This window comes from Pan paniscus, chromosome 20, assembly GCF_029289425.2.
Source record: "Pan paniscus chromosome 20, NHGRI_mPanPan1-v2.0_pri, whole genome shotgun sequence".
Lineage (NCBI taxonomy): Eukaryota > Metazoa > Chordata > Mammalia > Primates > Hominidae > Pan > Pan paniscus.
This window is the reverse complement of record NC_073269.2, coordinates 52645558-52783375: the sequence shown is the minus strand read 5'-3', so window position 1 is coordinate 52783375 and position 137818 is coordinate 52645558. Positions and strand designations below refer to the sequence as shown.

General features: G+C 48.6%; 2 protein-coding genes and 3 pseudogenes across 3 annotated transcripts; 2 read left to right on the top strand and 3 right to left on the bottom strand.

The window, feature by feature from the left end:
* The first annotated feature begins 8222 nt into the window (after positions 1-8222).
* On the top strand, positions 8223-12886 carry PTGIR (prostaglandin I2 receptor). Its single transcript, XM_003817487.5, has 3 exons — positions 8223-8354; positions 9114-9893; positions 11682-12886. The coding sequence occupies exons 2-3, from the start codon at positions 9126-9128 to the stop codon at positions 12072-12074; spliced, it is 1161 nt and encodes a 386-aa protein (XP_003817535.1). The 5' UTR covers positions 8223-8354; positions 9114-9125; the 3' UTR covers positions 12075-12886.
* A 10516-nt stretch (positions 12887-23402) lies between these two features.
* Positions 23403-32933, bottom strand: CALM3 (calmodulin 3). The gene is made up of 6 exons (XM_003817488.6): positions 32739-32933; positions 28324-28354; positions 25843-25986; positions 25595-25701; positions 25202-25337; positions 23403-25060 (listed from the first exon to the last, which is right to left on the bottom strand). Exons 1-6 carry the CDS (start codon positions 32739-32741, stop codon positions 25032-25034), a joined length of 450 nt encoding a protein of 149 aa, XP_003817536.1. The 5' UTR covers positions 32742-32933; the 3' UTR covers positions 23403-25031.
* On the top strand, positions 28598-118522 carry PPP5D1P (uncharacterized; annotated as a pseudogene). Its single transcript, XR_010110797.1, has 8 exons — positions 28598-28697; positions 29049-29158; positions 31152-31318; positions 32675-33293; positions 51046-51168; positions 107702-107849; positions 108968-109089; positions 118475-118522. The product of XR_010110797.1 is annotated as an uncharacterized PPP5D1P (transcript).
* Positions 74047-80005, bottom strand: LOC106634118 (glyceraldehyde-3-phosphate dehydrogenase-like; annotated as a pseudogene).
* On the bottom strand, positions 98016-101159 carry LOC117976954 (paraneoplastic antigen-like protein 8B; annotated as a pseudogene).
* Positions 118523-137818: the final 19296 nt, after the last annotated feature.

Here is a 137818-nt window from a genome sequence, read left to right as displayed (position 1 = left end):
CTTGGCTCTGCCCTGCCCTCTTGGGGCTCAGAGTCCAGTAGGAGAGAAAGACCTGTCCCCAGATGGTAAAAACCCAGAGTGCGCAGTGCTGGGTGGGGGAGCGCAGAGATAACTCCTGACTCAGCTTGGAGGTAAGGGCGGGCTTCCTGGAGGAGGTGACGTCTGAGCTGGAACATGGTGGTAATAAAATTTGGGGACCCAGAAGAGAGAAACATGGCTAGAGGGAGGGAGAGGAAAGAAAATAATGAGTACATTCCTTCATTCTTCTTTTATTTTGTCATTTTTCTGGAGACAAAGGGATGACTGTGACAGCTCTGGTTCCTGCCCTCTGTTTTCCAATTCACATACTGCTGGCCTGCAGGACATACGTAGCTTGCAGATCTATCTATCTATCTATCTATCTATCTATCTATCTATCTATCGAGAGAGAGAGAGAAAGAGAGAGAGAGAGAGACGGAATCTCGCTCTGTCACCCAGGATGGAGTGCAGCGGCAGGATCTTGGCTCACTGCAACCTCCGCCTCCCAGGTTCAAGGAATTCTCCTGCCTCAGCCCCCCAAGTAGCTGGGATTACAGGCATGCACCATCACGCCCAGCTAATTTTTGTATTTTTAGTAGAGGCGGGGTTTCACCATGTTGGCCAGGCTGGTCTTGAACTCCTGACCTCAAGTGATCCGCCTGCCTCGGCCTCCCAAGTGCTGGGATTACAAGCGTGACCCACCCGCCTGGCCGCAGTTATATTTTTATGGCTTTACATGATGTTTAAAGATGTTCTTGACTTGGCTGCCAATTGAAAAACACAGATATTTCACATCAAAGTCCATATTCCTCTGGAATTGCAAAGTCTTCTTTGAAATTGTAAGGTCTGGTGACGCATAGGCTGTGAGACGGGGCCTGGGCTTTCCAGCTCACCAAAGTCCCCACCATGCCCTATTGTCTTCTGGTCAAGGAAGCTGGGGACCAGTTGCCATTTAGCCTGAAGCCTGTGTCGGGGGCTTCTTATGGAGGAATGAGAAATAAAATGGCTGGGCGTGGTGGGTCACGCCTATAAATCCAGCACTTTGAGAAGCCGAGGTGGGCAAATTACTTGAGGTCAGGAGTTCAAGATTAGCCTGGCCAACATGGTGAAACCCCGCCTCTACTAAGAAGACAAAAATTAGCTGGGCATGGTGGCATGAACGTGTAATCCCAGCTACTCAGGAGGCTGAGGTAGGAGAATCGCTTGAACCTGGGAGGTGGAGGTTGCAGTGAGACAAGATCACGCCACTGCACTCCAGCCTGGGCAATAGAGCGAGACTCTATTTGAAAAGAAAAAAAAGAAAAGAAAAGAAAAGAAAAATGAAATGTTCTGTGTCTCCATTGAAAATGGGGAGAATGCAGGCCAGGGAAGCTGTGGGTTTGGCCAATTATTTTACCTGGTTGGCCCAAGGGCCTGAGGATCACTCCCTCTCCTCTCCCACATCTCTTCTTATCTTGTCTAATACTCAGGCTTCCCAGCTTGGGGCTGGTGGAGGCTGGACCCTGGATCTGGCTGGAGGTGGCTTGCTGGGCCTCCCCTCCACAGGGGGAATGTGCACAAGTCTGCTCCATTATTCACATTGGATTAGGGTCCCCCGGGCCCCTACTCTGAGTTTCCAGTAGGATCTAGGCAGGAGCGTCTGTAATTACATCTCCCTCCTGCTTCCCACCTCTGAGCTGGCTTGGCTCCGGCCTGGTTGCATCATGTCTGTGGGAGCCCCGGGGGAGACGGGGGACAGGGAGTGAGCCAGAGATGAGCTAGGGTGTGGAGGAGGAGCGGGGAGAGAAACTGGGCAGGAAGGAGCTAGAAGGATTCCAGAATTCATAGATCCTGCATCCTTACAGCTCAGAACCTGAAATGCAAAGGAATCTAGGATCCCAGGACCTCTGAGGGCTGGAATTCCAGCATCTTTCAATCCTATGGGGCCAAGATCATGGGGTCCTGCACCCTAGGATTACAGAGTTCGGCATCTCAGAAGAAGTGTAAGGAGTTTCTGAGCCTAGGCTCTTGGGAGCTAGATCCTTCGAGCCCTGGAATCTCAGAGCTGCGTAGTGCAAACCCTTCCTCCTTCACATTCCTGGTCCTGGGGGACAGAAACTATGGAGATGTAAGCAGCTGAATGGGACCTGGGTTGGGGGAAGGGAGGGCTGGTGGGAGTGGGACACAGAGGGGACCAGAAGGAGGTGTCTTTCTGGAGGAGGAGGATGGGGAACTGAGGCTACGGGAAAGGAGAAGTCAGAAGTCACAATCCAGGAGGGACAGGGCAGGTCCCTGCGTGCCCAGCCTCCATGAGAACAGATCCGAATAATCTTATTAAATTTACCGCCTTGTAGCAGCACCAGCTTCTGGTCACCAGCTGCTGCTTCCTGCCACCCCCAGGGGTGAAGTCAGCTCTGGGGCCAGGCCCATGCTGGGGTCAGAGACAGGCCAAGAGGTAGAGGTGCATGCAGGGTGAGGTGCTTGTTCCTCCAGACCCCAAGGGCTCTCAGCTGCCCTATTTCAGGCTATCTTCCCTCTGCACCCACATCGCACGCTGCACCCCAACCCAGGCGCTCAGAGCAGCGCTTGGCTTGGCCGAAGGAGTACAGCGGGGGAGGGAAAGCCTAGAGCCAGCAGGAGCTGCAATCTTGGCCATCGCTTCCTAGGGGAACAGTTCAACAGTCCCATCTTGCTCAATGCTCACGATAGCCCTCAAGGCGACTCTGTTTATCCCCATTTTACAGACAAGGAAAACAGGCATGGGGCCGGGCGCAGTAGCTCATGCCTGTAATCCCAGCACTTTGGAAGGCCAAGGCAGGCGGATCATTTGAGGTCAGGAGTTCAAGACAGCCTGGCCAACATGGTGAAACCCCGTCTCTACTAAAAATACAAAAATTAGCTGAGCATGGTGGCATGTACCTGTAATCCCAGCTACTCGGGAGGCTGAGGCACGAGAATTGCTTGAACCCAGGAGGCAGAGGTTGCAGTGAGCCGAGATCGCACCAGTGCACTCCAGCCTGAGGACAGAGCAAGACTCCATCTCAAAAAAAAAAAAAAAAAAAGAGAGAGAGAGAGAGAAACAGGCATGGAGAGGTAACCAGCTGGGGTTTGAGACTGGAATGGGAGTGGGAGGATCTGATGGACGACCGCTCAGGAGAGGCTCAGGGGGTGACCAAGAGGCCTTGAAGGCTAGGAAATGAGGGGATCCCCAGGTGAGGGGCACGGCCCATTCAGAGGCAGGGTAGGCAGGAGACTGGGTTATGCCCCCTGGAGCAAGGTGAGGTGCAGCCACCAGAAGGTAGGCCAGGGCCCATTTGCGGTGGAGGGCAGTGAGTGGATAGAGAAAGGAGGCCTCTGGCTCTGGATGCTGGAACCAGCCAAGGCGAGACAGGTCAGGGACACACATAGCAGTTTCTCAAAGCAGTGAGAGGGCACAGCAGGCAGACGGGAGGCCTGGCAGGCACGAGCAGCTGGTGGTGGGTGTGTGCAGAACATGAGATAAGGCCCACTTCCTCCCAGGGCCAGAGCCAGGAGGACGGAAACCAGGGAGTCCGGAGAGGGTCAGGCCCAGGGCAAGCCAGGATCTTAGGTCTGCGGCACTTCCAGATGCAGGCCTGGGCTGGGCGTGATGGGTCAAGCCTGTAATCCCAGCACTTTGTGAGGCCAAGTTGGGCGGATCACTTGAGGTCATGAGTTCGAGACCAGCCTGGCCAACATGGCGAAATCCCGCCTCTACTAAAAATACAAAAATTAGTCAGGCACGGTGGCGGGCACCTGAAGTCCCAGCTACTCAGGAGGCTGAGGCAGGAGCATCACTTGAGCTCGGGAGGTGGAGGTTGCGGTGAGCTGAGATCTCGCCACTGCACTCCAGCCTGGGCGACAGAGCGAGATTCCATTTCAGAACAACAACAACAACAAAAAAAACAGATGCAGGCACCCCTGCTCAGGATCCCCACACTGGGTGGACAAACCTGTTTGAGAACACTCTTCCTGGGCTGTGCCCTCTGAGCCCCTCTGTGTCCCCAGCTCTTAGCACACAGTAAACTGCTGGTTACGGTTTGTTGAATGAATAATATCAACAGCTATTTGAGGGCTTCCTGAGAGGCAGGCAGGGGGAACTGTCTCTTATCTTCACATAACACCCCAACAAGGTCAAGGCAGCCATTTGATGAAGAACATCAAAGCTTTGCTAGGGGAAGTCATTTTCTCAGGTCACATGGTGACTGACTGGTGAGTGGTGGAGACGAACTTCAAAACCCATCCTCAGCCAGGCGCGGTGGCTCACGCCTGTAATCTCAGCACTTTGGGAGGCCAAGGCAGGCAGATCACTTGAGGTCAGGAGTTCAAGACCAGCTTGGCCAACATGGCAAAATCCCAACTCTACTAAAAATACAAAAATTAGCTGAGCATGGTGGCTCGCACCTGTAGTCCCAGCAACTTGGGAGACTGAGGCAGGAGAAACGCTTGAACCTGGGAGGCAGAGGTTACAGTGAGCGGAGATGGCACCACTGCACTCCAGCCTGGGCAACAGAGTGAGACTCCATCTCAAACAAACAAACAAACAAAAAAACCAAAAACCATTCTCGGCCAGGTGCTGTGGTTCATGCCAGTAATCCCAGTGCGTTGGGAGGCCAAGGTGGGAGGATCACTTGAGCCCATGAATTTGAGACCAGCCTGGACAACATAGTGGGATCCTATCTCTACAAAACAATAAAAATATTAGCTGGGCATGGTGGTGAGCACTTGTGGTCCCAGCTATTTGAGAGGCTGAGGTGGGAAGATTGCTTAAGCCTGGGAGGTAGAGGTTGCAGTGAGCTGCAACTCCAGCCTGGGTGACAGAGTGAAACCCTGTCTCAAAAAAACTAGGTTGCGCATGGTGGCTCACACCTGTAATCCCAGAACTTTGGGAGGCTGAGGCCGGCGGATCACCTGAGATCAGGAGTTTGAGACCAGCCTGGCCAACATAGTGAAATCCCATCTGTACTAAAATACAAAAATTAGCTGGGCGTGGTGGCGGGTGCCTGTAATCCCAGCTACTCGGGAGGCTGAGGCAGGAGAATCACTTGAACCCGGGAGGTGGAGGTTGTGGTGAGCCGAGATGGCACCACTGCACTCCAGCCTGGGCAAAAGAGCAAGACTCCATCTCAAAAACAAAACAAAACTACAACATAGCTGTGTGCCCATGTGCACAGAGTCCCACGAGCTCACAATACACACATACACACAATACACACACAAACACAATCACAATGCTGAGAAAAATGCTCACTTAGGTCACGTGGGCCGCACTAACTCTACACAGAGTCACAATCCGGTTACACACCCACAGTCCCCAGCACACTAGCCTCAATCTCTCTCCCCTCCCGGGTGCTGTGTGTCCATCCCTAATCTCAGTGGTCTCTGAGCTGTCCTTCCTCCTTTTCCCTGCTGCTTCAGGGTCCCCCTCAGGGAGGCCTGGTCCTGTTCCTCGCCGTGGGTGGAGAGAGTGTGAGATGAAGGCTACGGACCCACGCCCCCAGGGCAGTTCCTTCCATAGCTCCGCCCACCCTGGAAGCTGCCCCTGGCACAACGCACCGTGGGTGATTTCTCACCCCAGGGCACCTGGCTGGGGAGTGGAACCCCCATGTGGACCCTGCTGTGGGCTTGGCCCGGCTAGCTGGGGCCATGGCCAAGCAGGAGGCTGGGTTTCAGGGCAAGGTGACTGAGGCATGTCTGGCACCAGTATGGACTCTGGGGAACTCAGTCCCCTCATTAGGAGGGAGTCACAGTCACTGCCACCCCTACCTGCTCCTGATGCAGGAACACAGAACCGATCCTGGGGTTGCGAGGGCTCATGACTCCTAGTGGCATCGGCGGGGAAACTGAGGCCTGAGGCCAGGCGTGGTGGCCTATAATCCCAGCACTTTGGGAAGCCGAGGTAGGCAGATCACTTGAGTCCAGGAGTTTGAGACCAGCCTGGATGACACAGTGAAACCCTGTCTTTAGAAAAATACAAAAATTAGCTAGCGTGGCAGTGGGTGCCTGTAGTCCCAGCTACTCAGGAGGCTGAGGTGGGAGGATCGCTTGAACCCCAGAGGTGGAGGTTGCAGTGAACCGAGATTGCAGCACTACACTCCAGCCTGGGTGACAGAGCAAGACCCTGTCTCAAAAACAAACGAACAGCCAGGCAAGGTGGTTCACGCCTGTAATCCCAGCACTATGGGAGGCCGAGGCGGGCGGATCACCTGAGGTCAGGAGTTCAAGACCAGCCTGGCCAACATGGTGAAACCCCACCTCTACTAAAAATATAAAAATTGGGCGCAGTGGCACATGCCTGTAATCCCAGCTACTCGGGAGGCTGAGGCACGAGAGTCGCTTGAACCCGGGAGGCGGAGGTTGCAGTGAGCTGAGATCATGCCAGTGTACTCCAGCCTGGGTGACAGAGCAAGATTCCATCTCAAAACAAAAACAAACAAGCAAAAAGAAAAACAACAGCAAAAAAGAAACTGAGGCCTGGAAGGGACAAGGGTTTGACTGTGGTCCCACTGGGCATGGGAGCAGAGGGGACTTCCTTGTAACAGGAAGCGAGAGAGGGAGTCTCCGGGAACCAGAGGCCCCCCCGATGCCGAAACAAGATGCACGCCTGCCAGGCATCATCCTTCATTAATATGATGTAACTTCCTGAGTTCCCTCTGGTCTGTCTGGGGACCACAAGGCATGAGGCGGGACAACGTGGCAGGACCTGGAGCCCACATGTACAGGCACCCCCAGAGCAGGGCTGGGGGTTCCTTAGGGAGCCACGGTGGGGCTGGAACTTGGGCGTCCATCTTGCTGGAAGCTGCGGGTGCCAGCTGGGCAAGGGTGATAGGGAGATGGGGGGGAGGGGCAAAGGGGTTGTGGTCACACACCAGGGTACAGAGGGCAAGACGGCAGCTGCCCACAGTCCAGTCCTTGGGTTGGACACAACCCTCCTGGCCTTGGACAAGAGACACCCGCACAGCCTCTCTCCTTGTTACAAAGACCAATCTGGGATGTGCTGCAGGCCGAGGCTGGCCACCAGGCCCCTGAGGCCCGTGTTACCCCACGCACAGAGGAGGAGGCTGAAGTCTACCAGCTCCCTCTCCTCACCTGGGACCATCTCGCAGCAAGAAAAAAGGTGGTCAGATGGAAACAGGAAGCCAAGTCGAATGGATTTGAGACCGTCCCCCTGAGAAACAGCGGGGCTCAGAGAGGGTCTCTGAGGTTTTATCTGGCCCTTTTGGGCTGGGAGGCTGCCTGGGAAGCCACCGACTCCGTGGGAAGGGAGACCCGTGAACGCTGTGCGGGCAGCGGGAACACGTGGGTCTGTCACACTGGCCCGAGGCTGCAGCGGTGGTGGCTTGGCTGTGTTTGGGGAGGGTGGGGGACACATGGCAGCAATGTTGGAGCTGTGGACAGCTTCCTGTGATCAAAATATGATTCCTGAAGGTCAAGGTCACCAGAGCTTGGCCTGGGGCCTAGGGGTGCTGTGCGAGAAGTCGGACGGTGGCCCAGTGCTACCTTTCCATCATGGGCCATGGAAGTCTCCCAAGCCTGTCCCTGACAACTGGACACCAAATACACCCCTTCATGCTTTCTTCTCGGGTCTCTGCAGGGTGAGCTGGGTGCCCAGGGACAGGCTCGAGGGACTGGCATGTCTCTCTCTGGCCAAGCCTCCTTCCTCAGCTTTCTGGAAGGAGTGAATTGTGTCCAGGGACCAGAACTCTCAGTGGTGTCTGGAAAACACTACATCAGAGAGGAATTTCCTGGTCATTTCTCAATCCCTGGGCAATGTCCTCAGCCCCGGGGCCTGGAGCCCCGAATAGATCCCAGAGGCCACCCTGAGACAGCCCAGGCCAAGACCACCCCACTGAAGCCTGGTCAACTGTACCCTTCAGGTCCCTCCTAGAGGCCCCCTACTACCCCGGGAGGCTCCAAGCCTAAGTGATGGTGACTCAGGAATTCCCCACCCAGGCCAGAGAGGGAGACACTGGGGGAGGGAGGAGACCTGTGTGTGGGGAGGTGGCAGGTGGCTCAGTGATGGGAACCAAGAGAGGATGTGGGGAGGAGAGTGGAGGCAGCGATGGGAGATGGATGTCCTGGATTGGGCGGGTGGACGGGGAGTGGGGAGTGTGCCAGGGGGCCCTCTGGAGAACAGTGAGGGAGGGCGGGGCAGAGAGAGGAAATGAAAAAGCTGGGGTGAGCAGGCAAGCTGAGGAGGGTGGGAAGGAGGGAGGGACGGAGGGAGGAGGGAAGGAGAAGCTGACACACAGACCGACACAGGCAGCGAGAGACACGCGGAGCAAAGCAAGTGAAGGCACAGACGCACGGGACAGGAGAGCCTGGGCAAGACTGGAGAGGTGCGGTGAGGGGCTGGGGATGCAGCAACACAGAGCAGGAGCAGGTAGAGGGTGTGGGGTTAGAGGGAGAAAGGTACCGGGAGGACAAGGACAAGGGAGGGGACAGAGACAGGGAGATATCAGCAAGAGACCGAGAGACAGGGAGGGAAAGAACTGGCAATGCCCGGATGTTCTCTGTCTCTTTAATGGCAGAAACAGAGCTAGAGAAGGAAAGAAATAGGAGGTGGTGGGGGGGTGGTGGGTGTCAGGCATGGTGGCTCACACCTGTAATCTCAGCACTTTGGGAAGCCAAGGTGGATGAATCACCTGAGGTCAGGAGTTCGAGACCAGCCTGACCAACATGGTGGAACCCCGTCTCTACTGAAAATACAAAAATTAGCTGGGTGTGGTAGTGGACGCCTGTAATCTCATCTACTCCAGAGGCTGGGGCAGGAGAATCGCTTGAACCCAGGAGGTGGAGGTTGCAGTGAGCCGAGATCATGCCATTGCTCTCCATCCTGGACAACAGAGTGAGACTCTGTCTCAAAAGAAACGAAAGAAAAGAAAGAGAGAAAGAGAAACAGGAAGGTAGGGAGAGACAGAGAGAGATACTGGAGAAGCCAGAGGGGAGAGGACTGCATACCCGCACACACAGGAGAACTGGGGGTTGGCTGGGAGGCCCCAGCTGCCAAAAGGACTGGCCAGCAGGGACATCTGAGTGGGCTGGGTGGTGGGGGTAGCCCTGGCTCCCTCTGACCCCCCACCTTGGGAACCCTCCAGCCCAGACCTGGGATGGCGGATTCGTGCAGGAACCTCACCTACGTGCGGGGCTCGGTGGGGCCGGCCACCAGCACCCTGATGTTCGTGGCCGGCGTGGTGGGCAACGGGCTGGCCCTGGGCATCCTGAGCGCACGGCGACCAGCGCGCCCCTCGGCCTTCGCGGTGCTGGTCACCGGACTGGCGGCCACCGACCTGCTGGGCACCAGCTTCCTGAGCCCGGCCGTGTTCGTGGCCTATGCGCGCAACAGCTCTCTGCTGGGCCTGGCCCGAGGCGGCCCCGCGCTGTGCGATGCCTTCGCCTTCGCCATGACCTTCTTCGGCCTGGCGTCCATGCTCATCCTCTTTGCCATGGCCGTGGAGCGCTGCCTGGCGCTGAGCCACCCCTACCTCTACGCGCAGCTGGACGGGCCCCGCTGCGCCCGCCTGGCGCTGCCAGCCATCTACGCCTTCTGCGTCCTCTTCTGCGCGCTGCCCCTGCTGGGCCTGGGCCAACACCAGCAGTACTGCCCCGGCAGCTGGTGCTTCCTCCGCATGCGCTGGGCCCAGCCGGGCGGCGCCGCCTTCTCGCTGGCCTACGCCGGCCTGGTGGCCCTGCTGGTGGCTGCCATCTTCCTCTGCAACGGCTCGGTCACCCTCAGCCTCTGCCGCATGTACCGCCAGCAGAAGCGCCACCAGGGCTCTCTGGGTCCACGGCCGCGCACTGGAGAGGACGAGGTGGACCACCTGATCCTGCTGGCCCTCATGACAGTGGTCATGGCCGTGTGCTCCCTGCCTCTCACGGTGAGTCCCCTCCGGAGCTGGGAGGAGTGGGGAGAGGAGGAGGGCAGCTCTGTGGGTTGTGCCCATGTCACAGATGGGGAGACTGAGGCTCAAAAGAGGTCAGACATCGTGGGCATGGTGGCTCACGCCTGTAATCCCAGCATGTAGAAAGGCCGAGGCAGGACCGGATGCGGTGTCTCTCACCTGTAATCCCAGCACTTTGGGAGGCCGAGGCGGGCGGATCATTTGAGGTCAGGAGTTCGAGACCAGTCTGGCCAACATGATGAAACCCTGTCTCTACTAAAAATACAACAAATAAATAAATAAAAAGTAGCCGGACGTAGTGGCACATGCCTGAAGTCCCAGCTACTTGGGAGGCTGAGGCAGGAGAATCGCTTGAACCCCGGAGGCGGAGGTTGCAGTGAGCTGAGATCGTGCCACTGCACTACAGCCTGGGTGACAGAGTGAGACCCCGTCTCAAAAATAAATAAATAAATAATAAGAAAAAAAAGAAAAAGAAAGGCGAGGCAGGAGGATCACTTGAGCCCAGAGGTTTGAGACCAGCCTGGGCAACATGGTGAAACCCCATCTCTATGAAACATTTAAAAATTAGCCTGGCATGATGGCCTGTGCCTGTGGTCTCAGCTACTTGTGAAGCTGAGGTGGGAGGATTGCTCCGGCCTGGGAGGTTGAGGCTGCAGTGAGCTGTGATTATACCACTGCATCCCAGCCTAGCTGACAGAGCAAGACCTTGTCTCAAAACAAAAACAAAGAAAACAAAAACAAATCAGACAGAGGCTTGGTCCTCAGTCAGACAGCTCCTGGCTTTCTGGAGGGGTCTTTCTGCATCTGACTTCTTCTGACACCTTGTCTCCCAGCTTAGGCATCCTGAGCCCCCCATGATGAAATGCATCCCCCATCCTTCCCCACCCCTGTAATGACAAGACCACCACGCATTGAGCACTTCTCTATGCCCGCCCCGTGCTTAGTGGCTTACAGGTACTTCCTAAGATAATTTTCAAAATGATCATAGCCACCCATTCCACAGTATTTGGCAGGAAACCAAGAGAACGTTCTCTCCCATCCCCGTTTTTACAGATGAGGGGCAGTGTCTTTCGCCCACAGTCACACAGAGCCAGGTCCTGGTCCTGGGTCCTTCCATTGTAGAGCCCGATCTCCCACCTACCTGGCTCCCCTCTGCCTCAGAGCAGGCCCCACCCTTGCCTCTGCACCTCGGTTTCCTGCGGGAACCCCGTCCTGCCCCTCCCCAGTGGGAGTGGCACAGACCCCGGTACCCACTCAGTGTCTGTGACACCTGGTCGTGCCACCTTTCTTCTGAGCCTCAGTTTCTGTTTCTGTAAAATGCAAGAGGCCAGGCTGGATTGGGGGGTCCTTAAATCTTTTTTGGGGGTTACTCTGACTCAGAGACTCAGATGCTGTGGACAGATACGCACAGACACCACCGCAGCTCTGCGGCAGTTTCAGGGGGCCCAGCCGGGTGGCGCCGCCTTCTTGCAGGGACGTTATACTCAAAAATCTGTGGAGCCCGAGGGTCCTCCCAGCTTCCAAGGGTGGGGAGACCCACATACCTGGCCCCCATCCCTCTCCCCTTAGGCATCTCTGGCAATTTCCTGGGGCTTTCTCTCCCTGTGTTCCCCAGATACATTTTTTACTTAGTCTTTATCTTATCTCCTTCCCCTCTGACATGTCACCCCTACCTCATCCCTGGTAAGCAAGTGGGAGGAGGGAGCCAGGGTGGGGAGGCTGAGGACTCCTGGGTGCTCCTTGACGCCCTCACCCTGCCCTCAGATCCGCTGCTTCACCCAGGCCGTCGCCCCTGACAGCAGCAGTGAGATGGGGGACCTCCTTGCCTTCCGCTTCTACGCCTTCAACCCCATCCTGGACCCCTGGGTCTTCATCCTTTTCCGCAAGGCTGTCTTCCAGCGACTCAAGCTCTGGGTCTGCTGCCTGTGCCTCGGGCCTGCCCACGGCGACTCGCAGACACCCCTTTCCCAGCTCGCCTCTGGGAGGAGGGACCCAAGGGCCCCCTCTGCTCCTGTGGGAAAGGAGGGGAGCTGGGTGCCTTTGTCGGCTTGGGGCGAGGGGCAGGTGGAGCCCTTGCCTCTCACACAGCAGTCCAGCGGCAGCGCCGTGGGAACGTCGTCCAAAGCAGAAGCCAGCGTCGCCTGCTCCCTCTGCTGACATTTCGAGCTGACCCTGTGATCTCTGCCCTGTCTTCGGGCGACAGGAGCCAGAAAATCAGGGACATGGCTGATGGCTGCGGATGCTGGAACCTTGGCCCCCAAACTCTGGGGCCGATCAGCTGCTGTTTCTCCTGCGGCAGGGCAGTCGCTGCTGGCTCTGGGAAGAGAGTGAGGGACAGAGGAAACGTTTATCCTGGAGTGCAGAAAGAATGGTTCTCTCAAAATAACCAGTGGCCTGGCCAACCTGCTCTGGCCCTGGATTCCCCATCCATCTCACTGTCTAAATATTTAGAAGGCGGAGAAGTTCCCAGCGGCTTCTGTACACTCAGGTCTGCTCTGGTCTGGGTGCTGGCTCCAATCTGCGTCCACTTAGGGGGCCCAACTGCCCACCCCAAGTCCCCAGGGGATGGCCCTCCCCCTCTACCAAGCCACTCCAAGAGCCAGCCCCTCTCTGCTCCACAAAAACCACAGTTATTGGAAAAGCTCCCTGCCTTCCCTTGCCGCTGGTCCCCCATCAGGCTTGGGAGCCCTGGCATCCCAAAGGGGCAACGGGAGGAAGGGGAGGCTGCTGCATTGTGGGTGATGACGTAGGACATGTGCTTGGTACAAAAAGGGCCTGAGACATTCCACCTAGCTTGACTGGCTGCAAGATGAGAACTGGGGGGGTGCAGGTGGTGGGGAGACAGATGGAGAAGCTGGCAGATGAAGGGTGGGGGCTGCGGATCCCAGGGACTGCCCCAGAACACAAACCTAAGTCCTGTGCCTGTCCCCAGGGTCCTGAATAAATAAAAGCCTCCTTGCAGAGCCTGACCTCATGTTATGTGTCCTTAGAGCCCTCACCAAGATTTCATTCATTCATTCATTCATTCATTCAACAGATACTTGGCTGGGCACCATAGCACATGCCTGTAATCCCAGCACTTTGGGAGGTTCAGGTGGGAGGATCACTTGAGCCCAGGAGTTTGAGACCAGCCCGGGCAATATATCGAGAACTTGTCTCTACAAAAAAATTTTAAAAATTAGCTGGGCGTGGTGGTGCACACCTGTAGTCCCACTCCTAGGAAGGCTGAGACAAGAGGATCACCTGAACGTGGGAGGTTGAGGCTGCAGTGAGCTGAGATCGTGCCACTGGGTGACAGAGTGACACTGTCTCAAAAACAAAACCCAAAAAAACCCTCAACCTTCCACTGAAATTCAGCAGTGCTGATTGCCTGGTGTTAAGGACACAGACAAGCCTCTGCTCCACCCTGGGCCCTGCCGGGGTGATTTCCGGCCTGCCATCCACATCAGCTTCTCATGACCACTCCCTGCCCTCAGAGAGGCCCAGGATGGAGGGTGCTCAGGAGTGAGCTGACGAGCATGGAAGGAAGTGAGTAGGCGTTTAGGGTGGGGGAGGGTGAGTGGGAACTCCCCCCACCCAGCCCCACTGCACTGCCAATCCCAGTTCCCCTTTCCTACTCTCCCACTCTGTTAAAACAAAAAATCCACACTTGGGGAGAGGCGTGGTACGTGAGGCCTGAGACTCCCATGAGGACAACAGCAGCCAACTCTTCGAGGGGTAGGCAGCGCTTCCTCCCACTCCATCCACAGGGCAACCTATTATAAATCCTTTCTTTCTTTCTTTCTTTCTTTTTTGAGACGGAATATCGCTCTGTCGCCCAGGCTGGAGTGCAATGGCACCATCTTGGCTCACTGCAAACTCCGCCTCCCGGGTTCAAGTGATTCCCCTGCCTCAGCCTCCCAAGTAGCTGGGATTACAGGCGTGCACCACCACCTCTGGCTAATTTTTTTGTATGTGTAGTAGAGACGGGGTTTCGTCACGTTGGCCAGGCTGGTCTCGAACTCCTGACCTCAAGTGATCCTCCCACCTCAGCCTCCCAAAATGCTTGGATTACAGGTGGGAACCTGTGAGCCCAGCAATAAGTCCTTTCTACAGAAGACGGAGTCCAGGTCCAGAGATGATAATCCACCTGTCCCGACTCACACAGCGAGTGGGCGTGGGCTTGGAGCAGGCCCGTCTATCCACTCCAGGACACCTTGGTTTCCTCTTGATCATAATCTAGCACTTAGCTTGCATGGTGGCTTTGGGGATTAAGCAATTCCCTCTGAAAAGCAAATTAGCTCAGGGCTTGGAATAAAGCCCATAAGAAATGTCACTATGATTGCCATTGCTGTCGCTGTTGCTACTGTTATTTGGACAGATACAATTTAAAAGGAAACCACCTCCCGGCTCTGGTTCGGGTGTTTTGACTTCCCCCACCCTGCCCAGGTAACCACGTTTCAAATCACAATAAAGCAGAACAAGGGGTGTCTGGGAGAGTTAAAAACAGGTCAAGGTCACCCATGAATGAGCTTGGGGTTCCCCTTTGGGGTGATGAAAATGTTCTGGAATTGGATAGTAGTGAGGGTTGCTCAACAGTGTGAATGCACTGAATGCCACTGAATTGTAACTTTGAATGGTTAAAATAGCAACTTTTATGTTATGTGTATCTTACTGCGATTAAAAAAAAAAATTAAAAAATAAAGTAAGTAGGCAGGGCCAGGTGATTCCCATCTGTAATCCCTGCATTTTGGGAGGCTGAGGCGGGAGGATCCCCTGAGCCCAGGAGTTCAAGACCAGCCTGGGCAACATATCAAGAACCCGTTTCTACAAATAATAATAAAAAAATTAGCTGGGTGCTGGCCTGTCGTGGTGGCTAACACCTGTAATCCCAACACTTTGGGAGGCCAAGGCAGGAGGATCACCTGAGGTCAGGAGTTTGAGACCAGCCTGGCCAACATGGTGAAACCCCATCTCTACTAAAAATACAAAAATTAGGCCGGGCGCAGTGGCTCACGCCTGTAATCCCAGCACTTTGGGAGGCCGAGGCGGGCGGATCACCAGGTCAGGAGATCGAGACCATCCTGGTTAACACAGTGAAACCCTATCTCTACTAAAAATACAAAAAATTAGCCGGGCGTGGTGGCGGGCGCCTGTAGTCCCAGCTACTTGGGAGGCTGAGGCAGGAGAATGGTGTGAACCCGGGAGGCAGAGCTTGCAGTGAGCCGAGATCGCGCCACAGCACTTCAGCCTGGGCGACAGAGCCAGACTCCGTCTCAAAAAAAAAAAAACAAAAACAAAAACAAAAATTAGCCAGGTGTGGTAGCGCACACATGTAGTCCCAGCTACTCGGGAGGCTGAGGCAGGAGAATGGTGTGAACCCGGGAGGCAGAGCTTGCAGTGAGCTGAGATCGCGCCACAGCACTCCAGCCTGGGCGACAGAGCCAGACTCCGTCTCAAAAAAAAAACAAAACAAAAACAAAAACAAAAATTAGCCAGGTGTGGTAGCGCACACATGTAGTCCCAGCTACTCGGGAGGCTGAGGCACGAGAATTGCTTGAACCTGGGAGGCAGAGGTTGCAGTGAGCCGAGATGTTTACTCCAGTCTGGGTGACAGAGCCAGACTCTGCCTCAAAGAAAAAAAAAAAAAAGCCACTTGTTAAAAGCAAAAACACAACAGGTTGACAAACATCAGATTGGGACCTGACTTTGTCACCAAGCCTGGCCAAACCTTGGCCAACCCTCTTACCCCCAACAGAGGATGGTGAGGAAGGGATGGGGGGTTCTGGAGAAGGGCATTGAAGGGTGCTCACCTCCTCTCTCTGTGTCACCCCCGAAGGTGGGTCAGTTCTGCCCATCTGGCCTCTGAGGGCTCACTGTGTACCAGGCAGAGCTGAGCGTTGGACCACAGCATCCTTGCCTGCGGTGGGCGCTGCTCTCATTCCCATTTTTCAGATGAGGATTAAGGGGAAGTGAGGATGCAACGTAGAAGCTGGGGTTCTGTGGGCTCTTACTCCCCCAGGGCCTGACATCTCACTGTTTACTGCAGACCCTCTCCCCTCACCCCACCTCTGACCTGGGTGTCTACACTGTCTAACAGGCCAGAGGTTTTCAGACAATGCCCCCCATCCACCCTTTGCCCCTCGGGGGTGATTTGGAAACTCCTCCTAGATGGGATCCTGGCCCCTGACTGTCCAAGTTCATCCTCTCTGCCAGCTGCCCGGGTCCTGTCCAGAGAGCTCTATCTGGCAGTCCCTGCCAGCCTTGGAAAGCTCCCAGGGCTCAGGCGCCACCTGGAGGCTCCTGGCCAGCTCCCGCGCTCCCACTCCCCTGCAGGCCTTGGCTGAGGCCGCAACAGATGGCTGCGGTTTCCCCAAAGAGGCCGTGACATTTTGGGCCCCCGCATCTTTGCTTATTGAGCTCACTCTTCCTGGAACTGTTTTTTCCCTTTTCCATCCGTCAAAAACACCCTTGCCCTTCAAATTCTTTCTTACATTTTTCCTCCTTGAAGATGCAACCACTCCTCCCTCAGCGGGCCCCCAGAACTTTTTCGGCTGCACGATGGCACTGGCCACAGCCTGCCATGGCAAGGACGTGTGTCTGCTCACCCGCTCCGCAGGGTCTTGTTGAGGGACTACTGTATGTCAGAGCTTGTCCCTGTGATGCTGGTGACATGGCAGTGATAGAGATAGACCTGGCCCTGCCCTCCCGTAGCTCAGTTCGGTGGGGGAGACAGCCCTGTCCTCAGAATGGTCATGAAGCAGGGTGGAAGGGTGTCTAGGCAGGAGGGCTTCTGAGAGGAGGGGATGGCTGAGCGGGGACCTGAGGTTTAGAAGAAAGTGAACCAAGTTAAGAGAAGGGTTTCTGGCCAGGTGCGGTGGCTCATGCCTGTAATCCCAGCACTTTGGGAGGCTGATGCAGGCAGATCACAAGGTCAGGAGTTTGAGACCAACCTGGCCAATATGGTGAAATCCCATCTCTACTAAAAATACAAAAATTAGCTGGGTGTGGTGGCGGGCACCTGCATTCCCAGATGCTTGGGAGGCTGAGGCAGGAGAATCACTTGAACCTGGGAGGCAGAGGTTGCAGTGAGCCGAGATCACGCCACTGCACTCCAGCCTGGGCGACAGAGTGAGACTTCGTCTTAAAAAAAAAAAAAGCATTTCTGTCGTGCTTACACCTCCAACTTGGGGCATCTGATGCCTCCCTTCTAAGCCTCCTGTATATTCATTAACTCAACATACATTACCTTGAGTTGCTCTGGTCTGGACCCGAGGCTGCCTCGTGCCCACTGGGAATATAGTGGTGACTGACATAGCCTTGGCCCTACCTCGTTCACGATCCACGTGGGTGATTGAATAATCACATAAAAATGTGTTACAAAGGTCGGGCGCAGTGGCTCACACCTGTAATCCCAGCATTTTGGGAGGCCGAGGCAGGTGGATCGCTTGAGCCCAGGAGTTCAAGAGCAGCCTGGGTGATATGGTGAAACCTCTTCGCTACAGAAAATACAAAAATTAGCTGGGCGTGGTGGTCTGTGCCTATATTCCCAGCGACTTGGGAGGTGGAGTTGGGAGGATTGCTTGGGTCCGGGAGGTTGATGCTGCAGTGAGCCGAGATCACACCACTGCACTCCAGCCTGGGCGACAGAGCGAGACTCTGTCTAAAAAAAAATGTTTTGGCTGGGCGTGGGGGCTCACTCCTGTAATCCCAGCACTTTGGGAGGCTAAGGCGGGTGGATCACGAGGTCAGGAGATCGAGACCATCCTGGCTAACACAGTGAAACCCCGTCTCTACTAAAAATACAAAAAAATTAGCCGGGCGTGGTGGTGGGCACCCGTAGTCCCAGCTACTTGGGAGGCTGAGGCAGGAGAATGGCATGAACCGGGGAGGTGGAGCTTGCAGTGAGCCAAGATCACACTACTGCACTCCAGCCGGGGTGACAGAGTGAGACTCCGTCTCAAAAAGAAATGTTTTATAATAAGCAGCTCAGATACAAAATCACAAGCTGTACTAAGAGGGCACAGTACAAGGATCTGTGAAAATATAGACAGTCATCCCTCGGTATCCTAGGGGAATTGGTTTCAGGACCCTCCTGGGATACCAAAATCTGTGGATGCTCAAGTTCCTTATATACAATGGTGTCATATTTGTATATAACCTACATACGTTCTCCTTTATACCTTAACTCATCTCTAGATTACCTATAACACCTAATTCAATGCAAATGCTATGTAAATAATTATACTGTATTGTTTTAAAAGTTGTATATTTTATTGTGTTTTTTTTTGTTTTGTTTTTTGAGACGGAGTCTCGCTATGTCACCCAAGTGTGCAGTGGCGCAATCTCGGCTCACTGCAACCTCCACCTCCCGGGTTCAAGCAATTCTTGGGTCTCAGCCTCTCGACTAGCTGAGATTATAGGAGCCCACCACCACACCTGGCTAATTTTTTTGGGGGGGGTGGGGCAGACAGGGTCTCACTGTTGCCCAGACTGGAGTGCAGTGGCTCTATGTCAGCTCGCTCCAACCTCTGCCCCCTGGGTTCAAACAATTCTCCTGCCTCAGCCTCCTGAGTAGCTGGGACTACAGGTGCGCACCACTACCGCCCGGCTAATTTTTGTATTTTTAGTAGGAACGGGGTTTCATTATGTTGGCCAGGCTGGTCTCGAACTCCTGACCTCAAATAATCTACCTGCCTTGGTCTCCCAAAGTGCTGGGATTAGAAGCGTGAGCCACCGCTCCCAGCTTACCTGGCTAATTTTTGTATTTTTAGTAGAGATGGGGTTTCATCATGTTGGCCAGGCTGGTCTCAAACTCCTGACCTCAGGTGATCCACCCACCTCAGCCTCCCAAAGTGCTGGGATTATAGGCTTGAGCCACCGCACCCTGTGTGTTTTGAATATTTTTGATCTGCAGTTGGCTCAAACCAGCAGACACAGAGGCTGACTGCTCTAGGCGCCTGCCCTAGTCTGGGGTGGGGCTCAGGAAGTGATGTGCTGGGAACGGAGGACTCAAGGGGACTTGATTCATTTTACGATTTCTTTCTTTTTATTCATTCCCATCTCCCTAGCACCCGGCCTGACCCACAAATGGGACTTAAACACCGGCGCACACAGACTTATGCCGTGGGCTGGGCCTGGGATTTGCAGCTCTTCAGGGTCTTCCGTGGTCATTGCCCCACCTGCTGGTCACACTGGGAGTGACACTCAGGAGTGGCCCCAGAGCCACCCTCTGGAGAAGTGAGGGGATCCTTGGGAGCCCGAGGATCCCAGGCGGCCCTGGTTGGGCATCCCTGGTAAGTCCCCTTCTCTAGTCACTTTCTCAAGACAGGTTTTGAGCTGGTCTAGTAGACCTGCGAGGCTGAACTGGAAATGACTCCCGGTCTAGGCATTTCTCTTCTTTGGGCTGGAGCCGGCTCCCCTCAGCGCTTGCCCAGGGGCCCTTAGAAGCTGAGTGCGGTCTATTTGTCTTTGATTAATAAAAAATGGGAAGGGAAGTCATGATTATTTAATAATGTAGCCTGTCTGGCAGTAAAAGTCTTTCAAAACATAGGGCCCAAGGGGGAAACTACTTATAGGCCGCTGAGAAGCATGGGTACCGGGATGCGGTGGGAGAAGGCGTGGGCGTTGGGATCCGAGTGCGCTGGGCTTTGAGACCCCGCTCAGCTGCTTCCAGTAAGTGTGGTGCAAGAGGCTTCACCTGCCCGGCCTCCACTCCTCTACTGCCAGATTTCTCTAGTGACTCCTGCCGGCAAGCCTGGGCAGGGTCCGCACACCTTGAGCGGGTGCTGCGTTTTAATCAGTCCATCCAGCCTGGGTATGAACTAAGTGAAATGATGTCTATAAAGTTTGGCACGGCCGGGCGCGGTGGCTCACGCCTGTAATCCTAGTACTTTGGACGGCCGAGGCGGGCGGACTGCCTGAGCTCAGGAGTTTGGGACCAGCCTGGGCAACACGGTGAAACCCCGTCTCCACTAAAATACAAAAGAAATTAGTGGGGCGTGGCGCCTGTGATCCCAGCTATTCAGGAGGCTGAGGCAGGAGAATTGCTTGAACCTGGGAGGCGGAAGTTGCAGTGAGCCGAGATGGCGCCACTGCATTCCAGCCTAGGCTGGGGGGGAAGGGGGGGCGTGGGGGGGGGGTAGGGGGAGGCGAAAAGAGAGAGAGTTTCGCATCCCAGCACTTTGGGAGGTTGAGGCAGGCGGAGGTCATTTGAGGTCAGGAATTAGAGACCAGCCTGGCCAACATGGTGAAACCCCGTTTCTACCAAAATACAGAAATTAGCTGGGTGTGGTGGCAGGCGCCTGTAATCCCAGCTACTAGGGAGGCTGAGGCAGGAGAATCGCTTGAACCTGGGAGGCGGAGGTTGCAGTGAGCTGAGATTGTGCCATTGCACTACAGTCTGGGCAACAAGAGCCAAACTCCATTTCAAAAAATAAAATAAAATAAAAAATAAAAATACAGGCTGGGCACGGTGGCTCACACCTATAATCTCAGCATTTTGGGAGGCTGAGGCAGGCAGATCATGAGGTCAGGAGTTCAAGACCAGCCTGGCCAACATAGTGAAACCCCGTCTCTACTAAAAATACAAAAAATTAGCCAGGTGTGGTGGTGGGCGCCTGTAATCCCAGCTGCTCAGGAGGCTGAGGCAGGAGAATCAGTTGAACCTGGGAGGCGGAGGTTGCAGTGAGCCGAGATCTCGCCATTGCACTCCAGCCCGGGCAACAGTGTGAGCCTCTGTCTCAAAATAAATAAATAAATAAATAATTTTAAAAAATTAAAAATACAAAAATTAGCCAGGCGTGGTAGGGGGAACCTGTAATCCCAGCTACTGGGTAGTCTGAGGCAGAAGAATGGCTTGAACCTGGGAGGTGAAGGTTGCAGTGAGCTGAGATTGCAGCACTGCACTCCAGCCCGGGTGACACAGTGAGACTCCATCTCAAAAAAAACAAAAAACAAAAAACAAAAAAGCTAGGCGTGGTGGCTCACATCTGTAACCCCAGAGCTTTGGGAGGCAAAGACGGGTGGATCACCTGAGGTCAGGAGTTCGAGACCAGCCTGGCCAACGTGGTGAAAACCTGTCTCTACAAAAATATAAAAATTAGCCAGGCGTGGTGGCAGACACCTGTAATCCCAGCTACTCGGGAGGCTAAGGCAGGAGAATCACTTGAACCTGGGAGGCAGAGGTTGCAGTGAACCGAGATCATGCCATTGCACTCCAGCCCGGGAGACAAGAGTGAGACTCCATCTCAAAAAAAAAAAAAAGTTTGGCACAACCCAAGTTGGTGGATATTTGTATCGTCTTCCTTTACAGATTATTATCCCTTGCCATTTTGCAGACTTGTAAATGGAGGCCAAGGGAAGTTAAATCGCTGCTCCAAGTTTATTGAAGTGGCAGAGGTGGCCCCTTGGGACTTAGTGAGCACGAAGACTCACTCTTGTGAGTGAGTCTTAACCTGGGATTTGAGCCCAATCCTGTGGGAAACCACAGCCCATCTTTGACTCAACTACTAGACCAGAATTTTCCTCAGGTACCCTTACTGCTAAGGGGGCAGCTCCCATTTCAGACCCCACCACTGGGACGCCAGCGTCAGCCTGGCCTCCCCACTGGCTCCGGCTCTGGCCTGCCTGAAGTCTGTCTGTTTTTAAACTACCATTTACCCTAAAGCCCAGCTGCTGTGTGCTTGGACTCCTCAGGGTTAGATCTGGTTCAGATTCCGGCTGTGTCACTTCCTACTTCATAACCTTGCAGTAGTGACTTCACTTCTCTGGGCCTCAGTTTCCTGGTCAGCAAAATGGGAACTAATGGCATTCAGCCCAAATGGTTGCTTTAAGGCTCCGATGAGCTCATGGATGCAGAGCTTCAAAGGCAGCCCATGAAGCAGGAAGCACCCAGCCAATGGCGGCAGGTGCTCACAGAACACTTCCTGAGCACTGCACACCCCCCTCCTTCCTGTAGCCTCATCCAATCCTCAGCTCAGGAGGCAGGTACCATTATACCCCCATTTTGTGGACAGGGTCATTGAGGTCCAGAAACTCTAAGGCATCTGCCCAAGGCCACAAGGCAGGTAAGTGCTGGAACCGGAATGCTAAGGCAGGTGCTTTTGCTCAGACCCCAAGTTATCCACTACACTCTACCGTCTTTACTGCACCACCAAATGCCAAGCCACAACCAGGTGGCAGGAAAAGGGGGCCCAGAAGCTGGGGCCCTGGAAAATGGCCTGCCACTCCCAATGTCTCCACCCTCGCCGCTGGCTCCGGTGACTGGGATGCACCAGGAAAACCCAGCCGAGGCCTGATCTCTCTGCCACAAGGAGGGCCCTGGGATTGGGCCAGGCTTCCCCTGCCCTCTGAGGCCAAGTGCAGATGAGTGGAAGGACCTCTTTTTATTCCACTGACTTCTGTCTCTGCTCCACCCTTGCCCAGCTCCTGTGTGAGAAGCTCAGAAGTTAAAGACAATGCTTATTAACCTCTCATTCCCCATTCCCACGAGGGAGAATGAGAAGAGCCCTTGAGGATTCTGACCCATCCCTCCACTATAGCCCCACTGGAATGGGAGGGTCTTGCTATGTTGCCCAGGCTGGTCTCAAACTCTTGGCATCAAGCAATCCTCCTGCCTCAGCCTCTCAAAGTAGGAGGATTACAGGCATGTGCCACTGGGCGCTGTTGAGGCGACTTCTTCCTCACATCCCCACTTGCCACGAGGAAGTTGAGCTTTCTGTGGTTTGTAATTTGGCTGTGACCACATAGTGGTTTGTACTCTGCCTTGTGTGGTTTGCAATTGTTTTGGGCTTTTTGTTTCAGATCTTCAAACCAACACTGAGTCCCGTGCCCTCCCCGTGAGCTCAGGACCATGCCTTTCTCACCACTGTACATCCAAACTTGGCATGTTTTGGCTGCCTGTGAGACTAAAGCAGTGAATGCCACCCCTCTCCCCAAAGCATCAAGAGGCTCACCCACTGCAGGGCCTGCCCCTGCCTTCCTCTCTTCACCCGGCTGGGCTCCAAGCTGCTCGGGGCTCTCACCCAGTCTCGCTGGATTTCCTTCAGTTCCTTGGTGTCTGGGCTCCTCTTGCCTCAGGGCTTCCATACATGTCGTCCCCCCGAACTGGAACGCCCTTCCTTCCCCTACCCGGCTAGGGGACTGCCCATCTTTCAGGTAGGTCTCAGCTCAGTCCTGCCACCTGACTGGGCTGACCCCTTCTCTGTGTGCTCCCATGGCATGATGGGCCTGCCTCAGAGGAGCCTTCTCAGTCTCCGCCTTTCAGTCCATTTGTGCGACTATCTCTAGGACAGGACCCTGCCCTTGATGACCCTGCGATCTAGCTGGGATCAGAACTGTGCTTCAGAGGCGTCCACTGGGCTGCACTGACCAGACACAGCTTCAGAGCCAGCTTTGAGGAGAAGCTCTTCCACCTCTGGGCCAAAGGAGTCAGTGTTGGGGTTGGTGTGTATGTGTGTTGGAGCGGGGCAGGCCAGAAACTGAGACAGGAGGAGAGGAGCCAAATCAGGTAGTCACTGTATTTTATTGGAAAACATTGATATATATTTTTCTTCACAGCTTGAACTGAACACAATATTGCCCGGTTTAAAAAAAACAAAACCAAAACATTCCGAAAATGTCCACAGCCTCACGCCTACCTGCCCTTACCCTCAGCTCTTGGCTGGGTCTCCCACTATGCCCCATCCCTCCTTCCCTCAGAGGCTGGGTGCCAGAGGGTGGATGAGAAGAGATTCTCAAAGCTGGGCAGGTCCCAGGAAAAGCCACTTGATCGACCTGGGCAGTGAGGGGAAGCAGGGGGTGGGGGGTGGGGTGGGGAGGTGGTGGGGGGAGCCAGATGAAATGAACAGAAAAGGGGAAAAAACCCAGACGACTGAACTGCCCACATTGACTTACTTGTCCCAGAGGCGAAAGTCAGAAGCAAGGGCACGGATCATGCTCTCCGCTGGGGGAGTATGGGGGCAGGCAGGTGGGCGAGGGAAGAGGCAGGGAAGAGGGCACGGAGCACAGATGTGAGGAAGCAGCGCCAAGTCACCACAGAGAAGCGGGAGGTGCTGGCGGACCAGGACGCAGAGGCTGCTGTAGCTGCCGTCCCCTGGGCAGCTGGCCGACAAGACTGTTTTATTGCAGGTGCGTTCTCTTGAGAGCGTGGTGGGGCCCATCTTCCCTCTCCCCACCCTTTAGCTAGCCCAGCATGGTTCTGAACAAAATGAAAGTCTTAAGGGCCATAGAGGGGAAAGAAAAAAAAAGAGAACCAGCACATTACAAAGCGACCATCCCCACATCCATTCCTAGGACGGGCCCTCAGGGCGGTGGGTGCATCGTGAGGAGGGAGCGGCATGGGATGTTAGCACCAGGTATTTACAGAACAGCTCGAGAGCGCTTCAGGAACGCGGGCAAGTCCAATTTGCAGAGTGGCCAAATGAGCAGTCCCCACCCAGCCAAACCTCAGAAAGCCAATCAGATGGTTTCAGAACAGCAGCCAGTGGGATGTGAGTGTTGCCCACTGTCAGTCCCCTTCTGTGAGTCGGCCCCCTCGACCCCCTCCTGGGCCACATCCAGTCAACGCCACAATTCCTCAACGCCCCCTCAGTCCTTCTGGAATGCCTCTCTTGGCACCCCTGCCCCAACAGGCTGCTGGGATCTGCACATGGAATCACAGGGCTGGTTGCATGCAACGGCAAAGGGCATGCTCTTCTGCCTGGGGGAGGGCCTCTTGTCCCTCCCAGCAGGTCCCAGGACAGGGCTGGCAGCCACCCCAGCACCCAAAATAAGATGACAAACAAGAGGAAACAAACCAAAATGGAGGAGAGCCATCCGGGCTGGAGGAGGGCAGAGGCTCCCCAAGGGGATCTGGGGAGGGCTTCATCTTATGAATGCATCAGGCCTTGGAAGACATGGATGGAAGAGGCGAGGGCAAAAGGAAGAGATGAGGGGCGTGGAGAGAGACTCAGGGAAGAAGGAGAAAGAGCAATCATGCAGCTTGGGACAAATCTTTTGTTGCTTTATCAGATTCTCAGTCAATCAATTGGTGTTTGCTAGAACCGGGGTACGCAGGGGAGTGTTGAAGAGAGAGTGCGCGCGCGAGAAGAGAGAGATCAAGAGAACGGGCATCGCCAGCTGCCCGGGGGGCCTTCACTTTGCAGTCATCATCTGTACAAACTCTGTGGAGTGAAGCAGAGAGAGAGGAGGTCAGGCGGGCAGGCTAAGTGGCGAGCGGCCCTCCCCAACGAGGGATCTGGGGGCTTGTTCCTGAAGCTGCGATTCTCTTCTTGTTCCAGAGATCAAGCCTGGCCTTGACTCACCTTCATAATTGACCTGGCCATCTCCATCGATGTCAGCCTCCCTGATCATCTCATCCACCTCCTCATCGGTCAGCTTCTCCCCCAGGTTCGTCATTACGTGACGCAGCTCTGCGGCGCTGATGTAGCCATTCCCATCCTGGGGGTTGGGGATAAAGCCTTTCACTGGGCACTTCTCCCGGCGGGGAGAGAGGCAGTGAGAGGGGTGGCTGTCATCACCATCCCTCAGCAGTGAGCACAGTGAGGGAGGCTGCCTGAGGTGGCAGAGCAGGTTGGCAATGAGGCTGGCACCGGGACCCGGACCTCCTGGAAGTGGTAGCTCCGTGGCTCCAGTTCCGCCTGTCTGCCTGAAGGCTGGCGTCAGTCTCAGAGCCGCCCCTGGAGAGGGCTGCTTACCTTGTCAAAGACACGGAACGCCTCTCGGATCTCCTCCTCACTGTCTGTGTCCTTCATCTTTCTGGCCATCATGGTCAGGAACTCCGGGAAGTCAATGGTCCCGTTCCCTGGAAGGTGGGGAAAGGATGGAGAATGCTCTTGGCCTGGGCCCTGAGAGACACGGGCTCATCCATCACCCTGAGGGAGGCTCCCTGCAGTCACTCGGGGTGACCAGGAGCAGGGCTGCCCACGCGCTCTGTGGGGCTCACCATCTGCATCCACCTCATTGATCATATCCTGCAGCTCTGCTTCAGTGGGGTTCTGTCCCAGGGATCTCATCACTGTCCCCAACTCCTTGGTGGTGATAGTGCCATCTCCATCCTTGTCAAAGAGGGAGAAGGCCTCCTTGAACTCTGGGGGAAGAAGGGGGAGGAGTCAGAGGTCACAAGGTCCACAGGAGAATCCTTACCTCTGGATGCTGGATGCCTTCCCTGGAGGAAGGCCAAGGGCATCAGTCCCACCTAAAGAAACTGAGACAGACTTCAAGTCCCACGCAACCAGCTCTCTCTCCTCAGTGCTCAGGGCAAAGCCCTTCCAACCTTCATTCAACAGTTATTGAACATCAACACTGTGCTAAGTAAAGCTATTTTTCTGGCCAGCCAGTGAAGACAGTGGGGAAAATGGTCTGACAGCTGTCCTTAGATGATTCTACATTTCTGTTTGGTCCCCGGCTTTGACTTCTCCCTGAAATGATGAAATGAACCAAAGTCATGGAGTGAATGAGAGCCGAAAGGATTCTTTGTCTGAGTGTGTTAGCCAGGGTTGGCTGGCTGGGACGAGGAGGGGAGGCTGCAGAATGCCTCTGGCCGGCCTGAAGAGGAAATGCAGGCATCCACTCCCTTCTGACTGGCAGCCCTGTTCCTTGCCGTGGGTGCTACCAGCTTCCAAAGGAGCTGAGCCACTGCGTGTGGTGAGCGTGGGGGTGGTCGGCAGCAGAACATGGCTGACGGACGGTGCGTGGGGTGGGTGGGGGGATGGAAAGCGAGGGGACGGCTGCCAAGCCAGGAGGATGAGGAGCTAGCAGTGCTGAGTGGGAAGGCCACAGCTGGGGCCGCATCAGGGGCAGGGAGAGAAGCACATGGCTCTTGCCCTCCCACTGGGCCCATTTTGGCACCTGGTGCTCCTCTACCCCCAAGCCCTCCAAAAACAGATGTCTGGCAGCCTATTCCCAGAGGGTGTGGGCTGGGGTGAGGCGGTGGACAGTTTGCTAATGGGGACAGGGTGAAAAGCAGACCGTTTATGTTGCACAAGGCCAGAGTTGGGAGATGGGTGGCAGGTGCATTGGGAGGGACATGCACAGCTGGGAAGCTGTGGCCCTGAGCCTCTGGGCCCTGGGGACATGGCAAGAGTCTCTTTGGGGAGGCTGGCACCTCCCTGTGCTGAGGCCTTGTTGTTCTTGGGGAGGGCAGGTAGTGAGTGGGTCATGGGGCACCCCGAGCTCATGATCACTAAACCAGGCCATCTTCTGGCTTTCCTCAGGGGTCTCCATAGCCACCCAGGGCCAAAATTTTGAAGCTGCCAAGGTGACTCTGTGATGGGGGTTGAGGGGAGAAAGGAGAGAAGGCAAGTCCGTTCCTGCCTCCCACCGCAGAAGCTGGGCCTTTAGTACTTGTTACACAGCCAGTTGAACCTGACAGCAGAGCTGGGGGCTGGGTAGCTGGTGGGGAGCAGAGGCCCATTCTCTGGATCGCTACTCTGGTCTACTGTGTGCTGGCCCCTGGCTATGGAGATAAACCAAGAGTTGCTCTCTGTCCTCGGGCAGCTCAGTATGGGCGGGTAGGCAGGCACGGATCTGTAATTACACAATAGTTCCTATAGCTGACCCTTCTGGGGTTTTGGAGGGGTTAGAAAAATGAATTAGATGGGATCCAGGGATTTCTTCTAACTTGCTGAGAGAGAGATGTTTGTTTAGCCAGCAGAAGTTTGCGGAGGACCTACTATGTTCTAGGCAGGCATTAAGGCTATAGCAGGGACCAACAAAACCAAGTCTCAAACTCAGTGGAACTCACATCTAGTAACAGGAGATACAACAGGTGAAGACATAAGAAAATAATTTCAGACAGCGAGAAAGGTTATGAAGAAAATAAAGTGATGTGAAGGAGAGTAAAGGAAGGCTGTGTACTTGAGATGGGGGTCAGGGAAGGCCTCCCCGAGGGGACATCTGAGCTAAGGGACGGGAAGGAGCTGCCCATGCAAAGCACTGGGGAGGCACTTCCGCCAGCAGAACAGGCAGGCGCAGGCACATGCGAAAGGAAGTGCAAAGCGCAGGCAAGCGCAGAGGTGGGAGTGACGAGCCAGCTCCTGGGCGGCTCCTAAAGTGGGACAGGAGCTCTGCAGGCCCCACAGGGAGGCAGGGAGCTCACCTTCTAAGCCAACCTGGCTGAAGCTGGGAGACAGAGTTGGGCTCGTCCTGCAGCCACTGATATCAAGCCCCTAGATGACCCAGGCCCAGGAGAGGAACACAGCCTTTGGTGTCTGGTAAAGGCCTGTCTCAGGGCCATGGGGCTTGGTGTCATTGGGGCACTGGTGTGCTCTTACACACATTTATCAGCATTCTAGGCACAAGGCATAGTGTTAGGTGACACAAGGGATACACAGGTTCACCCATCAGATGTCACTCCTCAGTGGCTAAGATTTGGCTGGGGATGTGGAGGCTTTCCTGAGCTAAGATGAGGGGACAGCAGACTCACCTGCAATCTGCTCCTCAGTCAGCTGGTCAGCCTGGAAAAGCATGAAGGGGAAAGTCAGTCACCAGGCCGGACAGCACGGACGCATCTTCCTCACTCAGCCCAGGCCCTCGGCCCCAGTGAGGCCAGCTCCACGTGCCATTCCCGCCGGGCCAGGGAGGAGCATGCCAGAGTCAGGGTCTGAGGCAGAGCCAGCGCCTGATGATAAAGTCTGGTGATTCAGAAAGCTGGGTACCAGGGTGGGCTGGACACTCAGGCCTGCTGGACGCACGGCCCGATGAAGCTGCCCAGACCCACGGGCTTCCAATCTCAACTCAGCATGTGGGAGCCACAGGGGCGGGAGAAAAGCCTGCCCCAGCCCCAAACCAGCAGTGCTGGTGAGGCCTGGCACAGGTTTGCATCTCATCAGTGGGAGCCCCAGAGGCCGAGTGAAGGGAACGATTGCCCTGGAGGCCTCATCAAGAAGCTCTAGAAGGCTCCAAACTGAAGCAGGCCAGTCCTTGGGTAGGGCAGAGGGACGATGTCTGGGGCTATCTCTGCTAGTTTCTGTGTCACCTATTTGGAGGCGGTTGGCTCAGGCAGAGTCCACCCAAGTGGCAAAAATTCTCCTAACTGGCGGCCCGAGTTGCTCAAGCACCTAAAGAACTCTGGTCAGGCTGGAGGCAGGCGCTCCACCCCCTGCGCACAGTGAGGGCACAGGGCCATTCTGTTTTGTTTCTTTTGGGCAGAAGGGACAAACGTCAGGGAGAGGGCTGCAGCGGGCAGCAGCAGAGGACTGAAGCTGGCTTGCACTGCAGTTTTTAACCCTTTCCAGTTTGGGCACTCTGGGGACTGGCCAGTGGGTGGCAGGCAGCCCTTGCTGCATGCGGGGTTTGGGGGTGGGGAGGAGATGCGGGGACTGGCTTCTCCTGCACTGGTGTGCTGGGCATCAGCCAGGCATAGTGATCCTATGGGGCAGGAGCAGGTCTGGGGGGTTGGGGAGGCTGAATCCCAACATTTAGCTTTAGCAGCCAAAAGACACATTTTCCCTGGTTTTTGTTGATGCTGTTAAGAAGGCACCACCATCCCGGGACCACGGTGGGTCTGTTCCCCTTCCTTTCACAATCAGGGAAAGGGGCTCCAAGTCTATAGCATGTTCTAGTCTTGAGTCTGAGAGCCTCAGAAATAGAAGCAGACTATTATGTGAATTTGCAGTATTCTACGGAGAGGTTCCAGAGGCTAGGAACAAACCACTGCCTGCCTCCCCTACCCCCATCCCCGTCCCAAATATTAACAATCACTGATCTAAAAAAGTTAGAAAAAAAAAAACCTAACGAAGAAGAACCTGCAAGCCCCAAATAGGCAGAATGGGAGGGGTAATCAAAATGATGATCACAGAGGGGAGAGGGCTTAGGGAGGGGGAAAGAGGAAGGCAGAAAACGGCACACATGCACATTCTGGAAAAGTCCAAAGTGTAAAGGGGAGGTGGGGAGGCCAAATGAAGATTCTTCTGCATTGCCTTCAAAAAAGACAGGGTGGTTGGGCTTCTAAATGCCAACCTGGTAGCCCCAGGCCCATGAGCCTCTTGATCCACCTGCCCTCCACCTCCCACCATGGGCAAAAAAGCCTGGAGCCATCCCTTAGGTCCTGACACCTGAGGAAGAGGCTTAGGGAAAGTGAGAAGGGAGGATGGGCTTCTGGTTACCGAGACCAGGCAATGCCCAGGGAGGGTCAGGGAAAGAACAGAGAGGAGGGCAGCAGTGTGGGGAGGTGGCTGCCATCCCATCTGCTTTTCATTCTTTCCCCTGGCCTAGAATGGAAAAAGCGAGCCAGGTCAGGGCCTTCCCAGCCCACTGTTCCGCCCTGCAAGAAGTCCAGCTCCCCGGACCTTTGGGCAGCACTGTAAGGGGCTGGGGGTGGGGGCGAGGAGGCTGTGACAGGCTGCAGACTGCCCCGAGCGGCTCTGAAGGCCACCGTTTGCCAGTCTCCACCAAAAGACTGGAAGATGCAGATGAGGCACTGCCATGCTCAGTTCTGTCACAGGGTTGCTGCAAATAGGCGTGGCTCTGCATGGAGGGCCTGTCAGATGCTCTCCCTCCCATGTTGGAGACCCACTTCCCTGCTTGGTCAAGGAAAGGTACAGATCTCAAGCAAGGTTGCCGCCCAGAAAACCGACCGCCTAAGAAGAGATCATTGATCCTTGCTCAAGGTTTCTTCCCTTTCTAGACATGAAGACTAAACTTTCAACAAAAACTGTTTCCAAAATAACTCAGCTGGTCTCCTGCTTCCTTATCCCTCATCTTAGGCTCCAGCAAGGGGCTGGACAAGAAAAAAAACCATGAGGTGGGGGAGGGAAGAGGGTATGATTTCTCTGCCTTGCCCCAGCCCCCAGCCAATGCCAGAGAGCAGTGTTAGATGAGATCAGAAACCAAGGCCAGGGCCCCTCACCCGGGCCAAGGAGGAGCCACAGAGCTCAGGCCAAAGTCCAAGGCCAGTTAACAGTGACTTGTCTCACCTCTACCTTGCTGATTACAAACAGAAAGAGAAACTAGTTGTGGCCAAAGCTTGGGTCCTATTCTGGAGGTAGGGGGCCTGCTAGTGCTTCAGGGCCCCTTTTAGCCAGGTTCTGCTGGGGGAAAATGGGGTAGCGGCAAGAGGAGCCATCAGGTCTGTGTCAGCAAGTATGAGATCTGATACACAGCAGCGGCTGCCTGTTCTCCCCAGCCTTGCCAGGGAGGATGGCTGCACACGGTTCCCAGGCTCAGCCTGGGGGGGCTGTGGGTGTTGTGGGTGGCAGGGAGTAGGAAAGAACTAGTCTGCTGGTTTTCTCTCAAAGCCCTGTGAATTAACAGACACGCTCAGTGAGGGTCCTGAATGGAACAAGTGGCCCTCAGGCTGATCAAGGGGTCTCCCCAGAGGCACTCTCTGATCAAGCTCTGCAGCCCCCACCCCGAGGGCACGGGAATAGGCATCTGATTGTCACTGACGCCACACTGTACTGCACTGTCATTTGGCACAAGTGAGGAGGTGCAGCATGGTGCGTGGGGCTGGGGATCATGAGAAAACCGGCGCTCCTGCTGGGAAAAGGCAGTGCTCTTGGCCTGAAAAGGGCAGCGACAGAGTGAGGCTTCTAGGCTTGAAAAAGCTGGCTCATTCGAGGCACCCCAAACTTTGATCTCCCATCCCCATTTCATGAGGCTTCAGTGCGCAATAGGGGCCTGAACAGCTCCGCCCACCTGCTCCCACTGCCCCGGTGCCTTCCACCCAGCCGCGTTCTTCCTGAGGAAGGAGGACGGTAGAAAAGCTTCCTCCGGGCCCTGCAGCCCACTCCCCATCCACACTGAGCCGTCTTTGTCCTGGCCTGTCCCTGGAGACTGGCAGGGTGCTACCCACATCCACCCCCAAACCTAGGCCCACCCTGACTGCCATTCATTTTCTCCTTCCACCTCACCTCCCAACCACCCAAGCCCAAGTCCTCCCCCACCCCTCACCTTGGAAATCCATCTTCTCTTGGACCCAAACACAACACTCCCACCCCGTTAAAAAAAAATTCTGTCTTTCTAGAGCAAGTCTTAACCCACTAGTAACCTCGGAACCTTTTCTAGCTACTTCCAAATTAACCCCAAGGGTCCCTGTGCCCCGACTACTGGCGAGCCCCACTCTCACCATCCCTTTTCACCACCTCCACGACCCTGATCCTTCTCCGTCCCGGAGGCCTTCAAGAGTATCTTCTAATCTCCGCTGCCACCCACCCCAGGCTCTTCCTCCCATAAGCTTGCACCTCACCCTCCTCCTCCTCTGCAGTGCTGGGCTCTGGAGACCACCCTCCCCCACCCTCCCCCACCCTCGGGAGTCTCATCTGTAGAAGTGACCGCCCATCCTTGACCCTCTCCTCTGCTCCACAGGAGCCCAGGGGTCGCCCCTCCCCGCCCGGGCCCAGCTACCCTCCACCACCCCATCCAGGAGCAGCCCAGCCTCCCTTCGTCCCCCGTTCCCCGCATCCTCTCAGGACCAATCGCCTTCATCAGGGCCTGAATAGCTCCCCTCCCCAGCCCATCTTTCTTATTTCGTCCCCTGGGGTCCAAACACCTCCATCCTGAAACCCAACGCCCCATCCTGGGTCCAAAATCCTTTTGAGGGGTCCCACTGAGGGTCCCGATCCTCCATCCGGGGTTCAAATGTCCCCTTTAGGGGCTCAGATACCCATTTGTGGACTTAAACATCCCATTTGGTGCTAAAGTCGCTTCTGGAAACCTTTGGTGATCCAGACGTCCCGCTCTGGGTTCAACAGCCCCCGACAACGCGGGTAGAAAAGGGTCCCGAGGCTCTCGCCGGGCCCGGACGCCCCCCACTCTGGGCTCTGTCGCCCCCTCAGGGGTCCTGCCCCCTTATGCCCGCCTCAGAGCCCGCAGCCTCGGCGACCCCCCAGCCTCACTCACCATGGCGAGGCCCGGGGTGTCCGGAGCACGGGGATCAAGGTTCCTCCGGCGGCGGCAGCAGCTGCAGCAGTTCCAGCTCCGCCGCGCGTCCGCGCCTCCACACTCACTGCCCGCAGCGCGCGCCGCCGCCGCCGCCGCCTCCCGCCCCAACGGTCCCTCAACGGCCGCCGCGCGCGCCCCGCCTCGCTCGGCCCCGCCCCACCCGGCCCGCGCGCCGCCGCACTGCGGCTCCCACGGATCCCTCCGCGCTGCGCTCCACACCTACGGGCCCGCGAATCTCTCGTCCCCACCCTGCACAGGAACTGGGTTTGCCGCCGGGCGCGCGCGCGCGCGCTCCCGTCGCCGGACTACTTTCCTTCGCCGCGCGCCCCGCCTCCCGGGCCCACTTCACTTTCTTCGGCGGAGGGGCACAGCTCGGCGGTGCGTGACGCGTCCCTCTGTGAGCCGCGTCACTATTGGGCCTGGCCCATGGCGGAAATGAGAGCGTGGCGCCCATTGGTCCGACCTTCCCTGCAATGCGTCAAACTGGGGCGAGCCACTGCAAGGTGGTGGTGGGTAAGTCTGAACTCTGTGGCCGCGTGGGGCTTTGAGGAGTAACGAGGCGAAGGGGGAAACGGCGTCGCCGTTAGAGAAGCAAATACGTCGTTTCTGTGGCCAGGAGGTGGTAAAAAGGCTGGCGACAAATGCAGAAGGGCTTTCTCGGCTCTCCCCTTTAACCGATGGACGATGGTTCAATCCAAAATGCTAGGGTTTAGAAGCTCCGCCCCTAACTGGGCCTTTCGAGGTGGCGGGGTCTCCAAGGTGCCACCTAACGCTCAGAGGTTCCGCCCTCCCTGGTCTTGTCTCTGCGTCCTAAGACGCACTCAGCCGGTGGGCGGGACCCCTGGGCCCGCTTCATTCTTGATCCGCTCAGGGTCTGTGAAATTAGGACCATCCCAGGACAGCCTGTGGGAACGGGGTATTCATTCAGTCATTCGTGCTATAAGCATCAATTAGGCGCCTGCTGTATGCAGGGACCTGAGCTTGGCTGGGCTGGGGAGACCATACTCCCCAACCAGCCTCTCCAGACAGACGACCTCTTTCATTATTCCAGTGTTCCAGCCATAGGAGGAAAAAGAACTGAAACTTTGTTTATAGGAGCTCAGAAAATGATCACCCCTGCCCCCTCCCCCGTTTAGGATAGGAGCTGACAGTCTCCTGCGTGTCCCCTCCCCACCATGGTGATGGTTAAGAGATGGGCAAACGAGTCAGGCTGGACCAATCATTGTGCTCCACCTGGAACAGAATGGAGACTGAACCAATGAGAGTCCTTCCCTGGGGTTTGGATCTGCAGCCTGGGCACAAGAAGCCTTTTCCTTTTGTGTGGGTCCTTCCCATAGGTTCTGACTATGGTCATTTTCCCACTCTGCCCCCTATCTTGAGGAACAAAGTGTCTAGAGAAGAAGAGAAAAATAAAACTGACACAGTGGAGAGTGGAGAGGTAAAGAAGATGGCCGGGCGCGGTGGCTCATGCCTTTAATCCTAACACTTGTTACTCAGTCTCAAATCTCATGTTAAAATATGATCACCAATGTTGGAGGTGGGGCCTGGTGGGAGGTGTTTGGGTCATAGGGGTGGATCCCTCATGAGTGACTTGGTGCTGTCCTCACGGTAACAAGTGAGTTCTTATTCTGTTAGTTCACACAAGATCTGTACTTTTTTTTGAGATGGAGTCTTGCTCTGTCACATAGGCTAGAGTGCAGTGGCATGATCTTGGCTCACTACAACCTCCGCCTCCCAGGTTTAAGCGATTCTCCTGCCTCAGCCTCCCAAGTAGTTGGGACCACAGGCACCCACCACTACACTTGGCTAATTTTTGTATTTTTAGTAAAGACAGGGTTTCACCATGTTGGCCAGGCTGGTCTCAAACTCTTGAGCTCAAGTGATCCGCCTGCCTTGGCCTCCCAAAGTGCTGTAATCACAAGAATACAACCATCAGGAGTGCCTCAAGGGAGAAATATCCTCTGAGAATAGCCGCAGACAAAGTGGGGAGGTGGGACTACCATCCCCAGCCCTGGAAACTCTCTCTACTCTGTAACTTGGCCAAAGGAGATGCCGAATCAGAGTGGCTGTTCGTCAGCACCATGCTGTAGGAGGTTTCTTCCATAGCTCCCCTGGGAATGAACCCCTAGCCAGCTTTCCTATGCTACTGGGATATCCCCTTTGGGACCTCCCCCATTCGGGATGGGAGACACTCTGATCTTTAATAGAGCCAAGGCAAACCTGGTTTTAAGGTGCCACTGAGTGCTAAAAAGGAGGCAGCAACCTAGCAGAAAAAAAGAAACCAACAGGTCCATTACGAAGAATCTGTAAGCAAATGGAGCCAGTAAAAGCCAAAACAAGCCAGACGGAGAAGGCTGGAATAAGTGACTAATCCTTCAGTGCAAAGGCATAGATGTACATTAACAACAAACCAAAGCAAACAGGGAACCATGAGCTCCCCAAATGGACCAAGTAAGGGACCAGTGACTAAACCTAACAAGACAGTAATATGTGAGCTTTCTAAGAATTCAAAATGGCATTTTTAAGGAAACTCAGTGAATTCCAAGACGACATAGAAAAGCAACTCAGAAATTTATCAGTGAAATTTAACAAAGAGATTGAAATAATAATTAAAAAAAAACCCCAAACAAATCTTAGAACTGAGAAGTACGTTTGCTGAACTGAAAAGTTCATTAGAGGTTCTCAACAGCAGAGTGGGTCAAGCAGAGGAAACAATCAGTGAACTTGGAGACGGGCTGTTTGTAAATACATACAGAAGAAAAAAGAAAAAAGAATGAAAGGAATGGAAATCACCTACGAAATATAGAAGACAAAATCTAAGAATTATTGGTGTTCAAGAGGGAGCTGAGGAGGAGCAAGGGGATAGAAAGGATATTCAAAGAAACAATGGAAGACATTCAAAAATTGCAAATATCCAGGTACAGAAAGGCCAGAGAACACCAAATAGATTTGATTACCCCAAGGCATATAATAATCAAACTCTCAAAGGTCAAGAACAAAGAGAGGATCCTAGAAACAGTAAGAGAAAAGAAGGAAATAACACGTAAAGGAGCTCTAATTTACCTGGCCACAGACTTCTCAATCGAAACCATGAAGGCCATCCAAGAATACTGTATCAAGCAAAGCTATTATTCAAATATGAAGAAGAGATAAAGTTTTTCCCAAATAAAAGCAGAGAGAATTCACCACTACCAGATCTGTATTATAAGAAATGCTCTCTTGAAGAAAGAGAGTTCCTCCAGAGAGTTCCTCAATCCGGAAAAAAAAAAAAACCATGCAAAAAGAAAAAAATTTTTTTTTGAGACACGATCTTGCTCTATCACCCAGGATGGAGTGTAGTGGCCCAATCATAGCTTACTGCAGCCTCAAACTGCCAGGCTCCGGTGATCCTCCCACCTCAGCCTCCTGAGTAGCTGGGACTACAGGTGCACACCACCATGCCTGGCTAATTTTTGTATTTTCTTTCTGGTAGAGATGGGGTTTTGCCATGTTGCCCAGGCTGGTCTCGAATTCCTGAGCTCAAGCAATCTTCCCCCCTTGGCCTCCTAAAGTGTTGGGATTACAGGTGTGAGCCATCATTCCTGGCCAAAGAAAATATTTGAAGGTATAAAACCCATTGGTAAAATTAGGTACACAGAGAAACCCAGGATACTCCAATACTGTAATTGTGGTATGCAATTCATTCTTAACTCTACCATAAAGCCTCAAAGACAAATCTATCAAAAACAATAATATTGAGCTGGGTGTAGTCTCAGCTACTTGGGAGGCTGAGGCAGGAGGATCACTTGAACCTAGGAGTTTGAGGCCAGTCTGAGCAACACAGTAAGACCCCATAATTAAAACAATAATAGCTATAGCAGCTTGTTAAAAGACAAGCAAAATAAAAATATGTACATTGAGGAAACAAAAAGTCAAAATGTGGGAGGGAAGGAGATAAAGTGTGGAGTTTTTATTCATTGTTTCTATTTTTTTCTTTGTGATCTAAGATGTTATCACTTTAAAATAACTTGTTATAAGATTTTTTTTAGAAGCCTCAAGGTAACCACAATGCAAAAACCTATAATAGATTCAATAAAAATAAAAAGTAGCAAGTTAAAACGTACTACCAGAGAAAATCACTTAACCACAAAGGAAGACAGTAAGAAAGGAAAAAAGGGGGCCAGGCACGGTGGCCCACACCTATAATCCCAGCACTTTGGGAGGCTGAAGCATGCGGATCACCTGAGGTCGGGAGTTCGAGATCAGCCTGACTAACATGGAGAAACCGCTTCTCTACTAAAAATACAAAAAATTATCCGGGCGTGGTGGCACATGCCTGTAATTCCAGCTACTCGGGAGACTGAGGCAGGAGAATCGCTTGAACCTGGGAGGCGGAGGTTGTGGTGAGCCGAGATTGTGCCATTGCACTCCAGCCTGGGCAATAAAAATGAAACTTCATCTCAAAAAAAAACAAAAAACAAAAAACTTGTTATAAGATTTTTTTATAAGCCTTAAGGTAACCACAATGCAAAAACCTATAATAGATTCAATAAAAATAAAAAGTAGCAAGTTAAAACATACTACCAGAGAAAATCACTTAACCACAAAGGAAGACAGTAAGAAAGAAAAAAAGGGGGCCAGGCATGGTGGCTCACGCCTGTAATCCCAGAACTATGGGAGGCCAAGAGAGGCGGATCACTTGAGGTCAAGAGTTCGAGATCCACTTGGCCAACGTGGCAAAACCCCGTCTCTACTAAAAATACAAAAATTAGGTGAGTGTGGTGGCGGGTGCCTGTAGTCCCAGCTACTCGGGAGGCTGACGCAGGAGAATTGCTTGAACCTGGGAGGCAGAGGTTGCAGTGAGTCGAGATCACGCCACTGCAGTCATGAGTGGGTGACAGAGCAAGACTCTGTCTCAAAAAAAAAAAAAAAGGAAGAAAACAACCAGAAAATAAGCAACAAAATGGCAGTAGTAAGTCCTTACTTATCAATAATAACACTGAATGTTAAGGAAATAAATTATCCAATTAAAAGGCATAAAGTGTCTGAATGGATAAAGAATAAGACCCAGGCCAGGCATGGTGGCTCATGCCTGTAATCCAAGCACTTTGGGAGGCCAAGGCAGGAAGATTGCTTGAGCTCAGGAGTTGGAGACCAGCCTGGGCAACATAGTGAACCTCGTCTCTACCAAAAAAAAAAAAAAAAAATTTGCTGGGCATGGTGGCTGGCATGCACTTGTATTCCTGACTACTCAGGAGGCTGATGTGGGAGGATCACTTGAGCCCGGGAGGCAGAGATAGCAGTGAGCCGAGATTTCCCCACTGTACTCCAGCCTGGGCCACAAACCTTGTCTCGAAAGAAAAAAGAAAAAAGGCCCAACTCTATGCTGTCTACAAGAAACCCAGTTCACCTATAAAGACACACTTAGACTGAAAATGAAGAGTTAGAGAAAGATATTCTGTGCAACTGGAAACCAAAAAAAAAAAAAAAAAAAAAAAAGCAGGGGTAGCTATACTTGGTATCTATATATGGTATCAGATAAAAGAGACTACAATTCCAAGCTTGTGAAAAGAAACAGAGCAGGTCACTGTACAATGATAAAGGGATATATTCAGTGAGAGGATAACACAGTTGGTTTTTTTTTTTTTTTGAGATAGAGTCTCGCTCTGTTGCCCAGGCTGGAGTGCAGTGGTGCGATCTTGGCTCCCTGCAGCCTGGTTCAAGCGATTCTCCTGCCTCAGCCCCTGAGTAGCTGGGACTATAGGTGCCTGCCACCACGCCTGGCTATTTTTGTATTTTTAGTAGAGACGGGGTTTCACTGTGTTGACCAGGCTGGTCTTGAACTCCTGACCCCAAGTGATCCACCCACCTCAGCCTCCCAAAGTGCTGGAATTACAGGCATGAGCCATTGCGCGCCCGGCCTGTTTAATTTTTGTATATGGTGAGAGCTACGACTCTAGTTTCATTCTTCTACATACAGTTTTCTGATTTTCTCAGCACCATTTATTGAAGAGATTGTTCTCCCCCCATTGTATGTTGTTGGTGCCTTTGCTGACAATGAGTTGGCTGTAAATGTGTGGATTTATATCTGGGTTTTCTATTCTGCTCCAGTGGTCTACATGTCTGTCTTTATGCCAGTATCATGCTGATTTGGTTACCATAGCTTTGTCGTCTATTTTGAAGTCACGTAGTGTGATGCCTTTAGCTTTGTTCTTTTTGTTCAGGATTGCTTTGGCTATTTTGGGGTCTTTCGTGGTTCTATGTAAATTTTAGCATTGTTTTTTCTATTTCTGTGAAGAATGTCGCCGGTATTTTGATAGGGATTGCACTGGATCTGCAAATTCCTTTGGGCAGTATTGTCATTTTAACAAAATTAATTCTTCTAAACCATGAGCATGAAATATCTTTCAATTTTTGGTGTGTGTCCTCTTCAGCTTCTTTCATTAGTGTTTTTATAGCTTTCCTTGTACAGATCTTTCACTTCTTTGGTTAAATTGATTCCTAGGTATTTTATATTCTTCGTGGCTATTGTAAATGGGACTGCTCTCTTGATTTCTTTTTCAGATTGTTTGCTGTTGGCATATATAAATGCTACTGATTTGGGGGTTTTTTTTGGTTTGGATTTGTTGTTGTTGTTGTTTTTGAGACAGAGTTTTGCTCTTTTTGCCCAGGCTGGAGTGCAATGGTGGGATCTCGGGGCTCACTGCAACCTCTGTCTCCCGGGTTCAAGCCATTCTCCTGCCTCAGGCTCCCAGGTAGCTGGGATTACAGGCGCCCGCCACCACACCCGGCTAATTTTTTGTATTTTTAGTAGAGACAGGCTTTCACCATGTTGGCAAGGCTGGTCTGAAACTCCTGACCTCGGGTGATCCACTTGCCTCAGCCTCCCAAATTGCTGGGATTACAGGCGTAAGCCACTGCACCTGGCCAAACGCTACTGATTTTTGTATGTTGATTTTGTATCCTGCAACTTTACTGAATTTGTTTATCAGTTTTAACAGTTTTTTGGTGGAGTCGAGTATAAGATCATATCAGGCCAGGCATGAGGTTTTGCCGTGTTGCCCAGGTGGCTCATGCCTGTAATCCCAGCATTTTAGGAGGCCAAGGCAGGAGGATCACTTGAAGCAAGGAGTTCAAGACCACACTGGACAACAGAGCAAGACCCAACCTCTACAATAAAATTAAAAAATTAGCCAGGCATAGTGGGGTGCACCTGTAGTCCTAGCTACTCAGGAGACTAAGACAGGGAGGTCACTTGAGCCCAGGAGATCAAGGCTGCGGTGAGCTATAATGGTGCTACTGCACTCCAGCCTGGACGATAGAGTGAGTGAGACCCTATCTCTAAGAAATAAAATAATAAATAAAGCTATTGTAAAAAAAATGTCATCTATGAACAAGGCTAATATGACTTCTTCCTTTCCAGTTGGGATGCTCTGGAAAATTAGCTGCGGGTGGTAGCGTGAGCCTGTAGTCCCAGCTACTGGGGAGGCTGAAGCTGGAGGATCGCTCAAACCCAGGAGGTGGAGATTGCAGTGAGCCGAGATTGTGCCACTGCACTCCAGCCTAGGCAACAGAGGGAGAATCTGACTCAACAAATAAATAAATATATATATATAATAAAAATAAATAAATAAACAAACAAAAATCTATTAAAGACTTAAATCCAAGACCTGAAACTATGAGATTACCAGAAGAAATCATTGGGGAATTGCTCCAGGACATTAGTCTGGGCAAAGATTTTTTGTGTAAGGCTTCAAAAGCACCGGCAACGAAGTGAAAATAGACAAATGGGAGTGTATCAACCCAAAAAGCTTCTGCGAAGCAAAGGGAACAATAAACAAAGTGAAGAGGCACACCACAGAATGGAAGAAAATATTTGCAAACTATCCATCTGACAGAGGATTAATAACCAGAATATATAAGGAGCTCAAACAACTCAACGGGAAAAAAAAATCTAATTAGAAAGTGGGTGTGGGCCGGGCTCAGTGGCTCACGCCTGTAATCCCAGCACTTTGGGAGGCCAAGGTGGGCGGATCACTTGAGGTCAGGGGTTGAAGACCAGCCTGACCAACATGGTGAAACCTCATCTCTACTAAAACTACAAAAATTAGCTGGGTGTGGTGGCACATGCCTGTAATCCCAGCTGTGCAGTAGGCTGAGGAGGGAGAACTGCTTGAACCCGGAAGGCAGAGGTTGCAGTGAGCTGAGATCACACCACCACACTCCAGCCTGGGCAACAGAGCGAGACTCCATCTCAAAAAAAAAAAGCAAAAACAAAAACGGGTGTGATGGTTAATACAGAGTGTCACCTTGATTGGATTGAAGGATGCAAAGTATTGTTCCTGGATGTGTCTGTGAGTGTGTTGCCAAAGGAGATTAACATTTGAGTCAGTGGACTGGGAGGGGCAGACCCACCCTCAATCTGGGTGGGCACCCACCAGCTGCCAGCACGGCTAGGATAAAGCAGGAAGAAGAAAATGGAATGAGCAGACTCGCTGAGACTTCCGGTCTTCATCTTTCTTCCGTGCTGGATGCTTCCTGCCCTTGATCAGTCTCCAAGTTCTTCAGCTTTTGGACTTGCGGACTTACACCAGTGATTTGCCAGGGGCTCTCGGGCCTTTGGCTACAGACTGAAGGCTGCACTGTCAGCTTCCTTACTTTTTTTTTTTCTTTTTGAGACGGAGTCTCACTCTGTCACCCAGGCTGGAATGCAGTGGCACCATCTCGGCTCACTGCAACCTCTGCCTCCCGGGTTCAAGCAATTCTCCTGCCTCAGCCTCCCGAGTAGGTGCGATTACAGGCGTGCATCACCATGCCCGACTATTTTCTGTGTTTTTAGTAGAGATGGGGTTTCACCATGTTGGCCAGGCTGGTCTTGAACTCCTGACCTTAGGTGATTCACCTTCCTTGGCCTCCCAAAGTGCTGGGATTACAGGCATGAGCCACCGCGCTCAGTCGGATTCCCTATTTTTGAGGTTTTGGGACTTGGACTGGCTTCTTGCTCCTCAGCTTGCAGACGGCCTATTGTAGGACTTCACCTTGTGATCATGTGACTCAATACTCCTTACTACACTCCCCTTCATATATACATCTATCCTATCAGTTCTGTCCCTCTAGAGAACCCTGACTAATACAGTGAGCAAAGGATCTGAATAGACGTTTCTTAAAAGAAGACATTCAAACGGCTAAGGGGTATATACAAAAATGCTCAACATCGCTAATTGTCAGAGAAATGCAAATCAAAGCTACAGTGAGCTATCACCTCACCCCAGTTAAAACGGCCTTTATAAAAAGGTGGATGCTGGCAAAGACGTAGAGAAAGGGGAACCCTCATACACTGTTGGTGGGAATGTAAATTAGTACAGCCACTCTGGAGAACAGTATGGAGGTTCCTCAAAAAATTATAAATAGAACTACCATATGATCCAGCAATCCCATGCTATGAATACACCCAAAAGGAAGGAAGTCAGTGTATCCAAGAATTAAACAAAAATCTATTAAAGACTCAAATCTAAGATCTGAAACTATGAAACTACCCGAGGAAAACACTGGGGAAATGCTCTTTGCACTCACATGTTTATTGCAGCACTATTTGCTGCAATAACCAAGATAATGGAGTCAATCTAAGTGCCCATCAAAGAGCGAATGCATAAAGAAAATGTGGTATATGGTTGGGTGAGGTGGCTCACGCCTGTAATCTCAGCACTTTGGGAGGTGGATCACTTGAGGTCAGTTCAAGACCAGCCTGGACAACATGGTGAAACCCCATCTCTACTAAAAATACAAAAATTAACCGTGGTGGCTCATGCCTGTAATTCCAACTACTAGGGAGGCTGAGGCACAAGAATTGCTTGAACCCTGGAGGCAGAGGTTACAGGGAGCTGAGATCGCGCTACTGCACTCCAGCCTGGGTGACAGAGGGAGACGCTGTCTCAAAAGAAAAAAAAAAAAAGAAAAAATGTGCTATATGTACACAATGGAATATTATTCAGCCATAAAAAAGAATGAAATTCTGACATTTGCAGCATCATGTTAAGTGAAATAAGCCAAGCACAGAAAGACAAATATTGTATGTTTTCATTCATGTGTGGGTGCTGAAAAAGTGGATCTCATGAAGATAGAGAGCAGATAGGTGATTCCTACCAGTAGCCAGGAAGGGTAGGGTGGAGGGGGGAAATGAAGAGAAATTGACTAATGGGTACAAATGTATAGCTACATTTGGAAGAAATGTAAGATGGAAGAAATAAGATCTGGTGTTTGATAGATCAGTAGGGTGAGTATAGTTTACAATAATCTGTTGTACATTTCAAAATAGGTAGAATAATAGAAGAAGACTTCATGTTTTTAGCATAAAGATGAATATTTAAGGTGATGAATATCCTAATTACCCTGATTTGATCTTTTTTTTTTTTTTTTTTAGACAGAGTCTTGCTCTGTCGCCCAGGCTGGAGTACAGTGGTGCAATCTCAGCTCACTGCAACCGCTGCCTCCCGTGTTCAAGCAATTTTCTACCTCAGCCTCCTGAGTAGCTGGGATTACAGGTGCCCACCACCATGCCAGGCTAATTTTTGTATGTTTAGCAGAGACAGGGTTTCATCATCTTGGCCAGGCTGGTCTTGAACTTCTGACCTTGTGATCCACCCACCTCGGCTTCCCAAAGTGTTGGGATTACAGGCATGAGCCGCCACACCTGGCCCCCTGATTTGGTCTTTACAAATTATATAAATTTATTAAGTTACCACATGTTCCCTGAAAATATGTATATCTGTTATGTATCAATAAAGAAATAAAATTTAAAAAAGAAAAAAAATTGCAACCCAATGCTCTCAATTCCCTTTACCTGGCTTTAATGTTTTTCATAGCAGTGACCACCTGCTAAAATATAATATTATCTTCTTTTTCATTATATTTATTGTTTGATTCTTTCACTGGAATATAAGCTCCATGAGGTCACAATTTTCTGTCTATTTTGTTTGCTGTTGTATCTCCAGTGCCTAAAATAGACCCAGGAACATAGTAGGTGCTCAATAACTATGTTTTTTTGAATCAGTGTCTTGCTATGTTGCCCAGGCTGGAATGCAGTTGGTGCCATCTTGGCTCATTGCAACCTCTGCCTCCCAGGCCCAAGCAATCCTCCAACTTCAGCCTCCCAAGTAGCTGGGACTACAGGTGCATGCCACCAGGCCCAGCTATCAATAACTTAATTTTTTTTTGAGATGGAGTCTCTCTCTGTCTCCCAGGCTGGAGTGCAATGGCGTGATCTCTGCCCACTGCAACCTCCGCCTCCCAGGTTCAAGGGATTCTCCTGCCTCAGCCTCCTGAGTAACTGGGATTACAGGCATCCGCAACCATGCCTGGCTAATTTTTTGTATTTTTAGTAGAGATGGGTTTTCATCATGCTGGCCAGGTTGGTCTCGAACTCCTGACCTCAGGTGATCCAGCTGCCTTGGCCTCCCAAAGTGCTGGGATTACAGGTGTGAGCCACCACACCTGGCCAATAACTATTTTTCGAATAAATAGTATGGGGAGATGGAAATTCTCATAAAATGCTGATGGGAGTATTGATACAATCATGCCAGCGAGTGTATAATTTAGGATAGACTAGGTCACAGTGCTGTAACAAATAACTTCAAAAATCTCAGTTAGCACAATTAAAGTTTATCTCTCATTCACACAAAGTCCACTGTAAATCCCAGCTACTCTTCAGGCCAGCTCCATGTGTTAACCCTGTAACCTAGGATCTTTCATCTCTCCTAAAGGCCTCTATGCTGCCAGAGCTGGGGAGAGAGAGATGAGAAAATCTCTCAGGCTGGGCGCGGTGGCTCACGCCTATAATCTCAGCACTTTGGGAGGCCGAGGCGGGCGGATCACGAGGTCAGGAGATCGAGACCATCCTGACTAACATGGTGAAACCCCATCTCTACTAAAAATACAAAAAAGAAAAAAAAAATTAGCCGGGCGTGGTGGCGGGTGCCTGTGATCCCAGCTACTCAGGAGGCTGAGGAAGGAGAATGGCATGAACCCGGGAGGCGGAGCTTGCAATGAACCGAGACTGTGTCACTGCACTCCAGCCTGGGCGACAGAGCAAGACTCCATCTCAAAAAAGAAAAAAACAACAACAAAAAGAAAATTTCTCAGGAGGTTTTCATTGCCTTGGTCTAGAAGTGACATATGTCACTTCAGCTTATATTTCCTTGTCCAGAACCAGTCATGTGGTCTCATCTCACTGCAAGTGGATGGAGAAATATATTTTCTCATGTGCCTTTGAAGAAGGAACTGGAAACAGAATTTGGTGAGTGTATACCATGGTCTCAGCCACAGACAACCATTTGACAATGTCTATTGGCAAGTTGAGCATGTAGGTTTGCTAAGACCTAGAGATTCTCCTCTTGCATACATCCTTAGTGGCTTGAAAACAGAAGGCAGTACTGTGTATTAGAAAGTTTACTGGCTTGGGAGTCAGGAGACCTCACTTGTAGAAATGTGGTGTCCAACATGGTACTTGCTCTAGTAAGTATGATATGCGATCATATGAATTAAAATTCATTAAGATTAATTGCATTAAAAATATGAAGTCTCAGTTGCACTAGCCACATTTTAAGTGCTCAGTAACCACATGTGGCTACTGTGTTGGGGAGGACAGAAGAGCATGTACATCATCACAGAAGGTTCTTACTGGACAGCACTTCGTACAACTAGCTGCACCATTCACACCATCTCTGTTGGCGCCAGCTTTCATATGTGTAGAAGGAAAGGGTTACACCAGCTGCATCAGCATCAACTGTAAACTTCTGAGAAAATCCAATTTCTGGGCCCCACCCCAGACTTACTAAATCAGAAACTCTGGGATTGGGCTCCAGAAATATGTGTTTCGACAAGCCCTCCAGATGACTTGGAAACATCCTAAAATTTGAGAATGTTGTTAGACTATCTTTAAGACCAATTCCTCCTAGCTTGGAACTTCTACCACTCAAAAATGTAGGATACTAGAGGGTGGGAAGGGATAGGGGAGGCTTGTTAGAGGTGTGATCCAAAAGTATCTGAGACAGGTTGCAATCAATTTAGAAAGTTTATTTTGCCAAGGTTAAGGACACTCCTGTGACACAGCCTCAGGAGGTCCTGATGACATGTGCCCAAGGCGGTTGGGGCACAGCTTCACTTTATACATTTTAAGGAGACATGGACACCACTCAATATATGTAAGATGTATATTGGTTCTGTCTGGAAAGATGGGACAACTTGATGCACCTACCAGGGTTGGGGGGTGGGGTGCTTCCAGGTCACAGATAGATAAGAGACCAACAGTTGCATTCTTTTGAATCTCTGATAAGCCTTTCACTGAATACACAATTTATATGTGAGACGCCATAGAGGAGTAGTCACTTATGCCTGAGTCTGGCTTAGTGAATCTGCATTTTTACATAAACAACTGGGCAGAGGAAGCCATCAGATATGCATTTGTCTCAGGTGAGAAGAGGGATGGCGTTGGGTTCTGTCTGTCCTTTGTCCCCCATCTGTGAAGATAAGGTATCAGTTATCAATTTACATTGCCGGGGTGAAATTCAACAGAACTGTTTCAGGATAAAGATCTTGAGGCTCACAAGAAATTTCCTTTCTGACATATTTTGAGGGAACTGTGTAGCTTTTTAAATTTTTGTAGTTATCTTATTTAGGAATAAAACAGGAGGCATGTTTGCCTGATGGATGTCCCATCTTGACTTTTCCCTTTGGCTTAGTGATTTCTGGAGGAGATTTATTTTCCTTTCACAAAGGACACGAAATTACCCTGCTCTGATCATCATACATTTTCTTTATTGAAATATCACTATGTTTCCCATGAATATATGCAATTATTTGTCAACAAACAAAAAACCCAAACAATCAAAATGTATTGTCAACAAAAGATTTGTAAGAGTAACATTCCCTTATCCAGGGACCATGGAGGGGGAAGATTTCATTTGACTTGGGTAGTGGCCACCATTTTAGTCCATCCATTTAATTTCTTTTTTTTGAGACGGAGCTTTATTCTTGTTGCCCAGACTGGAGTGCGATGGCGCGATCTTGGCTCATGGCAACCTCCACCTCCCGGGTTCAAGCATTTCTACTGCCTCAGCCTCCTGAGTAGTTGGGACTACAGGTGCCTGCCACCACGCCTGGCTAATTTTGTATTTTTAGTAGAGACAGGTTTTCTCCATGTTGGTCAGACTGGTCTTGAACTCCCGACCTCAGGTGATCTGCCTGCCTTGGCCTCCCAAAGTGCTGGGATTACAGGTGTGAGCCACCGTGCCTGGCTCATCCATTTAGTTTCTTTAATGACTAATGATGTTAGGTATATATTTATGTGCTCCTTGGCCATTTATATATCTTCTTTGGAGAAATGTCTACTTAGATCTTTTGCCCATTTTAAAATTGAGTTATTTATCTTCTTGCTGTTGAATTGTAAGTGCTCTTTATATATTCTGGAGTCTAGACACTACTTATCAGATTGTATCAGATGATTTGCAAATCTCCCATCCTGTAGGTTTTCTTTTCACTTCATTAATAGTGTCTTTTGAAGCACAAAATTTAAAATTTGATGAGGTCTAATTTATATGTATTTTTTATTGCATATACTTGTGATGTAATATCTAAGAAGCCATGATGTCATATCTAAGGTCACAAAGATATACAGTCGTGCACCATATAATGACATTTTGGTCGGTGATGGACCACATACATGATGGTGGTCTATAAGATTATAATACTGTATTTTTACTCTACCTTTTCTATGTTTAGGTATGCAAATACCCATTGTGTTTCCATTGCTTACAATATTCAGTAAAGTAACATGCTGTACAGGTTTGTAGCCTAGTAGCAATAGGTTTTATCCTCTAGCCCATGTATTCAGTAGGCTCTACCATTTAGGTTTGGATAAGTACACTCCATGATGTTTGCACAATGATGAAATCACCTAACGATACATATCTCAGAATGTATCCCCATTGTTAAGCAACGCACGACTATACATCTATGTTTTCTGAGAGTTTTCCAGGTTTAACTCTTAACATTTAGGCCTCTGATCCATTTCAAGTTAAGTTGTATATGTGGTGTGAGGCAGGGGTCCAACTTCCTGTTTTTACCTGTGGATATATAATTGTGCCAGCACCATTTGTTGAAAAGGCATTGAATTTCTTCATTGATTTTTTTGGCACCCTTGTTGAAAATCAATTGACTATAGACATATGAGTTTTTAAAATAGACTCTCATTCCTCTGTGTTTATGTAAGTACCAAAAATCTTGATTACTCAGCTTAGTAGTAAGTTTTAAAATTGGGAAGCGTAGGTCCTCTAACTTTGTTCCTTTTCAAGATTATTTTGGCTATTCTGGATTCCTTGCATTTTCATATAAATTTTAAAATCAGCCTGTCAATTTCTACAAAAAAGGCAGCTGTAATTTTGATGTGGATTGTGTTGAATCTGCAGTTCTATTTGGCGAATATTGCCATCTAAACAATATTAAATCTTCCAATTCATAAACACAGAGTGTCTCTCCACTTATCTATGTCCGTTAACATTTATTTTGATGTTGGTTTTGTGCATTATAGTGTAAAATTCTTACAAAGTCTTCTTAAGTTTATACCTAAGCCTTTTATTCTTTTTGATGCTATTACGAATGGAATTGTTTTCTTAATTTTATTTTCAGATTGTTAATTGCTGATGTATACAGAAATACAACTGATTTTTAGATATTGATCTTGTATTCTGAAAAATTGCTAAAATTGTTAATTAGCTCTAGTAGTTGTGTGTGTGTGTGTAGATTCCTTAAGACTTTGCTATGTATAAGATTATGTCACCTGCAAATAGAGTCTTCCTTCTTCCTTTATAGTCTGAATTTTTTTTTTTTTTTGAGGCAGAGTCTTGCTCTGTCGCCCAGGCTGGAGTGCATGCAGTGGCATGATCTCAGCTCACTGCAACCTCCATCTCCCAGTTCAAGCAATTCTCCTGCCTCAGCCTCCCAAGTAGCTGGGACTACAAGGATGCACCATCACGCCCAGCTAATTTTTGTATTTTTAGTACAGACAAGGTTTTGCCATCTTGGCCAGGCTGGTCTCAAACTCATGACCTCAAGTGATCCGGCTGTTTTGGCCTCCCATTGTATTGGGATTACAGGCATGAGCCACCACGTCTGCCTGGATGCTTTTTTTTTTTTTTTTTCCTTGCCTGACTGTCCTGGCTAGAACTCCCAGTACAATGTTAAATAGACACAATAAGAGTAGACATCTGATCATGTGCCTGATCTTAGGGGAAAGGTTTCAGTCTTTCATAATTAAGTATAATGTCAGCTGTAGGTTTTTCATAAATGCCCTTTATTAGGTTGAGGAAATTTCATTCTATTCCTAGTTTATTGAGTTTTAATTTTTTATCATGAAAGAATGTTGGATTTTTTGTAAAATGCTTTTTTTTCACCTACAGAGATGATCATGTACTTCTTGTTCTTTAGTTTGTTAATATGGTTTATTACACTGATGAATTTTCATGTCTTGCATTCCTAAAATAAATCTCACTTGGTCATGGCATATAATCCTTTTTATATGTTTCTGGAATCAGTTTCATAGTATTTTGTTGAGAATTTTTTTATTTGAGATGGATTATCTCTCTGTTGCCCAGGCTGGAGTGCAGTGGCATGATCTTGGCTCATGCAACCTCCACCCCCTGGGTTCAAGCAATTCTCTTGCCTCAGCCTCCCAAGTACGTGGGACTACAGGCATGTGCCACCACGCCTGGCTAATTTTTGTATTTTTAGTAGAGACGGGGTTTTGCCATGTTGGCCAGGCTGGTCTTGAACTCCTGACCTCAGGTGATCCGTCCACCTTGGCCTCCCAAAGTGCTGGGATTACAGGTGTGATTCTCTGCGCCCGGTGGAGAATGTTTTTATCTATATTTATAAAGGATATTGGTCTCTTTTTGGTTTTCTTTTTTTACGATGTGTTTGATTTTGGTATCAGGGTAATATTGACCTCATGGAATGAGGTAGGAAGTGTTCTCTCTTGTTCTATGTTTCAAAAACATTCGTGAGGGATTTGTGTTGATTCTTCTTTGAATATTTGGTAGAATTCACCAGTGAAACCATCTGATTGTGGACTTTTCTTTGTGAAAACTTTTAAAATTACCATTTCAATCTCTTGTTATAGGTGTACTCAGATTTTCTATATTTTGCAGTCAGTTTTGATAGTTTGTGTCTTTCTAGGAATTTGACCATTTTACCTAGACTATCTAATATGTTGGCACGCACTTATTCATGGTATTCCCTTATAAGCCTTTGTATTTGTGTAAGGTCAGTAGTGATGTCTCCTCCTTCATTCTTGACTTTAATAATTTTAGTCTTTTCTTTTTTCCCTTGGTTAGTCTAGTTAAAGATTTGTCAATTTTGTAGATCTTTTCAAAGAACCAAACTTGGTTTGGTCGATTTTCTCTTGTTTTTCTTTTCTCTGTTTCATTTACTTCCTTTGTAATCTTTATTATTTCCTGCCTTCTGCTTGCTTTGGGTTTAGTTTGCACTTCTTTTTCTAGTTTCTTAAGATGGAAGATTAGGTTATTGATTTGAGACCATTTTTCTCTTTCAATATAGGCAATTTGCAGCTGTAAATTTTCCTCCAAGCACTACTTTAGTGTATCCCATATGTTTTTGTATATCATGTGTTCATTTTCATTGATCTGATTTGTCTTTCACTTAAAAAACTTTTTTTTAAACTTTTCTTTTTATTTTTTAGAGACAGGATCTTGTTCTGTTATCCAGGCTGGAGTGCAATGGTGCAATCGCAGCTCACTGCAGCCTCGAACTCCTGGCCTCAAGCAATCCTCCTATCTTGGCCTCCCATAGTGCTGGGTCTATAGGCATGAGCTACTGCACCTGGCCTTATTCTTAGATATTTCAATTTTATTTTTTTGACAGAGTCTTGCTCTGTCGCCTGGACTGGAGTACAATGGTGTCAGCTCACTGCAACCTCTGCCTCCTGGGTTCAAGCGATTCTCCTGCCTCAGCCTCCTGAGTAGCTGGGACTACAGGTGCATGCCACCATGCCCTGCTAATTTTTGTATTTTTTGTAGGGATGGAGTTTTGCCATGTTGGCCAGGCTGGTGTCAAACTCCTGACCTCAGGTGATCCACCTTCCTCAGCCTCTCAAAATGCTGAGATTACAGGTGTGAGCCACTGCACCCGGCTGGTATTTCAAAAACTTTTGTTGACAATGTTAATGGCATCCAATTTCCACAACTTTAAAGTTGTGGCTCTTTGTTTTTTTTTTTAGATGGAGTCTTACCCTGTCGCCCAGGCTGGAGTGCAGTGGCGCGATCTTGGCTGGCTGCAACTTCCACCTCCTGAGTTCAAGCAATTCTCCTGCCTCAGCCTCCCAAGTACGTGGGGATTACAGGTGTGTGCCACCATGCCCAGCTAATTTTTGTATTTTTAGTAGAGGCGGGGTTTCACCATGTTGCCCAGGCTCATCTTGAACTCCTGACCTCAGGTAATCCACCTGCCTCAGCTTCCCAAAGTGTTGGGATTACAGGCGTGAGCCACCGCGCCCAGCCAAGATGTGGCTTTTTATAAGTTATCTTCAATTCAGCCAGGGTGACCCGGTTGGAACAGCTAGTGCCCCTATAGGGGCAGGCACTGATGGCACAGATGGAGATAGATGCTGGCCACAGAGGGCCTGAGGCAACAACAATACTGGGTTTTACTCTGGATTCTGCTCTGGCTCATACACCACCAGGTCTCAGGCTTCACCTAACCTCTACTACTACTTATTATTATTATTTTTTTTTTTTGAGATGGAGTCTCGCTCTGTTGCCCAGGCTGGAGTGCCGTGGCGCCATCTCTGCTCACTGCAAGCTCTGCCTCCCGGGTTCATGCCATTCTTTTGCTTCAGCCTCCTGAGTAGCTGGGACTACAGGTGCCTGCCACCGCGCCCAGCTAATTTTTTTTGTATTTTTAGTAGAGATGGGTTTTCACAGTGTTCGCCAGGATGGTCTTGATCTCCTGACCTCAAGATCCGCCTGCCTCGGCCTCCCTAAGTGCTGGGATTACAGGCGTGAGCCACCGTGCCCGGTCCTGTACTATATATTATTTTTATACCAATTTTACAAATGAGGAAACTGAGGCTGCAACGGACAAGGAATACATAGATAGTGACCAAGGAATACATAGATAGCTGGAACTGGGATGGTGGCCTACCTGGCCCCAATGTCTAGGATCTTGACCTTCGTGCTATGTCTAGGATCTTCTTCCAGAGCTAGCCATGAGTTATCTAGAGATCTTTAGTAGTTATTTAATAAAAGGCAGGTCCAGCCCATGGATCCTTAAATATCCCCCAAAGAGACACCTTCTCTCCAAGTGACACTCTTGTCCCTAAAACTATTATTAGATTCTTGGATTCTTAGAGCTCCAAGGCCAAGACCTTGCTGGGTCTTCACCCTCCCATCCTCTGCAGTAAAACTTCCCCCTTTTCCCAGAGAGTGGGCAACGAGGGACCAAGTGGGATATTCCAGTCTACCCTACACTGCCTTTGAGAGTATGTCAGATTTTACTTTCTACAGATAGTGACAATAATATCTCCTATTCCACATGCTTCTAGAATCAAGAGATGGGGTCTATGTCTCTTCCCTTGAGCTTGAGCAGTCCCTACTGCCTTGACTAATAAAGTGGAAGCGATGATATGACTTCCAAAGCTGGATCATACAAATGCTATGCATAGGCCAGGCATGGTGGCTCATGTCTGTAATTCCAGCACTTTGGGAGGCTGAGGTGGGTGGATTGTGTGAGCCCAGGAGTTCAAGACTAGTCTGGGCAACAAAGGGAGACCCTGTCTCAAAAAAAAAAAAAAAAAAAAAAGACATGCCTTGTTCTCTTAGAATGCTTGCTCTTGGAATCCAGCCGCCATGTTGTGAGGAAGTTCAAGGAGCCAGAGGAAAGGATCATATGAAGAGGAATGAGGTCCCAAGCTCACACTTCCCAGAAAATAGCTAGGAAAGTAGTTGTCTTCTTCAAAGCAGATTCTGATGCTATTCAGCTAACACCTTGCAGAGCAGAGAACTGTCCCTGACAAACCTTCTCCAAACTGCAGATTTGTGAGTAAAATAAATAATTGTTGTTCTTTTAAGTTGCCAGGTTTGGGGGTGATTTTTTATTCTCTTAGCAATTTTCAAGAGTAAAATACATTCTTGAATATTATAGTATAATTAGATAATTATAGAATAATTATAGTTGTAATTAACCATAGTGGCCATATTATACAATAGATCTCTTGAACTTATTCCTCCTATCTAATTAAAAATCTGTGCCCTTAGACCAACATCTCCTCAACCCTCCACCCCCTATAACCATTACCTTTCTACTCTCTATTTACTTTAACTTTTTTACAATCCCCATGCGAGTGAGATCATGTGGTATTTGTTTTTCTTTGGCTTATTTGGCTGGCTTATTTCTGGGTTATTTCACTTACAGTATCCTCCAGATTTGTCTATGTTGTTGCCAGGAACAAAATTTCCTACTTTTTAAGGCAGAATAGTACTCCATTGTGTCTATGTACCACATTTTCTTTATCCATTCATCTGTTGATGGCAACTTAGGTTCATTCCATATCTTGGCTATTGTGAGTAGTGCTGTAATGAACAAGGGAATGCGGAGATCTCTTTGACATACTGATTTCATTTCCTCTGTATGTATATTGAGTCGTGGGATTGCTGGATCTTGGGGTGATTTGTTATACAGCCATAAATAACTAATACAAAAAACGAAACAGCAAATCGGAAAATGGCAGGGCCTTTACTTGGGCCCAGAAAGCACTTACTGCATTGAGTCAGGCCCACACCCATATCCAAAGCTGGTCTTTCTAAATAGTCTACTGGAGAAGAGTAGAAGCTTTGGAGCCAGGCAAACACGAGTTTACAAACCTGGCTCCAATACTTCCCAGCTGTGTGACTTGGGGCAATATAATGGGCCTCTCTGAACCTCAGTCTTCTATTCTGTGAAATGGGCACAATCGTAATTTTTCTCCCAAAATTTGTCAGGAGGATTTAGTGGGATTATACATCCAAAGTACTTAGCCCAGAACATAGCACTTGATGAGAGCTCAATAACTGTTAGCCATGAATCACCCTGATTATTAGATAGCTGGGTGTTGGATGCCTCTTGCTGATAAACCCAATCAGTCCTGAAAAGTCTCTCTTGAGGGTGGATTGGGAGCCTTTTGAGTCCCGCCACATTCCCTCTACACTGAAGTTCTCTGCCTACTGTCAGAGAGACCTGGGTTTGAATAACTCATAGCTCCTCCAGTTTATGTGTGACCTTGGGCAGGAGACTAAACCTCTCTGGTTTTGGAATCCTCATCTGTAGGTAGGGCAGTCATAATTCCCCACTTAAGGGGTTGTAGTGAGCATGGAGAATGTAGAGGGGATAGAACAATGTCTGGTACACAATAGGAGACCATGATGGGGGCTGAGAGCAGGAGGGGCCATCCTCCCATCCTTGGTAGAATATCCAGGGATTTCTGTCCCTAGTTCTGCCCTCCACTGCAAGCCTGGCTATTTGGGGTGGTGAACCCTCCAGAGAGGAAGGGAGGGAAGGGGGTCTCCTAGCTGGGATAGCCCTGCTGTTCTCTCATTACCCACCAGTGGGCGCTCTGATGAAGTGAAGATGACAGCCGACCACAACCGCGATGCCCACAGCTACGGTTTATGTCTATCTGTGCGTGGGGATGAGTGCTTTGATTCATTTAAATGAGACAGGACTCTCAATGTCTTTGTTTTTTTAAAAAAATCTAGCAGAGTCACAGGCTTTTATTTCCATTATGTTTGTGGGAGAAAAGTGCCAACGATCCTCTTCTGGTTTAGAGAGAGAAAACCTACAGTCATTTCTTCCTTAATAATAGAGAGATGATGGCTGTCACCATGGCAACAGATGATCAGGAAGAAAACCAATCAGAATTGCAGGCTTCTCTGGGAGATTATTTTTCTCAAGATTGGCAACAATTTCTAGGAGAATCTCACAAGCCTCTTTTGTTCCAATTATCTTTCCAAGGACCGTCTTAAATGAACAGACCAGGTGGTGACAGGAACTCAGGGCTCCTGACCGCACAGCAAAACAAGACAGGCGTTCTTGGGAATATTTTCAATTACATTATCAGGACAGATTCTTTAGACAGTTTTATTATGCAAAACAGTATCTCTTTCAGTGTAGTTGCAGGGAAAAAATATATTCACTTCTATTTTACATTTTAAACGTTATCTTTATGTTCCTTAAATTGTTTTTTAAAAAAACCCTTTTTTCCATTACTTTTTGACACTCCCTTTGTTAATGGTTGGAGACTTGCATTTTATTTAATTTTTAAATGAATTTACTTATGTTTTTAAGATAGGGTTTTCCTCTGTCGCCTAGGCCGAAGTGCAGTGGCATGTACATGGCTCACTGCAGCCTTGACCTCCTGGTCTCAAGCGATTCTCCTGCCTCAACCTACCGAGTAGCTGGGATCAAAGGCCTGCACCACCATGCCTGGCTAATTTTTAAAAACATTTTTTTGTAGAGACAAGGTCTCACTATGTTGCCGAGGCGGGTCTCGAACTTCTAGGCTCAAGTAATCCTCCTGCCTCCTTAGCTGGGCTTGGTGGTACAATCCTGCTGCCTCTGCCTCTTGGAAGCAATCCCCCTGCCTCTGCCTCTCAAAGTATTGGGTTACAGGTGTGAGCCACCATGCGTGAAGCCCAAGTTATGTGACATTAGGCAAGTTACTTAGCTTCCCTGTGCCTCAGTTTTCTTGTCTGTAAAATGGGCATAAAATAGTACCTACAGTGGTAGTTTTAATAAGTGTCTACAAATTATTTACATTCCTCTTATACAAAGATGGATTCTGGCCAGGCATGGTGGTTCACACCTGTAATCCCAGCACTTTGGGAGGCTGAGGTGGGAGCATTGTTTGAGCCCAGGAGACTAGCCTGGGCAACAGAGCAAGACCTTGTCTCTATTAAAAAAATATATATAAAATATTAAATATATATAAAATAAATATATATTTAAATAAATAAATAAATATATATATATATATATATTTTTTGAGATGGAGTCTCACTCTGTCGCCCAGGCTGGAGTGCAGTGGCGCGACCTCGGCTCACTGCAACCTGTGCCTCCGAAGTTCATGCCATTCTCCTGCCTCAGCCTCCCGAGTAGCTGGGACTACAGGCACCCGCCACCATGCCCGGCTAATTTTTTGTATTTTCAGTAGAGATGGGGTTTCACCGTGTCAGCCAGGATGGTCTCGATCTCCTGACCTCGTGATCCGCCCGCCTCGGACTCCCAAAGTGCTGGGATTACAGGCGTAAGCCACCACGCCCTGCCTAAAAAAATATATTTAAAAATTGAAAAAATTAAAAGGTGGATTCCAGTTCTTGTCCTCTAGAATATGGGCAGCCCCATTGACTTGCTTCTCATGAACAGATGAAAAGTGATTTCTGAGGCTAGATTAGAAAAGGTGACACAGCCACTCCCTGGGTCTCTCTGTCTTGGGACTTGTGCCTTGGGAGTTCTGAGTCACCATGGTGGAGAGACCCTATGGAGAGAGAAGGGAGCCAAGGAGCCTTTGGTACCAGATATGTAATTTAGGAAAGCTTTAAAATGATCCCACACCCAGCCACTGTCTGACTGCAAACTTATTAGAGACTTAGAGCTGCCACTCCCTAGCTGGGCTGCTCCTGAATTCCTGACTCCTAGGCACTGCAAGAGATAACAAATGATGATGATAATGATGATGATGATTTTTGAAATAGAGTCTCAGCCTGTCACCCAGGCTGGAGTGCAGTGGCATGATCTTGGCTCACTGCAATCTCTGCCTCTCGGGTTTAAGCGATTCTCCCACCTCAGCCTCCCAAGTAGCTGGGATTCCAGGGGTGCGCCACCAAGCCCGGCTAATTTTTGTATTTTTAGTAGAGACGGGGTTTCATCATGTTGGCCAGGCTGGTCTCGAACTCCTGACCTCAAGTGATCTGCCTGCCTCAGCCTCCCAAAGTGCTGGGATTACAAGCATGAGCCACCACGCCTGGCCCTTTGTTGTTTTATACCAGTGTATTTGTCTGTTTTCACACTGCTATAAATAACTGCCTAAGACTGGGTAATTTATAAAGAAAAGAGGTTTAATTGATTCACAGTTTTGCATGGCTAAGGAGGCCTCAGGAAACAGACAATAATGCCGGAAGAGGAAGTAGGCATGTCTTATATGGCAGGAAATGAGAGGGCATGTGAAGGAGGAACTGTCAAACACTTATAAAACCATTAGATCTGGCCGGGTGCGGTGGCTCAAGCCTGTAATCCCAGCACTTTGGGAGGCCAAGGTGGGCGGATCACGAGGTCAGGAGATCAAGACCATCCTGGTTAACACGGTGAAACCCCGTCTCTACTAAAAGTACAAAAAAAATTAGCCGGGCGTGGTGGCGGACGCTTGTAGTCCCAGCTACTCGGGAGGCTGAGGCAGGAGAATGGCACGAACTCGGGAGGCGCAGGTTGCAGTGAGCCGAGATCGCACCACTGCACTCCAGCCTGGGTGACAGAGTGAGACTCCATCTCAAAAAAAAACAAAACAAAAAACATTAGATCTCACTATCATGAAAACAGCATGGGGAAACCATCCCCATGATCCAATTACCTCCTTCCCTTAACAGGTGGGGATTACAATTTGAGATGAGATTTGGGTGGGAACACAGAGCCAAACCACATCAACCAGTAAATCTTGGGCTGATTTGTTACACAGCGATAGATAACTTACTACGTCAGGATCGTGGTAAGTGAGATCATGTATATGAACATAATGTGTATGATCATGAATATCTGGCACACAGACAATGGACTGAAAAAGAGAAATCATATTATTCTTACCACTTTCTGCTTGCTTGAGTGTTATAGACTGAATGTTTGTGTCCTCTCTGAATTCATATCTTGAAGCCAAAACCATCAGTGTGATATTATTTGGAGGCAGGGAATTTTGGAGGTAATTAGATTTAGATCAGGTCAGGAGGCTGGGACCCCCATGATAGGATTAGTACCCTTATAGGAAGAGGAAGAGAGGCTGGGAGCGGTGGCTCACCCTGTAATCCCAACATTTGGGAGGCTGAGGAAGGTGGATCACTTGAGCCCAGGAGTTTGAGACCAGCCTGGCCAGCATGGTGAAAGCCCATCTCTACTAAATACAAAAAAATTAACCAGGCATGGTGGCGGGTGCCTGTAACCCCAGCTACTTGGGAGGCTGAGGCAGGAGAATCGCTTGAACCCTGGAGGCAGAGGTTGCAGTGAGCCGAGATCACGCCACTGCACTTCAGCCTGGGCGATGGAGCAAGACTCCATCTCAAAAAGAAAGAAAGAAAAAAAAAAACAAGAGGAAGAGAAACCAGAGCTCACGTCCTCCACGTGCACACACTGGGGAAAGGCCATGGAAAGGCACAGCAAAAAGGCGTCTGCTTGCAAGTCAGGAAGCAAGGCCTCGCCAACAACTGAATCTGCTGGCACCTTCATCTTGGACTCCCCAGCCTCCAGAACTGTGAAAAAATAAATGTCTGTTGTTTAAGCCACCCAATCTTTTTTTTTTTTTTTTAATTTTTTGTAGAGACAAGGTCCCATCATGTGGTTCTGCCTCTGCCTTCCAACCTGTTGAAATTACAGGTGTGAGCCACTGCACCTGGCTGTTTTTAATTTCTTTCTTTTTTTTTTTTTTTTAAAGGGATGGGGTCTCACCCTCACCCAGGCTGTAGTGTGATCCCAGGTCACCGCAGCCTCGAATTTCTGGGCTCAAGCCATCCTCTTGTTCAGCCTCCCAAGTAGCTGGGACTACAGGCCTGCACCACTTTGCATAGCTAATTTTTAAGTTATTTTCAAAGAAAAAGGGTCTCATTTTGTTGCCAGGGTGGAGTGCAGTGGTGTGATCTTGGCTCACTCCAACCTCCGCTTCCTGGGTTCAAGCAATTCTTGTACCCTCAGCCTTCCAAGTAGTGGGGGTTACAGGCGCACACCACCACACCTAACTACGTTTTTGAATTTTTAGTAGAGACAGGATTTCGCCATGTTGGCCAGGCTGATCTCGAACTTCTGACCTCAGGTGATTCACCTGCCTCAGTCTCCCAAAGTGCTGGGATTACAGGCATGAGCCACTGTGCCTGGCCTCCCAATATCATATATATCATATATATAAAATATGTATCTCACATATAATATCATATATATATATATACTTTTTTTTTTTTTGAGGAGTCTGGCTCTGTCACCCAGGCTGGAGTGCAGTGGCACGATCTCAGCTCATTGCAACCTTACCTCCTGTGTTCAAGCGATTCTCCTGCCTCAGCCTCCTGAATAGCTGGGATTACAGGCGCCAGCTACCATGCCTGGCTAATTTTTGTATTTTAGTAGAGACAGGGTTTCACCACGTTGGCCAGGCTGGTGTTGAACTCCTGTCCTCAGGTGATCCGCCTGCCTCGGCCTCCCAAAGTGCTGGGATTACGGACGTGAGCCCCCGAGCCCGGCCTGTCACACACTTTTAAACCATCAGATCTCATGATAACTCATTCACTATCATGAGAACAGCGTGGGGGAAACCGCGCCCATGATCCAATTACCTCCCACCAGGTCCCTCCCCCGGGCATGTGGAGATTACAATTTGACATGAGATTTGGGTGGAGACACAGAGCCAAACCACATCACAGTGTGTGGAGCGGGGGTTGGGGATTCCTGCCTTAGAGCCTCCAGAAGGAGCATATCTTTGATTTTAACCCAGTGCGACCCGTGCTAGACTTCTACCCCTCAGAATTGCAAGAGAGCAAATTTGTATTGTTTAAGCCACTTAGCCTGTAGTCATTCATTACAGCAGCAAGAAGACCTGAACACACTGGGGCTGAGGACAGAGATGCACAGGGAGGGAAAGGAATGAGAGACAGAAGTGGTGAGAATGAATGAGATCGGGGAGAACGGGTGAAGATGGCAAGAGGGCCTGGGCACAGGGCAGCCACGGATCATGCTCAGGGGAGGGAAGAGGAGGTGCCTGGGGAGGCTGGCAAGAAACGGTCATAGAGAGGACTTGAGCTCGAAGGACAAAAGCCCAAGGCTGACACCTGTCGCTTGTGTGGGCAGCCGGGAGCTCCCACTTCTCAGGGATGTTCCCAGCGTTGTCTCTGTGCTGATGACTTCCAGTGTGGCTGTCATGCCCAGCCCTGTAGCTGGAGCCCGGGGCCCCATTCAGCCTTGGTTGCAATTGTGTGGAAATCAATAACTACAAATTCCAAAGGTATAATTGGGAAACTTGAATGGAGAGATAAGGGCACGGGTTTCAGAGGGAGTATGGCCTTGCCAACACTTGATTTTTTTTTGTTTGTTTGTTTTTGAGACAGGGTTTCACTCTGCCATCCAGCCTGGAGTGCAGTGGTGCAATCATAGCTCACTGCAGCCTCAAACTCCTGATTTTAAATAATCCTTCTGCTTCAGCCTCCCAAGTAGCTAGGACTACAGGTGTGTGCCACCACATTCAGCTAATTAAAAAAAATTTTTTTTTTGTAGAGGCCAGACGCCGTGGCTTATGCCTGTAATCCCAGGAGGCCAAGGCAGGTAGCTCACTGAGGTCAGAAGTTCAAGACCAGCCTGGCCAACATGGTGAAACCTTGTCTGTATTAAAAATACAAAAATTAGATGGGAGTGGTGGTGGGTGCCTGTAATCCCAGCTACTTGGGAGACTGAGGCTGGAGAATCACTTGAACCCAGGAGGTGGAGGTTGAAGTGAGCAGAGATCGTGCCATTGCACTCTAGCCTGGACAACAAGAGTGAAACTCTGTAAAAAAAAAAAAATTTTTTTTTTTTTTTTGGTAGAGAGGGGGTCTTGCTATGTTGCTCAGGCTGGTCTAGAACTCCTGGACTCAGGCTATCCTCTACCATCGATCTCCTGAAGTGCTGGGTTTACAGGCCTGAGCCACTGCACCTGGCCATGACTTTATGTTCATTTAATTAATCATATCTGTAACAACCCTGTTTCCAAATGAGGTCACATTCTGAGGGACTGGGAAAGAAGGCTTCAGCATATCTTTTTGGGAAACGCCACTCAACCCATAACACTTATAAAGAGCATTGTGTTTATGAGGATTGTGTTTATAATGGCCCACCCAGGTATGCTAGGATAATCCCCCCATATCAAGAGCCTTAGCTTAATTACACCTGCACAGTCCATTTTGCCAAGTAGCAAAGCTGTTCACAAGTCTAGGGATTAGAACGTGGATATCCTTGGAGGGGGCATTTTTCTGTCTACCACGCCAGTTCTCTCTCTGAGCTCCAGGCTTGGCTAGACGAGGGATTCCTGAATGTCTCTCTCCAGATGTCTGCTGGGTACTTTCCACTCACCGTGTCCAAGTTGATCTCAGCATCTTCCCCCCTAGTCCTGTTCCTCTCACATCCCCATCCCAGGGATGACTCCTCTGTCTCTCCCAGCAGACTCATCTCCTCCTGTCCTCCTCTCATCCTTGACTCCTGAGCCAGAGAGCTGAGATTCTTTAAGCAACTCAAAGATTCATTTCTTCAGCCAACATTTCTTCCTTCCTTCCTTGCTTCCTTCCTTTCTTTCTTTCTCCTTCTTTCCTTCCTTCTTTCTTTCCTTCTCTCTTTCTTTCTCTTTCTTCCTTCCTTCCTTCCTCTCTCTCTCTTTCTCTCTTTCTCTTTCTCTCTTTCTTTCTTTCCTTTCTGATGGAGTCTTGCTCTGTCTCGCAGGCTGGAGTGCAGTGGCAGGATCTCGGCTCACTGCCACCTCCACCTTCAGGGTTCAAGTAATTCTCCTGCCTCAGCCTTCTGATTAGTTGAGATTACAGGTGCCCGCCACCATGCTCAGCTGATTTTTGTATTTTTAGTAGAGACGGGGTTTTGCCATGTTGGCCAGGCTGGTCTTGAGCTCCCAACCTCAGGTGATCCGCCCACCTTGACCTTCTAAAGTGGTAGGATGACAGGCGTAAGCCACCACGCCTGGCCTTCAGACAACATTTCTTGAGCGCCTGCTAGGTGCCAAGTCATCTTCTAGGTACTGGGAACACAGCAGTGAACAAATCAGACAGCAGTCCCTGTTTTTTTGTGGAGTTTTCCTTCTCATGGCGGGGACTCAGGCAGCAATAATGTAAAGACATTAAATATGTGGTTTATTATGGGTTTAAAAAGAAGCTCAGGGCCGGACACAGTGGCTCACACCTTTAATCCCAGCACTTTGGGAGGCCGAGGTGGACAGATCATGAGGTCAGGAGTTCGAGACCAGCCTGGCCAATATGGTGAAACCCTGCCTCTACTAAAAATACAAAAATTTGCCAGGTGTGGTGGCGCTTACCCGTAGTCCCAGCTACTCGGGAGTCTGAGGCAGAAGAATCACTTGAACCTGGGAGGTGGAGGTTGCAGTGAGCCGAGATCGTGCCACTGCATTCCAGCCTGGGCGACAGAGGGAGACTCTGTCTCAAAAGAAAAAAAAAAAAAAAGCTCAGTCCTCTTCCCCGACATTTTGCTGATCCTGCCTCCATGTCTCCCTCTCCAGGAGTTTGTCATCATTGCGTCCTCACCTCTAACCTGCTGGCTGGTTTTGGTACCATAGTCCCTAGCCTGGCTCCTCCACTCCTGAGCCCTGTGCTGCCCTGGAGGAAGGTGGCCACATTGAGCAACTAAAAAGATAGAAAGCCAAGTTAAATTTAAAGTTCAGATAAACAATGAGGTGTTTTTTATAAATATATCCCAAATGTTGCATGGGATATACTCATACTAAAAAAGTATTTGTTGTTTATCTGAAATTCAAATTTAACTGGGTGACATATTTTATAAAAAATTCTTTCTGAAAAAAATTTTTTTTTTTTTGAGATGGAGTTTCGCTCCGTTGCCCAGGCTGGAGTGCAGTGGCGCCATCTTAGCTCACTGCAAGCTCCGCCCCCCGGGTTCATGCCATTCTCCTCCTCAGCCTCCCAAGTAGCTGGGACCACAGGCACCCGCCACCACGCCCGGCTAATTTTTTGTATTTTTAGTAGAGATGGGGTTTCACCGTGTTAGCCAGGATGGTCTCGATCTCCTGACCTCATGATCCGCCCGCCTTGGCCTCCCAAAGTGCTAGGATTACAGGTGTGAGCCACCATGCCCAGCCTGAAATGTTTTTATGGGTACAGAGTAAGTGTATACATTTATGGGATACGTGAGATATTTTGATACAGGCATGCAATGTGTAATTATCACATTAGGGTAAATGGGGTATCTATCCCCTCAAGCATGTACAATTTCTTTATATTACATACACCCCAAATATACTCTTTTAGTTATTTAAAATGTACAGTAAAGTATGGGTTTGTTTTTTTCTTTTTTTTTTTTAGACAGAGTCTTGCTCTGTCACCCAGGCTGGAGTGCAGTGGTGCAATCTCGGCTCACTGCAACCTCCGCCTCCTGGGTTCAAGCGATCCTCCTGCTTCAGCCTCCTGAGTAGGTGGGATTACAGGTGTGCACCACCACACCTGGCTAGTTTTTGTATTTTCAGTAGAGACAGGGTTTCACCATGTTGGCCAGGATGGTCTCGAACTCCTGACCTCAGGTGATCCACCGCCTCGGCCTCCCAAAGTGCTGTGATTACAGGTGTGAGCCACTGCGCCCAGCCCTAAAATATGTTGTTGACTGTAGTCACCCTGTTGTGCTATCAAATACTAGAACTTATTCATTCTATTTAACTACACTGTTATAACTACGAACCATCCCCACTTCCCCCTGCTCCACTACCCTTCCCAGCCCCTGGTAACCATTCTTCTACTGTCCGTCTCCATGAACTCAATTGTTTTAATGTTTAGCTCCCACAAATGAGTGAGAAGATGGGACATTTATTTTTCCATGCCTGACTGATTTTACTCAACATAATGATCTCTGGTTCCCTCCATGTTGTTGCAAATGACAGGATCTCAATCTTTGTTATGGTTGAAAAGCATCCCATTGTGGCCAGGCATGGTGGTTCACACCTGTAATCTCAGCACTTTGGGAGGCTGAGGTGGGAGGATCACCTGAGGTCAGGAGTTTGAGACCAGCCTGCCCCAACATGGTGAAACCCCATCTCTGCCAAAGATACAAGAAAAAATTAGCTGGGCGTGGTGGTGCGTGCCTATAATCTCAGCTACTCCAGAGGCTGAGGCAGGAGAATCACTTGAACCCAGGAGGCGGAGGTTGCAGTGAGCCGAGGTCGTGCCATTGCACTCCAGCCTGGGCAACAGGGTGAGACTCTGTCTCAAAAACAATAACAACAATAACAACAACGACAACAAAACAGTACCCCACTGTGCATAGGTACCACATTTTCTTTATCCATATGTCTGTTGGTGGACACTCAGCTTGCTTCCAAATCTTGGCTGTGATGAACTGTGCTGCAACAAACATGGGGGTGCAGGTATCTCTTGGATACACTGACTTCCTTCCTTTTGGGTATATACACAGCATGGGATTGCTAGATCATATGGTAGTTCTCTTTGTAGTTTTTTGAAGAACCTCCATACTGTTCTCCAGAGTGTCTGTACTAATTTACATTCCCACCAACAGTGTATGAGGGTTCCCTTTTCTTCACATCCTCGCCAGCATTCGTTATTACATATTTTGGATAAAAGCCATTGTAACTGGGGTGAGGTGATATCTCGTTGTAGTTTTGATTCACATTTTTCTGATGGTCAATGATGTTGATGTTGTGTACCTTTTCATATACCTGCTTGCCATTTGTGTGTCTTCTGAAAAATGTCTATTCTGATCTTTTGCCCTTAGGCTTTTCCAAATATAAGATCATATTATCTGCGAATAAGGATAATTTGACTTCTTCCTTTCCAACCTGGATGCCCTTTATTTCTTTATCTTTTCTGATTGCTGTAGCTAGGACTTCCACTACTACGTTGAAGAACAGTGGGGGAAGTGGGCATCCTTGTCTTGCTCCAGATCTTAGAGGAAAGGCTTTCAGTTTTTCTCCATTCAGTATGATTCTAGCTGTATGTTTGTCATACATGACTTTTATTATGTTGAGGTATGTTCCTTCTATACCCAATTTTTTGAGGGTTTTTATCATGAAGGGATGTTGAATTCTATTAAAGGCTTTGTCAGCATCAATTGAAATGATCATATGGTTTTTTTCCCTCATTGTATTGATATGATGTATCACATTGACTGATTTGCATATGTTGAACCATCCTTGCATCCCTGGGATAAATCTCACTTGGTCATGATAAATGTGAGTGACCTTGCTTTATCTGGCAACACAACTATGAAGTCAGAAACTGTTCAAACTAAGGCCAGGAGTGGTGGCTCACGCCTGTAATCCCAGCACACTGGGAGGCCGAGGTGGGCGGATCACTTGAGGCCAGGAGTTGGAGACCAGCCTGGCCAATATGGCGAAACCCTGTCTCTACTAAAAATACAAAACTAGCTGGGCGTGGTGGTGCAGGCCTGTGATCCCAGCTACTTGGGAGGCTGAGGCAGGAGAATCACTTGAACCTGGGAGGTGGAGGTTGCAGTGAGCCAAGATCAAGATCACACCACTGCACTTCAGCCTGGGTGACAGAGCGAGACTTGGTCTTTAAAAAAAAAAAAACTGTTAAAACTAGAACTTTCTACCTCGTCACTCTGTTTGCCATTGTTTCCCACCAGGTGGAGCCATGGTCATATTTATTATCTTAACATCTTAACATGTTTACTTATGGTAGGATGACCTGCAGTGGTCCAGCCTCGTGGTATTCATGCCCTTCTGGGACCTATACCCCTTTGTGTGTAGATTGGGCATAGTGACAAGCTTCTAACAAACAGCATATGGCAGAAGTGATGTGATGTCACTTCCGGTACAGGTTACTGGAAGACTGGTTTATGTCTTGCTGGTCCTCCCCACCTTGCCTTGCTTGCTCTGTGGAAGGGGCTTCCATTATGGGAACTGCCCGGGGAGAGGCTCATGGGGCAAGGAACTGATGCCTCCAGCCAACAGCCAGCAAGGACCTGAGGGCTGCCCACTGCCATGAGTGAGTCTGGAGGCAGATTTTCCACCCTGAGATGCCTGCAGCTCCAGCCAGCCCCTTGACTCTAGCCTTGAGGAACCTACAGCCAAAGCCACCCAGTTACCCTCACCCAGATTCCTGACTGCTGGAAATTGTGACATCGTAAATGTTTCTTGTTTTAAGCCAATACATGTTGGTGTAATTTTTGTTTTGCCTTTGTTTTTGTCTTTTTGAGTCAGTGTCTTACTCTGTTGCCTGGGCTGGAGTGCAGTGGTACGATCATGGCTCACTGCAGCCTCGGCATCCTGGGCTCAAGTGATCCTCCTGCCTCGGCCTCCCAAAGTGCCAAGATTACAGGCATGTGCCGCAATGCCTGGCCTGGTGTAATTTCTTATGTGGCAGTAGATAACTAATACACTTGTTATATGGCAGTAGATAACTAATACATAACTAATAAATATTCTTCTCCCCACTCCCTCTCTTTCCCCCATCACTGGACAGTGATGTCTGTGAGGGTAGGGACCATTATCAGTATTGTAACCTGTGTGTCATCAGACAGCACAGCACAGGGTATGTTTGTGCATGGCGTTCAAAAGTTCGTGGAGTAGGCCAGGCAGAATGGCTCATGCCTATAATCCCAGCACTTTGGGAGGTCAAGGCAGGCAGATCACCTGAGCCCAGGAGTTTGAGACCAGCCTGGACAACATGGTGAAACTCCACCTCTACAAAAAATGCAAAAATTAGCGGGCCTGATGTCATGTGCCTATAGTCCCAGCTACTTAGGAAGCAGAGGCAGGAGGATCACTTGAGCCTGGGAGGCAGAGGTTGCAGTGAGCCAAGATTGCACCACTGCACTCCAGCCTGGGTGACACAGTGAGACCCAATCTCAAAAAAAAAAAAAAAAGATTTGTGGAATAAATGCAGGAATGCATGAACAAGAGTTGTTAGTTCTCATATAAGCTTTTAAAAGACAGATGCTCAAGAGCAAGTAGGAAAGTGAAATACCAGCAAAATAAAATATCTTCTCTGGGTTTGCTCTGGGAGAGCAGAGTACCAGCCAGGTGTCAGTCAGAGAAAGAGAATGATGAGGAGTAAGATGTGGATATGCATATATGTATCCAGGTATCAGTCCTGGTTCTCCAGAAGAACAGAACCAGTAGGAGATATAGATATGATATATACACGTATGCATATAAATACACATATATGCTGCTGGAGTTTGGATATTTGACTCTCCAAACCTCATGTTGCATTTTGATCCCCAATGTCAGGGGTGGGGCCTAATGGGAGGTGTCTGGGTCATGGAGGTGAATTTCTCACAATTGGTTTGGTGTCAGCCTCTTGGTAGTGAGTGAGTTATCTCTCTATTAGCACCTGCAAGAGTTCCCCTGGGAGCTGGTTATTAAAAAGAGACTGGCATCTTCCCATTCTCTTGCTCATTCTCTTGCCATGTGATTTGGACATGCCAGCTACCCTTCCACTTCTGCCATGAGTGGAAGAAGCCTGTGGCCCTCACACTGCAGACTGGTGAGTCAAATAAACCTCTTTTCTTTATGAATTACCCAGTACCCAGGCTCAGATTGGTTCTTTTTTTTTTTTTTTGAGATGGAGTCTCGCCGTGTCGCCAGGCTGGAGTGCAGTGGCGCAATCTCGGCTCACTGCAACCTCCGCCTCCCAGGTTCAAGCCATTCTCCTGCCTCAGCCTCCCGAGTAGCTGGGACTACAGGCACATGCCACCATGCCCAGCTAATTTGTTTTTTGTATTTTTAGTAGACACAGGGTTTCACCATGTTCGCCAGGATGGTCTCGATCTCTTGACCTTGTGATCCACCCACCTCAGCCTCCCAAAGTGCTGGGATTACAGGCGTGAGCCACCGCGCCCAGCCCAGGTATTTTTTTGATAGCAAAGCAAAACAGACTAAGATATATGCACATACACATATATATACATACATGTATATATGTATGCATATATGTGTACATGTATTTATTTATGTATTTATGTATTTACTTATTGCAAATGAATGGACTTCTGCCATTTTAGGGGCTGGCTAGGTAAGTCCAAGATCCACAGGGCAGGCTGGAAACTCTCAGGCAGGAGTTGATGTCATTCAAAAGCAAAATTCCTTCTTCCTCAGGGAAACCTCAGTTCTGCTCCCCCAAAGGCCTTTCAACTGATTGGATCAGGCTCACCCAGATTATCTAGGATAATTTACTTAAAGTCAACTGATAGTAGATGTCAGTCACATGTACAAAATACTTTCATAGCAACATCTAGGTTAGTGTTTGATCAAATAACTGGATACTAGTGTTTGATCAAATTGCTGATAAAGACATACCCAAGACTGGGTAATTTATAAAGGAAAAGATGTTTAATGGACTTACAGTTCCACATGGCTGGGGAGGCCTCACAATCATGGCAGAAGGGAAAAGTCACGTCTTACATGGTGGCAGGCAAGAGAGAATGAGAATCAAGTGAAAGGGGAAACCCTTATAAAATGATCAGCTCTCATGAGACGTATTCACTACTACAGAACAGTACGGGGGAACCATCCTCATGATTCAATTATCTCCCACCAGGTACCTCCACAACACATGGGAATTATGGGAGCTACAATTCGGAGACAAGATTTGGGTGGGGACACAGCCAAACCATATCATCTAGGTAAATGGATATAGGAAGCTGAATATCACAATTCATAAGGGATGGGTGATAGGGATTTGACCATATGCATTGCATAAGCTGATTGAGCCATCTATGTAAGGGTGATCTCTCTGCATCTGCTGGTACAGCCTGAAGTCAGCAGGGCAGGTATTGGGAAGGGAAGATGGGATACAAAGTGGGGAAGCCAGGGCAGACGAACTGAGAGGATCAGTGGGAAGCCATGTAGACAGACGGGACCCCCACAGTCTCCAGGACTCCAATTTTCACGAGCGGATGTCTTCCAGGAGAAGTCACTGCTCTTTGATTTGGAGTTAAATGTGTACCTGCGGGAGGATCCTGTGGGAGCTGGGAGAGGTAGGGGCCTGGCTGCTGCCTCACATCCCCAGGGAGAGCCTCAAGGTGCAAACAACGTGCATGACAGCCACAGTGCCTGGGCCTGCACCCACCTACCCAACACAAAAGCATATGGCTTCTGCTTCCCTTCTGCCTTCCACATTCATGCACGTTGTCTCCTGGGGCCCATGCTAACTTTCAGCTGCATAGGGAAAGGCTTGTGGGAAACCTCCTTCAGCTTAATGAAATTGACACATTACAAATTCATGACCAGTGGGAACTGGGACCTTGTTCACCTCTTTGGCTGTGGCCAGAGGCCCTCCTAGAAGCAGAAAGAATTGAGAAGTGGTGCTTCCTGCAAGCAGAACCTATTGGGAAGCCATCTCACAAGGGAAGCTGGGCAATATAGTTTGCAGGCTTCTAGCCTGGTGGTACAAAGGAGGGTGCTGATGACTAAGAATGAAGCAGAAAGCCAGCAGATAAACACTGACACCAAACCAGAGGGGTGGAAATGCTGGCTGACAAAGTGAATGACACTCTGTTGACCTCCAACACCAGCACTTCTAGATCTTAGGGCCCTGTTCCAATTCTCCTTACATCTATTCCTTTTGTCTTATTGGTTGGGGCCCTATTTTTCCCTTGGTGATTCTCCTGTCTTATGAACCTTGATGTCACATAGACTTGTAGTTGCTCTGGGGACAAATCCATTTTCGTGAGAACACAGGTTAGTCATGCCTCCAAAATCAATCCCAAATCTGAATCTACCTCTCTCTCCCCCTACCCTCACCCAAGCCACGATGCTCTCTCTCCTGCTTGAGCAAACAGCCTTCTAATCTGGCCACTCGTTTCCACCCCTGCTTTCCTCAAATTTTCTCTCTACATTCAGCCAAAGGGACTTTTATAAGGCACAGTCCAGCTGGGCATGATGGCTCATGCCTGTAATCCCAGCACTTTGGGAGGCAGAGGCAGGTGGATCGCTTCAGTTCACGAGTTTGAGACCAGCCTGGGCAACACAGTGAGACCCTGTCTCTACAAAAAATACAAAAATAATTAGCTGGGTGTGGTGGTGCGCACCTGTAATTCCAGCTGCTTGGGAGGCTTAGGCAGGAGAATTGCTTGAACTCGGGAAGCAGAGGTTGCAGTGAGCCAAGATTGCACCACTAAACTCCAGCCTGGGTGACAGAGTGAGACTCTGCAAAAAAAAAAAAAAAAAGCACAATCCAGGTCTTGTCACCCCTGTTGAAGACTCTCCAAGGCTCTGTCTTATGCATGAAATAAAATAGGAGCCTCTATATCTTGATCTCTTCCTGCCTCAAGTTGAGAACTCACTGAGTCTTGCTCACTGGGGGCTGTCCTCTGGCCTCTCTCAGATCCTCAAGTCCTCCAAGTTCTTCACTAAAGAGCTCTGTACTGGCCGGGTGTGGTGGCTCACACCTGTAATCCCAGCACTTTGGGAGGCCGAGACAGGTGGATCACCTGAGGTCAGGAGTTGGAGACCAGCCTGGCCAACATGGTGAAACCCCGTCTCTACAAAAAATACGAAAATTAGTCATGGTGGCGTGCATCCGTAATCCCAGCTACTTGGGAGGCTAAGGCTGGAGAATTGCTTGAACCTGGGAGGCAGAGGTTGCAGTGAGCTGAGATTGCACCACTGTACTCCAGCCTGGGAGACAGAGCAAGACTCCGTCTCAAAAAACAAAAAACAAACAAACAAAAATCTCTGCACTTTCACTTTCTCTTCTCTTCTCCATGCCTGGGCCTCTCCTCTTGTCACTCCCCTTGCCCACCATGGCTACCTCCTTTGTATTCCTTTGTATTCCTTCCTGCCAGGTGTCACCAACTTCCCCAGCCCTGCTACCTAAAGCAGAGTCCTCCTGCAGTCACTTTCCACCACATCACCTAGTTGGACTTTCCTGGTAGCATGTGTTTTTGCTCCATGAAATGATTGCATTTCCAGTTGTTTATTTAGTTTCCACTTATCCTAGTAGACCGGAAGCCCCAGGAGAGCCCAGACTTGGTCTCGTGACTGCTTTCTGTCCCATCAGTGACAGTGTCAGCGTCCTCAGATCTGGGATTATTCATGTGAGTCCAACACCCCCCAGAGCCCTCAAGAGGAAAGGGAGAGGCGGTGGCCGGATGGACACCCCTGCCTGCTCAGCCCTTCTCCCTGAGGTCTCTTGGATCTGAACAGCAGCAAGAGATCATGGCAAATAAATCACTCAATGCTTGTGTGTTTTGTGCATGTTTTTAGTGCCTCCAAATGCTGAGCATTTAGGGTTTGTTTCCGAGGTTTTCTGAAATACGCCAGGGCCTTGGTGTTGGAAGCAAATTAGGATACCTGTTGTCTGCCTGTGCTCTGTGTCAACCTGAGGAGCTCTCAGCTGGGCCACGTGGAGTGTACACGGGATGGGCCCCACAACCCCAGCCCCAGCCTTCCTTCCATTTGTTTTTTTGTTTTTTTTTTTTTTTTTGAGGCGGAGTCTCGCTCTGTCGCCCAGGCTGGAGTGCAGTGGCACAATCTCAGCTCACTGCAAGCTCCGCCTCCCGGGTTCACACCATTCTCCTGTCTCAGGCCTCCCGAGTAGCTGGGACCACAGGCGCCCGCCACCACGCCCGGCTAATTTTTTGTATTTTTAGTAGGGACGGGGTTTCACCGTGTTAGCAAGGATGGTCTCAATCTCCTGACCTCATGATCCACCCACCTTGGCCTCCCAAAATGCTGGGATTACAGGCGTGAGCCACCGCACCTGGCCGTATTTTTGCAGTACCTGACCCACCTGCTCCCAACCTGCATTTTAGCTTTGACACTTGTGCTAAAACTTGTCCTGCCAGTGTTGCTCTGAGACCAAGCATGCTGGAAATGCAGCTTCCCTCATCATCACTTATCCTCATTGGCTAACAGGTGTTCTAATCTTTTTATTTTATTTTATTTTATTTTATTTGAGACAGGGTCTTGCTCTGTTGCCCAGGCTGTAGTGGAGTGGTGCAATCTCTGGTCACCGCAACCTCCACCTCCTAGGCTCAAGCAATTCTCCTGCTTCAGCCTCCTGAGTAGCTGGGATTACAGGTGCCCGCCACCATGCCCAGCTAATTTTTGTATTTTTAGTAGAGACGGGTTTTTGAAATGTTGGCCAGGCTGGTCTCGAACTCCTGACCTCAGGTGATCCACCTGCTTCGGCTCCCAAAGTGCTGGGATTATAGATATGAGCCACTGCGCCAGATGAAAATCATTTTTAAGTCTTATTTTCCAAGTGTTGAATAAGTTTCCTGCACAGAGCTCCTGAAATCATGTTATCTCTAAAGGTAACTATTGATAAAATAAAGGGTTGGTCTGATTCTGGTTTGTACTATTCTTAATTAAAATATCGGATAACTCACAAATGTTACGGGAAATAGAAAACAAATTGGAGCTTAATTTGTGGCATATATTCCCAATCCCAATGATCAATAATGTTTGTATATCATTTATATTAGTACACAGACTCAGTGGTGGCTATTTCATGTGGTCTCTGAATTGTACCTTTATATAGTGTAGGCTCTGTCCTATTTGGCTTGGTAAACTTACATAGATAAAACAAGAGGTGTTAATTGCACACAGAGGCCTCCTTGTTGTATGGTTAGTAAATCTAGAATTATGTGGTGGTGAGCACTGCTAAAACCAGAGAATTAGCTTCTGTCTGGATATTATGTAAGGAATCTAGAGTTGTATATTTGGACTGGACTCTATTAGTCTGGAACGAATAGAACTTTCTTTTACTGCCTACTTTTTTTTTTTTTGAGACGGAGTCTCCCTCTGTCACCTGGAGGTGGAGTGCAGTGGCGCAATATTGGTTCACTGCAACATCCGCCTCCTGGGTTCAAGCGAGTCTCACACCTTGGGCTCTCAAGGAGCTGGGATCACAGGCATGTGTCACCACCCCCAGGTAATTTTTGTATTTTTTGGTAGAGACGGGGTTTCACCATGCGGCCAGGCTAGTCTCAAACTCCTGACTTCAGGTGATCGCCTTCGAAAGTGCTGGGATTACAGGCATGAGCCACCACACCCTGCTGCCTACTTTTATGGGTGAATTCTTCCTCCTTCAAGATCCTTTAAGTCTGGACTGAGATCCTGTAAACCACAGCATATGTACTGGTTTAATTTCCTGGGAGGGCTTGTAGGATCTGGTTCTACAAATGAAGTTCTACACATCAGCCTTTGTTCCATAATGGTGGGCTTTTCTGACTAGATTAACTGGCTTTATTCTCACATACAATATTGTCAGTATAGCCTTGGTAGTACATTTGATTTGTCTATATCCTTGCAACAATGGGAGCCAATGCATATTAAACTCATGAAAATGCTACATTGTCAGGATGGATGAAGTTATTCTGCATTGCCAGAAAGGATGAAGTTATTTGTAATAATATCTACCCATTATTCTAAGTAGTTGCACTGACTACTTAGTCAGTTGATGTTTTTCATATTTTTATCAGAATCATTATGGATCTTTCCAGATATAATATATATATATATGGTTCAGTTATTTATTGATACATTATAACCATAAAATTCAAGCACAACCAAATTTCTAAGCCTTACCCATCATAAATGCATTCATCTGCATTCTGATTAGAATTATTATAATATTTCAGTCTCTGATGATTTGTTAGCTTATAATTTTTTTTTTTGAGACAGTCTTGGTTTGTTACCCAGGCTGGAGTTCAGTGGTGCAATCATGGCTCACTGTAGCTTCGATTTCCTGGGCTCAGGCACTCTTCCCACCTCAGCCTCCCAAGCTGGGACTACAGGCGTGTGCCACCTCGCCTGGCTAATATTTTTTAAAAATTATTTTTTGTAGAGATGGGGTCTTGCTGTATTACCCAGGCTGGTCTTAAACTCCTGGGCTCAAGACATCATCCTACCCCTGCCTTCCAAAGTGTTAGGATTACAGGCGTGAGCCACTGCACCCGGACAGTTTATAATTTATATTGAGATTTGACACAGGATATGTTTTCCAGAATTTGGAAGAGTCAGATGGAAAAATACTACTGAGAGGCTTTCATTCCAATTTCCTCAAGTATTAATGTTAAATTGAGAGTTGGCAGTGGGTCACGAAGAAAGGAAAAGAGCTTCTTCCTATGCCCATAAAAAGAAAGAACATTTGTAAAGCAATTCTCAATAATATTAAAAATAAATAACCACAAGCAGATTTCCTTCATCAGTTTCATTTTGTTCTATGTAAATAGGAGTCTGTTTTTTAAAAAATATTTATTTATTTATTTATTTATTTATTTATTTATTTATTTTGGGACGGAGTCTCGCTCTGTCACCCAGGCTGGAGTGCAGTGGCACAATCTCGGCTCACTGCAAGCTCCGCCTCCCGGGTTCACGCCATTCTCCTGCCTCAGCCTCCCGAGTAGCTGGGACTACAGGGGCCCACCACCACACCCGGCTAATTTTTTGTATTTCTAGTACAGACAGAGTTTCACCGTGTTAGCCAGGATGGTCTCAATCTCCTGACCTCGTGATCCACTCGACTCGGCCTCCCAAAGTGCTGGGATTACAGACGTGAGCCACCGCGCCCGGCCTATTTATTTATTTATTTTTATCAGATACAGGGTTAGTCGTCATGAAATAATCTACTTATGGAATAGAAAGAACTCTGGAAATTCTGGTTCTGCTTCTGGTACAGAATATCACAGGTGTCTACTTGGGAGGACAATGCTGGTTTACACGGTGATATGGTTTGGCTGTGTCCCCACCGAAATCTCATCTTGGATTGTAGCTCCCACAATTCCCACGTGTTGTGGGAGGGACTTGGTGAGAGGTAATTGAATCATGGGGGCAGGTCTTTCTCGTGCTGTTCTCGTGATAGTGAATAAGTCTCACGAGATCTGATGGTTCTTTTGTTCTTTTTTTTGGCTGAGCATAGAGGACTTTATTGATGTTACATGACAAGGTGGGGCTCCCTAGGCCCCTCCCTCTTCAGGGGATCGGCATGGAAATTGTGAGGAGGGGAGATTCGCAGTGTGGTGGGGGACTGAGTTGGCAGGGACTCCCCAGCAGTGAGGACCTCTCTCTTCCTCTCATGCTCTCTCTGGGGCTGGTGGTCTGGGGTCTTACTCCTTGGAGGCCATGTGGGCCATGAGGTCCACCATACTGTTACTGTAGCCAAATTCATCATCATACCAGGAAATGAGCTTGACAAAGTGGTTGCTAAGGGCAATGCCAGCCCCAGCATTGAAGGTGGAAGAGTGGGTGTCGCTGTCGAAGTCAGAGGAGACGACCTGGTGCTCAGTGTGGCCCAGGATGCCCTTGAGGGGGTCCTCCAATGCCTGCTTCATCGTTTTCTTGACATCATCATATTTGGCAGGGTTTTCCCAGATGGCAGGTCAGGTCCATGACCAACACGTTGGCAGTGGGGATATGGAAGGCCATGCCTATGAGCTTCCCATTCAGCTCAAGGATGACCTTGCCTACAGCCTTGGCAGTGCCAGTAGAGGCACGGATGATATTCTGGAGAGTCCAACGGCCATGATGCCACAGTTTCCCAGAGGGGCCATCCACAGTCTTCTGGGTGGCAGTAATGGCGTGGACTGTGGTCATGAGTCCTTCCACAATACCAAAGTTGTCATGGGTGACCTTGGCCGGGGCACTAAGCAGTTGGTGGTGCAGGAGGCATTGCTGATGATCTTGAAGCTGTTGTCATACTTCTCGTGGTTCATGCCCATCACGAACATGGGAGCGTCAGAAGAGGGGGCAGAGATGATAACCCTTTTGGCTCCTCCCCGCAAGCGAGCCCCAGCCTTCTTCATGGTGGTGAAGATGCCGGTCGACTCCATGATGGACTCAGCACCAGCATTGCCCCATTTGATTTTGGAGGGGTCTCGCACCTCGAAAATGGTGATGGGATTTCCATTGATGACAAGCTTCCCATTCTCAGCCTTGATGGTGCCATGGAATTTGCCATGGGTGGAATCATACTGGAACATGTAGACCATGTAGTTGAGGTCAATGAAGGGGTCATTGATGGCAACAATATCTACTTTACTAGAGTTAAAAGCAGCCCTGGTGACCAGGCTCCCAGTTCCAACAAATCCATTGACTCCGGACTTCAACTTCACTGTGGTGTCTCAGGGACGTACGTGGCTGGCAAAGCACAAGAAGATGCAGCCGTCTGTTGAACGGGAGGAGCAGAGAGCCAATCTGATAGTTTTATAAGGGGGGGTTTCCTTGCACAAGTTCTCTCTCTTGCCTGCTGCCATGTAAGATGTGCCTTTCGCCTTCCACCATAATTGGAAGGCCTCCTCAGCCCCACGTGGAACTGTAAGTCCACTAAACCTCTTTTTCTTTATAAATCACCATGTCTCAGGTATGTCTTTATCAGCAGCATGAAAACAGACTCATACACATGGGAAAACCTGAACCCAGTGAGTCTATTTCTTGAAGTGTCAATAGCTCAGGGTATCAGGTATTGTCTATTCATCGAGGCACTTTGACTCTCCTTTGTCCAAGACCCAATTTCTGGCCTGTAGTTTCCAGCTAACCTTCAGGAAAGCATGAAAGGAAAGCAGAAGTCACTTATTGATTGTAGGACTAAATAATGATGGGGAATTTACTACAGTGACTAATACTATCTAATAAGAAGAAAACAGAATGCTCTATTAGGGCATACTATATAATTATTCCAAGAGAATTAGATCAATGTTTCTCCTGGGGGCAAGAACAGATTATGGACACTGAAGATATTGACACATCACCATCCTGTAAAAGTGGACAGTCTCTGAGATATATTTATAATAGTGACATTTAATGCACAAAATTAATCTAAGGAAGGCTGAGCTCATCTTTTTAGTTTGAAAGCATTTTTCACATTGTGTGTTCAAAAATCAGGGAGGTTTTTACACTATTGTAGAATCATTTTAAAAACAGAAGCACATCAAATATAGGCTGGGCGTGGTGCCTCACGCCTGTAATCCCAGCACTTTGAGAGGCCGAGGCAGGTGGATTGCTTGAGCCCAGGAGTTCGAGACCACCCTGGGCAACATTCTCCAGCTGAGGCAGGAGAATCGCGTGAACCCGGGAGGCAGAGATTGCAGTGAGCCAAGATCACACCACAGTACTCCAGCTTGGGCAACAGAGTGAGACTCTGTCTTGAAAAAAAAAAAGCATATCAAATATACTTAAGAGTTCTAGCATCCCGCCCTGTGTGTGTATTTCCTATGGTGGGTTACAAGGTGAGGGAACAGATCTTTGGTGCTTTGGCCATCCAGGAAGGGCCAAAGATTATTTTGAATGTACAAACATCTTGATGATTTTTAACTTTTCTGAATTTATAGTCTGATTTTATGAAAGGAAACATCAAAAAGAATTGTCCAAAATACTGATCACTTGACTAAAATAGGTGCATAATTGCCTAAGAGAAAGGAGTAATTATAGCTTGGCTACCCTATTAACCATAATGACAATCAAGATATTCAAAAATAGGCCAGGCACAGTGGCTCATGCCCGTAATCCCAACTCTTTGGGAGGCTGAGGCAGGAGGATCATTTGAGTTCAGGAGTTAGAGATCAGCCTGGGCAACATAGGGAGACTCTGTCTCTACAGTTTTTTTTTTTTTTTTAATTACCTGGGCATTGGTGGTGCATGCCTGTGATCCCAGCTGAGGTGGGATTATCACTTGGCTCTGGGAGTTCAAGGCTGCAGAGAGCTGTGATTGCACCTCTGCACTGCAGCTTGGGTGACAGAGTGAGACCTTGTCTCAAAAAAAAAAAAAAAAAAAAAAGTAAATATAGGCCAGGAATGGTGGCTCATGCCTGTAATCCCAGCACTTTGGTAAACTGAAGTGGGTGGATCACCTGAGGTCAGGAGTTTGAGACCAGCCTGGCCAACAAGGCAAAACCCTGTCTCTACTAAAAATACAAAAAATTAGCCAGGCATGGTGGTACGTGCCTGTAGTCCCAGCTACTTAGGACACTGAGGCAGAAGAGTCACTTGAACCTGAGAGGCGGAGGTTGCAGTGAGCCAAGATCATGCCACTGGACTCCAGCCTGGGTGACAGAGTGAAACTCTGTCTCAAAAATAAATAAATAAATAAATAAATAAATAAATAAAGTGGAAGGTAACTGTAAGGGAATTTAGCTTTTTGTAAGTGAGAATCTTTTACTGCATGTTTTAAAAAATAAACAATTCAACAATATGACAAAGGTCAGCAAAAAGGAAAAAAAGTTAAATCTTCTCAAACAAGAATATTTAGTAAGGCAAGAACCTCTGCTACCCGGACAAATTTCACAGAAAGTAAAGAATTAACTTTTTACGGCCGGGCGCGGTGGCTCACGCCTGTAATCCCAGCACTTTGGGAGGCCGAGGCGGGCGGATCACGAGGTCAGGAGATCGAGACCATCCTGGCTAACACGGTGAAACCCCGTCTCTACTAAAAATACAAAAAATTAGCCGGGCGTGGTAGCGGGCGCCTGTAGTCCCAGCTACTCGGGAGGCTGAGGCAGGAGAATGGCGTGAACCCGGGAGGCGGAGCTTGCAGTGAGCCGAGATCGCGCCACTGCACTCCAGCCTGGGTGACAGAGCGAGACTCCGTCTCAAAAAAAAAAAAAAAAAAAGAATTAACTTTTTACTATGCCTTGCTGAGAGCAGACTGAATACTTTAAGATCCCTTTGTCATTTTAAAGACAAAAAACATCAAATTCTAGTTTTACTGTTTTTGCCTATCATCCAGATGGCATGATACAGTCTGTTTTTCTTTCTCATTTTCTTTTTAAAATCTTATATATTAACCCGTACTTATACATTATCCAGGTGTTCAAAGATTATTCATTAAATAGCTCAGTATTAGTTTGAGTCCATAAAGTTAAAAAGAATCTTATATAGTATGTTTAAGCTGGCACTACAGTATGTCATAATCCTTTTTTCACTGAGTATATGTTCTATGTTGGCATTTACTTTTTCTCAGCACTTTAAAAATATGATTCACTATCTTCTGATTGAGAAGTCAGCTGTCAGCTTTAATAATGTTCCTCTTTTGAAGGTAATCTACCCTTTTTTTTATATGACTGCTTTTAAGACTTTTCTCTTTGCCTTTGTCTTTTAGGAGTTTTACTGTAATGTGTCTGTGTTTGATTTCCTTTGTGTTTATTTTATTTTGAGTTTGAAAGACTTCTTGAATTTGTGGATTGGTGTCTTTCATCAGTTCTGAAACATTTGCAGATGTTATGTCTTTCGATATTGCTTCTGCACCATTTCCTCTCTGTATGTCTTCAGGGACTCTGCAGAAGTCAACTCACCTCTCTGAGACATTGAGCAATTAGTCTTTTATAGATCAGGCTTATGGTTTCCTTAGTAAGAAAATTTCCTCAAATGCTTGGTAAGTTTTTGGTCTATTTGCTTCCAATCAATTCCATTTATGAGTCCCACCCCTAAAGATCTCTTCCAGATATAATTCTTAAGCATTTAGATTTTTATTTTTTCTTTTTGTTATGGGAAATTTCAAACTGTCCAAAAGCAGGGAGAATGTATAATGAACCTTCTTATGTTCAATGATTGTCAATATATGTCAGTCTCATTTCATCTATATACTCCTGCTTTCCCTTATGATTGGATTATTTTAAAGCAAATTTCAGACATAGTATTTAACCTGTAAACACTTCAGTATGTATCTCCAAGAGATAACTACTACTAAAAACATAATTACAATATCATTACAATACCCCCCCCAATACTAAAAATATTTTCTCTTAGTTTTTTTTGAGACAGGGTCTTGCTCCATTCCCCAGGCTGGGGTGCTGTGGCATGATCACGGCTCGCTGCAGCCTCCACCTCCTCGATTCAAGTGATTCTCCCACTTCAGCCTCCCAAGTAGCTGGAATTACAGGCGTATGCCGCCATGCCTGGCTAATTTATTCTTCTTCTTATTTTTTTTTTTGTGGACATGGGGTCTTGCTATGTTGCTTAGGCTGGTCACGAATTCCTGGGTTCAAGCAATCTTCCCACCTTGGCCTCCCAAAGTGTTGGGATTACAGGCATGAGCCACTGCACCTGGCCTGTACTTTCTTAATATCACCAAGTATTTAGTCAGTGTTCAAATTTGTCCAATTGTCTCATAATTTTAAAACATTTTCAGTCAGGATCAAAACAAAGCCCATGTATTTCATTCAACTAATACACCTCCCCTTCTTTTTTTCTTTGTGATTTTTAAATAGCTTTATTTAGAGAAAATCCATGTATCATATAATCCATCCATTTAAAGGTTACAATTTGATGGCTTTTAGTATATTCACAGAGTTGTCCAACTATCGCCATTATCTAATTCTAGAACATTTCATCATCCCAAAAAAGAAACCCCATGCCGGTTGGCAGCCCCAGCAACCACTCAGTTTCCTCTTTTTCTACAGATTTGCCTATTATGGTTATTTCATATAAATGAAATCATACAATATGTGGGCTTCTGTGTCTGGCTTCTTTCACTTAGCATAATGTTTTAAAGGTTCATCCATATTGTAGCATGGATCATTATTTAATTTCTTGCAGTTATTTTTTGGAGAAACCAGGTCATTTTCTCCTATAGCTTTTCCACATTCTGAATTCTGCTGACTGCATCCATGTGGGGTTTTTTAATGTATTCCTCTGTTCCCTGTTTATCCTGTAAACTAGTATTTAGAACTAGAAGCTCAATCAAATTTAAATCTCACTCTTTGGCAAGACAACTTTACAGATGGTGCAGTGAGCTTCCATAAGGTGTCTGTAAGCCATTGATAGTTCCTGTGATCACTCCATATTTATAGCAGCTATTTGAGACCATTGGAAACAACAATCTTGAATGGAACAATAATATATGAAATCAGATTTTTGCTTCTGGTCTGATTCTCCTTTTCCGGCCACGAAATCTTAATGTCAATTCTCAAAAAGGCTTGGAGGCTCTCTCTTGTTGTTTAGTAACCTTGTCAATCTGTAAGACTCCAAGCCTCTAGACTCACAGTACATTTAGATGTTAGGCTAAAGAAAGAAAATGCCTCTTTCCTTTGCTGAATTTTACTTCTGTCCATTTTTGTTTGCGAACTGGTCAGTTCTTGCCTGGGAGCATTTCTGACTTACGATTTTTTAAAAGCAGCAGGAAGTAGCCAGAATACATCAATATCCTGCCTTTTAAAAACCATTCACCCACAGACATATAGATCAATGGAATAGAATTGAGATTCCAGAAATAAACTGTCACATTCATGGTCAATTGATTTTCAACAAGAGTGCCAAGATCATTTAATGGGGGAAGGAATAGTCTTTTTAACTAATGGTGCTGGGATAATTGGATATCAACAAGCAAAAGAATAAAGCTGGAACCCTACCTCACACCATATACAAAAATTAACTCAAAACAAATCAAAAACCTAATTGTAACAGCTAAAAATATACGATCTTAGAAGAAAACATAGAGTAGGTCTTGATGATCTTAAACTAGGCAATGGTTTCTTAAATATGTCATGAAAGGCATAAACTACTACAGAAAAAAATAGATAAATGGGACATCATCAAATTGTAAAACTTTCACACTTTGAAGGGTACCGTCAAGAAAGTAAAAAGACAACAAACAGAATAGGATAAAATATTTGTAAATTATATATATAATAAGAGTCTAGCATCCAAGAAATATGTATATATATTATATAACTCTTGCAACTCAACAACAACAAAATGTAAACAATCCCAATTTAAAATGGGAAAATAATTTGAATAGACATTACTTCGAAGAAGATATACAAATGATCAAGAAGTGCATGAAAAGAAGGCAACATCATTAGTCATTAGGAAAATGCAAATCAAAATCACAATGAGATACTTTATACCCACTATGATGACTTTAATAAAAATGACAGACAACAACAAGTCTTGGAAAAGATGTGGAAAAAATTATAATTCTCTTGCATTGCTGGTGGGGAATGTAAAATGGTATAGCAGCTTTGGAAACCAACTTGGCAGCTCTTCAAAAGTTAAACATAGAGTTACCATATGGCCCAGCAATTCCACTCCTAGATATATACCCAAGAACATATGTTCACACAAAACTCATACATGAATGTTTAGGGCAGTATTATTTATAAGATTCCCAAAATAGAAATAACCTAAATGTCTCCCAACTGATGAATAGATAAATAAATTTTAGGATATCCATACAATGGAATGTTATCCAGCCATAATAAAAGAATGAAATTTGAACGCATGATACAACATGGATGAGCCCAGAAAACATTATGCTCAGTGAAAGAAGCCAGACACAAAAGGCCACATACTGTATGATTCTGTCTTTATAAAATATCCAGAATAGGCAAATCTACATAGACAGAAAGTAGGTTAGAGGTTGCCAAGGGCTGGGGGTAGAAGAGAATGGAGAGTGATTACTAATGGGTATGGGGTTTCTTTTTAGGGCAATGAAAAAGGTCAAGCATTAGATTGTGGTGATGGTTGCACAACTTTGTGAATATATAAAATACACTAAATTGTATACTTTAAAAGAGGTGAATTTTGTAGTAGATGAATGATATCTCAACTTAAAAATTATAACAACAAATTATTCCCTAAATAACGATTACAGAGTTCTGTTTGGGGTGATTAAAAGTTCTAGAAATAGATAGTGGTGATGGTTTCACAACATTGTGAATGCAATTAATACCACTTAATTGCACACTTAAAGGGGGTTAAAATAGCAACTTTTATGTTGTATATATTTTACTACAATAAAAAATCCTATTTTTTAACAGCTCCCTAAACCATAGACTTCATAAGTATGTGGACCCTCTTCCATGTTATTGCAGATGATTTTTCTACCAAATGATTTTACACAGCCCCATAGGGGTCATTGGCCACGAGGTTTGCAAAATCTGTTTGTTTGTTCGTTTGTTTGTTTTTTGTTTGTTTGGTGTTTTTTTTTTTTTTTTTTTTTTTGAGATGGAGTCTCACTCTGTCGCCCAGGCTGCAGTGCAATGGTGCGATCTGGGCTCACTGCAACCTCTGCCTGCCGGGTTCAAGCAATTCTCCCACCTCAGTCAACTGAGTAGCTGGGATTACAGGCACCTGTCATCATGCCTGGCTAATTTTTGTATTTTTGTAGAGATGGAGTTTCACCATGTTGCCCAGGCTGGTCTTGAACTCTTGACCTCAGGTGATCTGCCCACCTCAGGTGATCTGCCCACCTCAGCCTCCCAAAGTGCTGGGATTACAGGTGTGAGCCACCATGACCAGCCAAAATTCTGTATTTTAAATGACTTGTTGCCTGATTGTTAAGCCAATGTCACATATTTTAGGGTTTTGTTACTGCAGTGCCACTACCAGGTGCCAAGTTATGTGTTAGTCAGGGTACAGGCTAAGCTATGAATACCAAAAAACCTCAAAATACAATGACCCATGATTCTGGATATGATGAAATTGTTTATGAAAGACCAATAGTGCTGCTAGGAGTAATTTGAAATGCCAATTAAAAATGTAAAAAGCAGCAATGATTATTTCAAAGCATTGGTGAGCTGCTAAGGCAACTAGGAGTCAAGAGAACAAAATCTCAAATATGGGGGAACAGTATAGAGAGCTGAGCTGAGCCAACATTTTGCAGTTTCTGTCTCCAGGGCATTTGATGCTTCTGGGTATGGGGAAGGAGACTGAAGATCTGGGCAAAAGAGTTGGGCAGAAGAATCCTTCTCAGACACCCACAGAGCAGGAAGGACAAAATTAGACTTGAAGGACTAGGACCTGGGGAAAGGAGAAGTTAAAAAGAGCCTAATGATTTTCTGGTTCTTGTTTGAGGACATTGCAGAACTCTGAAGCTACATGGGATAGAGTCTAAGAAGCCAGGAAGAAAGCCTCTGAAAAGCAGAATAGAGTTTCAGCAGACTTGCAATGCTGAAGAGACAAGAAGAGTTCAAGAGCTGCCAGGATCATGGACCCCCAGGTTATAACCCAGGCTCCAAGTTGAAAATCCATGAGCAAGTGCAAACCAGATATGCATGGTGCCTTTCCAAAATGGCAACCCAGTCTAGATTCAGCCCAGTTTTTGACTGAATTAAAGTGACGAGCACCACTCTATCTGCATAAAGATAATTTCCTCTCTGGAGCAGTATGTACAATTTTTCATGTACAATGCCTGACATTCAATAGCTAGACATGCTAGAGGCAAGACCAAATGACTGAAAAGCAAGAGAAAAAACAGATAGTATAAATAGACCCATGGATAATCTTAATATTGGAGTTACCAGACAAGGATCTTACATAGCTAGAATTAATATGCTCAAGACAAAAGAAAAAAAAATGCAGGGATTATATGAAAGGATGGGTAATTTTACCAGAGAAAGGGCAATTCTAGAGTAGAAAAGTACCATAACTGAAATTAAGAATTCAGTAAGTGGAACACTTATATACTGTTGGTGGGAGTGTAAATTAGTACAATCTCTATAGAAAACAGAAAACAGTATGGAGATTTCTCAAAAAACTAAAAATAGAACTACCATTCGACCCTGCAATTCCACTATGGGGTATACCCAAAGGAAAATAAATCATTACATCCAAGAGGCAAAGATAGCTGGGCATGGTGGCCTCATGCCTATAATCCCAACACTTTGGGAGGCCCCAACACTTGATCACCTGAGGTCAGGGGTTCAAGACCAGCCTGGCCAACATGGAGAAATCCTGTCTCTACTAAAAATACAAAAAGATTAGCTGGGCATGGTTGCATGTGCCTGTAATCCCAGCTACTCAGGAGGCTGACACACAAGAATTACTTGAACACAGGAGGCAGAGGTTGCAGTGAGCAGAGATTGCACTACTGCACTCCAGCCTGGGCAACGGAGCAAGACTCCATCTCAAAAAAAAGAAAAAAAGATACCTGCACTTGTATGTTTGCAGCAGCACTATCCACAATAGCAAAGATATGAAATCAACCTAAGTGTCCAGCAATGGATGATTGGATAAAGAAAATTATATATATGTGTGTGTGTGTGTGTGATGTGTATGTGTGCACACACACACACAATGGAATACCACTCAGCCATAAAAAGGAATGAAATCATATATTTTGCAGCAGCATGGATGGAACTAGAGGCCATTTCTTAAGTGGAACAACTCAGAAACAGAAAGTCAAATACCCCGTGTTCTCACTTATAAGTGGAAGCTAAATAATGTGTATACACAGATAGAGTGTGAAATAATAGACTGGGAAGAGTGGGAGGGTGGTAGGGGGCGAGGGATGAGAAATGACTTAATGGATACGAAGTACACCATTCAGGTAATGATTACACCAAAAACCCAGATGTCACCACTATGCAATATATCCATGTAACAAAACTGCACTTGCACCCCTTAAATTTATACAAATAATAATAACAAGGAATTCAGTCAATGTGCTTTAACAACAGATTAGACACAGCAGAAGGCAGGATGAATGAGCTGGAAGTCAGGCCACTAGAAAATATCTAGACTGAGGCACAGAGAAAATAAAAGAAGAAAAATATAAAAGAGAGTTTAAGACAGTGAAAATAGCTAACGAAAAACTGTGGCTTAACTAAGATGAACTTTTTTCTCTCTCTCTCTCTCCCTCTATCCAAAGGTAGGTGGCTGGTCTGGGGCAGGCAGACACTTTTGCTTCATGAGGGTGTTCAGGCTTGTGAATTGTCTTTGATATCTTTAAGAAATGGCTTCTATCTTTAGATATGTTCCTGCTGTAGTTGTTCCCCAGCCAGGAAGGAGAAAGGAAGACAGTCAAGGGCCGGCATCTTTATTTATAGGAACTGACCAGAAGCTGTACACATCACTTGAGCTCATAAGGGCTTGAACTTAGGTGCATGAGCTTACTTAGTTATCAGGAAGGCTGGCAGGTGTTTTGTTTCTTTTTTTCTTTCTCTGTCTCTCTCTCTCTTTCTTTCTTTCTTAGAGATGGGGTCTCGCTACACTGCCACGGCTGGTCTTGAACTCCTGGGCTCAAGCAATCCTCCCACCTTGGCCACCCAAAGTGCTGGGATTACAGGCATGAGCCACCATGACCAGCCCAGATGTTGTTTCTAATTGGGCAGCCACCATCATCTTATTACTAAAGGGAGGAATGGGAGAATGAATTTTAATAAAAAGAAAGTGTTTCTGCCACTTGGATTACTATGCAGGAGTTAGACACACAGGGCTTTGTAGAGCACAGTAATAAGTGTAGACTAGAGCCAGGGAAGGAGGAACTGCGAGTGCCATCAAAAGAGACATGATTTCCCAGACTAGAAGCCTGCTCCTTGGGACCCACACTGGGTGAGGTTTCCTATTCCCATATTTAGTGCTAGTGGTGAGATCCCAGATGTGGTGAGCCTGTGGTATGGAGGCCCTTGACTCCAGTGACCCTGATGTGAGCTCCTGTGAGTCCCACTGGGTCTTTTGCAGACCCAATCAATGGTGCTTCTTTGTGATGGGGGCTTCTTTGTCATCCACAAGGACCCAAGGAAGACTGAGGCTAGGACTGCCGGAGCTACACTGGGAAGGGTCTCAGGCATGCTCTTCACCTTCTTAGAGGCCTCTTCTCCTAACAATGTCTCCCCTCTGGACTGTCTTAAGTCAGCTCAGAGTGCCGTAAGACAATACCACAGACTGGGTGGCTTAAACAACAGAATTCTGTTTTCTCACAGTTCTGGAGGCTGCAAGTGTGAGATCAGGGTGCCAGCATGTTCAGGTTCTGAGGAGGGCTCTCTTCTTGATTTGCAGACAGCCACCTTCTCACTGTGTCCTCACATGGTCAGGGAGACAGCTTTCTCTTCTCTTTTTTAAAAAATTATTTTTTATTTTTTTAGAAGTGGGGTCTCACTCTGTTGCCCAGGCTGGTCTCGAACTCCTGGGCTCAAGTGATCCTCCAGCCTCAGCCTGCCAAAGTGCTGGGGTTACAGGCATGAACCACTGCACCTGGCCCTTTCTCTTCTTATAAGGTCATAGTCCTATCAGATTAGGATCCTACCTTGTGACTTTATTTAACCTAATTACCTCCTAAAGACTCTTATCTCCAGATACAGTCGTATTGGGGGTTGGGGCTTCAACATATGAATTTTGGGGATAAGGGGACACAATTCAGTCCATAGCACAAGACCTCTGTTCCCTGCCTGCAGCAATTTCTGGCCTCTTGTTTCCAAGTGGTTAAACTGATGCTGAGGAACAAAACCTTTAAGGACACTTTTGGCAGTGCCCTGGTGTATTAGACCATTTTCTTTTCTTTTCTTTTCTTTTCTTTTTTTTTTTTTTTGAGATGGAGTCTCTCTCTCTGTTGCCCAGGCTGGAGTGCAATGGCATGATGTCAGCTCACTGCAACCTCCGCCTCCTGGGTTCAAGTGATTCTCCTGCCTCAGCCTCCCAAGTAACTGGGATTACAGGTGTGTGCCACCAGGCCCAGCTAATTTTTGTATTTTTAGTAGAGACAGGGTTTCACCATATTGACCAGGCTGATCTCGAACTTCTGACCTCATGATCCACCCACCTCAGCCTCCCCTGCTGGGATTACAGGCGTGAGCCACCGCGCCTGGCCTATTAGTCCATTTTCACACTGCTGTGAAGAACTGCCTGAGACTGGGTAATTTATAAAGGAAAGAGGTGTAATTGACTCACAGTTCCACATGGCTAGGGAGGCCTCAGGAAACTTACAATCATGGCTGAAGGCAAAAGGGAAGCAAGGCACCTTCTTCACAAAGCGGCAGGAAGGAGAAGTGCCCAGTAAAGGGGAAAGAGCCCCTTACAAAACCATTAGATCTCACTCACTATCATGAGAATAGCATGGGGGAACCGCCCCCATGATTCAATTATCTCCATCTGTCTCTCCCTTGACTCATGGGGATTATGGCGATTACAATTCAAGATGAGATTTGGGTGGGGACATGAAGCCTAATCATATCACCTGGGGAGGTGTCCATGAAAACTGCTGGCACTTCAGAACTATTTATTTCTGCTTTCAGGTAACAAGGAAGACTTTGGGACCCTGAGGAGTAGGCTGCAGCAGTCTTAAGCTTTGGACAGGGGCCTAGAGTGGTGGCTCATGCCTGTCATCCAAGCACTTTGGAAGGCCCAGGTGAATGGAGCCTAGGAGTTTGAGACCAGCCTGGGCAATATGTTGAGGCCTAGTCTCTAAAAAAATGCAAAAATTAGCTGGGTATGGTGGCATGGTCCCAGCTACTTGAGAGGCTGAGACAGGAGGCTCCCTTGAGCCTGGGAGATTGAGGCTGCAGCTACTGCACTCCAGCCTGGGCAACTGAGTGAGGTCCTGTCTGTTAACACAAACAAACAAAAACCTTTGGACAGCAAAAGCCCATCTCCTCTTCTCCTCAGGCACATGGCTGCCTGGCTGGGGACTACATTTCCCAGCCTCCCTTGAGGTTGGCTGCAGCCACATGACTGGGTCCTCCCCAGTGGCTTGCAGGTGGACATGACTTGTGCAATTTCCACTTTACCTGCTTACAAGGAAATCTCTTGCTCTGGACTTTCTCTTTTTTCCCTTTCACCAAGTCACTTAGAGGTGGCACATTCAATTATGCAAATGCTGACAGAGCATGAGGTCAGTGGCTCTCAAAGTGGGCATCAGAATTCCCCAGAGAGTTTGTTAGGGCACAGTTTTCTGGGTCCTGCCCCCGGAGCTTCCGACTTAGTAGGTCTTGGGGGGACCTGGGAATGTGCATTTCCTATGAATTGCCAGAGGCTGCTGCTGGTCTCGGGACTACACTTTAAGCAACAATCCGAAAGAATCTGGGTTCCTGAATGATGGCCACACGCACAGCCTCACAAGATCATTCACCCCGGAGCTACTATGGGAAAGAGAATTCAATTTGTTTTTAATGTTTAAGTCACACTATTGTCTTACAATAAGATGGCCAGTGAATTTTTGTTTGTCCTTTAGCCAGTTTGACTTAGATTTCTGTTGCTTGCAACTGAAAATGCCCTGATCATCATATGTAACATTGACTGCTTTTGATTTACTCATTCAGTAACTATTTATTGAAAATCCCACGCTGAGTGCTTTTTATTTATTTTTACTATTTTTAATTATTTTTTTTTTATGAGATGGAGCCTAGGCTGGAGTGCAGTGGCTTGATTTCGGATCATTGCAACCTCCGCTTCCCGGGTTCAAGCAATTCTCATGCCTCAGCCTCCTGAGTAGCTGGGATTACAGGCATGCGCCACCATGCCTGGCTAATTTTTTTTTTTTTTTTTGGATTTTTAGTAGAGACAGGGTTTCGCCATGTTGGCCAGGCTGGTCTTGAACTCCTGATCTCAGGTAATCTGCTCTCCTCTGCCTCCCAAACTGCTGGGATTATAGGCATGAGCCACCGCGCCCAGCCCCAGGTGCTTTTGAAAGCACTGGGCATACAGCAGTGAGTGAAGCAGTGAGTGAGTAAAAAGTTCCTGTCCTGTCCTTTCAGAGATTCTGATCTTTGTGTAAGGCAGCACACAATGAAGTATTTTAAAGACAAAATATCAGCAAATTCTCAAAGCAACTTTGAGAAGCAGACATCATTTTGAAATCCCATTCTACAGATAAGTGCGCTGAGGCTGCAGTAGCAAAGCTGGAGTTTGAACCTAGATCTGTGCGAGTCCAAAGGCTAAATTCTCTCTCTCTCTCTTTTTTTTTTTTTTTGAGACAGAGTCTTGCTCTGTTGCCCAGGCTGGAGTACAGTAGTGCGATCTCAGTTCACTGCCACCTCTGCCTCCTGGGTTCAAGCGATTCTTCTCCCTCAGCCTCCTGAGTAGCTGGGATTACAGGTACCTGCCACCATGCCCAGCTAATTTTTGTATTTTTAGCAGAGATGGGGTTTCACCATGTTGGCTAGGTTGGTCTCGAACTCCTGACCTCAAGTGAGCCTGCCTCGGCCTCCCAAAGTCTGGGATTATAGGCACGAGCCACCACACATGACTCAAAGGCTAAACTCTTGAGAGTGGGCCATGCTGCCCCAAGAAGCTCCACTGGATTTATTTGAAGGTCCTTGCCAAATCACTTGGGGAAAAAAAGGCAGATTCAGCCCATGGATCCTTAAGTACCACTCGAAGAGTGGCATGCTTTTCCCAAATGTCACCTTTTGTCTTTAAGGCAAAGGTGCCAGATCTTCAGCTCTCATGTCTCCTGCACAAACTCTCCCAGGCGTGAGAAGAGACTCCACTCTGCAGAAACTCTGTCTCTAAGGGGGAAGTGACAGTCAGAGAAGGGAACAGGGATATTACTGAGGCCAGAAGGCCCCTCTCCCCTCAGTGAGGCCCACGCTCGTGCCCAAAGCCTGTCTGTCTTCCTAAATAATGCAGTGTGGAAGAGTAGAGGCTTTGCATTGCAACCAAGCAGACAGGATTTCATAACCCTGGTTCCAGTACTTCCCAGTGTGTGATCTTGGACCATCAACTGGGCCTCTGAACCTCAATCTCCTCCTCTTTAAAAGTGGCACAATGGCCGCAGGCGGTGGCTCACGCCTGTAATCCCAGCATTTTGGGAGGCCGAGGTGGGCGGATCACTTGAGGTCAGGAGTTTGAGACCAGCCTGGCCAACGTGGCGAAACACTGTCTCTACTAAAAATACAAAAATTAGCCGGGCGTGGTGGTGGGCACCTGCAATCTCAGCTATTCAGGAGGCTGAGGCAGGAGAATCACTTGAACCCAGGAGGCGGAGGTTGCAGTGAGCCGAGATAGTGCCATTGCACTCCAGCCTGGGCAACAAGAGCAGAACTCTATCTCAAACCCAGAAAACCAAAAAAAAAAAAAAAAAAAAAAAAACCCAAAACAAAACAAAAAGAAAAAACAAAAACAACAACAACAAAAAATGGCACAGTAATAGCTTAATTCCCAAGCTTGTTCAGGATTTTGTGGGTCAGGAATGTGAAAAGGGTTTGACTGGATGTTCATTTCTGTTCCACGTGGCATCATGTGATGAGGGCTGGAGGACCCACCTCCAAGATGGCTTCTTCACTCCCGTGTCTGGAAGCTTCAATTCTCCTGGGCCTTCTCACAGCTCCATGCTCTTAGGGGAGCTGCAATTCTTATTTATTTATTTATTTATTTATTTATTTATTTATTTTTTTTTTTTTTTTGAGACGGAGTTTCTCTCTGTCGCCTAGGCTGGAGTGCAGTGGCCGCGATCTGGGCTCACTGAAAGCTCCACCTCCCGGGTTCACACCATTCTCTTGTCTCAGTCTCCCGAGTAGCTGGGACTGCAGGCGCCCGCCACCACGCCCGGCTAATTTTTGTATTTTTAGTAGAGACGGGGTTTCACCGTGTTAGCCAGGATGGTCACGATCTCCTGACCTCGTGATCCGCCCGCCTTGGCCTCCCAAAGTGCTGGGATTACAGGCGTGAGCCACCGCGCCCGGCTGGGGAGTTGCAATTCTTACACAGTAGCCTGGGAGCCAAAGAGATCACGACGGAATCTGCTGGTTCCCTTAAAATGTAGATCCAGGCCTGGCGGTGTCACTTGTTTGTTTGTTTGTTTGTTTGTTTGTTTGTTTGTTTGTTTGTTTAGACAGGGTCTCGCTCTGTCACCCAGGCTGGAGTGCAGCGGCGCCATCATAGCTCACTGCAGCCTCTACCTCCTAGGCTCAAGGGATCCTCTTGCCTCAGCCTCCCGAGTAGCTGGGACTACAGGTGCGGGCCACCACGCCAGCCTATTTTTAAAAGTTATATTTTTGGCCGGGAGTGGTGGCTCACGCCTGTAATCCCAACAGTTTGGGAGGCGGAGGTGGGCGGAAGTCGGGAGTTCAAGACCAGCCTGACCAACATGGAGACACCCTGTCTCTACTAAAAATACAAAATTAGCCACGTGTGGTGGCGGACCCCTGTCATTCCAGCTACTCGGGAGGCTGAGGCAGGAGAATCGCTTGAACCCAGGAGGCGGAGTCTGTGGTGAGCCGAGATCACGCCATTGCACTCCAGCCTGGGCGACAAGAGCGAAACTCCGTCTCACAACAAAACAAAAAAGTTATTTTTAGTAGAATTGGGGTCTTTCTGTGTTGCCCAGGTTGGTCTTGCAGTCTTGGGATCAAGCGATCCGCCCACCTCTGCTTCTCGGTGTTGGAATTACAGGCGTGAGCCGCCATGCCCAGCACAGTGTCACATCTGTCATATTCTATGAGTCAAAGCAGTCAAGGGTTCTTTCTCAATCAGACTAAGACCAACAGGAACAAGCTTATTGTATTAATTTGCTAGGGCAGCCTTAACAGACAAGAAGGGAGGTGAGTCGCCTTTTAGTTTAAGTAGATACGGTCATGCTATTCTCTAATTGGCCACCAGATGGCGCGCTGGACTTACTATTAGTACAGTTTGTAATTGCCCTTCCGAGAGTGGCCACCGCCACTCAAGCGACTGGACACTGGACTAAGTGCTTCTGTTAATTTGGATAAGACGAGACTCTCACTTTCTTTGATAAAATATACATCTAGAAGAGCCCTAGGCTTTTATTGCATCATGTTCATGGAAGGAGAGAAATGATCCTTTTCTGATTTGCCAGAGAAAACCAACCAGTATTTATTCTTTAGGAAATACAGAGATGCTATTTAACCTCCTGGTCACCATAGCAACAAATAATCAAGGAAGACAACCAATCAGAATGCAGGTTTCTTTGGGAGGATCTTTTTTTTTTTTTTCCAGATATTGCAACAATTTCTAAAAAAATCTTAGACTCTTTTGTTCAAATTATCCTTTCAAGGAAAGACACAAATGAACAGAGTTAACAAATGAGGCTCGTAACAGGAAAATTAACTGGAGCTCCTGGCTGCACGGGAGAACAGAATGAATGTTTAGGGTATGTTCTCAATGTGCCACTCTATTAAAATTGATTTTTTTTTTTTTTTTTTTTTTGTAGACAGAGACTTGCTCTGTCACCCAGGCTGGAGTGCAGTGGCATGATCTCGGTTCAATGCAAACTCCGCCTCCCAGGTTCAAGCGATTATCCTGCCTCAGCCTCCCGAGTAGCAGGGATGATAGGTGCCTGCCACCAAGCCCGGCTAATGTTTTTGTATTTTTAGTAGGGATGGAGTTTCACCATGTTGGCCAGGCTGGTCTCAAACTCCTGACTTCAAGTGATCCGCCCTCCTCGGCCTCCTAAAGTGAAAAAACTAATTATTTAGAGCAATTTCATGATGCAGAATAGAACCCCTTCCTATACAGCTGCAAGAGAGAACGGGCTCTTTTTTTTTTATGTTTAAAAGCACTGACTTTGCTAAGCGTGGTGGCTCATGCCTGTAATCCCAACAGTGGGAATCTGAGGTGGGAGGACCACTTGAGCCCAGGAGGCCAGGGCTGCAGTGAGCCATGTTTGCACCACTGCACTCCAGCCTGGGCAATGGAGTGAGACCCTGCCTCAAAAAAAATGCAATAATTAAATATAATAAACACTTGAAACAAACTTTATAGGAACCACGGTCTCAAGATGAAGAGTTACATTCCAGAAAGAATCAACACAAGACCGTTGGGCTTAACATTCTGTCTTATAGGCAAGCTTTTTGCTTACAATTCACCCAGGAAACAAACATGATATATATAGATCCAATGTCCATTCTTTGTTTGTTTTTTTTTTTGGAGACTGAGTCTCACTCTTGTCACCCAGGCTGGAGTGCAATGGTGAGATCTCAGCTCCCTGCAACCTCTGCCTCCCGGATTCAAGCGATTCTCCTGCCTCAGCCTCCCGAGTAGCTGGGATTACAGGCTCCTGCCACCACGTCCGGCTAAATTTCATATTTTTAGTGGAGACGGGGTTTCACCATGTTGGCCAGGCTGGTCTCAAACTCCTGACCTCAGGTGATCCGCCCGCCTCAGCCTCCCAAAGTGCTGGGATTACAGGCGTGAGCCACCGCGCCCGGCCTCATTTTTTCATTCATTCAATTTACATTTACTGAGCATCTCCTCAGTGCCAGTATAATTCGGGAACATAGAAGTGAACAATTCGAACATAGGTTTCTGCTCATATGGACCTTACCATCTTGTAACCTAATTAGAACCTTCCCTTGCCTGCCTGGGAAACACCTGTGCCCACAGTCCCTCCAGTCCCGAGTTTCCCATTGTGACAAATTTAATTGTGTTCCCTCCAAATTCCTGTGTTGAAGTCCTAACCTCCAGTACTTCAGAATATAACTATACTTGGAGAAAGGGCGTTTAGAGAGGCAATTAAGTTAAAATGAGGTCTTTAGAGTGGGCACCAACCCAACATGGCAGATGTCCTCATAAGAAGAGGAAATTTAGGCCGGGCGCAGTGGCTCACGCCTGTAATCCCAGCACTTTGGGAGGCTGAGGCAGGTGGATCACCTGAGCCCAGGAGTTCGAGACCAGGCTGGCCACCATGGCAAAATCCCGTCTCTACTAAAAATACAAAAATTAGCCAGGCGTGGTGGTGGGCGCCTGTAGTCCCAGCTACTTGGGAGGATGAGGCAGGAGAATCGCTTGAACCCAGGAGGTGGAGGCTGCAGTGAGCCGAGATTGCACCACTACACTCCAGCCTGGGCGACAGAGTGAGACTCTGTCTCAAAAAAAAAAAAAAAAAAAGAGAGAGAAGAGGAAATTTAGACACAGATGGTACAGAGGGAAGACCACGTGAAGACACAGGGAGAAGGCGGCCAACTGCAAGCCAAGGAGAGAGGCTGCAGAAGAAACTAATCCTGCCAACACTGTGATCTCAGATTTCTAGCTTCCAGAATTGTGAGTAAATAGATTTCTGTTGTTTAAACCACCCAGTATATGTGCCCTAGCAAACTAATACACCCACCAATATCTTAGGAACTAGCTGCCAACAGCTTCAACTATAGTTTTTGTTGTTTTGCTTTATTTTGTTTTTGGAGACAGGGTCTTACTCTGTTGCCCAGGCTGGAGTGCAGTGGCATGATCACGGCTCACTGCAGCCTCAACCTCCTGGGCTCAGGTGATCCTCCCACCTCAGCCTCTCAAGTAGCTAAGAGTACCTGTGTGTTAATTTTTTTTTCTTTTATTTGTAGAGATGGAGTTTCACCATGTTTCCCAGGCTGTTCTCAAACTCCTGGCCTCAAGTGATCCACCCGCCTTGGCCACCCAAAGTAGTGCTGGGATTATAGAGGTGACCCACTGTGCCCAGCCTTAAACCATAGTTTTAACCAAGCCAGAATCTAAGTATCTGAAACTTGTTTTAAAAAATTTTCTGGCCAGGCGCTGTGGGTCATGCCTGTAATCCTATCACTTTGGGAGGCCAAGGCAGGCGGATCACCTGAGGTCAGGAGTTTGAGACCAGGCTGGCCAACATGACAAAACCCTGTCTCTACTAAAAAATACAAAAATTAGCTGGGTGTAGTGGCGTGCACCTGTAATCCCAGCTACTCAGAAGGCGGAGACAGGAGAATTGCTTGAATCTGGGAGGCAGAGGTTGCAGTGAGCCAAGATCAAGCCACTGCACTCCAGCTTTCTCAAATAATAATAATAAGTAAATAAAATAATAAATAAAGAAAATTTCCACCAGTAGATGAGTAACTTATCCCCATGCATACACACAATTTTCTGTTAACTTTTCCACAGATGGGAAGTGCATGTATCTTTTTTTTTTTTTTTTTTTTTTTTGAGACGGAGTCTCGCTGTCGCCCAGGCTGGAGTACAGTGGCGATCTCGGCTCACTGAAAGCTCTGCCCCCCGGGTTCACGCCATTCTCCTGCTTCAGCCTCCCAAGTAGCTGGGACTACAGGTGCCCGCCACCATGCCCGAATAATTTTTTTTTTTTTAGTAGAGACGGGGTTTCACGGTGTTCACCAGGATGGTCTCGATCTCCTGACCTCATAATCCACCCACCTCAGCCTCCCAAAGTGCTGGGATTACAGGTGTGAGCCACCACACCCGGCTGTGCATGTATCTTATACTCCTGGGAAGTGCTTCCCAAAAGGCTTCTGGGTTTCTGTTTCCTGCCCAAATCACAGATCTATATATATTTGATTCCCTCAGCTAAATCTTTTGACACAAGAAATCCATTTTAGGTCCTTCAACTTCCATCAAATGCTACAGTGTGGTTAAGGGTGCAGTCTTAGTTTCCACAGCTGTAGAACTGGGTACTGATATGATCTGGTGGTGTCCCCACCCAAATCTCAGCTTGAATTGTAGCTCCCATAATTCCCTCATGTTGTGGCAGGGACGCAGTGGGAGATAGTGGAATCATGGGGGCGGTTTCCCCCATGCTGTTCTCATGGTAGTGAATAAGTCTCACGAGATCTAATGGTTTTATAAGGGAAAACCCCTTTTCCCTGGCTCTCACTCTCTTGTCTGCCGTCATGTGAGACGTGACTTTTACCTTCCACCATCATTGTAAGGCCTCCCCAGCCACGTGGAACTGTGAGTCCATTAAAACTCTTTCTTTTGTAAATTGCCCAGTCTCGGGTATATCTTTATCACCAGTGTGAAAACAGACTAATACAGGTACTATTGATGTCAACCTTACAGAGTTGTTGTGAAGATTGAATGACATAATAATAGCAGCTTATTGTTACTATGTTCTAGATATTATTTGTTTCAACTCTTTATTGCTGCATAACAAACTACCCCAGAATGTTGTGGTTTAAACAATAATTATTGACCAGGTGCAGTGGCTCACGCCTGTAATCTTAGTAGTTTGGGAGGCTGAGGCAGGTGGATCGCTTGAGCCCAGGAGTTCAAGACCAGCTTGGGCAACATGGTGAAACCCTGTCTCTACAAAAAAGTACAGAAAAATTATCCAGGTGTGGTGGTGCACACCTGTAGTCCTAGCTACCTGGGAGATTGATGTGGGAGGATTGCTTGAGTCCAGGCAGTCGAGGCTGCAGTGAGCCATGATCGCACCACTGCACTCCAGCCTTGGTGACAGAGTGAGACCTTATCTAAAAAAAAAAAAAAAAACCCAATAATTATTTTATTGTCTCTTACGATTCTGTGGGTTAACAGGGCTCAACAGGACAGTTTCCCTGCTTCCTGCAATGTTGGTTGGGCTGCAGTCACATGGGGGCTGGAACACCCAAGATGAGCTGGAACACCCAAGATGGGGCACTCACATGCCTGCCAGTTGATGTTGACTATTGGCTGGGATTTCAACTGGGGCTGTCAACTGTAGCAACTACCCATAGCCTCTGCATGTGGCTTGAGCTTCCGCAGCATGGTGGCTGGGTTCTCAGGGACAGTGTCCCAAGAGCAAGTGTTCTAAGAGTGAGTAAGCAGAAGCTGCCAGTCTTCTTGAAGTCTACATCCCACATTAGTAACAATGTTACTTCCATCTCATTCTATAAACTCTACCTCTGGATGGGGAGAAGGATAAGGAATTTGTACTCATCTTTAACCCATCATGCTACTCGAGAAACTTTACATGTATTAACTCAACGAATCCTCAATCTCATATTGGCATTACTGTTATTATAATTTTACAGTTGAGGATGCTGAGATAGAGAGGTCTCCCGTCAGGGCAGTCCTGCTGTTCTGTGATTGTCCAGCAGGGGCGCTCCACACGCAGTCATCAACACACGCAGGATTCCCACAGTGTTCCTACATCCTCATAGCTATGGCTTGTGTTTACATCGCACCAGGGGCGTGCTAAATGCTTTGCGTAAAAAATCACACCTGAACTTCACAAGAATGTCCTGAGGTTGAGTTTTACAGGTGAGGACGTTAAGGCTCAGGGAGTTGAGGCCAAACATAACACGTGGCAGAGTGAGACTCAGACCAGGACCGTCTGGCTCCAAACCTGTGCCCTTGGCCACTTCCCCACAGTGACAACAGCAGCAATAACTGCGTGGCTCATGCCTGTAATCCAGCACTTTGGGAGGCTGAGGCAGGCAGATTGCTTGAGTCCAGGAGTTTGGGGGACCAGCCTGGGTAACATAGTGAGACCTATGTCTATACAAAAAGTTAGCCAGGCGTGGTGGCATGAGCCTGTAGTCTCAGCTGCTTGGGAGGCTGAGGTGGGAGGATCGCATTAGCCTGGGAGGCAGAGGTTTCAGTGAGCTGAGATTGCACTACCATACTCCAGCCTGAGCGACAGAGTGATACCCTGTCCCTCCTCTGCAAACAAACAAACAAACACAACAGCTAATTGGTATAGAAGACTCTCTACATACCAGGCACAGGGTGTGTGTGTGTGTGTGTGTGTGTGTGTGTGTGTGAGATAAGTTACAATAACAACCCTATAAAGCACAAAATAGTGTCCTTCCCACTTTGCAAATAAACAAATTGAGACCCAGAGAAGTTAAGTATCTATCCAAGGTCACACAGGTGGTAAGCAGTGGATTCAGGATTTGAGTCTAGGAAGCCTGAGTTGGGGAGAGGGGTTGAGGAGAGTCAGATATGAGACAGAAGAGCAAGACTTACTTGTTTATTTATTCATGGATTCAACACATATTCATTGAGTTCTTACAATATGCCAAGCACTGGGGACACAACAGTGAACAAAATCTGTCCCCACGGTGGTCACAGTCTGGTGGAGGAGACAAGATCTCATCAGCCACATGGGAAGAGGTGTTGCCTCTGATGGGGGGGCGGGCGATGTGTTAGATTATTTTGTTGTTCCATTCGCTGCCTCCCTGTAGGAGGATATAGGTCCCTGACTGTCGCCATGTGGCTTGGGGTACCCCTGTGGGAGGGGATGCATTCTTACCCCAAAGAGGCAACTTGCGACTTGCATTGGTCTGTGTTGTATGAGTGGCCATGCTGTGAGCCCCTGCAGAAAAGATCCAAACAGGGGCTCTCCCTTCTGCCTGACCCACAGCCACTACTACCAACATGTATGTGAAAATAAACCTTTAGGCTTGGCATGGTGGCTCACACCTGTAATCCCAACACTTTGGGAGGCTGAGGCGGGCAGATCACTTGATGTCGGGAATTTGAGACCAGCTTGGCCAACGTGGTGAAACCTCATCTCTACTTAAAAAAAAAAAAATTAGCTGGGCGTGGTGGTATAGGCCTGTAATCCCAGCTACTTGGGAGGCTGAGGCAGGAGGATCGCTTGAATCCGGGAGGCAGAGGTTTCAGTGATCCAAGATGGCGCCACTGCATTCCAGCCTGGGTGACAGAGTGAGACTCCATCTCAAAAAGAAAAAAGAAAGAAAAGAAAAGAAACCTTAATCGTTGCAAGGCACTGGGACTTCAGGGGCCTTTGTTACTGAGATAAACACAGTGACAGCCCTCCAAGGTAGGGAGTGAGTTGGGACTACAGTCACAGCAGGTAACTTGTTGTTCATGTAACCTCAGAACCAGCCTAATCCGGTTCAACTTTGTGGAATAAAATGGTGAGTTGCTTTTTCAGTTGCCATGGACCCCCAGGTTGAAGTTCACATATGCTGAGCAGGCCCAGATGAGCCAAACACGAAACCGTTAGGTAGAACCTAAGTGTTCAGACCAAGGAATGGGAAAAGTAAGAAGTGGACACCAGGCTGGTCACGGTGGCTTGTGTCTATCATCTCAGCACTTTGGGAGGCTGAGGCAGGAGAATCACTTGTGTCTGTAGTTGAAGACCAGGTCCCGGGGGGCCGTGTGCGCCCTCTTGGCCAGGGGCTTCCTGGATGCCTTGCCCTCGGGCTCCCATGCCTTGCTCTCTGTGTCCTCGAACTCTGCTACTGCTGCCCCTGCAGCCGCCTTTCCTGACTTTATGTCCTCACTGGCAGCCTGGAAAGCTGCGTAGTCCCTTGGTTGCCTTTGGTGTATTTGAATTTCCCACCTCCCCACCCTTTTCCTCTTTCCCTCTTCCCCAGGTGGTGCTCCCGGCTGCAGCAATGCCTGAGCCTCCAGGTGCGCACCACCAGCTCCAGGAGCCACTTCGCTCTTTTTGTCCTTTTTGTCTCTTTTAATCCTCGCCCCAGACCCTGAGGAGGCCAGACTCAGCCTTCTTCCTCCAGGGAGGGGGATCTGGCTGCACCAAGGTGAAAATGCACTCCAGAAGGTTCCTGTCGTCTCGGGCTTTCCGCAGGACCACGGTGTCCTTGGACAGGACAGACAAGACCTGCGAGAGGGCATCTTTTCTCTTTCTCATTCCTCCAGCCCAAAGAGTCGATCACAGAAGCAATTTTTTTCTTTCTTTCTTTCTTCTTTCTTTCTTTCTTTCTTTCTTTCTTTCTTTCTTTCTTTCTTTCTTTCTTTCTTTCCTTTCTTTCTTTCCTTCCTTCCTTCTTTTTTTTTTTTGATGGAGTCTTGCTCTGTTGCCCAGGCTGGAGTACAGTGGCGCGATCTTGGTTCACTGCAAACTCTGCCTCCCAGGCTGCAGTGATTCTCCTGCCTCAGCCTCCTGAGTAGCTGTGATTACAGGTGCCCATGACCACGCCCAGCTAATTTTTGTATTTTTAGTAGAAACAGAGTTTCACCATGTTGGCCAGGCTGGTCTCAAACTCCTGACCTCAGGTGATCTGCCCTCCTCAGCCTCCCAAAGTGCTGGGATTACAGGCGTGAGCCACTGAGCCCCACCTCAGAAGCGATTTTCAACACCTCCTGGCAGCTTTTGGTGTCTGAAGGGCTGGTACAGGCCGCAGTAGTCAGGAACTCAGGGTCCTCCAGCCCCACTCTGTGACCTGGTGGTTGCACCCGCCCACTTTCTGAAGCCTTACAGCCCTTCAGCCTCTCATTCAGGTATGTCTCTGGTGGCCAGAAGAGCCACCATATGGGAGTCACTGCTCCTGCCTTCTTTGATGGTCAAGTGCATCAAATCAGAGGGCTTTCTTCCATCATCTCCTGTTTGGCTTTGTCTGTCCTGGTCATCAGGGGCAAGAACTCCATAGGACCACCTGCCTCGTCTTTGTGGCTTCAGAGGGTCCACTTCTTGTGAACTTGCTCCCTGGCTGCTGCCTGGAGCGCTGTGTACAGCCTGCTGTCATTGTCATCTCTGCTCAAGCCCCCTCATCTGCCTCCTCGATCTTGATGTCCAAGCTCTCCTGGGGAACTTCCTTGGATTCCTTCTTTGCCAAGGGAAATGGACATGTCCCTTGGGCCCTCTTTTAGCTTCTGGCTCGATTTCTGTGACCCCTACTCTTCTCGTTACTATCGCTTGTAGCCCCAGGAGGGGCACCGGCCTTCCCCATGACTGTCCCAACCCCTCGGCCTGGGTCTTTGAAGCGGGAGGGGTGGGTACCTCCCCGGGGGTCCCAGCCACCGCGGCCTGCATGGGTCCATCATCCAGCAGCAGGCGTCTCATCTGCCTCAGGAACCTCGTGTCCTGTGCATGGTCCTTCCACAGAACCCTCCAGATCCCATCCTTGCCCAGGATCTCTGTGGGGATGGCAGCGTGATTGACGTCCTCCACAAACTCCACCAGGGCGGCCTGGGCCTTCTTATTCATCAAGCCCTTCATGTGTTGCAGCCCGAACATGCCCAGGGGCAGGAGGGTCGACTGCAGGACGGCTTTGACATCCACCTGCTCCAGGCCCTCCAGGATCCCGGTGACCAGCAGGGCCCTGTGCGCGTCCATGTCCAGGCCCCTGGCACTAGTCCTGCAAAAGGCTCATGGCCATGGTGCCGCCCACTGGGCACTGATCTTGGGGCAGGAGGGAGCCTGAGATAGGGATGGACTGCAGTGCACGTTGTCAATGACACCCTGGCAAGCCACCCGCAGGGCTTAGAGTCCCAGTTTCAGTGAATGTGGCAAGGCTGGAGTGGGGATGAGGGCTCGGGGGTCCTGGATGCCTGCTGGCCAGCTGGACACAGTGACCTTTCCCCAGGACCCCTCCCCAGAGCTGTCTGAGGATCCGCAGAAGACTATGGATCTGTTCTCCAGGGATGCTCATGGGTCCCTTTGAGAGCAGCGGCTCCCTCTCAGAGCTACCAGATGAGGAAACTCCTCCTGCTTCAGCCACATGGGGACACCCCCCTCCCCGTTGCCCCTTAATCTTGATGGTTCTTCTGTGCCCCATCACCCACCGCAGGAGGCCTGGGCTCTGGGAGGGGCCTGTCTCTCCCTCCTGCATTGGCTACTGCTGTTTCCATGACAACCGTTTTCAGGCTGTTGCAGGGACAGAGCATTTTTTGTTCTAAGAAGCCCACTGAAAACGAGACTATGCATGTTGTTTGTTTGCTGGGGTCTTTCGTGACTCTGGGAGACAGGCCTCACACAGAGAGCCAGGCTTAGTCAGTGGGACTGGGCCTCCCTCTGGGGCATCAGGCTCCAGAGCTAGGGTAAGTTTGATGTTTAGGACCCAGTGTGGGCCAGGTGAAACAGAGACTGAGTGAAGGTTGTGCGGTAGGCTGGGCCTGATGCAGGGGCACAGATTCTATCCAGGTAAAAAAACTACCACCAGCCGGGCACGGTGGCTCCTGCCTGTAATCCCAGCACTTTGGGAGGCCAAGGCAGGCAGATCCAAGCTCAGGAGTTCGAGACCAGTCTGACCAACAGGATGAAACCCCATCTCTACTAAAAATACAAAATTAGCTGGGCGTGGTGGTGGGAGCCTGTAATCCCAGCTACGCAGGAGGCTGAGGCAGGAACATCACTTGAACCTGGGAGGTGGAGGTTGCAACGAGCCGAGATCATGCCATTGCACTCCAGCTTGGATGACAAAAGCGAAATTCTGTCTCAAAAATAAATAAATAAATAAATAAAATAAAGTAAAAAATCACAACTGGCTGAGCGCGGTGACTCATGCCTATAATCCCAGCACTTTGGGAGGCCGAGGCAGGTGGATCACTTGAGGTCAGGAGTTTGAGACCAGCCTGGCCAACATGGTGAAACCCTGTCTCTACTGAAAATACAAAAATTAAAAAAAGAAAAGAAAAGAAAATACAAAAATTAGCTAGACATGGTGGTGTGCACCTGTGATCCCAGCTACTCAGGAGACTGAGGCAGGAGAATCATTTGAACCCGGGAGGCGGAGGTTGCAGTGAGCCGAGATCACGCCACTGCACTCCAGCCTGGGCAACAGAACAAAAAATGAAAAACCACGACCTCTGGGCAGCCACTGCTACCATGACCCTGCTGGGGCCTGCTGTGCAGTGGGAAGTAGGCGGGGTGCTCAGGTGAGGGCTTGCTGGTGGAGGGAGGTGAGGATCTTTGGGCTTCAGGAAGAACCCCTGGGACACCTGCAAATTATCATGTCATGACACCCAGGAGGTCCCTTTCATGTCTTGCTAACTGTCCCACCAGCACCCCCAGGGTGGCCTCAGTTCTTTCCTGGGCTGCACCCCGTGTCTGGGAACACTGTCATGGTGAGCCAAGCCCCAGGCCCTAGGATGAGCCCCAGGGTTCATTCATTCATCCCTTCTTCCACCTGGACAACATAAGGGAGAGAAAAATCAGCTGTTTCATATCTTCAGCCCACCCCATGACTAAGCTGCTGGTCTGACCTCTGTGCAAGCTTGGGTCTGTCCTGCAAATGCAGGGATTGAGAGTATGCCTGCCAGACAGATCTGCTCCAGGGATGGTGATACCATCTCTACCAGGCAGCTGTCATCTTGTTCCCTGTTGACAAGAGACCCAGAGCCCCAGGAACAAGGTGGAAAGACTCAGGAATACGGCAAATGATGGTGCCAGGTCTAAAAACTCCAGAAGACCCTTTCCCCCTCCCCCTAACTCCTGGTCCAGCATTTGGAGCCAGATGTACTGACTGGCAGGACACTGAGAAGCCACCCCCCACCCTGCTTCCCTTGGGGGCTCAGAGAATGCTTTGAGGAGTGGGATACACAGGACTGTTTAGGTCCCAAGTACAGAAACCCAAGTTAGCCATGTTTAAGCAGGTTAGTGAAAAAGGAATTCATTGGCTCGTATTACTATAAAGACCAGGGTTGGCTGGGCGCGGTGGCTCACGCCTGTAATCCCAGGACTTTGGGAGGCCGAGGTGGGCGGATCACGAGGTCAGGAGATTGAGACCATCCTGGCCAACACGGTGAAACCCCGTCTCTACTAAAAAAATATATATATATATACAAAAAATTAGCCAGGCATGGTGGCAGGCGCCTGTAGTCCCAGCTACTCGGGAGGCTGCGTCAGGAGAATGGCGTGAACCCGGGAGGCGGAGCTTGCAGTGAGCTGAGATTGCGCCACAGCACTCTAGCCTGGGTCAAGAAAAAAAAAAAAGAAGTCCAGCGTTTCATTGGCTTCAGGCATGGCTGGTTCTAGGGCTCCTTCATTCATTAATTTAGCCCTGGACCCAGGGCTGACTCCTATTGGATGAATTGGATCATGTGCTTGCCCCTGCCCCAATCACAGTGACCAGGGAGGGAGGAAGTGTACTGACTGGCCAGGCTTGGGTGGGCAGGGGATTGGGTGAGCCCTGTAGGAGTCACCTGGAAGGAGAGTGGGGAGGGGGGTTCTCTGGAGAGAAATGGAGGTGAATCATTCAGGAGAGGGAAGTGGACTCTGGGCTGGAAAGCAGGAGACTCTGCCCTAAAGGCATGATGGCATTAGTGAGACTCACTGTACCTGGCCTGGGGAGGGACTGCAGGGAGTATGGGACCCTCTCCAGGAGCCCTAGGGCCTTGGCTTCGAACAGAGTCCTGGCAGCATCCCCCGACATCCTCAGCAGGATGAATTTTGGGGGTCCTGGGAGCCTGAAGCGTGCACTCTTGGCTAGCGGGTCCGGGATCTTCTCTTCTTGGCTGTGGGTGTCTGTTGGAGAATGTCTCAATTTCTGGCTGGGGGAGAGGGAGAGGGTGTCACTCATTGAGTGTTCATTTATTTAACCCTGTAGACTTCATTCATCCACTCATTCATTCAGTCTTTCTGTAGTGCCTGTGCAGGGCTCTGGGGACACGATGATGACTGAAGCCCTGCCTCCTGGAGCGCAGGGAAAGCCTGGATTCTTAGGGGAGGTGAGTCGGAAGAGCTGGAGCTAACCCTGGATCCGGACAGGCTTACTTAGAGGAGGTGACATTGAGCTGAAGGGAGGAGGTGACCATTTGTGGGAGGTGGGGGTAGGGAAAGGGAAGAAGTGCTTTCGAGGCAGCCAATGGGCTAAGATTCCAGTGACTAAATGGGGAACAGGATGTCTAAGGAGCTGGGGGTGGAAGGGTGTGGCTGAGCCTCGGGATGGGGGTTGGGGAGGAGGTGGCAGGGCCAGGCACAGAGGGCATTGTGGTTTGGTCACGTCAGGGTATGACCAAGGAACGGAAGGTTGTGGGGTTACCAAGGCCAGAGCTGGAAGCTTCTCTGCAGCTTATGTGCTGTGTGACACTGGGAAAGTTAAATGACCTCTCTGAGCCTCACTTTCCTCATTTATAAGATATTCTCAGAATTGCTGTGTTGATTTAGGCACGTGGATAATTTAGCATAGGTACTGGTCACAGTAGGGCTTTAAGTATCGATTATTGGTGTCAATCCTTATTTTCATAATTCCCTTTTGTGTGTAGAACGGGCTGTTGCTGTATGAGGAATTTGCTGGGTCAGAGCGCCCTCTGGTGGGCGTGGGGAGCCAGTTCAGGGAAGAAAGATGAAACCAGAGGTTTTGATTTCAAAGGGCACCACCCTCCCTCCCCTTCTTATTCTGTCCCTTCCTCCCTTTCTTTCCCTTTCTTCCCTCCACATGCATTCACCAGGGTCTGATCCTGCCTAGATGGAGACTGAAACAGCCCAGGTCCTATCTTCCCGGGGGGTTTACAGCCCGGTAGGGGGAGGCAGAGGAACCCCACCTGAGTAGAGCTTAACACTGGGGAGAAGGTGGGACTGCGGGATACAGGGCTTCATAGGAACCCGACTTGTTCCCGGGGCACTGGGGAACTACAGAAAATTTTGGAATAAGGGAGGGGGAGGGTCAAGTTTGCGATGTCATGTGGATGAATGGGACGGGTGAGGCTGAGGCTGGACCCGACGGGGAGGCTGCAGAAGGGGTGGGCTGAAGGCGTGGAATGGTGTGGGCTGAAGGCGTGCAGGGCGTGGGAGGGGGATGTTGGGGCAAAGTCCAGGACCCTAGCCCACTCCTAGTTTGGGAGAGGAGTCTCTCTCACCCTCAGGGTTCGTCCCCAGCCTGGTGATCTGCTGGGAGCTGCCAGCCACTCATCTCTTGACCTGGCCCAGGCCTGGGGCCCTGTGTCCCCAGGCAGAGCTCCCGTAGTTCCCCGTTAGCCTAGAGGGTCACAGCTCCCAGTCCCCCAGTGTGGGTCCTGCCACTCATGGGCCCTGGTGGGCCTGAGAATCTAGTGGGCCTCCTGGGGTGGGCTCTGTCCCTGAATGGGCAGAAACAACCTTTCAGCTCTCACAGTGGGGTGAGATAGTGGACGAGGGATGGGGGATGCTGGGTCTCTGGACGCATGCCTGGGGGTCTCCCTAGGGGGTTGATGGTTTTGGCCTTCAGGCAGAAAGAACCTGGTGGCAAAGTTCCAGAGGTTAGCGGAGCCTGGCATGGAGGCGGTGAGTGGGGCTGCAGTGTGTGTGCGTGGGGGTTATGATGAAGCTGCAGGGAGCAGATCACGCACGGCCGTGGGGAGAGCCAGGGCTTTCTGCGGGAGGCTCTGGGGAGCCCTGGGAGGTTCCGAGTAGGGAAAGGACAGGGTCAGGTTTGTGCCTTAGGAACACCCCTCTGGAAGGGCAGGACAAGAGGCTGTGAGGCCAGGTGGAGGCTGAGCCAGGAACGTGGGCAGGAGAGGCCAGGTCAGGGCTGGGTGGGGCTGGAGGGTGAGAAGGGAATGGCTGGATCTGAGAGATGTTCAGGAGGCCGACTTGGCAGAAGAAGTGAAGTGACTGCCGGGCTGTGGGGGCTGAGGGGTTGGGAGGAGTCCAGGATGAGGCTCAGTCTCAGCTGGGTGATGGGGTGGAAGGTGGACTTCCCTGGGATGGGAGCAGCCTGCTTGGGGGTTGCTGCTGAGGCTGCGTCAGAGTTCTGGGCAACAGCAGCCTTTGGGAGGGGCCCCTTACCCCCCAGGACCCCGGATCCAGGCTCTCAGGAGTCCTGGGGCTGGGCAGGCAGCCAGAGGGGCCTGGCACTGAGCTGGCACGGAGGAGAACGGCCCTGCTGGCCCAGGCCCCTCGCTGTCTGGCAGGCAGTAGAAGGCACAGAGCCCCAGGCTCCAGGGCTGTGGGAATAACAATAAAAAGAATAATGACAACTCACCTTGGCCAGGTGCGGCGGCGCATGCCTATAATCCCAGCACTTTGGGAGGCTGAGGTGGGCAGGAGGTCAGGAGTTCCAGATCAGCCTGGCCAACATGATGAAAACCCCATCTCTACTAAAAATACAAAAATTAGCTGGGGGTGGTGTCAGGCGCCTGTAATCCCAGCCATTCAGGAGGCTGAGGAAGGAGGATTGCTTGAACCCAGAATATGGAGGTTGCAGTGAGCTAAGATTGCGCCACTACACTCCAGCCCGAGTGACAGAGTGAGACTCCATCTCAAAGTAATAATAATAATAATAATAATAATTACAGCTCATCTTAATTGAGCCCTGCGGTGGCCAGGTATGCCATGGGTTTCATCTCCCTAGGGGCTGGGAGATGGCTAGGAACGGCCCTGTTTGTTTCATAGAGGAAGCATATTAATCAGAGTTCTCCAAAGAGACAGAATCAACAGGATATGTGTAGAGAGAGATAGGAGAAGGGGTTTATTGGGCAATTGGCTCATTCAATTATGGAGGCGGAGAAGTCCTGAGGCTGTGTGCAGGCTGGAGACCCTGGGATGCAGGGAGCGTGGCTCAGAACAAGTCCGAAGGCCTCAGAACTGGGGAAGCCAACGGTGTAATTCTCAGTCCGAAGCCAAAGGCCTGAGAATTTGAGGGGCAGCTGGCGTAAGTCCTGGAGTCCAAGGCTGGGAAGCCTGGAGTTGTCGCTGCCTGCACTGGTTCCCACGGGGGACCAGGAGCTGAGCCCATGGTCCTCAGACGGGCAAGGTGTTTGGTTTTAATGTAGTTACAGCTAAGGTTGATGAAGTGCGCCAGTGTGAGCAGCTTAGCTATGGACAGTTTTGGGGTGCAGAAACCAAGACTTGGAGGTTAAACATGTCCAAGGTTGCACCATCAGCACCGGTGCCCGGGCGGCCTGACTTCCGCGTTCATGGAATCCAGGGCTGGGCAGCCTGGGGACAGCCGCTGTGCCCCCACCTCGGCCTCAGTGTGCACGCCCCTTCCCTCCCACCCAGGTGGTCAAGGTGAAGCCCCACGACAAGGATGCCAAAATGAAATACCAGGAGTGCAACAAGATCGTGAAGCAGAAGGCCTTTGAGCGGGCCATCGCGGGCGACGAGCACAAGCGCTCCGTAGTGGACTCGCTGGACATCGAGAGCATGAGTGAGTCAGGCCTGGGTGCTCCACGCTCCAGCCCAGAACATTCCACACGGGCCTTCTCCATTCCCTGGGGGTGGGGGTGGGCTCAAGGGTAGCCCCTTGTTCTGCCCCCAGGCTGCTGTCTGTCGCTCCTCTGCCTGCGTTCCAGGGCGCTCCATCCGCAGCCCAAAGCTCCGTCTCATGATTCCCAATGGGCGAGGTCAGGAGCTGCAACACCCCCCTGATATGGCTTGGCTGTGTCCCCACCCAAATCTCATCTTGAATTGTAACTCCCATAATTCCTACATGTTGTGGGAGAGACCTGGTGGGAGATAATTGAATCGTGGAGGCAGTTTCCCCCATACTGTTCTCGTGGTAGTAAGTCTCACGAGATCTGATGGTTTTATAAGGGGTTTCCCCTTTCACTTGGTTCTCATTCTCTCCTGCCTGTCGGCACATGAGACGTGCCTTTCATCTTCCGCCATGATTGTGAGACCTCCCCAGCCAAATGGAACTGTGAGTCCATTAAACCTCTTATTCTTTATGAATTACCCAGTCTCGGGTATGTCTTTAACAGCAGTGTGAAAATGGACTAATACACCTTCCCTACCCACCAGCATCACCCCTGCCCGGGCCCTTCTCCATGCTGGCTTCTTGGCCACTCTATCATCCTCTCCTCCCTCCCTCCCTCCCGGCAGTAGCCCCGCCCCACAGGCTGTGTCTGGTTCACCTCTAGGTGCTGAGAAGGTCCAGCCATTCATCCCACAGATGATTATTGAGCATCTCCTATGTGCCAGGCACTGTCCTAGGCACTGGGGGTACAGCTACGAACAAAACCCTTCCTGTCCACATGGAGCTGATATTCTAGGAGGCAGATAAGATGATGAACAAGTCACGAAATGAATCGTGCTAAGTGCCATAAAACTGAATAGGGTAAAGCGGGGCGGGTGAAGGAAGAGAAGGAGGTCAGGAAGAGGCCTCTGGACCAGACCTGACCAGAGAGGGGACTCTTCACTCGCTCCGTCCCTCTCTCAATCTGTGTGTCCAGAGCCAGGTCCACCTCATCCCTGGGAGCGAGACCCCCTTCCCCCTTACAGTGGCCGTGGTCGCTGACTCTCGTGTCTCCCCTGTTCACACGCCAGCCATCGAGGGTGAGTACAGTGGACCCAAGCTTGAGGACGACAAAGTGACAATCACCTTCATGAAGGGGCTCATGCAGTGGTACAAGGACCAGAAGAAACTGCACCAGAAATGCGCCTACCAGGTAATGCACCTGTCAGGTACCGGGCACCCGGGAACCCTGGGATGGCATCACAGCACTGCCAGCCATGGGCACTGAGCAAAATGACAGGAGAAGGGCAGCCACAACAGCCAACACCAAACAGGAGTCGTGGTCATTATGGATTGGCAGTAATCCCTCCCAATATTCAGATATAATAAACTATCTCTACAAATAAAGCCACCAACCTTGGCTCACTTGTTCAGAAGATAGCACCCTGTTAGAGAAATCCAAGAAGCACCAACCCTCTCACTACACATGACACTGACTTCCTTTGGTGGACAGAGCTCCAATTCCTTGTATTGGTGTCTCTGATTTAGAAAAGGCTATTATGGGCCAGGCACAGTGGCTGACACCTGTAATCCCAGCACTTTGGGAGGCCGAGGTGTGTGGATCACTTGAGGTAAGGAGTTCAATGCCAGCCTGGCCAACATGGTGAAACTTCGTCTCTACTAAAAATACTAAAATTAGCTGGGTGTGGTGGTGCACACCTGTAGTCCTAGGTACTTGGGAAGCTGAGGCAGGAGAATTGCTTGAACCCAGGAAGGGGAGGTTGCAGTTGTCCAAGATCATGCCACTGCACTCCTGCACTCCAGCCTGGGCAAGAGAGCAAGACTCCATATCAAAAAACAAAAACAGAAACAGAAAAAGAAAAAGAAGGAAGGAAGGAAGGGGCTATTATAAATGCTCTAAAACTTTAGAAAAAAACTTCAATGACACTGTTAATTTCCTCCAAGGCTTACAAACCGAGGTTTCTAGCCTTGCTTCAATAATTTCACAAAATGTATGAGTCTGAGCTACTCTAACTGCCCAAAAAGGAGGTATAATGAATGAAGCTGTCATTTCTGTGTTAATATATCAAGAATTTTTGCCCACACTTCAGAGGATTTTAAAGAACAGATGTAAATCTTATCAGATAGGTGATACTTTTTCCATTTATTTATTTAGTTGGTTACATCTTGGCTCCTGGGAATCTCTCCTCTGGCGAATTTTCCAACCCTTGGCTATATTATTCTCCTCCTAGTCATGATATTAACCTCCCTGGGAGTTGCATCCTCTTAAGGGTTTCCAATGCCTCTCAACAGCCACTGATGCAACCAATGACACCCATCTGCATTAGACAACTTGGAGAACCTAAGGACTCTACCACGTATGTCTAAGATGACTATGCAGCTATCAAAAATGACTATACACCCATCTGTCCCAGCCAATAGCACTCCCAGAAAGTAATGCTATACGATTTCATTACCCCCTCAGCTTGCTATGTCAAAAGGGGAAAGTTGTTAAAATAAAATGGGGGGAGCCAGGCGCAGTGGCTCACACCTGTAATCTCAACACTTTGGGAGGCCAAATTGGGAGGATCCGTGAGCCCAGGAGTTTGAGACCAGCCTGGGCAACATGGCAAGACTCCATCTCTACAAAAGTAAAAAAAAAAAAAAAAAAATTAGCTGCACAAAGTGGTGCATGCCTGTGGTCCCAGCTACTTGCGAGGCTGAGGCAACAGGATCACCTGAGCACAGGAGGTTAAGGCTACAGTGAGCTGCGATCGTGCCATTCACTCCAGCCTGGGCAACCGAGTGAGACCCTGTTTCACACACACACACAAAACTAGGGGGGTGGATCCGGACTGAGAATTCCCCAAGAAGACAAAATCAGGCCACATAAGCAAAACCTAAGGTACTCTGGCTTTTGAATGTAAGCGAAACTCAACTTAGATCTCTCTCTCTCTCTCTCTCAATCTCTCTCCCTTGTTTTTTTTTTTTTTTTTTCCTGAGTTGGAGTCTGGCTCTGTCGCCCAGGCTGGAGTTCAGTGGTGCGATCTCGGCTCACTGCAAGTTCCGCCTCCTGGGTTCACGCCATTCTCCTGCCTCAGCCTCCTGAGTAGCTGGAACTACAGGCGCCCGCCACCTGATTTTTTGTATATTTAGTAGAGACGGGGTTTCACCATGTTAGCCAGGATGGTCTCAATCTCCTGACCTCGTGATCCGCCCACCTTGGCCTCCCAAAGTGCTGGGATTACAGGCGTGAGCCACCACGCCCGGCTATCTCTCTCCCTTTCTTTCCTTTCTCCTTTCCTTTCTCTCTTTCTTTCTTTCTCTCTTTCTTTCTTTCATGGAATCTTGCTCTGTGACCCAGGCTGGAGTATAGTGGCATGATCTCTGCTCACTGCAGCCTCCATCTCCCGGGTTCAAACAATTCTTGTGCTTCAGCCTGCCAAGTAGCTGGGATTACAGGCACGCACCACCACGCCCTGCTAATTTTTGTATTTTGTATTCTTTTTTTTTTTTAGTAGAGACAGGGTTTCACCATGTTGCTCAGGCTGGTCTCAAACTTCTGACCTCAAGTGATCTGTCTGCCTCAGTCTCCCAAAGTGCTGGGATTACAGGGGTGAGCCACCGCACCCAGCCAGCTTAGGTTATTTCTTACAAATGCCTCTGATAATCATAAACGAAACTTAAGTTGCCTTCCCCAAATGATATAAGAGGATTGCTTTTAACCAGTCCCGTGCAATCTGGAAACCTCCACTGTATAGACAGTCACTGTAAAGGTTAAACCACTTCCTGATTTTTGCTTTCTCAACCATCCTGTAACAACATGCCTCTGAGCTTCTTACTACCTGGGTTGAGGTTTCCTGGATTGTGCCCTGTCCCCACTTTTTTTTAATGACAACAAACTTTTAAATATTTATTCATTGGATCTGATTTTGTTTTGGACACTGGCATGCAAAGGGGAGGGAGATGGTCATAGGACTGTTGTCAACGTTCAAAAGCAAAACAGGATTTATATGAGAAAGGTAAGAGAAGGGAGAGAAAACTTCATACTGAAGTCTGGGTGCCCTGGCTCACACCTGTAATCCCAGCTCCTTGGCAGACTAACACGGGAGGATCACTACAGGCCAGGAGGTCAAGGCTACAGTGAGCCATAGTCACGCCATTGCACTCCAGTCTGGGCAACAGAGCAAGACTCTGTCTCAAAAAGAAAAGAAAAATACAACTTTTGACTGAAAACAATGAGTTGTGTTTTCACATTTTGGGGGTCAAATTGATTATCCAGAAACTAGAAAAGAGCAGGATGGCTGGAGGAGTGAGAGAAAGTTTTTTGTTTTTTTGTTTTTTTTAAGAGACAGGGTCTTGCTATGTTGCCCAGGCTGGTCTTGAACTCCTGGCCTCAAGCAATCTTCCTGTCTTGGCCTCCCAAGGTGTTGGGATTACAGGCATTAGCCACTGTGCCCAACCAAGAAAGCAATTTCTGATATTTGGGATTTTCCAGAAAACCTGAAGAGCTTAGCTGTGGAGCGTTTGTAGGAGGCTGTCTCCGTGACATCTGCTGTGACCTCCTGTTGGCAATGGCCCATAGTTAGCCCAGGTGACCCCATTCCTTCCTCAAGCTTTCCTCAAGGTCTGTTTTTTTGGTTTGTTTGTTGTTTTTGAGATGGAGTCTTGCTCTGTTGCCTAGGCTGGAGTGCAGTGGTGCGATCTTGGCTCACTGCAACCCCCGTCTCCCGGGTTCAAGCGATTCTCTTGCCTCAGCCTCCCGAGTAGCTGGGACTACAGGCGTGGGCCACCACGTCTGGCTAATTTTTGTATTTTTAGTAGAGATGGGGTTTCACCATGTTGGCCAGGCTGGTCTCGAACTCCTAACTTCAGGTGATCCGCCCACCTCAGCCTCCCAAAGTGCTGGGATTACAGGCGTGAGCCACCGTGCCTGGCCCTTCAAGGTCTATTTTATCTCCTTCTATGTCTATATCCACAGTAATATCTATGTCTACATTGATGTTTATGTCTATATCCATGTCTACACCCACAGCTCTATCCTAATCTATACATACACCATAGGGGCTGCTATATCCTTATTGGTAGCTTATCCTCTATCTGCAACTATATCCACATCTCCATCTACATTCAGATCAGTCTCCCTCTCTCTGTCTATGTCTGTGTTCATTTTCTAGAGCTGCTGTCATAAATTCTCACAAACTTGGTGGCTAAAAATAACAGACGCTTATTTTCTCACAGTTCCGGAGGCCAGATGTTCAAAACAAAGACGCCAGCAGGGCCTTGTTGGCTCTGAAGGTTCTATGGGAGAATCCTTTCTTGCCTCCTCCAGCTTCTGGGGGCTCTTGATGTCTCTTGGCTCCAGTCTCTGGCCTTCTCTTCTTCTCTGTGTCTTTTCTTTTGCTGTGTCTTTTTTTGGAGGGGGCGGGACAGGGACAGAGTCTCGCTCCATCGTCCAGGCTGGAGTGCAGTGACTGGCGCGATCTCGGCTCACTGCAACCTCCGCCTCCCGGGTTTAAGCGATTCTCCCACCTCTGCGTCCCAAGTAGCTGGAATTACAATTGCCTGCCACCATGCCTGGCTAATTTTTGTATTTTTAGTAGAGACGGTTTTCACCATGTTGGCCAAGGCTGGTCCTGAACCCCTGATCTCAAGTGATCTGCCCACCTCAGCCTCTCAAAGTGCTGGGATTACAGACATGAGCCACCGCGTCCAGCCAGGTTTCACTTATTTCTGTAGATTCTTGGTCCAACCAACAAGTTTCCCACAATTTATTACATTATTTTAAAAATATCTATCATCATAAAAATAATACATGTCTGATATTATTTTTCTATCATATTCTAGGCATTACTATATAATATTCTAGGTGGTATTATTATTCTAGGCATACTATTAAACACAGAAAGAAAGACACGGAGGTCAGCAGCCTTCAAAGATGGCTACTAACAATTCCTCCCTTCCCTGTACACACGCATCACTCCTCCCATCACCAGGGGGGTCTACTTCCCCTCCCCTCCATTCTGGGCAGGCCTCGTGACTTGTTTTGACCAATAGAATGTAGCAGAGTGATGTGTCAATTTCAAGCCTAGGCCTTAAGAGGCCGGGAGACTCCCACTCTTACTCACTTGCATGCCAGCTGCCATCTTGCAAGGAAGCTAAAGCTGGGTTACAAAATAGTGAAAGCCCAGGTGAATGCAGAGAGGCTGTGTAGGGGAGGATCAGCCTATTACCAGCTGACATTAGCCACACAAATGACCGAGGGAGAGACCAGCAGCAGAACCACGCAGTCAACCCTCTGAATCCTAGTAAGTCATTGTTTGAAGCCGCTAAACTCTAGCGGGTTGTGAACAGCAATATATGGCTGAAGCAGACACCCCTCCCTTAAGCCCCCAGCCCAGAGAGGAACCCTGCTAACCTTTTGATGCAGGTCCTACCAGATTTGTTTTTTCCTGTGCTTATACATATAATTTAAAAAAATCCACAAAATAGACATCTTGGCTTATTTTTACATTTCAGGAAAGCTGTTCAGAATGATTTTATTAGTAGTACAGCTGCAGCAGGAAGAGGAAATATAGCAAAATTTGCCTCTTAACCACCAAGAGTCATGCTGAGCTCTTCATAGCTATGAAAATCAAAGACCCAAATTTACAGACTTTGCACATTTGTGCTGAGTTACTTTAGTACTTTGTCTACAGGTCTCCACAGGCCCAGTGGGGAGGAACAGTTATTTCTTAAGCACCTTCCAAAAATTTTTGAGCCAGAAAAAAAGTATCGGTTTCAAAATACAGAAGAAACTGGCAAAATCACAATTAACTAACACATCATTAAATATTTCATAGTAAATCAAGTCAAGTAATTGTTAAATCTTTCTATCATGTCTTTTTTTTTTTTTTTTTTTTTGAGACAGGGTCTTGCTCTATCACCCAGGCTGGAGTGCAGTGGTGCGATCACAGCTCACTGCAGCCTCAACCTCCTGGGCCCACGTGATCCTCCCACCTCAGCATCCCAAGTAGCTGTGACCGAAGGCATGCACCACCACACCTGGCTAATTTTTTTATTTTTATAGAGATGGGTCTCCCTATGTTGCCCAGGCTGATTTCAAACTCTTAGCCTCAAGCAATCCTCCCACCTTGGCCTGGGGATTACAGGCGTGAGCCACCATGCCCAGCCTCCATGTCTTTACATTTGAGAACAATTTGTAGGTTGGCTTTGTCTTTGTTTTTTTGGAGATGGGGGTCTTGCTGTGTAGCCCAGGCTGGACTCAAACTACAGGGCTCGAGGCATTCTTCATCTCAGCCTCTTGAGTAGGTTTGACTACAGTCATGTGCCACTGTGCCCAACTACCTTTGTCCTGGTTCCTAGGAATTCTCCAGAAGGCAGAATGAGTACAAAGAAAACACAGGCAAGTTTCTGTTAAAGAGTTTACCTGTGGCCACAGTTCCTCTGGAAGTTTAACATAGAGTTACCGTATACTATGCTATCGCCATCCCCAAATTCATATGTTGAAGTCTTAACTCCCAGCACCTCTGAATGTGACTGTATTTGGAGATGGGGGTCTTTAAAGGGGTAATTAAGGTAAAATGAGGCTGGGTGCGATGATGGCTCACAGCTGTAATCCCAGCACTTTGGGAAGCCAAGGCGGGCAGATACCTGAGGTCAGGAGTTCGAGATCAGCCTGCCCAACATGGTGAAACCCTATCTCTACTAAAAATACAAAATTTGCCTGGCGCGGCGGCGCATGCCTGTGATCCCAGCTCCTTGGGAGGCTGAGGCAGGAGAATTGTTTGAACTAGGGAGGAGGAGGTTGCAGTGAGCCGAGATCATGCCATTGCACTCCAGCCTGGGCAACAAGAGCGAAACTTTGGTTCAAAAACAAACAAACAAAAAAGTAAAATGAGGTCCCATGGGTGGGCCCTTAATCCAACCTGACTGGTGTTTTTATGAGAAAAGGGGATCAGGACACAGCCCCATGCAGAGGGAAGACCACGTGAGGATACAGGGAGAAGACGGCCATCTGCACAGCCAAGGAGAGAGGCCTCAGGAGACACCAACCTAGCCAACACCTTGATTTTGGACTTCTGGCCTCCAGAATTGTGAAAAAGTTAATTTCTGTCATTGAAGCCACCCATTCTGTGATAGTTTGTTACAGCAGTCCTCAGCGCGTAGAATACGATGCCATTTGTATGGCAGACAGTCTCATTGTACACACGCATGTTAATGTGTGAGTATCCCTGTGGGGCGCAGAGATGGCTGGGGGAGTTCCCCGCTGCCCTGCTCAAAAGGTGGAGCCTGCCCCGCTCAAAAGGTGGAGCCTGCCCCGCCCTCCCCAACCCTTTCCTTGACCTTGGCTTAATCACTGTGGTCTTTATAAGCTTTGCCTGCCAGTTCCCTCTGAGACTTCATCTCCTCCCAGGACTGGGTCCTGCGCTCCCGTCTCGCTTTAAACTAAGTAAGAACATTTATAGAAAATGCAAGGCCCAGCCGGGCGCGGTGGCTCACACCTGTAATCCCAGCACTTTGGGAGGCCGAGGCGGGCAGATCACGAGGTCAGGAGTTCAAGACCAGCCTGGCCAACATGATGAAACCCCATCTCTACTAAAGACACACAAAAAATTAGCTGGGCTTGGTGGCGTGCTTCTGTAATCCCAGCTACTAGGGAGGCTAGGGCAGGAGAATTGCTTGAACCCGGGAGGCAGAGTTTGCAGTGAGCCGAGATTGTGCCATTGCACTCCAGCCTGGGCGACAGGGTGAGACTTCATCTCAAAAAAAAAAAAGAAAGAAAAGAAACCGCAAGGCCCCAGGATAGAGGACTTCAAACTTTGTTTTGGTGCTACCAAAAGTGTTTTTGAAAACTGTCTCCTCATCATATCAAATATTTTCATCACATAAATTGAAAAAAGTGTATTATTATTATTATTTTTGAGATGGAGTCTTGCTCTGTCACCCAGGCTAGAGTGCAGTGGCGCAGTCTTGGCTCACTGCAACCTCTGCCTCCCAGGTTCAAACAATTCTCCTGCCTCAGCCTCCTGAGTAGCTGGGATTACAGGCGCCCGCCATCACACCCAGGTTTCACCATGTTGGCCAGGCTGGTCTCAAACTCCTGACCTGAAGTGATCCGCCTGCCTTTCCTCCCAAAGAGCTGGGATTACAGGCCAAGCCACTGCACCCGGCCATGGCTACTAAGTTCTTAGGACATAAATACTTGGGTTGTTTAGACCTCACCTGATGAGGAATTGAAGAGTTAGGTATTTATTTGGGGGTGCTATGAAAAAATGATGGCTGGTACATTGAGCAAGTTCAGGGTGATCTGCACGGGGCACAGGGGTTGAGAGCCTGGGCTCTGGGCTCAGAAGACCTTGGTTTGCCACCTCACTTTGCCATTCCTGGGCTCTGTGCAACCTCTGTGCCTGTAAAATGGGACTCGTTCAGAGTTATGGGATTAGTGACAAAAGCCCTTGTAAAATATTCAGACAATCCCTGGCCTGTCTTAGGAGGCAATAAATGTTAGCTTTATGAATTTATTTATTTAACCAAAATGGACTCATTCTATGTACATATTTCTACCAATTTTTTTTTTTTTTTTTTTTTTTTTTTTTTTTTTTGCTTCACTTACTATTACCTGGACATTTTTTCCAGCCTCCCCAAAGGGACCTAGATTGTTTTTTCTAATAAATGCACAATTTGACTGTTACTTCCCTCTTCCTCAGTCTGCACCCTTCAGTTTTGTTTTTTGTTTTCTTTTGTTTTTTGTTTTTTTGTTGTTGTTTTTTTTGAGACAGAGTCTTGCTGTGTCTTTCACCCCAGGCTGGAGTGCAGTGGCACGATCTCAGCTCACTGCAACCTCCACCTCCCGGGTTCAAGCGATTCTCCTGCCTCAGCCTCCCAAGTAGTTGGAACTACAGGTGTGCACCACCATGCCCAGCTAATTTTTGTATTTTTAGTAGGGATAGGGTTTTGCCGTGTTGGCCAGGCTGGTCTCAAACTCCTGATCTTAGGCAGTCCACCTGCCTTGGCCTCCCAAAGTGCTGGGATTACAGGCGCGAGCCACTGGCACCTGACCTCAGGGTCTTTTCAAAATAAGAATTTCCAAGACCTTGAGGTTCCCTGGGCTCCTCTGAACCTGGGATACAGACCTGCAAAAGCCTGCCCTTTCCTCATCAGAAAATAGGTCTTTGTTCTCTTCTCCCAGACCCTCACCCTGTAGTTACTTTTCCCTCTTCTGGGGAAGGAGTTCCATTTCCTCCTCCTAGCATTTGAAGTCTCTGTGTCCTGCCCTGGCTAAGGCCCCTTGCAGGGTAAATCTCAGTTCTGCCACCTCCATGTCTCGCGACCCAGGACGGGTCCCTCAATTTTCCTGAGCTTCAGTTTCCTAATCTGTATCACAGGGATAAAATAACAGAACCCGCATCCCTGGGCTGCTGTGACACTTTCAGAGGTTAGCCCCTAAGGCTATGAAGAATCTGCCTTAAAGTGTGCAGGCTCCCCGGGCAGTGGCAGTGGGGAGGGCTGCCTGGCTAGAGGCCCCCTTTGCATGAGCTGCCCCCCTCCATCCTCATCAAGGAGTCTAACACCCTGTCACTACTCTCTCTTTTGAGAAACTTTGCCACAAACAGGACAAAGAGCTGTGAAGTCACAGAGGCTTGAGCTGGAAGTTTATCTGCAGTTTGGATGCTGTGCGACTTGGGAAAATTAAACTCCCTCCCTGATCCTTGCTTTCCTCCTCCTCTACCTTGGCTGGGTCTCATCTAGCAGTTGCTTTAGAAATCAGGTGTGTGGAGCACTTAGCAGGGGTCTGACAAGCAGTAGGGCTGATATTAGCAGTTATTCACATTGTTATTGTTATTCCTTTCTCCTTAGGTGGGGGCGGAGGGGGCACGTTTTGGTGGTGGAGGGAGGACACATGGTAGATGCATTGAATTCTAGATTTTTTCTGCCCTCTAGTGGGCATGAGGAGCCACAGCTCTGGGAAAAGGAAAATACGTCCACCCTTTAAACAGTTACGTGAATTCATTCTTTTTTTTTTGGTAAGACGGAGTCTCGCTCTGTCACCACCCAGGCTGGAGTGCAATGGCACGATATTGGCTCACTGCAGTCTCCACCTCCTGGGTTCAAGCGATTCTCCTGCCTCAGCCTCCCGAGTATTTGGGACTACAGGCCTGCGCCACCACACCCGGCTCATTTTTGTATTTTTAGTAGAGACAGGGTTTCACCATGTTGGCCAGGGTGGTCTCAAACTCCTGACCTCAGGTAATCCACCAGCCTCGGCCTCACAGAGTGCTGGGATTATAGGTGTGAGCCACGGCGCACGGCCCTTTCTTTTGTTTAATAAACCTTCTCGAGCCCCTTCTCCATACTGGAGACCCAGCAGTGACCATGACAATACTGGACCTGCCCTCTTGGGACTCAAAGTCCAGTGGGAGAGAGAGAACTGACAACCCCAAGGGGACACCCGACCCAGTCCACGTGCTTTAGACTGGATGAAACCAGGGAGAAGGGTTGGCCAGAGCTTTCTTTCCAGATCTGGAGCACATGGTGAAGGGCTGGGTGTTGTCTTGAGGGCACTGGGGAGCCATGGCAGGTTCCAGGCAGGGGGAGGAACAGGGGCAAATTTGTGTTGCCATGAGTGAAATGGGTGGGATGGGGGAAGACTGGGGATGGGAGACCTAGGGCTGAGAGGGGGATAAGGAGGCGCCTGGATAAGGGGTGGGGCCATGGGTGGGGGAATACCAGGGCGAAGCCCCTGGCTCGGAGGAGAGGGAGGGCCTCGCCCTCTTGTGGTCTAAGGGAGGAAAGGATGGTCTCCAGCCAGATGCCCCACCTCATTCAGGCCTTCCTCACTGGGGGCCCCATCTGGAGTTCTCCTGTGCACACCGCAGCCCAGAGATTCCAGTAAGTCCGGCTGCCTGGGACAGGCCGCCAGGTCGGCCAAGGATGACCAAGAAAACACCATTTGGCCCCATCCTGGGGAGAAAGAATGGGCATTTGTGTGGCCAGGATTAGGGGTGGACTAGCGGAGGGGACGTGTCAGTGTGTGTGTGTGTGTGTGTGTGTGTGAGTGTCAGGGTCGGGGTGATGGTGTGTGTGGACATGTGAGAGGGTTTCAGTGGGTGTGGCATATGTGTGTGCAAAGGTGTGTGAATCTGGGTATGCTGGATGTGCAAGTGTGTGTGAACATGTCGGTGTATCTGGATGTGTGTGTTAGAATGTGACTAGGAGTGTGAGCATGATTGTGTGTTTTGTGAGTGTGTTGGCACCTGTGTAAGTCTGCGTGTGTAGGTGTGTGCCTATTAGTGTGACTGACACTAGCTGACAGGAGCCCACGGCCACACCTTGAACCCGACAACCCCTGCCCTCAGTCTCTGCAAGGACCCATCCTCAGCATGCTCCCAAATTTTGGGTGTCACCTTCAGTATAATCCTTACATATTGGGAACTTCCCAAATACAGGGTCACCAGCTTCTCATGTAGCCAAAACCAAATAAATGCAAAATGAGTAAAAACAAACACAAAAATGAAACCAATGTGAAGAAAGGAAAACATAAAACCAAAGAATGGGTGGGAGAGAATTGCAAACTAAAACGAGGATTTTAAATGGAAAACATGGCCAGGTGGGCAGCTCATGCCTATAATCCCAGCACTTTGGGAGGCCGAGGCAGGCAGATCACTTGAGGTCAAGAGTTCGAGACCAGCCTGCCCAACATGGTGAAACCCCGTCTCTACTAATAATACAAAAATTAGCTTGCGTGTTGGCGCGCGCCTGTAGTTCCAGTTGGGCAGGAGGCTGAGGTGAGAGGATGGCTTGAGCCTGGGAGGCGGAGCTTGCAGTGAGCTGAGATCAGGCCACTGCACTCCAGCCTGGGCGACAGAGGCAGACTCCGTTTCTAAATACATATATAAATAAATAGAAAACATTTACGTTTGGATACATCCCACTTCCTCACCTAACTGTCCCCACTCTTGTTCAGGTTCTGGCCCCCTGGTGGAAGTCGGGCAGGCACCCTCCCGGGGCTGACACTGGGGAGCAACATGAAGTCAAATTTTCATCCCATTTCTCAGATGAGGAAACTGAGGCTCAGAGGTGGGGAAGAGCTCGAACCCCGGTCTGTCGGCCCCTCTGATTGCCACTCCCTTGTCCCTCGGGCGGGTTAGACCCGATGTCGCGCTGGTCCCTACAACACCATCCCCAGGGGCTGAATGCTCAAGCCCCTCCGGCGGTTCAAGCAGGGAGAGGAGCGCCCGAGACACGCGGCTAGGAGGGAGGAAGGCGAGTTCCACAGACAACAGGCGACGCGCTCGTGTTCCCCACCAGGGGGCGCTGCAGGACCGCTGGCTAAAGCGCCGGCTCCGAACGCCCTGGCCCGGTGGCTTGGCCTAGTGGTCCTCAGCCTGGCTTGTATGTTAGAATCACTTGGGAGTGCTTAAAGATCCCAATCTTCAGGCCACACCCCAAAACAGCGGAATCAGAGTCCCTGGGAGCGGAGCCAGGGCATCAGTATTTTGCAAATCTTCCCCTAAGTGATTCCAAAAGTGCAGCCAGATTGGGAACCACTGACTTATAGAGGTTTTCATGACATAAAGTAAGAAAAGATACAGAATATGTACATTGTGGCCGGGCGCTGTGGCTCACATCTGTAATCCCAGCACGTTGGGAGGCCGAAGGTGGGCAGATGACTCCTCAGGAGTTGGAGCCCAGCCTGGCCAATATGGTGAACCCGGGGTTCTACTAAAGGATTAGGTACTAAAGATACCAGAGATATCTTTTGTATCTACTAAAGATACAAAATATATAAAAATTGTCTACTAAAGATACAAAAGATACAAAAGATTATCTACTAAAAGATAAAAAGATACTTGGCTGGGTGAGGTGGCTCACACCTGTAATTCCCGCACTTTGGGAGGCCGAGGTGGGTGGATCACGAGGTCAGGAGATCGAGACCATCCTGGCTAACACGGTGAAAACCCGTCTCTACTAAAAATACAAAAAATTAGCCGGGCGTGTTGGCGGGCGCCTGTAGTCCCAGCTACTCGGGACGCTGAGGCAGGAGAATGGCGTGAACCCAGGAGGCGGAGCTTGCAGTGAGCCAAGATCACGCCACTGCACTCCAGCCTGGGCGATAGAGTGAGACTGTCTCAAAAAAAAAAAAAAGAAAAAAAATTTACCCAGCTTGATTTGGCTCTGCAGTGGGGAGCTGGGATTCAGTATTCATTACAACAATAACTATTATTTTTATAGCTCTTACTATATTACAGGCACTGTTTGAAGTGCTGAGATGGCTTTAACACAAATTTAGGTGCTCTTACTGTGCACATTTTACAGGTGGGGGAAACTGAGGCTTAGGGATGGTACATGCCTTGCTCAGGGTCGTATAGCACTGGAATCTGAACACAGGCAGTCTGACTTGACTCAAACCCCATTCGTGTGACTCTGGAGTCTGTACCTGGGCGACTGTCAATTGTTGCCTCCCTCCCCCACCCTACAAGCCCCAGGCAGGGGGAAAGTGGGGTGTGGGGGAGCAAGGGCCAAGAGAACAACGGGAGTGAGTGGAACAGATCTCTAGGCGCCCGAGGCGCCGGCCTGGGAGAGTGCACCGTCCTGAGGCTCGCAGTGGTCTCTACACCTCCCCTCTCCCACGAGGGGGTCACAGTCAGGTGCGAGGTGGGCTGGCGGTGACCAGCACTGATTAATAAAGTTTATTAGACTTGCTGAGGGTCATGCAGGCCTCGCTGGGAGCCCTTCTCTAAGAGGGAACAAGGCTTCCATCTTCTTGACGATGCTAAGAGAACGAGATCCCTATTTTCAGGTACATAAATGAAGGCCCCAACAGGTAATTAACCAGCCGAAGGTTGTAAGTGACAGCAGGGGCTGGGGGTGGGGTGAGCCCAGGCAACAGCACTGCAAATATCCCTCCCACACCAAGCCCTGTCCCCATCTCTTGTATGCCCCTGCCCCATCCCCCAGCTCCCCACTTTAGAAGCAAGAATGTCCCCACTCGTCCTCTCCCTGGGAAGGTAAAGGCTAATTTGGAGTCAAGACTCCAGTTTTCTGGGGCGATTTCCTCAAAAATCCTGCTGTCTGGGCTGGGTGCGGTGGCTCATGCTTGTAATCCCAGCACTTTGGGAGGCCAAGGCGGGTGGATCACTTGAGGTCAGGAGTTTGAGATCAGCCTGACCAACATGGCGAAACCCTGTCTCTACTAAAAATAGAAAAATTAGTTGGGCGTGGTGGCACGTGCCTGTAATCCCAGCTACTTAGGAGGCTGAGTCAGGAGAATTGCTTGAACCCGAGAGGCAGAGGTTGCAGTAAGCCAAGATCACACCACTGCCCTCCAGCCTGGGTGACAGAGTGAGACTCCACCTCAAAAAATAAAAGAAAAGAAAAGAAAAAAGAAAATCCTGTTGTCTGAAACCATAACCATGAATTTGGGAACTGAATTTAATCCTCCTTGAGTTAAAAATAATGAATATTGTTGCTGCCATCTCTGGATTACAAAAGTGCCCATCTCATAGCTGAGCCCTTGGCTGACGCTCTCGTGGCGTCCCAGGGGCAGAGATGGTTGTGTCCATTCCAGAGAAACACAGATTTAGACTCTTCAGGTCTTTTCTCTGCCAGCTGTTGCCACAGGGCACACTGTGGGGCATGGTATCCAAGACGATTGTTATCAGTTCTCCTGCCCTATGAGTCCACTACCTTTCCCATCAAGAGATGGGATCTCTTTCTCCTCAGCTTGAATCTGGGCTAGCCTTACGACTTGGTTGGACCAATAGAATTCAGCACAAATGATGTGATACAAGTTCCAGGTGTAGCCCTTAAGAGACATGGCAGGATTCACCGCCTCCCTGTTAGAAGCCAGCCGCCATTGTTTAAAACTTCAGCTGAATTAAATTTAAAGTTTAATTGAACAATGAACGATTTGTGAATTGGGCAGCCCCCAGAATCACAGCAGATTCAGAGAGACTCCAGGGATGCCTCCTGGTCAGAACAAATTTATAGATTAAAAAAAAGGGAAGTGGCTGGGCGCAGTGGCTCACACCTGTAATCCCAGCACTTTGGAAGGCCAAGGCGGGTGGATCACGAGGTCAAGAGATGGAGACCATCCTGGCCAACATGGTGAAACTCCATCTCTACTAAAAATAAAAAAATTAGCTGGGCGTGGTGGTGCATGCCTGTAGTCCCAGCTACTCAGGAGGCTGAGGCAGGAGAATCCTTGAACCTGGGAGGCGGAGGTTGCAGTGAGCTGAGATCGCGCCACTGCACTACAGCCTGGCGACAGTGCAAGACTCCATCGCCAAAACACACACACACACACACACACACACACACACAAACGGGAAGTGACATACAAAAATCAGCAGTGAGGTACAGAAACAGCAGGATTGGTTACATGTTGGTGTTTGCCTTATTTGAACACAGTTTGAATTAGGTTTTCGACCTTGTCTGCCTATTAAACTAGGTTATAGCTTGTCCACAAGGACTCAAAAATAGGAGTATAGAATCCTTCTCAGGCCATATTTAGTTTGCTTTAACACCATGTAAGAAGCCTGACCCCTGTGATCCTGCCATAGTATGAGGAAGCCCAAGCCAGCCATGTGGACAGGCTGTGTGAAGAAAGAGATGCCAGACAGTCCCCAGCCATTAGAATCATCCCATCCGAGGTGCCAGACACCTTAAGTGAAGGAACCATCTTGGACATCCCTACCCTAATGGAAGCCCATCAAGCAGAAGAACCAGCCAGCTGAACCCAGTCCTGATTGCAAAATCAAGAGAAAAAATATGCTGCCACTGCTTTAACCCACAAAGTTTTGGGGGTGGCATGTTTTATTGCAATAGATAACATCCACTCGAAAACTCAAAACCAACCCATGGCTCCCATCTCACCCACAGCAAAACAAAACGTTTTTATCAGAGCAGTAGGGCCCTGAATGCCTCCCATTCCTGCATTGTTCTTTTGACTCTCCAATGGGCCAAGCTCCCCTAAGGGCCTTAGTACTTACTGCACACTGTACCTTGTCTCCCCATGTCTTGCCCCTCAGTTCCTTCTGCTCTCTGCTCCTGTGTCACCTTCTCACTGAGATCCTCTTTGAGCACCCCTGCACCCACTTTACACCGTGTTAATATTACCTTGGCACTTACACTTGACATGTTATGTAGTTTATTTCTTCAAATATATATATATATATATATATACGTGTATATATACACACACACACATATATATATATAGAGAGAGAGAGAGAGAGACAGACAGAACCCCGTTCTGTCCCCAGGGCTGGAGTGCAGTGGTGCAATCTTGGCTCACTGCAGCCTTGACCTCCTCGGCTCAAGCTATTCTCCCACCTCAGCCTCCTGAGTAGATGGGGCTACAGGTGTGTGCCACCAGGCCCAGCTAATTTTTGTATTGTTTAGTAGAGATGGGGTTTCACCATGTTGCCCAGGCTGGTTTCGAACTCCTGGGCTCAAGTGATCTGCCCACCTTGGCCTCGCAAAGTGCTGGGATTACAGGCATGAGTCACTGTGCCCAGCCACTATATATATATATATATATATATATATATATATATATATATATATATGTATATATATTTTATCACTTATCCATGTCACCTGTGACATCAGTTCCATGAGGGCAGGGATTTTTGTGTTTTGTTTGATGCTATGTCCCCAGTACCTAGAACATGGTTTGGCACACAGTAGATGCTCAATAAGCATTTTTCCCTGCAGTAACTGAACTTGGTCTCCTCTGCCTAATACTCAGATCCCCATGGTGCCAGCCCCCACCCTCTTGGTACCCAGTATCATCTTTTTTTTTTTTTTTTTTTTTTTGAGACGGAGTCTTGCTCTGTAGCCCAGGGTGGAGAGCAGTGGCATGATCTCAGCTCACTGCAACCTCCGTCTCCCAGGTTCAAGCAATTCTCCTGCCTCAGCCTCCCAAGTTGCTGGGATTACAGGCTCCCACCACCATGCCTGGCTAATTTTTGTATTTTTAGTAGAGATGGGGTTTCACCATGTTGGCCAGGTTGGTCTCGAACTCCTGACCTCAGACGATCCAACTGCCTTGGCCTCCCAAAGTGCTGGGATTACAGGCGTGAGCCACCGTGCCCGGCCCAGTATCATCTTTTTAAACAATTTTACTACAGGCTGGGCGCTGTGGCTCATGCCTGTAATCCCAGCACTTTGGGAGGCCGAGGCGGGCGGATCACGAGGTCAGGATATCGAGACCATCCTGGCTAATACGGTGAAACCCCGTCTCTACTAAAAATACAAAAAAATAGCTGGGCGTGGGGGTGGGCACCTGTAGTCCCAGCTACTTGGGAGGCTGAGGCAGGAGAATGGCGTGCACCCAGGAGGCGAACCTTGCAGTGAGCAGAGATCATGCCATTGCACTCCAGCCTAGGTGACAGAGCAAGACTCTATCTCAAAACAAACAAACAAACAAAAAACAATTTTACTACAGTCCTTCCAACACTTTATTACAAAAACTTTCAAACATAGAGCAAAGTTGAAAGATTTCACAACAAGTGCCCCTATCCCCACCTCCTAGATTCTACCATTGACATTTTATCATGCCTGCTGTATCACAGGTGTGGCTGTATCCCATATCCATCAAACCATCTTTTCTTGTGCATTTCAAAATAAATTATAGATTATCTGTCCACTGCCCTCTTAATGCTTCATATCATTAACTAAGGTTTAATATTTGTTCTTTTGAGAGAAGAATGTAAAATACACACAATAAAATGCACAGATCTCAGGTATAAATTCACTGAGTTTTGACAAATACATACCCCTGAAAAACCAAATGCCTGTCAAAATACAGAACTCAGGCCGGGTGCGGGGGCTCATGCCTGTTATCCCAGTACTTTGAGAGGCCGAGGCGGGAGGACTGCTTGAGTCCATGAGTTTGAGACTAGCTTGGGCAACATGGCAGAAGCCTGTCTCTACAAAAACATACAAAAATTAGCTGGGTGTGATGGTGTGCCTGTCATCCCAGCTACTCAGGAGGCTGAGGTGGGAGAATTGCTTGAGGCCGGGAGGCTGAGGTTGCAGTGTGAGCTGAGATCGCGCCACTGCACTCCAGCCTGGGTGACAGAGTGAGACTCTGTCCCAGAAAAGGAAAAAACAAAAACAAAAACAGGCCAGCGCGGTGGCTCACGCCTGTAATCCCAGCACTTTGGGAGGCCGAGGCAGGCGGATCACGATGTCAGGAGATCGAGACAATCCTGGTTAACATGGTGAAACCCCGTCTCTACTAAAAATACAAAAAAAAAAAAAAAAAAGCCAGGCATGGTGGCAGGTGCCTGTAGCCCCAGCTACTCAGGAGGCTGAGGCAGGAGAATGGCGTGAACCCGGGAGGCAGAGCTTGCAGTGAGCTGAGATCGCACCACTGCACTCCAGCCTGGGTGACAGAGTGAGACTCCATCTCAAAAAAAAAAAAAAAAATACAGAACACCCCATCATCCCAGAAAGTTCCTGCATGTTCCTTTCCAGCCAGTCCCCGAACTCCAGAGGCAAGCACTGCTCTGATTTTTTTCCACCATAGGTTATAGTTTTGCCTGTCCTAGAATGTCATACAAATGGAATCATAGAAAGATGTATGCTCTTAGCTAAGCACAGTGGCTCACACCTGTAATCCCAGTACTTTGGGAGGCCGAGGCGGGTGGATCACCTGAGGTTGGGAGTTTGAGACCAGCCTGACCAACATGGAGAAACCCCGTCTCTACTAAAAGTACAAAATTAGCCAGGCATGGAGGTGCATGCTTGCAATCCCAGCTACTCGGGAGGCTGAGGCAGCAGAATTACTTGAACCCAGGAGGCGGAGGTCGCGGTGAGCCGAGATTGTGCCATTGCACTCCCACCTGGGCAACAAGAGCAAAACTCCCATCTCAAAAAAAAAGATGTACACTTTTGTGTCTTGCTTCTTTACTCGTGAGGCTATCTTGAACTTAAACCAGGGTCTTTTTCCAAGGAAAAGCTTTTTCTGGCATTGTCCATCTCTTGACTAATTCCTTCCTTCTCAGGCCAGTGTCCCAAGGGTCCAGTTATGCAAACTATTTTAAAAACTAAAGACTTTTTTATGTGGTCCCCTGGGATACTCTGGTCTTTGGAGACCTCTTCATTCCTTGTCTTAAAGCAGACCCTGGTCAACTTGGGTCACTAGCTGTTTCCTCCCAGGAGTGGTGTTTTTTTTTTTTTTTTTCTTAACGGAGCTTCCCTCTTGTCATCCAGGCTGGAGTGCAGCAGTGGCACGATCTTCGCTCACTACAATCTCCACCTTCTGGGTTCAAGTGATTCTCCTGCCTCAGCCTCCTGAATAGCTGGGATTACAGGTGCCCGCGCCATGCCCAGCTAATTTTTGTATTTTTACTAAGACGGGGTTTTACCATGTTTGCCAGGCTGGTCTCAAACTCCTGACCTCAAGTGATCCGCCCTCCTCGGCCTCCCAAAGTGCTGGGATTACAGGCGTGAGCCGCCGGGCCCGGCCCCAGGAGCGGGTTTTATCCCTTGGGACCTTGACTTTGTTTCTCACAACCCCTCCGGCCCCCCAGAGCCATTACTCGTCCTACAGCACCTCATATGTCTCCTCCTTGGTGCATGTCACATCTTACTGAATGCTTGCTTTTACTGTTTTTCATTTGTGTGTGTGTGTGTGTGTGTGTGTGTTTTGAGACAGAGTCTCATTCTGTCGCTCAGGCTGGAGTGCAGTGGTGCGATCTCAGCTCACTGCAACCTCTACTTTCTGGGGTTTAAGTGATTCTTCTGCCTCAGCCCCCTGTGTAGCTGGGATTGCAGGCACCCACCATCATGCTCGGCTAATTTTTGCTTTTTTAGTAAAGATGGGGTTTCGCCATGTTGGCCAGGCTAGTCTCGAACTCCTGACCTCAGGTGATCCACCCGCCTCGGCCTCCCAAAGTGTTGGAATTACAGGCGTGAGCCACTGCGCCCAGCCCAGCTTTTTGTTTTCTTTTGCAAATAGTGGGTTAACATTTTTTAGCATTTTCTAAGGTGGAACATGATGAGGCTTGACTAAGGTTGAAATCAATATTTCGCGGTCCGCTCTAGTGTGAATGGAATCACTGATCCACTTCATCCTATATCTTGCTTCTCTGCAACAATAGAACATGGCCACTTGCCAGGAAATATACACTGGGACCCAGCTCACTCTTTTTCATCATCACATGAAAATCCACAGAAAGGCTGGGAAGTAATTTATTCACTCTTTTCATCATTGAGAATTAGTAGTTATTAGTGGTTCATATCTGATCTCCCTATGATGTCAGCCAGGCCCTGGTCTGATGTAGTCACAGTCATATCCCACACATGTGGGTTCTTTGTGTTTGCTAAATGATTAAATGAACAAATGAATGAATGAGTGCTGAGGAGGGATGGTGCTGCTGAAAGTCTGCCCAGTATCTCTGTTAGAATCAGAGGTTTGGAGCCAGACACGGTGCTTCACGCCTGTAATCCCAGCATTTTGGGAGGCCAAAGCGGGCAGATTATGAGGTCAAGAGATCGAGACCATCCTGGCCAACATGGTGAAACCCCGTCTCTACTAAAAATACAAAAGTTAGCTGGACGTGGTGGCAGGTGGCTGTAATCCCAGCTACTTGGGAGGCTGAGGCAGGAGAATCACTTGAACCCAGGAGGCAGAGGTTGCAGTGAGCCGAGATCACACGACTGCGCTCCAGCCTGCTGACAGAGTAAGACTCCATCTCAAAAACAAACAAACAAACAAACAAAAAGAATCAGAGGTTTGGAATCACAGAGACCTGAGGTCAAATTGATGTCTCACCACTTCCCAGTTGTAAAAGACCTTCCACCCTGCGTGTGTGTGCACACACACACAGCCTCAGATTTCTCATCTGGGAAATAGAGATAATAATGGGGCTGGCTTTACATGACTGTGGTGAAGATTAAATGAAGCAATATATTAAAGGCTATTCTAGTCAATGTCTGGCATAAGATCATCCCTTGGCATGGTGTGTGTGATGTTATAATTCCTCCTTTCCTTTCTTCCTCCATCTGTTCAATACAAGATTTACTGAGCACCATGTTATACTATCCTCTTTGTATTATAGAAATGTTATTCACATTTAACAATATATTATTGGAGCAACAGAAAGAGCTAAAATACCTTTAGGAATTGCATTGGGCTCTGTTAAAAAAAGTCAAAAATTAGCCGGGCGTGGTGGCTCACGCCTGTAATCCCAGCACTTTGGGAGGCCAAGGCGGGCGGATCACAAGGTCAGGAGATCGAGACCATCCTGGCTAACACAGTGAAACCCTGTCTCTACTAAAAATACAAAAAATTAGCCGGGTGTGGTGGCGGGCGCCTGTAGTCCCAGCTACTCAGGAGGCTGAGGCAGGAGAATGGCGTGAACCCAGGAGGCGGAGCTTATAGTGAGCCGAGATAGTGCCACTGCACTCCAGCCTGTGCAACAGAGCGAGACTGTCTAAAAAAAAAAAAGAAAGTCAACAGTTGTGGTGGTAAAAGCACAAACAGCAATGAGAAAATGGGAAAACACTATGAACAGGCTATTTAAAGAAGGGAATTTCCAAATAAACTAAAAAAGAGATGTGCAAACTCATTTGTAGTTGGAGAACAATGAGCTACCACATTATGCCCATGAGATGGGCAAATCCTAGAAGCCTGGACAATCTCCAGAGGTGGGAGTGGGCACTGGGGGCACAGGAATCCTCATATGTGAGCAAATAGGGACATTCATTGCACTGAGTGACTTGCAGGACTTGGTAGAGTTAGGAATACGCAGACCCTAGTCAGGCGCAGTGGCCCATGCTGTAATCCGGCACTTTGAGAGGCTTAGGAAGGAGAATTGCTTGAGCCCAGGAGTTCGAGACCAGCCCAGACAACATAGTGAGGCCCTATCTCTACAAAAATTTTTTTAAAATAAGCAAGACGTGGTGGTGCATACCTGTAGTCTCAGCTACCCAGGAGGCTAAGGCAAGAGGATCACCTGAGTGCAGGAAGTCAAGGCTGTTGTGAGCCATGATGGCTACTGTCACTCGGTGACAAAAATAAATAAATAAATAAAGGAATATGCAGACCCAAGCAATTCTGCTCCTGGGACCTATGCCAAGGGCAGTCTCAGTGTCTCATTCTCATTCAACATCATAAGAAAATGTGTACAAGAACATTTATGGTAGAGTATTTGTGCTGTGTGTATGTGGGAGCAGGAGATGGATCTGGGTGTGCACTGGTTACTTTTGCTGTGTAACAAACCAACCCTGACTTAGTGTCATAAAGCAGCAACATCTCATTATGCCCATAGCTTCCATGGGTCCGTAGTTATGAAAGGGAATGGCTTCTTTTGGACCCATAATGTGTGGGGCCACAGCTGGGATGACCCCAATGGCTAGGGTCTGGAATCATCTGGAAGCTTCATCACTCATATGTCCGGTGCCTGGTTTGAGATGATTTGAAGACTGGGCTTAGTTGGAGCTGTTGACTTGAGCACCTACATGCAGAGCTCTCCATGTGAGTTGGGCTTCCTCACGGCATGGCAGCTAAGTTCCAAGCAGTAATTATTCCAGAAGAACCAGGCAAAAGCCTTTTATAACTAACCTTGGAAGTCACCTAGCATCCAGCTAACCTTGAAAGACACAGAGCAAGTGGATGTACGCTAGCAGTTGAGGTAGTCACAAACTCACCCAGATTCAGCTTCAAGGAAAGAGGAGGTAGATCTCACCTCTCAGCAGAGTTAAAGAACTTGCAGCAATGTTTAACAACCATGCAGCCCCATTCAGCAGGTGAAATTACCAGCAAGATACAGAACTGGGATCAATCTTAGACATGTTACTGCTGAGTGCTAAAAAAAAAAAAAAAAAAAAAAGAAAACCGCACACACACACACACACACACACACACACACACACAAACCATGAGAAACAAAAAGAGATAGATCATGGAAAACAAGTTATGCAAATTTAGCCTAGATGCCCCCAAACAGCAATGCACATTTTGCAGGAACACATGAAAATAAAAGGACGGCCATCACAAAATGAAAAGTGAAAAGGAATGGGAGAGGGGGATGAAGATAAAATGGCATTTCTAAGACGTGGAGGCAGGCGGAGTTGACAGCTCCTTGGATGTAAACGTGTTGAAAGGCAGACCTGCCATTCATCACCCTCCAGACACACGGGAGGTAAATTGATTTTGTGTTGAGGATGTGCTGATCTGGTTTCCCTGGCAACACTGCTCTGAGGCTGAAAAGAGAGGAGCAGAAAGACAACGGAGGGAAGATGGGAGATGAGTCTGCAGTGCACCTAACTCCCATGATTCAACTGTAACTTGCTGGAGAAACACGCACACACACACATGCACACACACACGCGCGCACACACACGCACGCACACACACACGCACGCGCACACACACACACGCGCACACACACACGCCCGGCTGAAAAATATGGTTTTTCTGTTTTGGGCCCTAGGGAACATTGTGTTATATTCTCGAGTATGTATATTCTCCAACGATTTGGTCTCAGGACCTCTCAAATTATTGAGAATTATCAAGGACCCTAAAGAGCGTTTGTTTATGTGGGTTATATGTGTCGATATTTACTCTATTAGGAATCTCTCCTGATAAATTAAAAGAATATGGTATTTGTTAACCCTTTCAAAAATAGTGAGCCATGATTGAGCCATTGCACTCCACCTGGGTGACAGAGTAAGACCCTGTCTCAAAAAAAAAAAAAAAAAAAAAAAAACGAGAGAGAGAGAAAAGAATAGACCCTGAGCCCCAGGCCCCGTGCATGTAAGATCTAACGGTGACCAGCCAAGTAGGGCCATCTGGAGCCCGAAAATCTCCTGCCTAGTAACAAACATGTTACACACTCATGTAGATAACATATATATATTTAAATAGGTTTTTTTTTTTGAGACAGGGTCTCACTCTGTTTCCCAGGCTGAAGTGCAGTGGCACAATCATGGTTCACTGCAGCCTCAAACCTCCCAGGTTCAAGCAATCCTCCTACCTCAGCCTCCCCAGTAGCTGGTATTACAGGCATGGGCCACCACAACTGACTAATTTTTCTCGTATTTTTTATAGAGATGGGGTCTCCTTATGTTGTCCAGGCTGGTCTCGAACTCCTGGGCTCAGGCAATCCTCCTATCTTGGTCTCCCAAAGTACTGGGATAGCAGGTATGAGCCACCTTGCCTGGCCCTAAAAATAGATATATTTCCCAAAACAAAACAAAGTTAGTGAGAAGAGTGGCACTGTAGTATTTTGGTGTTTTTCAACTCACTTTCATATCTGGCTCAACAATCCTTGACCTGCCTCCTGGTTCAGTCAGCTGCAATATGGCACGGCATGTAGCCTCTGGAAAATTCCACTGAACACTGGTAAGAGAGTAAGAGTGAAAAGACAAATAATGGTTTAGTATTATGAAAATGGTTTTTATCTGATGGATGCCCTGGAATGTCCTTGCAACCCGTAGAGGTCCCCAGACCACACTTTGAGAACCCTTGCTCTGGCCGGGCGCGGTGGCTCACGCCTGTAATCCCAGCACTTTGGGAGGCCGAGGCGGGCGGATCACGAGGTCAGGAGATCGAGACCATCCTGGCTAACACGGTGAAACCCCGTCTCTACTAAAAAAATTTAAAAATTAGCCGGATGTGGTGGCAGGCACCTGTAGTCCCAGCTACTCGGGAGGCTGAGGCAGGAGAATGGTGTGAACCCGGGAGGCGGAGCTTGCAGTGAGCTGAGATTGTGCCACTGCACTCCAGCCTGGGCGACAGAGTGAGACTCCGTCTCAAAAACAAAAACAAAAACAAAAACAAAGCAAGAGAACCCTTGCTCCAATAGCGCCATTTCCAGTTAAGCAGATTCACTTGTATTTTTCTCAAACACAAAATGAGGGGGAGAAGAATTTCGAACAATTTTTTCAAGCGATCCTCCCACCTCAGTCTCCCGAGTTGCTGGGACTCCAAGTGCATGCCATCAGGCCCAGCTAATTTTTGTATTTTTAGTAGAGACAGGGTTTCACCATGTTGTCCAGGCTGGTCTTGAACTCCTGGCCTCATGTGATCCACCCGCCTCGGTCTCCCAAAGTGCTGGGATTACAGGCGTGAGCCACCACGCCCGGCCTTGAACACTTTATGCCCTTTCTTCCAGCTGTTTCCATTGGAACCTTACAGGCAGTGGCTTGGTCAGTCATAGGCTCATCTCTGCCTAAGAAGAGATCATGATTCCAGGGGAAATGCCCAGGGCGGGACTGGGCAGGACATGTTGGGGCTCCTGATGTCCCTGCCTGGCTGGTCCCTGTAAGATCTTCTGTGCACAGGGCTTGGGGTTCATAGTCTATCCTTTTTTTTTTTTTTTTTGAGACAGGGTCTTACTCTGTCATCCAGGCTGGAGTTCAGTGGCTCAGTCATGGCTCACTGCAGCCTCGACCTGGCAGGCCCAAGCAATCCTCCCACCTCAGCCTCCTGAGTAGCTGGGATTACAGGCACCTGCCAACATGACCAACTAATTTTTCTTTTCTTTTTTTTTTTTCAGACGGGAGTCTCACTCTGTTGCCCAGGCTGGAGTGCAGTGGCGCAATCTCGGCTCACTGCAAGCTCTGCCTCCCGGGTTCACACCATTCTCCTGCCTCAGCCTCCCAAGTGGCTGGGACTACAGGTGCTCACCACCACACCTGGCTAATTTTGTGTATTTTTAGTAGAGACGGGGTTTCACTGTGTTAGCCAGGATGGTCTCGATCTCCTGACCTCGTGATCCGCCCACTTCAGCCTCCCAAAGTGCTGGGATTACAGGCATGAGCCACCATGCCTGGCCATGACCAGCTAATTTTGGTATTTTTGGTAGAGATGGGGTTTCACCATGTTGGGCAGGCTGGTCTTGAACTCCTGGCCTCAAGTGATCTGCCTGCCTTAACCTCCCAAAGTGCTGGGATTACAGGTGTGAGCCACCACACACAGCCCAACATATGAATTTTATTTTATTTATTTATTTAGAGACAGAGTCATGCCTGTCACCCAGGCTGGAGTTTAGTGGTACAATTTCAGCTCACTGCAACCTCCGCCTTCCAGGTTCAAGCGGTTCTCCTGCCTCAGCCTCCTGAATAGCTGGGATTCCAGCCACTCACCATCATACCTGGCTAATTTTTGTATTTTTAGTAGAGACGGGGTTTCGCCATGTTGGCCAGGCTGGTCTCGAACTCCTGACCTCAAGCAATCCACCTGCCTCAGCCTCCCAGAATGATGGGATTACACACGTGGGCCACCACACCCAGGCTCCAACATATGAATTTTAAAGAGACATAATTCAGCCTCTGTACCTTTGGGTCCTCTTATAAACCAGACGCTCTCCTGGGGAGTCCCCTCTGCATTCCAGCGTGCCACCTCATCCTGTCCCACGGTGAGAATGAAATCTTTGTCCCAGTAACACTCAGGGCCAGGCACTGTTCCAACACACACACACACACACACACACACACACACACACATCCCGCTTAAATCCTCACAACCTCACGATAAACTGGGGCCACAGAGCCATGAAGAGACAAAGTGACTTGCTTGGTTATTGGGCAAATGTAAAAGACTAACCCGGATGGCACTTTGATCCTGGACTTCCAGACTCTGGAACTGGGAGAAAATAGATTTCTGTTATCTAAGCCATCCAGCCTGTGACACTGTTGAAAAATCAGTCTACAATGATCTGGGTCCAGAACCTAACTCCATTTTAGCACTTACAGCGGCTTTGTGGGAAGTAGGAAAGACTCTTGCTCTGCGTTGACCATTGCTAAAAGCATCCCTTCAGCCCCTCAAATGACTCAACATAGAGTTACCATGTGCCCCTGGATTCCTCTCCTAAAAGTGTCTACCCAAGAGAAATGAAAACATATGTCTACATAGAAATTTGCACACAGCATATCCATCATGCTCCTATGTTCATAGCATATTCATGACAGCCCAAAAGTGCAAACCCAAATGTCCGTCAACTGATGAATGGATAAAGAAAATTTGATTTATCCATTCCATGGAACATTGCTCAGCCATAAAAAGAATGGAGGCTTGGTGAAGTGGCTCACACCTGAAATCCCAGCACTTTAGGAGACCGAGATGGGCAGATGGGCAGGCAAACTCCTGAGGTCAGGAGTTTGAGACCAGCCTGGCCAACATGGTGAAACCCTGTCTGTACTAAAAATACAAAAATAACTGGGTGTGGCGGTGGGTGCCTGTAATCCCAGCTACTCGGGAGGCTGAGGCAGGTGAACTCGGAGAACTCCTTGAACTCGGGAGGCAGAGGTTGCAGTGAGCTGAGATTGTGCCACTGCACCCCAGCCTGGGTGACAGAGCGAGACTCTGTCTCTAAATAAATGGAACAGAGTATTGGATGACACTTGCCACACAACACTGAACAAATGATGCTGAGTGAAAGAAGCCAGACACAAAGGAACAACATATTGTATGACTCCATTCATATGAAATGTCCAGAATGGGGAAGTCCATAGAGACAGAAAGCAGATTAGTGATTGCCAGGGGCTGGGGGGAAATTAGAGGGTTGGAGGGTGATGGCTAAGCAGTGTGGGATTTCTTTTTGAGGTGATGAAAATGTTTTCAAATCAATCGTGGTGTTGGTCACACAACTCTGAATGAACTAACAGCCATTGAGTTGTGCACTTTAAATGGGTGGGTTATATGGTATATGAATCTTCATTTTTACAAGAATTTCACCTGTGGTTCTCCACAACGACTTAGAAAAGTGTCAGCTTCATCGGGCATGATGGCTCACGCCTGCAATCCCTGCATTTTGGGAGGCCAAGGAAGGAGGATCACTTGAGCCCAGGAGTTTGAGACCAGCCTGGGCAACATAACAAGACCCCATCTCTACAAAAAATAAAATTAGCCAGGCGTGGTGGTGTGCTGCAGTTCCAGCTACTCTGGAGGCTGAGGTGGGAGAGGTGCTTGAAGCCAGGAGTTCAAGACTGCAGTGAGCCATGGTCATGCCACTGCACTCTAGCCTGGGAGACAGCAAGACTCTGACTCTAAAATACACACACACACACACACACACACACACACACACACACACACACACAAAGTGCAAGCTTCCTGTTTCTCTTTTTGTTGTGTTTTCCAATCTTGCAGTTATAAATAACAGTTGTGCTGAGTGTATTCACACACACACTCTCTCTCTCCCCCTAATTAATTCTTGCAAACAAATTCCCAGTGGCCCTGTGTGGCTGCTGAGCCCTTGAAATACGGCTACTCCAAAGGGACTCATTATGAAAAGAGAGTGTCTGATAGCTCATAAATAATTGTTTTACATTGACAACATGTGCAAATGACAACATTTTGTATATTTCGGGATAAATAATATATATTCTTTATTTTCTTTTTCTTTTTCCTTTTTTTCTTTTCCTTTTTTTTTTTTTTTTTTTTTTTTTTTTTTTTTTTTTTTTGAGACAGGGTCACTCTCTTGCCCAAGCTGGAGTGCAGTGTAGCATGATCATCTCTCACTTCAGCCTTGATCTCCTGGGCTGAAGCAATCCTCCTACCTCAGCTTCCTGAGTATCAGGGACTACAGATGTGTGTCACTAAGCCTGGCTAAGTTTTGTATTTTTTGTAGAGACGAGGTTTTGCCATGTTGGCCAGGCCGGTCTCAAACTCCTGGGCTCAAGTGATCTGCCTGCCTCGGCCTCCCAAAGTGCTGGGATTACAGGCGTGAGCCACTGCGCCTGGCCGAAATCTATTCTTAAAATTCATTTTTCTTCCCTCTTTTTTATTTATTGAAGGTGGCCCCCTAGGAAATTTTGTATTTTTTGTAGAGATAGGTTTTCACCATGTTGCCCGGGCTGGTCTCGAACTCCTAACCTCAAGTGATCTGCCCGCCTCAGCCTCTGAAAGTGCTGGGATTACAGGATTACATGGTGAGTCACCATATTTCTTCTGTTTTTAGATCAATAGATGCAGAAAA

Excerpts from the sequence above, each read along its gene's own strand:
- PTGIR (XM_003817487.5), top strand. The coding sequence starts at position 9,126 with ATGGCGGATTCGTGCAGGAACCTCACCTACGTGCGGGGCTCGGTGGGG. Across the intron at positions 9,894-11,681 it reads TGTGCTCCCTGCCTCTCACG|ATCCGCTGCTTCACCCAGGC; the intron begins GTGAGTCCCCTC and ends CCCTGCCCTCAG.
- CALM3 (XM_003817488.6), bottom strand. Across the intron at positions 25,702-25,842 it reads CAATGAGGTGGATGCAGATG|GGAACGGGACCATTGACTTC; the intron begins GTGAGCCCCACA and ends CCCACCTTCCAG. Across the intron at positions 25,061-25,201 it reads TGGCCAGGTCAATTATGAAG|AGTTTGTACAGATGATGACT; the intron begins GTGAGTCAAGGC and ends TTCACTCCACAG.